Raw genomic sequence first — 105,782 nt, 5'->3', positions numbered from 1 at the left:
TACAAGAGGTATTGGCATTATAGTCCAGGGATTTTCATGTCACATACCTATAGCTTTTCATGTTGGAGGTTTGTGTCACCCTAACAAAATTCTCATGAAAAATTGCATGAAAGGGTATAATTTTAGAATAAGCCAGTAATGGTGAATTACAGTTACCAACACAAAGGCTCCCCAAGAGGTAAAGATTAGAGGCAGTGAGGAGGAATGTAATCAGAGAAAGCTTAAGAAAACTTTTCCACACTCACCAACACTTATATTTGTTTGTAGTAGCCTATTATTGGGTATTTGACCTTGGGCAATAAACATCCATTGATGGATGTAGACCAGCAGTTTAGCCAACAATAATGCAACTTCCTTTTGAGATACAGACTGATCTAGCATGTAAAAAGTTTTTAAAAACCTCCAGTCTCTAAATAAAAGCTGGCTCTGCATTATGTTTGAACAAATCTGACTTCAAATTATGAGAGATTTTGTGCTGCTTTTCATGCTACCCTGCTTTAAGAGAAAATGCCAATTTATGAAAAAAGTATTAAATATATTTCTTCCCATTTTGGTATACTCATGCATGGAAACAAGAAGGAATAAACAATGCCATTAATATTTTTCCATCACCAAGATTATCATGTTGTATGTGGAACTGCACTTGAAAAGCATCCAGAAAATCAAATTAGTGCAAAATATCACAACAATTTTTTTGTCTGAGGTTGGCTAGAGTTTATTTCTGAGATGCTGTATGAGCCTGTGATTGCATGCTCATTTCTAGACACAATTTAAGTTCCTAGTGTTCATTTGAGGAAAAATTATATATAAAGGAGAATTATTGAATGCCAATATCCAAGTTTGGGGCAGGTACTCTTTGGTGAGACAACCCCAACAGATATTTAATGTTACAAAGCATGCAGCAAAGTAAAGTGTGGGAATATAGGCTGTTAGACTTTTAAAATATGCCCTTTAAGTTCAAAAGTAAGTTTAAAATGCTTTACTTACAAACTCACCAATGGTCAGAGTCATGTGCTTTTCAATACAGAAGGCACGTCCAGCTCCCAAGAGACTGTGATCTACTCCCAGTATAAAAAAAACTGGCAGTGATCTACCCATTGTCATTGGAGGGAGGAGGAGTGTGGGGGGGCAGGTGGATTACCCAGAGTTGTTGAGCTTTTTTGGGGGGTAGGATTGCCCAGAGTTCTTCAACTTTTATTTGTTAACTTTCGGTAAACTTTATTTAATCCTACTGTACGATCGATAAGGGTCCCACAATCTACCAGGATCAGCCGGGGATCTACCAATAGATCACAATCTACTGGTTGGACATGCCTGCACTACAGCATTCAGAAAAACTTACACAGGCAGTAAAACTTAGTTACAGAGTGGTGAATGCTCCTAAATTATTGGTATAAGAACTCAAGAGTGGCTTGTGAAAACCATGCAGTCTGAGTTGTAGCAACTAGCTCAAACCTCTTTACACGCTGAGCTGCTCAGGCAGACTGAAGGAGACCAAAGGCTTGACTACCTTGTTCCTCTCAAGGTGAGGGGGAAGTGGACATAGCTAAGTTAGGTAGGATTGCTTACTCTATGGTATTAACCCCTTCGTGGATTAATTAGACTTCAGCATGTTGGCTACATAAGCTGATTATCCCACAACGAGATCAGGTGGGAATCTGTAGACCTCCAGGTGTTGCTAGACTATATATCCTCTCATTCCTGATCATTAGCTACACTGGCTGGGGCTGACAGAGTTGGAGTCCTACAATACTTGAGAGGCCACAGCTTTCTCTATCCTCGTGCTAGCTAAAGCCTAAAACATTTTGGAATGCAGGTACGTAAAGTACTGTCTTCTCTGTACATACCGCACCATGCTTCAATCAACAGCCAAGCGCCTAATCCAGGTAGATGGGTACAAAGACCAGGGAGATTGTTTTAGTTATGGGATGGATTGTAAGGTATGCCCTCTGGAGAAAACCCACACAGCCCTATGCTATCATTTTGATGCCTAATGAAAGTTTGGCTACTCAGGCAAGGCTTGGAATGAGGCTGATAGTTCTACTGGTGGTTGGTTCTGCTGACTTACCTGTTGGTTTTGCTTTGGGCTACCCATTTGTTAGTCAGACTATTGCTTTACTATTGCTGCTGGATGGGTTGTGTTTTGCTGCCTTTCATTTTGTGTTGTGTGTTTTGTACTATTATTTGTTAATTTGCTTTACTGTAAACTACTTTGACACACACACAAACACCACCCTGAGAGCTTCCAGAATGAGTAAGGGAGACAAGAAATACTAAAGTAACTCATCCCATTGTGTTACATCAAAGCCAAAACCTCCAGTCTCTGCTGCTTCCCTGTTTGGTTGGTGTCACCCTGCCGCCCAATCACAGCTATGATAGGTTTCTCTATTGTTTTCAATATGTTTCATATCTGTCAGGGGAGGAGAGGACAGATCTATAGTCAGAGGAATCGGAGGTCAGTCAGATTGTGTGAATTTACAAGTGAAGCCTATGGCTTGGAGTAGTTGAGCCATGGGAATGTTGATAGTGTCTGTTTATAATGGAGAAGAAAGGACTGATCTGCATGAGCCTGTAAAGCATTTTGCTTTGTTGGTTTTTTATTGCATGCATATTTCATTGCTTTAAGCTGCTTTGAATTTCTTTGTGAGGTGTAAGGTTTTCAAACAAATAAATGATAGCTTGTGGATTCCTGGAGGAGAGCATTCAGGTTGCAGGAGGTGGATATTATTATTATTATTAATAATAATAATAATAATAATAATAATAATAAATATTATTTATTTTCTTATTTATACCCTGCCTATCTGGCTGGGTTTCCCCAGCCACTCTGGACAGCTCCCAATAGAATATTAAAAACACAATAAAATATCAAACATTAAAATCTTCCCTAAACAGGGCTACCTTCATGTGTCTTTGAAAAGTCAGATACTGCAGTTGTTTATTTCCTTGACATCAATGGGAGGGCATTCCACAGGGCGGGCGCCACTACTGAGAAGGCCCTCTGCCTGGTTCCCTGCAAAAAGACTCCCCTCCCTTGCCTCAGTTGTCTGGAGATCAGCAGGAACCAGACTGAAAAGTTTCCATTCAGACTTTGTGTTGTATGCAGACAGAAGGAGCAGTGAAATAGTGCAAGAGTTTGGACTGTTGTCCAACTGTGGTGGTCCATGTGATGAGTGCAAGGGGGGCTATTTCCTTCCCCCAGCTAAACATAGCCCCCAGATTCCCAGCTTTCATTAAGAGAGAGAGAGAATGAGAGAGGCGAAACGTAGAAATGAGACAAAATGGGGACATCATCGTCTTCCCATGAGCCTGCTCCACCCAACTCCCCCTTACTTTGCCCCCCTACCCTGGAAAAACTACTGTGGGTGCCCTTGAGTCAAACAACGTTGTCAGGGGCTCAGGAGCAGAGGCACAGGGAAGATGGGAGATGGAGAGCGAGGGGGAGGAATCCAAGGGGAGCGTAGGAGGAGACAGTGGTCCGAGGGATTCCATGAGCCTCTCCAGCGAATCGGAAGATTCACAGAAGGGAGCGCCAGTGGCCAGGGGCAGGGGGGTCCCAAGGGGAACGCCCCAGGAGCAAGGGGGCAGCAGGGACTCCCAGAGCAGCAGTTGGAAATCAGGACCAGCTTCCCCACCAGAGCAGAGTGGGGGGGAAGAGTCCCAGGCATCGGGGCCAGTGCTTCCTCCACCAGGGAGAGAAGACGAGGCAGAGCTGACCACGCCTCCCTCGGAGAGTCGTAAAACGGAGGGGAGGTCAGATCCGGCCAGTGTCACGGAAGAGGGAAGCAGTGATAGAAGTAGTGTAACGGTTAGGAGAAAGGTCACTGGGTTGGCGCGAGAAGCAAGTTCAAATGTACAGGAGCGCGGGACAGCAGAGAGTGAGGATTGGGAACCGGGTCCTAAAGCACGCCGGAGGCAGGGGGAGGAGCTCAGCGACTCAGCTTCGGAGGAGTCCAGAAAGGGCAATGCACTAGAGGGCAGGAGGACCCAGAGGAGGAGAGAGCAGCGCAAAAGGTGGAGCAGGGCTAGGATCTTAAACTGGTGCGGAAGGGGAGGTGATTCAGACGGGACTTCGCCTATCTAGAGTCTAGACGTAGGGTTGCACGCTCTGGCTTTGAAATGGAAATTGTACTTCAATAAAGACTTTTATACATAATACCAGCCTGGCGTTGGTCCTCTGTGAGCTGGGACCTAGAGGCAGCCCTGACAGTAAGTCCCGTCTCCTAAAAAACCTTGCAGCGTGAGTGGACGCAGCGAGGGGGCGAAGATTGGTGCTTCGCGAGCTCACGAAAGCAAGACAAAATGACTACCGAAGAACGCATAACAGCCCTGCAAAACGCAGTGAGACAACTCAACGCGGAAATTCTTGCATCTAGGAAGAGGGAAGAGGAAGCGGCTACTGCCTGCAAGGATCTGCAAATCAGGTTGGAAATGTTGACTAAACAGGGGGCACCGGGAACCAGACCAGAGGGGATTGGGCTGGGGAAAAGAGGAGGCAGCCTCGTGTCTCATTTCGATGGGAATCTGCAGCAGTATCCTAACTTCAGAGCAGACGTGGTTTACGCGCTAGAGTTGCTGGAGAAGGACTTTAGAGATGAGCAGGAGAAAGTAGGCTTCATACTAACGCATCTCCACGGAGACGCTAAAGCGTGGCTGCGTAATCTGTGGCGAGATAAGGACCCAGCCCTCCACAATGCTAATGCCTTCCTTAAGGCGATGGACGATTGTTTTTTTATCAGAGATAGATGTAGATGTCGCCAGAAAAGAGATACATGGATTAAAACAAGGGAGGGCCACTGTGAGGCAATATCACACACGCTTTTTTGCATTGGTCAACGCGCTGGGATGGGAGAAGAATTCAGCTGCCGTCAGGGACCTTTTTTGGGAGGGGCTGAATGGGGCTGTGAAAGACGAAATTGCAAGGGGGGAGAGACCCCAGAGCACTCAAGAAGTGGTCCAGAGAGCGCTGACGATTGGGGTGCGTCTCGAAGAACGTTCCTGGAGCAAAGACGAAGGGCGTTGGGGACGCACAACAGCAAGAGCACCTCCTTTCTTTCCCAGGGATACAGCGCACGCTCAATCCACGCCTCCACTGGGAGGGGGAGAGGAGCCGATGGAGATAGGTGGTGCCAAGGCTCAGTCAGCAGCCAGAGCCCTAACACCGGGAGCAGTCAAAATGAAGCCTCCTAGAGGGAACAGGAAGTGTTACATCTGTGACAGTGCTCAGCACATGGCAAAAAAGTGCCCCCAGAGGCTGCACAAGCACACTGCAGCCTCAGTGACAATTACAGAAGCAGTTCAGCAGAATGTACCACAGCAGGGAAATGACGGAGTCTGGCTGGAATCACAAGCACTGGGGCCCAGCCAGACGAGTCAGTGAAGCAGTCCCCAGGGATCTTACAGCCCACAGACCCCCTCCCACCCAAACCAGTGGTGCAGCTCACCGCAGCGCTCCAGCTTCCCAATGGGCTCACCATGGAAGTGCCTATTACCATTGACTCTGGCAGCAATGCAGACTTTATAGGAGTGGATTTCATCAAGCAACATAGCATAGCGCTCCTGCCTGCCACGATGCCCCTGAAAGTAGTGACAGTCGACGGCAGAGAGCTACTAGGGGGACAAGTGCTACAGCAAACCCCGCCAATGGTGATGTGAATTGGAAACCACCGTGAAGTCATCAGCTTCAATGTTACACACCTCTCAGACACGCCCATAGTGTTGGGCATGAGTTGGCTGGACCGGCACAGTCCGGCATTAGCATGGTACCAGCGCCAATTGACTTTCAGCTCCTCCTACTGCGCAGCAAACTGCATACTGCCCACCCAGGAAGATGAGGGGCCGGAAGATGGGCCACAATTACACTTGGGCATGCTGCAAGCGGTACCCGACAAATACAGAGACTCTTTGGAGGTTTTCTGCAAGAAGGAGGCAGACAAGCTACCTCCCCACAGGCCCTACGACTGCAAGATTGACCTCCTGCCGGGGGCGACGCTGCCGACGGGGAAACTGTATTCCATGTCTGAGGATGAAATGCAGGAACTTAGGGAGTTCATAGATCACAATTTGAAGCGGGGATTCATCCGAGAATCCAAAGCAGTGGGGGGCAGTCCCGTGTTTTTTGTGAAGAAGCGGGACACGCCCCAAAAGAGGCTTGTAGTTGATTTCAGAATCTGGAACTCGAAAACCAAGCCTACAGCCTTCCCCATGCCCAAGATTGATGACCTGCTGGCGACGGTGAGGAAGGGTCGCATCTTTACCAAGTTGGATCTACGCAGAACGTACAATCTTATACGCGTGCGGGAGGGTGACGAGTGGAAGACGGCCATGTTTACGCCGCTAGGCACCTATGAATATAGAGTTATGCCGTTTGGATTACAAAATGGTTCCCACTGTTTTCAAGCCTTCATGCACCACGTCTTAGCGGGTCTCCTCTACAAAAAGTGCGTCTGCTTCCTAGACGACATCCTGATCTTCTCGGAATCACAGGAGGCTCACGAGAGGGACGTCAAGGAAGTCCTGCAGAGGCTGAGGGAGCACAGGCTTTATGCCAAGCTGGAGAAGTGCCAGTTCGACATGATGGAGGTGGATTTCCTGGGCTACAAGCTGTCCGACAAGGGGCTCACCATGGACAGCGCCAAGGTCCGCTCGGTGCTGGACTGGAAAAGCCCGCGCAATCGGAAGGAGGTCCAGAAGTTTGTCGGCTTTGCCAACTTTTATCGCAAGTTTATCAAGGGTTTCGCTATGCAGACGGCGGCCATCACCGACACCCTCAGCTCCAAGAAGAAGTTCATCTGGACAGAGCAGGCGGAGCAGTCCTTTCAGAAGCTCAAGCGTCTCTTCGCGTCCGAAGAACAACTACTACACGTGAACCCCAGCAAACCCATGAGGGTTGAGACGGATGCCTCCGACCGAGCCGTGGGGGCGGTCCTGTTGCAGAAAGATCCGCAAGGGGACTGGAGGCCGTGCGCTTTCTACTCCAGGAAACTCAGCAAGTCGGAGCAGAACTACACCATCTGGGACAGAGAGTTGCTGGCCATTCATGCCGCGTTCAAGGCGTGGCGGCACTTCCTCATCGGAGCCAAACACACAGTGCAGGTCTGCACGGACCATAAGAACTTGGAGTACTGGCGCACGGCGAGGTTCCTGAACCAGAGACACATCCGCTGGGCGGAGTTCTTTGCAGATTTTGACTTCAGGATAGAATACATCCCGGGAGACAACAACATCATGGTGGATGCGCTATCCAGGAAACCGCAGTATCTCGAGGAAGAGGCACCGGCGGCAGCCAAACATATTTTCGCACCGAAAGCGTGGGCATGCGCCTCAGCCACGGTGGACCTGGACGCAGTACGTCGTGCACTGCAGACAGACTCCTTCGCACGAGCCAAGATGGAGGAGGTGCGCAGCGGCACAGCGAAGGACGGCGAGTTCCAGATACGCGACGGACTGCTCATCCGCAAAGGGGCCCTCTACGTGCCGGGAGACGACCTCCGAGCGAGAGTACTGCAACAGTTACACGACGCGCCCAGCGCCGGGCACTTCGGCAAAGAGAAGACTGTGGACTTAGTAGCCAGAGACTTTTGGTGGCCCAAGATGCGGGGAGAAGTCGCGGATTACGTCAATAGGTGCGACACCTGCCAAAGGGCCAAGCCAGTACACAGGCCGCTGGCGGGACTGTTGGAACCGCTACAGACCCCGCTCAAACCGTGGGAGAGGGTGGCCCTGGACTTTGTCACTGATCTGCCCAGCTCGAGGGGCAAAACAGCAGTACTCGTGGTAGTAGACTTGTTCACCAAGATGGCCCACTTCATTCCTTGCGCGAAGGTGGCCACAGCGGAGCAGACCGCCAAGCTGTTCATAGACCACGTGTTCAAGGTGCATGGCCTACCACGGTCTATCCTGTCCGACCGGGGGCGCCAGTTCATCTCCAGCTTCTGGCAGAAGCTGATGGGCATCCTGAACGTCAAAGTCAGCCTAGCGTCGGCAAGACACCCGCAGACCAACGGACAAGCGGAGAGGGTCAACGCCATCATGCAGCAGTACCTGAGATGCTACGCGAATCAACAGCCCTCGACCTGGGTGGATTACCTACCGCTGGCTGAGTTTGCCTACAACAACACAAAACACGTGTCCACGGGGGTGACACCGTTCTTCGCCAACAATGGGCGGCATCCCAGAACCTTCCCGGGTTTAGAGAAAGTGGGGGAGGGGGAGCCGCAGGGAGCAGAGGCCTTGGCAGCAGAGTTACAGGAGGTCCACGAGCAACTCCAAAGGCAGTTAGAGCTAGCAAAACACGCGTACAAAATGCAGGCAGACAGACACAGGAGAGTTGGGGAGGACATCCAGGTGGGGGACTGGGTCTGGTTGGCAGCCCAGGCAGTGCCGGCCAGGTCGTTAGCTAAGAAGAAGCTAGGACACAAGCAGATAGGCCCTTACTAAGTCGAGGCACAGATCAACCCAGTGGCCTTCCGGTTGACACTCCCGGAGGGATCCAGAATGCACCCGGTCTTTCATAGATCGGTGCTCACGCCCTACAGGGCACCTCACAGGTTCCAGGAGCCAGGGACAGCTCCAAGCCCGCTCAGAGACGCACCCACGAAGGGGAGGTCGCCGAGGGCGGAGACACTCAACGAGGTCACGGAGATTTTGGACTCAAGATGGGGGGAAGAGGGGGTTGAATATCTCCTCGCAAGGGAAGGTACCCCGGCCAGCGCCAACAGCTGGGTACCGTACTATGCGGTGGAGGAGCACTACCTCAAAGACGAGTTCCACGCACTTTTCCGCACACAGGCCCATGCCGGCAGATTATTTTGACGAATATCTTTTCACACCCACACTCTCAACCAGCACGTTCCAGGGTTTCTCTTCAGCCGAAGAGGCGTCACCGGAGACCAGCTCCCCAGAGGGATCCCTCTCAGGGTTTGGCACGGGAGGATCTTATTGGTGGGAGGATCAGCCTGAGGTGGGCTGGCGCAGAGATCTGCTGAGAGGACCATGGCACGCAGTGTCACCCCGGGTGACAGGGGAAGAGGGGGTCACGGGCGAGTTGGGGGTAGACCTCCCAAGAGATGGAAGCAGAGGAGATCGCCGTCAACGAGACCATGGAGGACTTCCCGGACTTATCCGGCTGGCGGCACGCCACGGGGGTAGAACTGTACCCTGCACTCACCCCCACCACATTGGAGCACCCAGAACCCACACCGGAAGAAGGGAGGGGGGAAGGGGGGGCTTCGAGGGGGGGATGGATGTCAGGGGCTCAGGAGCAGAGGCACAGGGAAGATGGGAGATGGAGAGTGAGGGGGAGGAATCCAAGGGGAGCGTAGGAGGAGACAGTGGTCCGAGGGATTCCATGAGCCTCTCCAGCGAATCGGAAGATTCACAGAAGGGAGCGCCAGTGGCCAGGGGCAGGGGGGTCCCAAGGGGAACGCCCCAGGAGCAAGGGAGCAGCAGGGACTCCCAGAGCAGCAGTTGGAAATCAGGACCAGCTTCCCCACCAGAGCAGAGTGGGGGGGAAGAGTCCCAGGCATCGGGGCCAGTGCTTCCTCCACCAGGGAGAGAAGACGAGGCAGAGCTGACCACGCCTCCCTCGGAGAGTCATAAAACGGAGGGGAGGTCAGATCCGGCCAGTGTCACGGAAGAGGGAAGCAGTGATAGAAGTAGTGTAACGGTTAGGAGAAAGGTCACTGGGTTGGCGCGAGAAGCAAGTTCAAATGTACAGGAGCGCGGGACAACAGAGAGTGAGGATTGGGAACCGGGTCCTAAAGCACGCCGGAGGCAGGGGGAGGAGCTCAGCGACTCAGCTTTGGAGGAGTCCAGAAAGGGCAATGCACCAGAGGGCAGGAGGACCCAGAGGAGGAGAGAGCAGCGCCAAAGGTGGAGCAGGGCTAGGATCTTAAACTGGTGCGGAAGGGGAGGTGATTCAGATGGGACTTCGCCTATCTAGAGTCTAGACGTAGGGTTGCACGCTCTGGCTTTGAAATGGAAATTATACTTCAATAAAGACTTTTATACATAATACCAGCCTGGCGTTGGTCCTCTGTGAGCTGGGACCTAGAGGCAGCCCTGACAAACGTAATTAAAAAATTCAGCAATTTTAGTTGTTTGGAGAACAGCCTCCCACAGTGTTCTTAACTTGGGCTATGTAGGGGTGGGGATGTCTTTTACCTGAGGCAGGTGTTGGGAGTGCACTGGAGCCAGAGTAAATGGTAATTTCGACATAGCTTTGTTCTTTTGTCCCAAACCAATCCAGATGGCCACCATCTCCGAGATCAGGCTGAGGGCAGCCAAATAATTCTGCCAGCTGAGTTGACCCTAACAGGCAGCTGATGTGAGTTATTGAGTCTCCTGTAAACTGCTCACCTTGCGTTGGTGAAAGATGATCAAAGCTAGATAAGCAGACCGGAGACTCGCTGCTCAGAAGCCATGGCCCACTGAGAAAAATACATGGCACAAACACAATTGATCTCTGGCACCTCACATTTTAGAAATTAAACACTCCATCATTTTTATTTTCCTGGGGGACACACTGAGAATTCTTGATAATGAAAGTCATTAGAGTAATTAGGAAACTATTATCCAGTTCTAGATTGCCCAGTTACATTCCCTGGCAACCCTCTGCTTCCAGTTTTCCATCCAAAATTCCTCTGGCATACGGAAGACATTTAGAAACATTTAACATTTATGATTTTAAACCGTGTACCAGCCAAGGGTGACCTTAACTGGCTAGCAAAAGAATCTCAGAGAATGGTTTCTAACAATTAGATCTTCATCATCATACCACCACTACCCCCCCAAAATCAATATATTGTTATGACTGGGTCTAAGGCTTTTCAAGAAGTATGTTACATATTTATTTATTTTTTTAATCACATCCTCTTTCAGTTATTAAATGCACAAAGGGCATATTTGTCCCTAGGGAACTTGGGTAAGTGTAACATGACTGGAAACAGAATGTGTATGACAGATGATAGAACTCTTGCAATTAGAGTATAATTCCTACTCAATATTTCTTGGAAGTACAGTGGATGTAAATTTAACTGTGGGCCTAACCAAAAAGATATGGATGGGGTTAAATTCATGGACAATCTCCTTCCTAGAAAATTTTCTCTTCCGTTCATTATCTCTGTCCTATGCTCAGAGCAGACTTGTATGAATGAACCTAAGCATATCCCTAATCATTCAGGGAACACTTCTTAAGTCATTAAAGGCACCATTTGGAAACAATAAAAAGCCCTAACAAACAAGGATGGGAGACTTTGTCCCTCGTGATTTACTTTCCAGGGGCCTCATTGCAAGTGGTAGGTGGGGCCAGAGAGCGAGGGAAGTAGCGGTTTTGAGGCAGAGGCTTGCAGGCTTGCAGCTCTGGAAAATGTCTTTTGGGGGCTGCTTATTTGTAGGAGTTTAGCTGCAAAACCTGCATTTTAGAAAATGAACTCAAAATTGGCATAAAATCCTTAAGTCTTTGTTGACGGCTGTTTCCAAAGGAAGCCAAGCTCAGGCAAGCAGTGCCCCTGGCACTTCCACAGCATCTGAACCAAATGTAACAATATATTGAGTTGAATGTGAATGAAACAAACATCGGGGATTATGGAGAAAATGCACTTTTTCGGAGAATACAAGGAACCTACCTATACTGAGCAAATGAAGTCAAACCGGAAGATGTATTACAGACATTGAACAGTAAATGTGTGTACTTTTCAAGGACAGAATGTGTATGCATACATCAGAAATATACTGTTGAATACTACGGAGTTGCCATCACATTGCGGGAAGGATGCAAAGTCCCTTGGGGTGTAGGTCATTTATACAATTATCTGGTTCCTTAAATGCATATGCATAGTGATCAGGTTTTGTTAACCTTCTCATGTCAGTCCAGCTTATATTAAATACAATAATATGTGAGCTCATTTAACTAAGGCAGGAATAATCTTTGGGTTTCTTTAACGGCAGGCTGAACTGCCACCTTGATTGGATGCTGGAAGCTGGAACTTTCAATCACACTGCCAGTTACAAGATTAAAATAAGTGGCAGAAATATTAGTAAACATCATTTTTCAAATAAGAGCTCAGAAAGATTCAGCACAATTTCGTGGAAAAATCAGGACAATCCTTAGATGAAGTTAGCCAACAGCTGAATTTCTGTAGAGGCAACCTACACTTTGATCTAAAGTGACCTGATAAACCCCAACAAAAAGCTACTTACTGTGAGGCTCCTTGATGATGTCCCTGAACAAGGGATATAAACATGAGTTTCATGTGCCAGTTTGGATTTTATAGTCCTCAACTGACTCGTGTAGGCTCTATGAATTAAGTTGCTGTTTATATCTTGGAACGTGTCCAAGGGATATTCTGTTTTCTGCAGTATGAGTCCACAAATCTTGACACAGGGATTTTTTATTTTTACAATCGATACATTCTAAGGCTCCAATATTCCATTCAGATCATAGCAATTATCTCCTTCCAGCAGAAAGCGCCAAAAAGAGACCAACATCGGCTCTGAAGTTGCCACTGTGGCGTATTGGATTAGGACCTGGGAGAGCAGGGGTCTTATCCCCATTCAGCCTTGAAGCTCGCTGGGTGACCTTGGTCCAGAAGTGAGGAGGAAGCCAGCCCCATGGATCCAAATATTTTTGGAAAGCATTGAAACGACTCAATTATTTGAGGTTCTTCCCGCAGCGGAAGCCTGCCCCCTATAATGTCTTCTTCCTGGGGTATTTCCCAACTTTGATTTCCTAAGAAAAGATCAACAACTTTGGCTACCCCCCCCCAAAAAAAAATCCTGACTACACCCATATCATGGATACAACACTGGGGAGGGGGTGTGGGGCTTCAGAGGAGCGAGTCACCAGCTCAACTACTTCATCTTTAGATGGAAATACAGCTCTCAAAGCACACAAATTGTTAATATAAAATACTGGAAGCAGCCACCTGTGAACAGCATGGAAGGCTCAAATGCACACACTTCTTAGGAAGGCAGCTAAAAATATAATAATCCTGCTTGCTTTCCTTTGACCTATTTCTACCTATACAGGAAAGGCCTTAAGCTGCCCTTTCTTCTCGCCCGGGACTGTTCTGAACCGACAGGTGCAAGTGTGAAAAAAACTTTTATGATCCAGGAGTACACTCCTCTTTAACGGAAAAGCAAATAAATCTCAGCATTCCATGCCAGCAATTTCACAAGCTTTGATTTCGGTTGCAGTAAGTCTTTTTTGTGCCCGACAGCTAGACAGGACCGTTAAGATTACTTCTGGCAGAAGTTCTACTGCAAACATATAAACATAGAGGAAAGAGGCTATCAAGGCAATTGAACAGCCTCATCTGCAGTCACAACTTCCTTTCTTAGCATCACTGTTGCTTTAGCTGAAATGCCTTCATGAGTTAAACCAATTAAGCGAAGTACCATCTTCGCTTTCAACTTTTAAGTCTGGAAGAGATGACTTTTTCTGACACAGGAAATCTGGTTGTGACAATTTAGCATCGTCGTGTTTTTGAACTGTGTGTATTCCAGTATAAATACTAGTATCTATTTTTAAAGGGCTCTCTCCAGCACCAATTTAAAAGGAACCAAATGCCTGAAAGTAGGGGGAAGCTCATAAACTTTTCACATGCAAAGCATGTATTCCACCACTGAAATACAATCATGCAGAATGCTCTCCCCAGTGAGGTCTGCCCGGTCGATCTCTGCACACCTTTTCAGTACCAGGTAGAAACTGAACTTTTACTCCAGGCCTTTGAAAGACTGTATTGTCTGCTTTTAGTGTGGTGCTAAACCTTGTCCATCACTGTTACCGGGTGTGAAGGGTTGTTTTCATTCTTACATGTTGTATGAAATGTTAATGTTTCATATGACTTTTTTCCTTATAGTTAACAATGCACTTACATGTATGTTTTTTGAATGCAAGTCGCTCTGCAACTATTTAGGTGCAAGAGACTAAGAAAAAAGAACAAAGAACCACAAATTCACACCTCTCCAATCTCTCCACAGAGGAAGGGGTGCCCAGAAATATGTATAGGAGGAATAAAAACTCCCAGCAATAGTTAGCAGCTGAATCAGTGTCACAGGAATGCTCCTGATGTGAAAAGGTTGAATCTGCATAACTTTTTCCTGTCAGGAAGCTACCTGCAAAATGGAAGAAAAATTCCTTTTTTTGGATAGAGAATATGCCACGCCTGCTATGTACTCAGTAAAATATATCTTTGCTTAATATATTTACCCCACCTCAGGACTAAAAAGGCACCTCTTATTTAAGAAAGCAAACACACTCTACTTCTTGTCAGTGGATTCAATGATACTTAAAGGTAAAGGTAAAGGTACCCCTGCCCATACGGGCCAGTCTTGACTCACTCTGGGGTTGTGCGCCCATCTCACTCAAGAGACCAGGGGCCAGCGCTGTCCGGAGACACTTCCGGGTCACGTGGCCAGCGTGACATTGCTGCTCTGGCGAGCCAGAGCCGCACACGGAAACGCCGTTTACCTTCCCGCTGGTAAGCGGTCCCTATTTATCTACTTGCACCCGGAGGTGCTTTCGAACTGCTAGGTTGGCAGGCGCTGGGACCGAGCAGTGGGAGCGCACCCCGCCGCAGGGATTCGAACCGCCGACCTTTCGATCGGCAAGTCCTAGGCGCTGAGGCTTTAACCCACAGCGCCACCTGCGTCCCCTCTCAATGATACTTACCCCACAGAAAGTCTATAAAAGAACGAAGCTATGCTTGCGTTTATCAAAATAAAATGCCCTACTATTGCAGTTGTCTTCACTCCACATACAGCTTGAGTAGCATGGAAAAAGTGATTGGTATTATTGGTGTTTGCCCTGAAACACCAAATAGGATGAAAGTGTTTGTTCCCACTTATGAAGAATCGAAGCAGAGAATTGTGCAAGAGTGAGTGAGTAACAAGTTTGTAGCAGCCAGATGAATACTGCATGGTTTTTGTCCATAGCTGGTTCTCCTCAATTGCTGGTGGCAGATTGTTTTCTTTCTATTTAGGCATGAAATGAAGATTCTCTGGCATCCGCTTGCTTTGTCCTCACTTCATGTGCTATCCCTCAAAGAGAGGTTTGCTGCCAGAGACCCAGCATTCGACCTCAGGATACACCATTTCCCTTTAGCGCCAGCTTCTCTAATCTAGTTTGAGAGAACCATGGCCTAAATAGGCAGGGCAGGCATGGTCTACCCCCACCCCCACCCCTGAGTTTATAACCCAGCCTTTTTTCTCCAAGGAGCTCAAAGTGGCTTGTGTGGTTCTTCCCTCTTCTTATTTAACTCCCACAAAAACCCTGTGAGGTAGGTCGGGCAGAGATGCAGTGACTGGTCCAGGTTCACCCAGTAAGTTTCACAGCTGAGTGGGGGTCCAAACCCTGGTCTCCCATGTCTAGCATTCTAACCACTACATCACAATAGTTCCTTCTGTTTAGGGAAGTTTTTAATGTTTGATGTTTTATCACGTTTTTAATATTCTGTTGGGAGCCGCCCAGAGTGGCTGGGGAAACCCAGCCAGATGGACGGAGCTTAATTAAAATAAATCATGGTGTTGCTTGGTGCTGCTAACAAAGAACAGTATTTGGACCAAAGGGTAGTTCAATTTCTCTTTAATTTGAAAGTGATGCGACAGGAAAACCAGCGAACTACATGCACAGTCCAACTGGGGAGTGGGGGTACAGATTAACAACGTGACCCCACCTCCTATGGGAAAAGGGCAGCAACATGTGGAACTCTTACCCTGGAGAAAGGGTTAGGGGCAACATGACCTCAGTGTATAAAATCTTGCATGCCATGAAGTGGACAAAGGTTATTCCTCTGTCTCTCGTAACATGAGAATTCATAGGCAGCATGGGCATCCAATGAAGCTGCACGTTGAAAGACCCAGGATACCAAAAATAAATAAATAAATAAACTGTGGAACTTGCTGCCACAGGAAGCAGGGATGGCCACCAGCTTTAAAATAGAGAAATATGTGGAAGGTAAATGCTAACGATGGCAACTAGCCATCCATGGCTATGCGCTGCGTCGGAGGCTGTAGGCTTTTGAATACCTGCTGCCGGAAAGGGCAGGTGGAGTGTGTGTTCTTGTGACTGGGTCCTGCTTTGGCGCTTCCCATAGGCATCTGGTTGGCCACTGAGAACAAGATGCTGGACTAGATCGACCAGTGGCTTGATGCAACATGCTCTCTTGTTATTAACAAAATCTTCTCCCCCTTCCCAATGTGTGACTGTGGTTGAGGATTAGCCCATGTAAGTTGTTTCACTTTGTGGCTCCAGGGTGTGCAGTAGATAAGAGTTAGCTCCGGTTCTCCAGTGTATTTGTTTTTAATTTTAACCATCAATGCTCCTATCAATGGGGGGAAATTCATGGGAAATGTGTCCAGTGGCCTACAGTTATTGTGCATGTATTGACAAGCAAAACCAACTGACCCCCACATTTGCACCAGCTTAATTAAAGACAATGGAAACAGGAGATTTTTTTAAAACTTATATTCAAAATATCTTTGTATAAACAATGGCAATACTACAGAGTAGTATTTTAATACAAATCAGTTCAATATTATTAACTGTTAAACTTTTATTATAAATTAAAATTTCTTTACAAAAAATTGCACATAATAAATTGACCACTCTTAGGTTCTGATGCACTGGCAATTGCAACTGTATCTTTAATCTTCAAGTTTAAGTCTCTGCCACAAGTCCAGAATGCAGAAAGGGCAGGAAACCACCCTCATTGAGCCTTCAAGTGCAAAAAGCATACTTGTGGCCATGGCAGTTACTTTCCTTAAGAGCGGCTGCTTTTGTTTTTATATCCTGCAATGAAAACGAATCTCCAAAACGAAACAAAAAGGAATTGGGAAAGAGGGTGGGGGTTGGGGTTGGGAGGAAAACAAAGTGGACCGATTGTTTTTGCTGTAAACTCAGCCCGTATTATTAGCCCCAAACACAGATCTCTCAGGCATCAGTGCGAGCGTCAAGTGAAATCGGGAACCGCACAAAAGAAAATGAAAAATCGAAAATAAAATATAAAAATTAACACATTTAAAGTCTGTCATTGGGATGAGCTATACTTACGTACATGATGTTATGAGAGTCTGGCAGGGCCAGAAGCAGGCCATAGAGGACATTCATTTATCCAAGGAGGCGATCATGTCAATTGTTTCCAGGTTCAAGGAAAGCAGGCCAGAGAGAGACTTGATATGCTCAGCTTTGCGCATCTGCTTTTCAGAGGCCTAAAGCCAGAGATCAGCCTGGAGAATCATTCAAATGATTTTGGCATTTAATAGGACTTAGCACTGACTGCACCCAGTGTTCAGCGATTCGTGCTTTCTGTTCTGTAAGTGTTTAAATTTAAAAGCTCATCTAGGCTGACTCCAACCTCTTGGCACTTGGAAACTAGTTTTCTCAGGTTATCAGTTTTACCTCCTCCTGATGCTTCAAACAGGAGCTGCTGTAAGAGATGGTGAAGCAGACATAAGATTTAGCCAGAGCTGGAATATCACCACATCAATGGACATGGGATATGCAGAAAATTGAAATGAAACCTTAAACGGAAACATAAGGAGAAAACATTACATCTTTCCACAGGGTTGCGCAAAGAGGTAGCTTCTGAAAGGCTCTCTGATATAAGTGATGGACCTGTAAAGAAGAGACAAGAATCAATCTAATGTTATCCCAACAAAACTTACGTTTGTTGCGTATCATGCACTTTTTCTGTCTTATGTGCCTGTAACGCAGGTTAGGAATGGTGAAGCTATGGCAGGGAAATGCTTGAGGGCTACTGCTAGATTTAAGAGCTTTACATTCTTCAAAAAGTGCTTAGTTTTAAGGCTGTAGAGGAGACATGGAAGCCTGAGGATCACATCGTAAATGCTTAGAAGCAAGTTAGGAGAGTCCTGTCTGTGCCTATTTCAAATTGACTGAATTGGTTTCAACAAGTTTCTGTGTGCCATATATTCAAAAGTTTGTACTGATCACTGAAGACTTCTTTGTTGGATTTAAGCTTTTGTTATGTAAAGGCTCTGCAATCCTACACCCACTTACTGAGTAATTAATTGTTCTGATTTCTTATCCACCCTTCACAGTGAGGACCCATGGTGTAACTACATAAAAATACAGTATTGACATCCGCTAAAAAAACTGATTATACTGAAGGGAACAAGATAGGTCCCAAATATATATCTTAGGCGTCAAAGGACAGAGTAAAGAGGTGTGCCTTCATCAGCATGTGAAAAATTACAGAATGAAGATGTCAGACACACTTCTGTAGCTCAGGGACTGCCAAATAAATTGCCACTCCTTGGACACTTATCTAGTTTGTAGGGAAGGAGACAGCTATTTGGGACCTAAGCCTCATTCAAATAATCAGGTTTTGCTTCTGACATGTACAGGATTGCATAGTAAATGAGCATTATGTGACCAAGTGGGAAGAATTAAGTATGTTAAATTAACATCCTAAGTGTCCTTGTGTTGGCAAACTACTGTGTTTGAAAGCTGCAGGAATGCAAAAAGTCTGTGTTTCAACCAAGTCTGGCTCTAGCACATCGAGCCCCTGACAGAATTAACCTAAAAGGAAAAAAGACTTAGCCAGAACCTTTCTTCCTCCTTGCCTTCATTTGATAACAGACACAATTTATAAGGTGCAGACCTCTTACTCTAAAGCTAGCTTAGCAAGAACACTCTCCTCAAGCTTATTTTTTTTAAGGTGTAGACTAGTTCATTAAACCCAGGGGTGAGGCTAGTTAAGTATCTTTGCAACTGGTTATTTCAATAAGCTTTTCTTACATACCTCTCTCTGTCCCTTTAGAAAGCACTCAGCAGCAATGGCTCTGAAGGGAAGAAATAAAAATGACTTATTTTTTTGCAAAATACCGAATATCTTTATGGGAAGAACACTGAGTATGGGATGGAACTATAAAAGTCCTGGAAAGTAACAGACTAACTCCCAATGATGATAATCTATAGTGAAGAGACAAAAAAGATCCATTTCATAAACAATCTTACATGAGCAAGACATTTCAGTTGTTCCCATTATGTACAAACACTGCAGACAATGATCAGTTCATCACCACTGGATATTGCTATTATGATATATAAAGGGGAGGGTAGAAAGGAGGAGGGAAACAGAAGTCAATAATTTAATGGTAAACATTCCAAAGCAGCAACAATAAAATTCATCAACACATTTTCCTTACTTAGACACACAAGGCATACTTACTTCTGAAATATTTTTTGTATGGGAAGCAACAGTCCTCATTTTACGACATTAGTGCCAGGAATCTGTCTAAACCAAAGTTTGTGGAAAGACTGCAATAATGAAAAACCTTTCTAGCATAAAACCAAATTTGAAGGCCTACTTCAAATGTAGCTTTATGAAGCAAACATTAAAAAAAAAAAAAAATCTATGTTAACAGGTGTATGACTGTTGAATTACATTTTCCAGATGGCCAGGCATGTTGGGATATTATATGTAAACATCTTGGCTTGTAGTTTCAGAATCTGGACATTGCTCTCTTCCCAGTGTTGTTGAAGCAGCCTGCAGTAACAAAGGAGCAAAGGGAAACATGCAGGGCTGAATAAGAATGTAAAGCAGTAATACTAAGCTCTTTTAAAAGCTTGAACGGGGTGGGGGGGGGGGAGAGAAGAGGTGCAAGTGAGAGTACAGTTATTGGAAAAAGAAAGTACACTCTCTGTTGTGACTGTACACATCAGGACATCATATCATACCATGGTTTATTTAACAAAAATAAAGCCCAAATGGAGAACCCAAGTGTGAAAAACTAAGTACACCTTATCACTCAATAGTGTTCTTATAAACCTACTGTAGAATACTTGGTCTAAGAATGAGTCTCACAAACACCCAGACGTAATACCGGGGGGGGAGGGGAGACTGTTCTATCTGGCAAACCAACATGCTTGCCCCAATGTAATGATCACCTTAGAGAAAGGCTTTCCAAATTTTTCATGTTGGTGACACACTTTTTAGACATGCATCATGTTGTGACACAGTAATTCCACCACATTTATTATGTCCCATGTCCCAAAGACCCAGCTGAACTTCCACTTTTCACTTAACGCTTCTCTGCAGGTCCTTTCACACAGATGTTACAAATCTTCGTAACAGTGAACTTTCTTTACTTTTAAAGGCAGGCAGATTCGTGGAGCAGACAACATTTATAACCGTGATTATGCAGAAAGGCAAAAGTATTCTTCAAGATTAAAAAAATAAAATAAAACCACGCACAAATATTATTCACATTGTTAAAGTGACTTCTCTAAGGCCATGAAGGGATCGCAAAATGCCAAAAATGGGCAGGAGTGCTCTTAACATGGGAGAGTGTGAACAATCGGAGATTCTGAGCACCGATACAAAATGGCATTTTCCGGGAGAGATTTGGAACAAGCCACAACTGTTGGACAGGTTTAAATCACCCACAAGAAATCTCTTTATGCTACATTTCTGCAGGTCTATTAATTTCTACAGGTGAATCTTGGAGCAACCCATAATACTCGTACCTCAGCATCACATTCCACACTATAAAGCCAAAGTTTTGGTCCGTAAGAGAAAAACTTGGTTTGGGTAATGCCTTTTATTTTACCTCGTGGATGCAACGTTTAGTAATTCAGTTTTACTAGCAAATTAACCCTTTCTAGCCCCAGGAGGAGTGTTTTCAGTTTGGAAAGCTCTGCCTTAGAGCAACACTAAATTCCTCTCCTTGGGTTTTTTTGTTACAAGTATTATTGTAGGAAGGCTTAGAAATCATATTAAGTATTGGTTCTCTTTGCTCTATACCAGGGTTTCCCAAACCTGAGTCTCCAAGCTGTTTTTGGATTATAACTCCCATCATCCAGTTAGCAGGACCAGTGGTCAGGGATGATGGGAATTGTAGTTCAAATACAGCTGGAGACCCAAGGTTGGGAAACACTGCTCTAGACTACTTATTTCCAGATCTAATCTTTGTGAATTGTTTTTTTCTTCTTCAAAGAAAGCCCCACTCAGCCATCCAGCTTAGAAGATGGCAAGTAAATTTTTTAAAGGGCATCGGGAAAAACAGGTACTTGCTTCTAAATGCTTCCGCCGATATTCTCTTACCTGAATGCAAGTCCAGGATTAGCAGGCATGGTAGAGCAAAATCTTTCCAATGCTTTGGAATGCTGAGACTTCGGAATACAACTCAGATAAAAGAAAATAACCTGTAAAGGTTAATTTTCAAGAAGTTAGGTCATTCAAGCTGCCTGCTTTGTTCACAAATCCAACACTGATGTGCGCTCTCTCTTGAGTTTGATGACGAAGAGAGTGGCACTGAGTTAGTAGCAGCATCTACAAACAGCTCTTCCAGGTACCAGTGGCCCCAGAGATGAACCACAGCAAGAAGAACACAGGGGAATTTGCACTTTTCCAGCAAATGCTGGAGCAAGTGCTGGAGTCCTTCAAAAAGTAGGGAGAGCTGGTGGAAGAGACAACACCAGCTGACACAGCATTTCAGAGGTGTCAGCCAAGGATGATCTCCAAGCAGCCTAAGGAACCCAAAGGAGGTCAGCTCCAAAAGTAAAGTGTGACAGACAACCTTTCTCTATACAGCAACACTAGGCTTCTACAGTTCACCAATCCCCAGCCTACAAAACATTTTAGAGAAGTTGATACTCTACAAATTTAGCCACTGCACGGATGTGCACACACACTCAGCAGTAAGGGGCTTTTGTATATGTGTTCAGTTCTCATTTCCTTTACAGGACTGGTATTTTAGCGCACTGTGTTGAACAAAATACCTACATGTATTTCAGCATAATGTGTTTTATATACAGAGTCCTGTATCTGAATTACCAAAATACTTATACCTTGTTGTGGAATTCATAGTTGGTCCAGTAATCAGCGGTGCTAAATGGAATAGGGTAACGGGTGGGGACTGTAACAAGACATCTGTTCACAAGATCTGTAAAAAGCTTGAATTCTTGAACTTGATTGTTAGATCTGACAACCTTGCCATTGATGAAAACAAGGTAACTGAAAAAGAGAGAAACACAGGTGTTAACACTTCCAAATGCATTACTTTTACAGTTATAAGGTCTCATCATTTAAACTTACTCTATCCAAATCTGCTGAACTATTTCCTCTTGCATAACTGCTCCCAGAGCTGCCTCATAAGCATCCACTGCATCTCCAGAACTTCCATGAAGAGACTGGTATAAGCTATTTTTCATTGAAAGAAAACAGCGTTAGCTTTTCTGAAACTGTTACATGCCTTTTGTGAAAGAAAAGGGCAATGGAGAAGCTTGACATTATACGCAAGTGTAAGCCAAAAAAATGATCAGAGGTACAAAATGTTTCCTAGTTTTAAAAGTGTTTCAACACTAACTCTTCACAGTGGTTAACAGGCAATAATTAATATTGAAATTAATGTAGTTAATGTAAGTCAGCAAAACAGCTCTTCATCTCTTTTTGACTGAATGTCTGCAAGAAAAATACTGCGGCCAACAATGCAGATGATGGGAGCATTTTAGTAGAAATTCCTTACACTTTATGAATCTAAGCACTTGAAGAAAGGGATTTTGGCAGCTGTCTAAGTACTTCTAAGAAGTTCTCTCTTCCATTTATATATAATTCAAAACTAAAGTGTGGGATACAGGGCTCAAGCAGCACATCTGTCTTCTGATTTTAAACTTAAACACAGCCAACTTCATGGTGTTTTAAGTAAAAAAAAATCACAACAGATGTTTGTAACACCAAACTGCAAAGCTAAATAGGAATAAGAAAGGGCAAGCAAAGCAGTGCATGGTGTATGTTCATGACAGAAATACCAAAATCCTAAAGGATACTGGCAGAAACTAGGACAACCATGGCACTCCTTATATTTGCTCTTATTATATATAACACGAGATTAGCTGCCTCCTCAACAATCTGTAGTTCCCTACTTAAAAAGTGTTGCAATATTAAAAAAATTATCAGACTTTGGAAACACTCACCAGTATATTTGCCACAAGTAAGGAATTTGCTGGTTTAAAAGCTCTTCTGTAAAGCTTCCCTTGTACATAGGCGGTGTGAATTCAATTGGCATTGGGAAATTCAAAAAATATCTAGAACAAAGAGTCCTTATTCAGTGTGACAAATGTTCACTACACCGAAACAATCCTAACCTGAAGCAATCTGAGCAAAGAGTGGACACACCACCTATGTGTATCTCCAAGCGAGTAAGAGCCAGACTAGAATTTGGAAGAAGCGTACGGCAGCCACTGAAAACGGTAGCCGCTTGTCTAGTTTTCCCATCTGTAGCGTAGAGCATAGCTGCGTTTCAAAATCATGATTTTCTGCATTCCCTTGCGCCAAGGATTATTGTGGTATCTAGTTTGATTCCAAGTGAAAACAAAACAGTGAAGGAGATACCAAAGAAATGTATTTAAGCTATGCTTAATATGCTTTTAAAGAGATGTCTGAAGAAGGCTTTGTTATAATCCTTTCACAATCTTATGAGAACATGCAAAAATGTGTGATCCGCCCTGACACCTGCAGGTATACGGCGGTATACCAATTTTAATAATAATAAAATACTGTCTCTTAAGCAAAATATTATCAATATATAAATACCTTCCCCTTATTGACTATATTAAATATATTAACTATGTTGGGTTCCCCCCCCTGTGTTTTCCTTATTTGTTTATTCATGATATTCTGAATTAAAATATTAACATTTATTTAAAATATAGTCATAATCTGATGTATTTTTTTGAAAATTGTGCAATTATTACGGTATATGCTTATTTGCTTGTTTTCCTTTCAAAACTTGTATTTTAAGTGTATGGACATATACATACCTATATAAACATGGCAAATAAAGAAGCCTTGCATTATGTGCAACCCACTAACACACTTTTTATCTCAAATGGAGTGTTTTCATTAAGTTACAGAAACTCATAAGGTAACATAGGCTCCCATAACAACCCCAATTTAGGGTGCTGCAAGGCTTATTTCAAAAGCTTGAGGTGTTGCAGAAATGTATTTTCCTGTTTGCAGCATCAGTTTCAGCTACTTAACCTGGCTACCTCATATGTAAATAGGGTTTGTGCCAATAATTACAGGGTGCTAAAAGATTCTGGAAGAATATCTCAAGAAAGAATAGCCTCTCTCGACTTAGCTGTGCACCACTTTTCTAAAAGTATTTGTCTACTTTTATATCACAAGCACTAGCTGCCTTACACTCAACACACAAACTGACAAAGTAACATGTGAATTGCTTTTCACTGTACTGCGAAATCTAAGGACAGCATCGCCATAACGTTCTGCAAGCAACTAAGGTTTGTGGCAAAATGGCAATGTGTAACATTAGCGTTTTTACCAGTAACCATACAGAAATTTTATAAATGGAACCGAGCGACGCATTACATAAACCGAGCTCATAGCAGCATGGAATGATTAGTTTGCTTGCCAGACTTACCGTAACAGATCCACAGGACTGTTGTCTCGAGTCACACACTCAAAGAATGCTGCAACGAAGGCTTGCAACAGTGGAGGAATACTATCTGATCTATTCTGTCATGAGAGAGTAAGTGACATTGGACTAAAGTTACAAAATGTGAAGAACAAATCAAACTTCTGCATAATACATTTTAATGGCTCTTTCAAAACCATTAATGCAGATGGTGGGCAGACATTACCCAAAAGCAGAATGCTACCTAAATTTTCTGCAGTGCTTCAAATGATTAACATTCAAGGATGAACTTTTTGATCTCTCCATAGGTTAGATGCATCAGCTCACCCTTTTGCACGTTACAAAAGAAGGATAAAGAGTCTCACATGACTGTTGCAACATCTGTGTCACATTCTAAGGCCAGCGTGCCCCAACCGGATGTTTTCCTCTACAGCTCTCACCAACCCAAGCTGGAGCCGATAACAGTTGAGTCCCAATCATCTGAAGAAGGCTGTTCTACATCGTCCAATAAACCACTCCCTTCAGATTCACATTCCAGCTTTTTTTTTTTTTTTAAAGCATTTGTGGGCAACAACAACTTTAGGCAAAACAAAAACTCAGCTGCTTAAAGTCTGAAAATCAAACTCCTGGTCAAATCCTTTCACTGTAATGTACTCTGAATGTCACCATTTTGTATTAAATAAACTTGGTTCTCTCTCCAACCTGTTATAAAAAGCTGAATAAAGTCATTGGTGTTTTACCTGCAGAATGAAGAATTTGCACATAAAGTAGAAAACCTGGGCATTTTGAGGGTTTTTCTCAAATGCTGTAAGCCACACGTCACATGCTTTTTCCATCTGGCCAGTCCGCAAGTACAAACCAACTAGTGCTTCTAGCAGACGACAGTCAATGGGGTTTAGTTTCAAGAGTGATTTACAAAGCTCAATAGCAGCTTCCCACCTTGAATGAAAACAGTGAAAAACAGCAATTACTTATCTTATTTAAAAAAAGACAGTGACCTAGAAGAAGAACTTCCAAGACAACCTTGTGAACTATTACACTCTTTCCTATTACCTATTCTTTTTTAATCATAACATTAGGCATGAACCTCCTTTCTTAGTGCTGCTATATTCATCTGTGTTAATACCAGAAAAATGGGAAATTGTCACTCACCATGCATTTTTGTACAAAGGATTGTATTCAACTAAATTTTACTCAGAGGAGACCCATTTAAATTAATTGCCTTGGCTAACTTGCAGCAATTATAGTGTTTCTACTCTGAGTAAAACCTAGTTGAATATAACCCATAATGCTTAACACAGCATATAAAAAATAGCAATTTTGCAAGTGACTTACCTTTCTAACAGCTGCTGCAAAATGACCATGTTTCTATATAGTGGAAGACAGAGAACTACTCTTTCATCAGCTGCAGAATCCTCACTGGTGCATGACTGGATGGCATCTAAAAACAAGCAAACATCAAGTAAGATTACACATTCACAAATACAAAGCTTTACCACAGAAAACGCTTATAAGAATGTATAAATACACCTGTATTTGGGGTTTTTTTTAGGGGGGATGGGGAGACAATGTAGTCATGCATTTCATTTCAGTCATTGTGCTTTAGTTAGGTATGAAAGAATTTCAGAGTTTCTTTAAGAGATGAAGATGTAAATTATCCAAGCTGACAAACTTAAGTTTTCAGATCCCATTACAAAAATACCAACTAAAAATAATATCTGAGTTATTTCATGAAGAAAGCAACAAAGCCAGTCACTGATTATTCCCAAAGCATTTTTTTATGAACATTTGAAGTATTTCCTTTGTGTACATACATGTGCATTACTGAACATGCAGGATCACAGTAGGAAGCTGTCTCTTAGTTCAGTTACTTATTGTAAACAAATTCCTCTTACTATTATTTACTACTGCCTTCCCTGCTTGCTGCGCTCACAAGCCCCTTTTGCCCTTCCCACATTCTTGACTAACCCCCCTCCCTTTATCCCTTCTCTCTCTCTCTCTCTCTCTCTCTCTCTCACACACACACACCTATCCTTCCACAGCTCACCCAAGCCCTCCCCCCTTTGGAAGGAGGGGGAGGCCCTTCACCCAGCTGCTTGCTAAAAAGCAAACTAAAGGGCCCTTTCCTTTAAACCAGTGTTTCCCAGCCTTGGGTCTCCAGCTGTTTTTGGACTACAACTCCCATCATCCCTAGCTAGCAAAACCAGTGGTCAGGGATGATGGAAATTCTAGTCCGAAAACAGCTGGAGACCCAAGGCTGGGAAACACTGCTTTAAATCTATCTGCTGGTGCATTTAAGCGAGGGGAGAAGGAACTTCCCACAACAACATGCTAAACTTCAAGATGAAGGGCCTCTCAGCATCCATTCAACAGCTCACCCCAATCAGCCTGCCGTTCTTCACGCTGCAGTTTGTATGGCTAACAATGCTGCAAACATTACGTTTTTTAAACCTATAGGAAGAAATTCTCAAGCCAGTCTGCACGATCCACTACAATAAACTGTCTTGCTGCAAAATACATGGATTCTACTCAGAAGCAAGCTCCATGGGATTGGTCCCAGATGACTTGTAAGGATAGAAGTCATGGCTTCTCCTATATATGCTAAACATAAGCAAACTGCCTCTGAATCAGTGAAGACCACAAGAGACTACACATCGAAAAGCAAAAGTCCACTGCATACGTAACCATAGCACAATTATTTTAGATATTCTATCAATATTAATTCAATAAATAAACCACAGCTGAATTTAAATGGGTAACCTCACCTTCAAACACAGCTAACAAAGTATCAGGATCGGCTTTCACATCTTCAATTGTTTTCCAAGGTATTAAAAAAGGCTCCTTCTTCATTATTTTTGAAGGGTTGCTATTGGCAGGATCATAGAACTTGATGGGGAGATCGCCAAACTCTATCAGATGTATATAGGATAACCAAGCTAAGCAGCGGTCACTTATGGTGAGATGTTGTACCAAAACTGGTTCACTTTCTGACTTCAGTGCATTCTGCGGAGAAGACAGTTATATGATGATTAAATCTGACAGCTTAAATAATGGGCAGCCTTGCAATATTATGCCTAGTCATAGAAATATATTCTAGCAATCAAGCTTGAATGTTTTGTTTCACTAAACAGATCCCATGGTCACAATTGGGGAATTCCAGGTTTTAGAAATTTCCCTATAAGAAATCTTATAAGTAGGAGCATTTGTTCTGTATCCAAGACTCACATTTTCTTAAAAAAACGCTTTAAGGTTTTATTACAATTAAGCAGCATATAAATGTTGTGAAATAAATAAATTTGCAGTTAAAACTTTCTACAAGAACTGAGATGGCAGAAGACACAAATGTTGAAAACTGTATGCAACAGTCATATATTACACTGGTAGGCCATGTGACAGAGGAACATTTAATCACAGACAGTAGTAAAGACTACTGAAGTCCCTGCTCCCTAGAACACCCAGTAAAAATGGTGGAGATTTTGTAATCTTATATATTTACAAGCATATTTTCATAACTGTAGGGAAGCACACTTTGGTCCGTGTGAAACTGCTCTCATTTGCTACTGAATAGGGCAGCAGGGACATTGCCTTCAAACTAGATATAGGACAAAACAGCAATGGATGCCAAAGCCAAAAATCACTTTGATGAAAATATACCGTAACCACCATAACATGACATACATAAGCAAGTACCTGGAATAACGCAACAGCATTTTGATATTTCCCAGTAAAAAGGCTTAGGTGAACTCTATACAGCAACATCTCCAGCAAGTGAAAGGACCGAAGATCCAGATTCTCTTCACATTTTGGACTCTCCATCAGGAACTGCAGCATTCTCCCACATACATAATCCTTTCCATCAAATGAGTTTTCCAGATTTAGAAACTGAATGGCAGTTAAGAAAGATAAAACATTTGAGGATTCATCTCATTTTGTTTCGGGATCTAAAGAGCTGTGTGCAAGTGTCTAAAGCGCTTCTGTGTATGCACAGAGACATTCCAGAGGTTTGCTTTCAACTACAGCCAATTGCACTGTATCACATATTATCCTGGAGGCATGATGTTGGGGGGAAAGTTTGGATGCAAGGTAATGTGAAAGGAAGCCCTAACAGGCATCCATTTGTCTGGTACATTTTATGGGATTCTATATTCCCTGTGGCAGGAAAAAAGGAAATCCTTAGTTTAAATTTTTTTTGTAAAAGTTTTTTTTGAGCTTTAAAAGCTATTTCGTGGAAGCCTTCAAATTAAACATACATGGAAGTGAGATGCAGTGTGCTAATATGTACTAACTTCATAATTACTACATATAGCTTTTCCAGTGATCAAACTTACTGTCCACCAAATCTTGTAAGTAGGAGCATATTCCACTGCAGTCTCACACATTTCTTGCACCTCTTCCTTAATTCCTCTTTTTGAAAATAGCTTGAGGTAATGACACCAGACTTCAGAATTTTCTTTGTTGTTTTCTAGTGCTCGAGCCAGGACATTTAAAGCAGAATCCAAGCGTTCGGAGGATGATCTTCAATAAGAAAGGAAAGCAATACATTCATTTTCACATTCTCAGTTTCATGGTACAATGCCAAGGCATGCACATGTATTTCCCCTTCAGAAGCTCTCTGCACTTCATACATGACCTTTTTCCTCTTCCGTATTTAAAACAGTTTGAGGGATTTGAAATGCAGCAGTGAGAGGAAGAACAGGGAACTTGCACAGTAACTCTAAGGCACTTGTGGATGGTAAAGTACAACTGCAGTTTGTTGCCAATACTCTCAGACACCTGCTGGTTCCTGATGTAAATGTAAAACATCTGAAAATGACTTCTACCATCTTGCTTAAGGAGTTTTCCATTTTATCATCATGAATTAAGAAAACCAACCTTAGAAATCCAATCAATTGTATCCTTCATTTTTCTTAAAATGAACCCTCTTTTTACTATTTCCATGCTGAAATGAAGCACTTTAAAGCATAATAATAATTTATTATGCTTACTCTGGACTGTGCACAACAAAAGAGCAAATCAATTCCACTCCCCATTGCTTTAAAATAATAACCTATTTGTACAAAGAGTCCTTTGATGTTAGCAACAAAGCTTGCTTCCAACAGCACAGGTGAGAAGCTTGAGACAAAAAGTGCAACTGATTTGTTTGCAAAAAAAGAATTACCCACCCTTCGTTTTGATTCAGATATTTGTAGGCCAATTTGATCCAAAGCTGAACGTTATATGGGTTTTCAAGTACACTTGCTTCCAGGTTTGAAATGTCGTCGGTCTCATTTGTAAAATACCTAACATCATCAGGAGTCACAACAGCATCCAGAGCGGGAAGATTTATTCTGTTCTGTACTGCGGGAGCTGCAAATACAAACAATTCTCTTTTTTTAAGGATTGTCACAACTTTCATGATTTGAAATCCAACTTGCAGCAAGTTATTACTTCAGTGTGAATAAAAAGCAAGCTACTGAAAGCCAAACATACTGATAAACAGTAGTATGTATGTGCGCACACAGAGTAATTGTTGTGGCAAAATAAACTGAGTTACTTTTGTCTAATATTCTATTAGAATTTTATTTAAACATTCTTATTTTTTTCTTATCGTTACGTGAGTCAGTGCTGACTCATGAGTGACAGCAGTGCAAGACGTTCAGGAGACTTTTTTCCAGTTAATGTGACTGACTCAGGCACAGGACTGACCACTAAGCCAACACAGTGCCTACAGATACACATATACTTGCAGAGGCCTTTCCTAGCTCCAGCAGGATCCTGCAACAACCCGCCCCCTGCTGAAATTAGGCATCAAGGAAGTCCTCCATTGCAGGCAATAGAATGATTTTTTCAAACCTAAGTTTCACTGGGTCTGTGTGGAAATGGTGCCACCTACCTGTGACACCAGGTCTATATGCCTATACTGTATCATTTTTATCATTACAAGGCAAATAAAGAGACAAGTAAATGTGTTCGAGTACATTCTTTTGCCCTTTTTCAAAATTACTCTTAACATTCCAGATTTAGTTGCATAATAATTAATGCTACCATATTTAATAGGTCCAGAAGACTGTTCCTCTTCACTGCTGATATCACTGTCCAAATGAGTTTTTTCCCAGTGCTTAGGTCTCCATTTCCTTTTGTCTTTCCAAGTTGTAAACGGAGGGGCTATTTGCAAGAGAAATTAAATTGAAGTATACATTAAATTCCTTACATCATGTTTTATCATCAAAGCAAATCTTGCTTATCCAGCTACAACAGTTTTTTTACAAACTCCACTCAATACTGCTGTAGACTGGATCTTGAGATATTAAAGAAGTTACTTACTGTGACCTTTGCTTTCATTGACATTACTAGCAAGAAGAACAGCCATTTGATCCATTGCCATGCGATCTTTGTTTACACCAAACAGTTTTTCAACATATTTTTCTGAAATAAGATGGTAGCAATATCTAAGACATATTGTTATCAGTAATTTACAACTATATGCATTCATACTGTATATCCATGACCAAATCCACAGAACTCTGATGAAACTTATAACACTACAAATTGTTTCAAAATGGTGGCATCAATGTCCATCAATACAACTGCAAATACTTTTCAGTTTTATTATCTTTTGCTGAAAACTTACACAGCTGAAAAGTAAAAAGCAACTACAGATTTACACATGACAGCAGAAGGTTGAATCACACTTTGTTTAATATTAATATAGTGCAGAGTGAAAGCATGCATTAGGAAGCAGCTTGCTTCCTTAACTTTTGGCTATGAAGCTAGAATACCTAATTGCGGAACTAAATTGCCTTGCTGGCAAGACCAACAAGCAACATACCTGTTGCTGTGCTTATCTCTTCATCAGTGCTTTTCTCTGAACAGCCTATCAGAGCTAAATTGTATGAAAGAACATCCTCAAACAGCTGTCTTCGGCTGAGAGTGCAATCTTTCATGTGTTGCCTGAAATAAAAAATAATCCCACTTAAAAATCAGCCAAAGACTCTGTGAACATCATACCTAAAGTAAGTGAATGTTATTTTCAAACAGCATTTAAAACCTTTCCAGAAACTCTAATAAGTGTGCAGCTGCAAGCCAAGTGTATACAAGACAGGATAGTGTACATATGCACTCTACCTAATACTCAGGTGCCACTATTACTCATAAGGACTGACTTCAGTAATCCCGGTGTATTACAGAACGCATCTCTAACTTTTTATTACTCAAAATCAAAGTGAACTTTGAAGAGCATCTCTGACATAATGCACCTCATGTTCAAATGTTAGCTGTCATGAGAAGTTTAAATAAGGTCACACAGTTATGTCAATATGATACGGCTACTAGCAGCTGAATACAAGTGTTTTGAGGGCAGGGTCCAATTTGTAATTCCCAATTCAATCCAGTGAACAGGTATAATAATAATAATAATAATAATAATAATAATAATAATAATAATAATAGATTTTAAATAACATGCAACATCAAAACTGAAGAATGTATAAAATGAGAATTGATGAGGAGACTAAATGAGTTATTTTAACACTTCTAATGGACTGCAAATTAGGAGTGCTCTATAAAACACACACAAATATCAATGACTTTCTTTTCCTGTAGGTGTCCCCAACCCACTCCACTCCATTGATTAAGGCTTCTCCAAGCGCCTTGCTTCAAAACCCTAACTATGGGAGAAAGGATCGCTGTTCTTAAGCTGAAACTGTTCTTATCCTGAGGCATGCTTTCGCTAATGGGGCCTCCCGCTGTGCACACACCTCCGGCGGACGTTCACATCCTGGGGCAAAGTTCGCAACCAGAAGCAGCTACTTCCGGGTTAGCGGAGCTCGTAACCTGAAGCACTTGTAACCAGCGGTACCACTGTACTGATATCTTTAAATGTACCCCAGGTTCATTTCTTTTTATGCACAGACCAGGACACATCTGTTTGTATAACAAAGGGCAGGGATTCCCTCCACTGCCATGGCCAAAAAAGCCATCTGTGTACCTTTCCCCTCATTCCCATCCTTTCCAGGATACAAAAGTGAAACAGATTCTTCAATGAACTCTCCTTTTCTTTTAACATAAGCAACAGACAAAAATATTTCTTAATCAAATGACAAATTTGCTTGGAATCCCAAAGGTAGAAATAATTCAATTAAAGAAATATGAGGTGAAGGGGAGAATCACTCACCATCGACAATCATCATCATTGCATGTACCCGTTAGATCAAAACGGCAGAAACACTGTTTAGGCTCAATCATATTGCTGTAGGATACTGAACTGAGGTAAAGCTTTTCTTTTGTTCGAAAATAGGGACTAAACCTAAGCAAAGTAACAACATGAGATGTTAATATATCCAGGCCAATAAAATTAGCTCATAGTTAACACACAAACATGTACTAACGGTACTAAAATTGAACTTCACTTTTCGAAGATAATCTTAACCATAAGCAGATATGTAGTACCTCCTGCTGTTCATCCCAAAAGGGAATAGAAGCTTGTTTTTCTTTCATCCACAAAAGTATTTAAGACCAAGTCAGCTGGTAGTTCGTAATTCTTACCACCCACTTTTAAGAAATAACTCTGTATTCTATATGTATTTTGTAGCTGTTTTTGTTTTTTGTTTACATGTGTATGTGTCCTCTTCATGTAATGCATTTAAATTGTCTACAGTTTGGTGTTTGTTGTTCTAAATGAAAGTCCAATAATTACAAATGCAAGAGCGATTTAGCAACATTTGCTACCAAACTCATTTCTCACATCTGCAGAGCTCTTCCTCTTCAAGGATCATAAATGTAGCTATAGTTCTACAGCTCTGTTCTCCATTGCTACTCCAAAGCTCACCATTCTTTCATATAAAGGAGTTTACAACAGAAATCTCCAACCATACTCAAAGCCGCTATGCAACATAGCATCCTTAATCAACTCAGTATTCATACCTGTAGGATTTAAAAACAAGAAGTGGGCTATGATAAGGTCCAAACGGATATGGCTTCCCTTCTGTTTGTTTACTTGGAGCTGTGAAAGGGTCCACATCCACTTTTATTTCCTAGGGGAAAGATACAATATATAACCATACAGAGACTCAAGCCACAGTAATTCATTTAAAAAGCTTGATCTTTTAGTATTAAATAGTACACTGAATTACCTGCCCATGTAAGTTTTCTTCATTAGAAACCGTAAGCATGGTATTTTCTCTCAAGAGATCTTTTAAGCCATCAGCTTTCCCATAAAGTTTTTTCAGTTCATCAATATTCAAACCCAAAAAGAGCTCAGGTTGTTCTAGTGCCTTTTTAGAAAGTTTGCTTGAAGTTTCTTGCTTGGGGGTGTCAACGTGCTTAAGGTTAGGTTTAGTAGAAGAATTTGATTCTCTGAAAGACCTCCTTCGTTCTCTGGTGGAATTGGACAAAATTTCATCATCACAATAATTCTCTTCTGTATCTAATGTCAGTTTGTCTTGTGTCAGATCATGAAGGGAAGGTTGAGGTAGTGCAAATTCAGGTTCCTCTTCTGTAACAGGAAGAATATTTGATCGGTCCTTAGTCTGATGGGCATGGGCCTCCTTCAGCTGCTGAATTTTTAGAGCATATTCATACTGTAGTTGCTGTAATCTTTTTTTCTCCAGTGCAATCAGCTCTGCTGAATGTTTCTTGGGGCTCGACGAAGGAGATTTCTCCAATTTCAATATTTTGTTTGGCTGCCAAGAAACACACTCAAAATTCTTAACACTTCACATTTACAGTCAAGATAAATAAATAAATAAATAAATACACACACACACACACACTTCTGACTAGCTTTGTAGTTTAAATTCTTACCAGACAATTCACACATACAAATGGGAAAAACAGAGCATAATTTACCAGTGGTATAACTATTAGGGTTTCAATTAATCTATGTCATTTCAAGTATATTTCCAAGAACCCACAATTTTGCTCTCCGTGGGAAGAGCTAATTCAGTCCTTAGCAAAGGTGACAAACCGCAGACTCTCCCCCAACTTAGACTAGCGGGGAGAGGGGATGGATAATCCGAAGCCCAGCCTGGAATTTGTTTTGACTCTATGCATGTCAGGTGCTTGGAACATGTGCACTTAGCCTACAAATACAGAAACAACCTCCAAACTGATCTGTTTGCTTCCCAGCAAGGGCACAGACTAAGCCAGTCTCTGCATCCTCCATGCAGCTCCAAGCTGGTGGGAGCAGATGGAGTTTGTCTCTGTTCTAATGGGATATTCCGAGCACCTGACAAACTCTAAGCCAAGCCTCCAGCTCTGCCTCCTATTGTCCATCTGAGCTGGCAGAAAGAAGTGTGTGGCCTTGAATACATAATGACAGCTTTTTCTTTGCACTTACTAGGCAAGCCTTTACCCTGCTGAGCTCAGTACTACCTAGAGAGCAGGGTCATGTTTTCACATAGTACAGAATCCCTCACACTGCCTTCCCCAGTTCTAACCTTAGGTCTGAAATGGGCAGAGGGGGATTGTCTCTGACATCGTGCTGTATTTCAGAGTGAAATGTCAACAAACTTTTAGGTACAGTAGTGTAAGTTTTAATATTCAAATCTGTTGAACATGATCTCTGAAAGCTATGATTTCCCAGAATGGAACCAACAGTTGAGGCGCATTTCATGGGATTTTTGACTTTTTAATAGTAAGGATAATAAATGAGCACAAAAGTCCCTGTGCCGGATCACAAATTGAATTCGAAAATCTCACTTTCAAATTCCATGTGGCAAGGATGGGTGCCCTTTGAGAAAGAACTCCAAACCCTCCTTAGCACGCAGAAAAAGTAGAATGCTACTTGGATTGTGGCCAGTGTTCATAATGCAACAATCCCTTATGCTTTCTCCAAGAACTGAGAACTGGTATTATAAAGCACAGGTGTGTTTGGAAGTTCATTTCAGCTCTCGGTTAATATTCTTGTTTTCTGGTCTACAATCTGTAACAATGGAAGTCCATTAAATACAATGATAGCTTCTTTAACACTAAGTTTTCAAGGCTATACTTACTCCAAAATGATCATATTCAAGTTTTCGTTTTCCAAGTTCTTTGCTAGCCAGTGCTTTCGCTCGAGCAAGCTCTTCTCCATATTTTAATGCTAGCGCTTTTTTTGCTGTTACTCGTTGCTGTACTCTGTGGATCTGAAATATTTATGCATTCTTCAGATGTCACGTTTGAACCCAAGCATGGATATAAACCAAATAAGCTAACAAATTAGTCTGAAATATGTCTAGTAAAAAATGACTGTCCTAAAACACTACAGTTAAACAAGCATGTTTTATAGTGCTATAGAAAAAGACAACTTACTTGTTCCTGAAGCTTCTTCAAGAACACTTTATTAGCATTTAATATCTTCTCTGCTGCTTGCAGCTGCTCATTAAGTTTTGCAATCTTGCTTTCAGCAAGACGAACAGACTCTTTCTTTTTTGCCTCTTGCTGCAATAGATGTTTCAACACAGATTCATCCTTCATCAAGAGAAGTCTAAAGAAAAGAAAATGGAGTTCAAATTCCACCTATATTCATTTCTAGATACAAAAGCTGTATGAAATTAGAGCCACCATCTAAACTGTTCAAAGTACCTAGGTATTATTTAAGTTTATATTAAGGTTATTGTTGGGGGATTTTTAATGCTGTGAAGCTGCAGTGAGCATTATACTGGGGTGGGAAGGCACAGGCAGAAAAACACAGAGAAGCGGAGAGCTGGTGGGGAGATCACCACTGCAGTTTCCCAGCAGACAAGGAAAGCTGCTTGTGAAGGAGCAGCACCATTCAAGATCCAATCCTTCTGCTTAGCAGGAAGTCCCAATCATGCATGGTCCTGCTCCTTCATGAGCAACTTCTCTGCACACAAGGGGTGGATCGGAGACAAGGGTAGAGCAAGGATGGCTGCTGGGGAGAGGCATCGGGGACGAAAATGAAGGAGCCAGGATCAGGGAGCACAGCACCCAAACAGGCTGCCCCCAACCAGCAAAAGGCAAACAAATAAGAAGAGGACTAAATGAGCTTCTTTAAAGCTGTTGTTTTATTTTCACTGAGATTAAGGAAAGTCATTCTCTCATAGTATTTTGTTCATAGGCAGGTCCAGCTGTTTCGATATCTAAATCCGCTTGTATGTGTAGCATAGTACGGGTGCAAAGTTCTCATGTTCAGATAAGGGAATTTTTACATAATGAGTGGACAGATAGTGGGACCTGCATGTAGTTAAAGTGAAGTGTCCCAAACACACAAACAACACATACTAACCATTGCTATGGAGGGTTACCATTAAGATGAGGAGACTTACTTGTGTTTTTTGAGTTTTGCCTCTGCATCTGTAACTTGTTTTGTTACTATTGCTATCCTACCAACCCCATCAACTTCAACGTCAGAGTTTGCTGGTGATGAACTTGTCTTCAAGGGTTCAGATATTATCAGGCGTTGTTTCTCCCTGCTAAAATATTCAAGACACATTATTTTCAAAACTTCAGTTTTCAGACAAAAATCTGAAGCTTATTTTCCAAGAAAGATTTGTTATCACTACCACTTTGAATTAGAACAGCTCACAAGATAATTTATAAATAAAACCAAAGCTTTAAATAAACAAAATAGAATAATTAAAAAATATGGATGACTACATCAGGCCACTGATTTTTAAATCAGTCAGTTTTTGGCTAACAACTCAAGTGCTTTTCTTGATTTTCACTGTGCGAAGCCCAAATACCTGGCAATCTCTTCTTTTAGGAGTCTGTATTCAATCTTTTTATCTTCTGGTAAGGCCTCTGGGGTTCTTACAGGATTGTTTTCTTTTTCAGATTTTAAAGGTGCTTTGGGTTTTGATGCCTGTAACAGAAGAATCCAACACTGTTACATATAGGAACCAAAATAAAAAACTGAAATTATTGAAGAAAGGGAAATTGGATTTACCACAAAGTTTCTTTCTATCTAGAAGACAGGATTAACACTACTGATTCAGAAAGCAGGGTCAACCAACTTTGCCTCTTTTAAAAGGAGAGTTCCTCTCCAGTTTTGGAAAGGAAAAAAAAACTTGAGTAAGAACAAACTAAGTGTAAGACTTGAGGAAAAAATGAGCCATCCACAAGGGAACCGGAATAGCCAGGGAAATATAAGGGAAAAGTAAGTAGCAAAAAGACACTTTCAAAAGGATATTATGAGTCCAAGTTATAGCTTATTTTAACAGGATACAACTTGCCCCCACAGCCACCCAAAAGTCAAATCCTTCTCTAGTGCTGGCAAGATCTTACATGCTCTCCTACCTAGCTATGAAGATTCCTTCTGTAAAGTTATGTCCAACTTCTCTTTTTCATTTAATGGTAGAAGACCAGGCAGAACAAGGATACTCTGAAGCAGAACCACATTCCGCAGTGGGTTCCAGAGTAAACAGACTATTATGGGCAATTCTCTGGAAAACCTGCCGTGGCACACACCTACTGAAAGAGGCACACTGCTGGAGCCCAAAGTAAATACGCATTGACTATCTCATATCCCCAATTAAAAATGAGGGCCAGGACAAGAAAGCAGTGCAGTGCTGCCGACTCCTGTGCTCAACTAGCAGTCTTCACCAGCAAGAGTGTGAAACAGGACCTCCTTCACTGAATGAGAACATGAGAAAGGAGACCTGGAGCTCTGACAGGTGATCTGCTTATTGTATAGCTACCCAAAGGGATCAGTGCGAACAAGTACTAAGCTCCTGCTTTCACTTCAGGTGCAGGGAGGAAAATAAGACAAAATGTACTTAAAGATAAAAGGCTGGCAATGACTTTCACTCCTTGTCAGAAGGCGGGCTCAAGGACTGGGATGAACTCTTCTCTGAAAGGAATAATTTGTTTCTCCTAACTTCTGAACCAATTAAGTCTACCCATACCTTCCAACATTTCTCCAATAAAAATAGGGATGTCCCATTACATAACGATAATTTTACTATTTATATCCCACACATCTTACTGGGTTGCCCCAGCCACTCTGGGCTGCTTCCAACATATATAAAAACATAATAAAACATTTTTTTAAAAAATCCTCCCTATACAGGATTGCCTTCAGGTGGCTTGGGGGTCAAATAACGCTATACCCTCCAACATTTCTCCAATGAAAACAGGGGTGTCCCAAGGAAAAGCAGGACATTCCAGGATCAAATCAGAAACCAGGACAGCTTCTCTAAATCAGGGACGTCCCTAGAAAATAGGGAGACTTGGAGGGTTTGTCCTTCCTGTTCTCCTACCTATAGACAAGGAAGTCTGTTTTACACAGCTGGCCATTGCAGTACACAGCAAATGCAGGTTAAGATTTTAAAAAACTGCGTATCATGTGTTCTTTTCAAATAATGTCATTTCCACATCCATTTTATTTACCTCTACAGTCCTTCGAGCTTCTTTGATCATAGATTCTAGGCCACCAAACACACTAGCAGCAGAGATGGGTTGTTCTGTATCTGATTCACTGTCATCTGAATCATTCAGTGTAACCACGACTGACTTGTGCTTTGGAAGCTAAAGAATTAAAAGGTTAAATAATTTTGAGTGAGCAATACTCTTAAGAATAGTGGCGTTGTTCTTCTTTGAAAGAAACAGTACACAGGAACCAACCTAACCCACCTCCAAAATGCTACTGTTCCCAGCTGCCGAATCAGCACAAACCAACTACCTAGGATTTTGAATGTTAGTTTCTTGCCCTACTTTGGCAATGTTAACCTCAAACTTGATGCACCTTCCTATATGAAGCCAAGAAAAAAATATTTCATTACCGTAATCACTGTTCGTGGGAGTCTTGGTACTCTAATAATCTTTGTGTTCTTTACACGAGGTTGAGAAACAGTGTTAATACTGACGGCTGAAAGATTGCTTCTTGGCACGGCATGGGAGTTATTGGGGAAAGGCGGTGAAGGTGGACCACTATTACTTGAGTTCTCCTATAAATAAATAATCAGAATAAATAAATAAATAATCAGAAATAATAAATAAATAAATAATCAGAAAAGCCACTGTGAAAGGCTTTTAAATATTTAAATACACAAATGCTGCAAAAACGTAACACAAATATAGCCTGCTCAGCCTGTTAGAAGCTGCCATTTTAGAAGGCATAGATTTTTAACGACAACAGAAGCCATTGAGCATGGAAATGACCACCATCAGCTGTAAGTAAAGTAATCGTTGCTCAGATTTCAACCATGTGAAATGTCATAATCCTACTAATTATCCAGCTGAAATAGCTGGGACAATACCAAACAAGTGGGAGGCAACTTGTTCAGTTTACAGCAAATTTAACCCTAACCAACAGAACTTTAAAATCCTTTTAAAGTTAAAGAACAGATTATGATGGTTAAAGAACTGCATGCCACCTTCAAGTTGTCCAGTCACACTTTTGTTTTTCCAAACTAACACAAAAAACTTTTCTGGTGTAAGGGTAACTTTTCTGGTGTAATGCACCAGGGCTGACATCTAGTGGCTATATTCAGAAGTGAGAAATACCTCCGGTTTGAAAGCTCGTTTGTTTGCTAGAGATTTAAGTAGCTCTTCTCGAAGCAACATTTCTTCTTCCTCCTCCTCATCTGCAAATGGCGGTTTGGGTGGCTGTTCAGGTTCTTCAGGTGGAAGTGGAGGAAGGGGTGGTAGTGGCTCAAGAGAAGCACTTGAAATACCTTCCACATACAACTGGCTACCTAGTGGCAAAGCCTTAAAACATTGGAAAGGAAAAGAGAAATAGCTTAATTACTACTTGACCTTCACAAATAGTGTGCCAAGCACATCTGGCTCATGCTACGGTTCAATACAAAACATCAGCAACTCCAAAAGCCAAGATACTGCAGTTGAAAATCAAGATTTTCCAAGGCAGAAAATAACAGAGAATGACTTGCTTATTCAAAACCATTAGTCACCAGTACTAGACTGCACTAAGCAGTTGAACTTACTCCCAGGTAAGTGATTTTAATTATTCATTTTAGTTCCTTAAATAACATTTAAGCAACACAACTCTAAAAACGCACAAAAGTTTAGTAGTAAGTAGCCATATACTGACTGGGGATTTTTTAATTTATATTTCCAGTAGAAGAAATAGGTAGCACAGGATATAGAAGCTCAGTGAGTATTCGTAATAGCATTAATCAGTAATAAGAGTGGGACTAGAAATAATTTTGATCCAGGCCAAGTCCCATTTCAATATATACCAGAAGAAATAACTTCCAAGACAGCCTGAAGGGATGCACACAAAAGAGAAGCGCATCATAATTTAAAGATAAGCTGGTCTAACAATATTTCTGGTTTCAAATGTTTCTACTTCAAAACGACCATCTTGAAAAAGCACTTACTGAAATCTGTGCTGCAAGAGGCAGTGTTATTTGTGGAATGGTAGGAGAAAAGTATCCAGCAGGGCATTCAAAATACGGAGGCTGCACTGGAGATGATGCTACAAAAGGATTATGGAAAGCAAAAAATAAAAGGTTACACTAGGCAAGATTTTATTTATATAACCTTTATATACAGTCGTACCTTGGAAGTCGAACGGAATCCATTCCAGAAGTCCATTCGACTGTCAAAACCAAAGCGTGGCTTCTGATTGGCTGCAGATAGCTCCTGCAGCCAATGAGAAGCCGCAGAAACCCTGTTAGATGTTCGGCTTCCAAAAATAGTTCACAAACCAAAACAGTCACTTCTGTTTGCGGCGTTCATGAGCCAAAACTTTCAAGAACTAAGCTGTTAGAAAACCAAGGTACAACTGTACTTCAGTTCATAAAAACCATCAAGACCCAAACAATAGAATAAGCAGTAATTTCTCTCATCACATACTGCTCCTGCTCTTATGCTGGGTCAGCTATTGAATTTTTTATTTTTCATGTAGCAGCCATAACAATAGATAAATGAGTAAATAAAACAGTAGAACACAAGCTTTAATTATGGCTTCATTAGGAAATCAGCAAAAATAAAATGTTGTAATCCACACATTAGGTAAATTAACACTTACCAGGAGAGTTAGTTTCACTTTCTGTGTCCATGGCAACTTCATCGTAATTATCATATTGATAGATTCCTCCTGCACTCTCCGTAGATTGCTTATCTATTGACCGTCTCAAGTCTTTATCTGAAGACTACACAAAAAACAAGTTTGGTTAGCCTCAGATATATTTTATTTCCTTTCTTAAACACATGCAATGCTGCCTGTTTTGCCTCAAATAGCTGCCCACTTGCAGGAAGAAAAGCTATAGGAAAGATAGCAGTGGCAAACTACTGACTCCTATTTACTGGATCTTCTCTCGTAACAACTGTGGTTTCAGTAAGGGACAACAAGCAGCAGAATAGTTTGTTTTTACAAAACACTGCATTTTTCAAAGCTACCAAGTCATACTGTAATTATTTTTAAGTGTGTGGGAAGGCAAATCTCCCAACCATTTCCAACCTGCAAAAAAATGAATAATTATGATCGCCTGGGTCATGACAACAGAATGGTACAGTTGGCGTCAGCATATGGCATGGCCTATCACAAGGCTAATGTCAGCCTCTTTTTAAAAAATCACTGAGTGCTGATTGAAGCAGCTACAGCTGCTGCTACTGTAATTATCCTTGTCTCCAATGTCCCCGGGCTCCTTTCCTTCCCTGGGGTGTACATCAGGTGTGAGACCCAACTAGCAGCATTGCAAGAAAGAGAGAGTGAGCCACGGACAGAGAAATGCCTTGACAATCCTAGGCAGGTGCCCATCAGTGGAAATAGGCCAGGAAGCCCAGAGTAGTACAGAGTGCAGTGCTTTTCCTCTGTTGCTGACTGGCCACTGCTGCTCCCCCCCCCCCATCCAGGTGACTAACTATGGTGCAAAGCTTGTTTCAATATTTTAATGTTGTATTTTAATTTTGTTTTTAAGTTGTAATCATTCAACTTGTTTTTATTATTGCTTGTAAGCCGCTCTGAGCCCGGCCTTGGCTGGGGAGGGCAGGGTATAAATAAAAAATTATTATTATTATTATTATTATTATTATTATTATTATTATTAGGGATAGAAGTTGTCAAGGTGGTCAGCCAGTAGTGGCAGGGGAATCACTGCTATCTGTGTTCCTCTAGGGTCCCCAGTCCCTCAAAATTAGATTCTTTCCAAACACTCAATGGAGCACCAGGAAATAAAGAAAATTGAAAGGAACAGGCCCCAGAGCAGACATTCCTTTTCTGCTGGTGCCCACAGTAACTTAAGTCACAGTTCCTCATTCTCAATCTTGTGTTGCCTTTCTGCAAAAGGCATTTGGCAGAGAGCCCTCTCAAAGCTGTAGCTGACCCTGCGAAAACCTAGTTGTAGGACTTGAACTCCACCGTCAGCCATGAATTCATATTATGGACTCAAAATGAACTTAAAACTACTTCAGATTCTCCTCTGGGGAAGAATGTGCTACAGTCAGAAATATAGTTGGAGGGATTCAGGAATTTCTGCAATTTCTCACTGTTACAACACCTTGCACATCCAGTCACTGCTTTTATTCCCCAATGAAAACACAAATGGAAATAATCCCTTGTGCTTTCAGGATGCAATTTTACACAAGTGCTTGTGGCACTGCTCACAACAGAAAATTCTCAAATCATGGATATTTACACCACCATTCCTAATCAACTTAAAAACATGACTAACAAAATGAGTTTAATATTTACAGTGCCTCAGCACAGTTGCCACTAATCGTTAAGGCCTCACTATTTACTAGTGAGAATTTTATGCCTAATTTGGTCTTCCTACTCATCTGTATCAATTGCCATTTGTAATTCCTTTGACAACCATCAACGACTTTCAGTTTTTTTAATGTGTATAATATACTTGAATTTAAAAGTTCTCGTTTTCCAGATTGCTCAGCATTTTTTGCTTACATAGCACTACCAAAGGTTTTACAACCCTTATTTCATAAAGCCCAGCAAATTAGAGAAGATGGTCGGTATTTCTGATAGAAAGCAGGCTGAAAGAAAGCAAGTTGTCCAGGACTAATATGTCTATATCCAAGGAGAGCCAAGACCCTCAAGTCCTAATCTAATCCTATCAGATCATGGGTCACCAAGATGAGCAAACCCCACCCCACCCCCAACAGCAACATTAATTACACAAGTACATCCATGTTAAAGCCATATTCCATGCCTGTCAATTTACCTTGCTTCTTGATCTTGCCTTGCTTCCAACCAGCTTCATAAACCTATTATACTGTTCTTCTTGATTTGAAAGATCACGGATTTTTCTTATTTCCTCTTCCCTTTTCCTTCTCTCCTCCTCCTCTTCTTGTTTCCGTTGTTCCTCTTCCTTCTGACGCCTTTCTTGTTCCTTCTGTTGTTGCAGTTTTTTCCACACTTTTGTTTGCTGTTTCCTCAGTGCTTGCTTAGCTTTAAATAAGAGTATTGATTAATTACACTTAGTTTTCTGAAGACACACAACAAATCTATGGAGAAAGTAAGCTGTCAAATATTGAACTTTACAGATCTCAACTTGGAAAGCCACTGCTCACCAATTTAACCATTTACCTGCAGTGCTGGTTTTTTTGGTCGAATGCGATTTTGTGCTGGTTTTGACCTTTTGTGGTACATTTTTTGCCTTTGTAAGTTTTTCCTTGCTTTCTTTCATCACTTGTTGCTCTTTCTGTTGCCACTTTTTACTGGCAGACTGCAAAGCTAGTAGTCTTAGCTGCAACTCTGACACCTCCTCCTCTTCATCAAGCAATTTCTTTTGTGAAATGAAAAGCACAAACACACTTCAGTTCTTTATTCATCATTAAACTGATATTTTTTAAAGGTTTTGACTAAAAAAAATTCACTCTATGCAAAACACTAGTTACAGTACCCACAGAATGGTTTTCAAACCCTACAGACAGAATCCTAAAACATTTTACTCAGGCATCAGCCACATTTAACACTGTAGGACTTGCTTTGAAACAACATACATAGGATTGCACTGTAAGTATACATTAGGCTAAAGCTAAATTTTAAGTGACTGATTTTGCAGCTGGAAAAAACAAGTGGCTTCACTTACCTTCTCTACTGCAGCATCTGGTGGGCTAAGATTTTGTTCTCCTTGCTCTTTTTCATCTACTGCTTAAAAATAAAAGATATATTTTATCAAGCACAATGGCAAAGTAAATGAATTTAAGCATGCAAAGGAACAGTCATATTATACATAAATTTCTAACATGTATAGTAAGTAGAATAGTAAGCTGCAAAATCTATATGCCAGGTTCTTTTACTCTTTCCATGGTCCCAATTTATACTTGCCCTGTGTGCAAAAGCAAGCACACATTCCCTTAAGTTCCTGTCTTCCTCTCTTATTTTATTATTACATTACACAAGAGGTGTACTTCATACTGGGGAAAACTCATGCTCCCTGGTCACCTTAATACTTCCACTAATTCTGTGACGCAGTCTGAAGGCCTGGAAGCATCAGCATCACAGTGTGAGAGAAACTCAAGCAGAGGGTCCCAGGCACCCCCAAACTCATTATCAAGATCAGCTCAGGACCTCAACTCATAGAGCAACACTGCAGATTCCAAACTATCTACTCTTACAGTCAGGTCCAGGCTTGTTTTGTCCACACTACTATTGTAAAGAATGCTTGCTATGCCCTCAAATGAAACATGCAGCATTTCCAACAGCCAAAAGGTAGAAAAATAGATAAACATCTCTCCTCCAGTACTAAACAGCACTCTAGATTCAATCTGTTCCAAGTTCCCAGGCAAACAATGGTCAAGGAATGGAAAGATAAAACAGAAGTGCATGCCAAAGTTATCAAACAAATGAGGGGATGGAATTCCCCCTATACGTTATTTTTACAATGTATTTTTAATAGATGTTAGATTGTTATTTGATTCTCTCTTTATTCTTGGCTGCATTTACTTGAGTTATATTCTGTTAGTAAAACAAGATATAAACATTCTTAGGAAATGTCGCATTTTCAAAGCACTTCTCTGTTTACCAGTTATAAAAGTTAAATAAAAACAACGAACTGTAATCTGTGCCAACATTACAATGTCTCTAAAAATGCGAGCTACTCTGTCACAAGAAAAAGCAGTTTTAAAAATTACAGAAAGGATAAAATCATGAGTTTATTACACATAAAGAACAATTACCTTGACTGGCATCCAGTATTTCAGTTTTCTGTGACACTTGTTTTACTCCATCTTTCACTTTTTTCAACTTGCTCCTCTCAGCTAGGGTTGGCAGTTTTTGCCTGAGAGGCTTCAGTTCAAATGCCTGAAAGGTTAACACTTTATTCTTCTCCTCAGGAGACACTTCATTTACAGCATCCTTTGTAATACTGATATTTTCTGCAGATACTTGGTCCTCAGGACTGGCCATTCCATCGTTGCCTTGCTGAGCAGTTTCCTCTTTGTTATTCAGAGCCAGTTTCTCATCTTTATTAATATATTCAAGTTCTAGTTGAATCTGCTTATATTTCAACAACAGATCCTCAAAACTCTCTTCAACAGAGTTATCATTCTTAGATGAATAGTTCTGCTTTCTAGATGGAGATTTTCCAAAGCTTTTGGCTAATTTATTTATTAAGAAAATTGTCTAGAGTACATTTGTTACTTGCACCATTGTAAGGAAGTGATCAAAAGCATATAGCCACTGAAACCTTTCATTCCAAACAGCAATTCAATCATGTTTCAACATGCAGGAGATAATACATACAACTTCCATGTTTACTCACACAGTGCTTCCTTACAAGATTCTGCAGTAAGTGAAGCGGCATTCTCTTGTCCTCTTCCCAAACACCTGACGCCAGGCATTGCAACCACCCCTTTGAAGAGGTTTCCTGACCTCAATTCCAGTGCCACAACCAGTTTGGTTTCTTTCCCTCCTGGGACACGCCAACTCTCATTATACACATCCCAGATGATTTCCTCCCCTAAAGTATTTCTGATCACAATCTTAAATGTTAGCAATACACAACTACTTCTGGCTGGCCTCTTTCATATTTAAATAAGCTGGTGGCAGATCTACTTAAGTATAAGGGGTCAAAAAAACTTAGTTTGGTGAATTTTGATACTTTAGGCAGTATCCAACTAAACAATTCTGCTAGCACAAGGACTTCCGGATGTGCAACAGAGCTTTCTCTACCTCGGCTTGTAACCCATAACAGCCTCTAGTACAGAGTCTGAAGCAGGTATGTCCAAAGTCTGTTTCGGGGGCCTAATTCGGCCTGCTGGTTGGTTTAATCCCACCCGTGTGGCTGTTTATTTCCTGGGGTAAACTTCAATCCTAAAAGAAACTCAACAACTTCAATCCTAAAAAAAGGTCAACAACTGTGGTCGGCCCCCACGACCCTTCACTTCATCAAATCTGGCCCTCTTTGAAAAAGATCTGGACACCACTGAAACTGCCCTCATTTATGACACAGATATACCTTAAGGCTGTGTGCACTCTGTGCTAAAAATAATTGAGTCCATTTGTTGTATATGTAAAATTATTAGGATTTGTATATATTAGACCTCTTCTTTTTATACTTTATTCTACTACTCCTTTATCTGCAAATGTTCTGGTTTTCCCTAAATATGGGCAACCAGTAGTGCAGGCACAGCTGCTCACCTCTAACTACTAGCAGTATTAAGCTATCACAGGCCTGATTTCACTAGACATTGCCTGCACTTTCAAATATGTCTTCACCATGATAAGAGACCAGAAAGTTGTTTCTGTTAAATGAAACTCCATATACTCAGGCAGCTAAATTCTGTGGCCAGTATGATTTTATGTGCTTTCTTCATTCCCCTAGAACTAGGGCTTCAGGGTTTTAATTAGCTGCCTACACAGTACTTCATTACAGTGGTTCTTTTGAACAACTGCCTCTGATTGGAAAGCATCCTAAAATACATTGGAACAGAATCCAATGGTGTTTCAAAAACAGAAGCTTACTCATGTGTTACGCCAGCTATGCATTGAGGAGCTAATAGGAGTTAGTCCAAAACAAGAGCCCCAGGTTGGGCAGTTCTGATCTAACAGAAAACCAATAGCCGTCAAGGGGTAAAAGCTAGCCAAAACAGACTTCCACACTGAGCCAGTCATAGGCTTGCATTGCAACATGTTGAACTCAGCTTGTAGTGACAGAGTTACATGCAGAGACTGGAAGGCAAAATCCATTTTATTTTTCCTAAGTTTCTTTCCTCCAGTGATCACAAGAAGGAAAACATTGGGTTGTCCTGTTTTATTCTCACAACCACTTAACAGGATAAGGCAAAGCTGAAAAGACAGCAACTCACCATCCAGGACGATCTGGACTAAGCAGTGTCAACATTCCAAGTCCACCACTCTATTTACCATACCACAAGCTTAATTTGACCATTGAAGCAAGTTATCTGCTTCTAAATAGAATGCAACCCAAGAGAAACAAAAGCAACTCCTTGTGTCATCTTTAGAAGAATAAAACTGGGAGATGAGTAAAAATATACAGTAGAACCAATTGAGAAGCCTCAGCTTTTATCCTATTCTCTATTTACATAATTCCATAAAGACACAGAGATACATATGAGGAAATTACTACATGCAGCTCACACAGAACAAACTAAACAGTTCTCTGTATGCCCCCACAATATGCCTTTTTTATTCTTTCAGTTCATGGGCAAAACTGAAACTAATAAACTGGACGAGAACCACGCCCTAGACAATGTGTAACTAAAGAATATGACTCTAGTAGTGAACTTAAATTCAGTTTTTAAAAGTTACTTGTTCAAATAATAAATGTGAAAGATATTAATCACTGATGGAATTTCTGACAATGATCAGCTACTCAAGCAATAGAGTCCTTGAATATACATTTAAATTTAATAACAAACATAAGCAATCTCCAATTTCTGCTATCTAACTGCAGCTCTGACACGAGCATACAGTACATTCATTGCTTGTATGTTCCGCTTGCCTCCATTCGGTCTTGTCTGGAGATACTAAAAGCTTTTATCAACTTATGCTGTTATGTCACCTGCAGCCATACATAGATGGAAACTGCCTGGGAATAGTTACACATGCTCTAGTAACCTCCGATTTACATTACTGCAATTGAAAAGGGCCTGGAAACTGCAGCTGGTCCAAAATAGGACAGCAAGGCGTTTAACTGGGATATGTTAGCGTGTTAATTATGTTATTGTTTTATCAGCTGTACTGTCTCCCAGTCAGTTTCTGGGATCAAAGTGCTGTTTTTAAATATTAGACCAGACATGGGAAACTTGTGGCCCTCCAGATGTTGGTGGCTTCCATTTCCCAGAAGCCTCAGTTAACATGGCTAACCAAAAGATCCCTCTCACAGGTCCTGCTCAAGGTGCCTCCATTTAGACAGGCAGCAACCATGAACTGTAGAACACTCTATCCAGAGAGACACATGCAGGCCTAGCATATTCTTTATTGCCGTTCTGGCACCAGGTAAATAAACTTCTATTTTCCCTGTGCCTTTATAAACAAAATGTGATTATACTAATTATTTTTGTGGGTTTTATTTTATTTTTTTGTCATCTGGCTTTAAGCTTGTCTCCACCAGAAATTTTAGACAGTATGCTGTTCTCTGATAGTATTTAAATTGCCAGACAGCTTGAGAATGTTATTGGGCAGCCTTACTTAAATATCCTTCATTTTCTGTCCTTTCACCTGGCTTTCCCCTGTGGCCAACGTTTTCACTTATCTTCTCAAACAGCTACAGCACAGGCACCCTGCTACACAACGAACAACATAATCTTTTCAAACATAAGCCCTAGGAGTTCAATGGGATGTACTCCTAGGATGGCCACCATAATGAATGTAATCTTCTGGGCATTATTCATAAGTAAACATGCTTTAAAAACTGATGAAAATGATAACATTTCAATAGTACTTTTTAAAGGTACCATTTTAGTACATAGTACTATATACTGATGCAAGAATTGCATGTTTCCGTTCCACACCCTCAAAAGAAAGGGGGAACTATTCCCCCTATGCCTTCAACATTTCAAGGAAATTTACAGTGGTGCCTCACAAGACGAATTTTTTTCGTCTTGCGAAGCAAGCCCATTGACGGCTTAGCAGATTAGCGCTATTAGCGGCTTAGCAGATCAGCTGATAAGCAGCTTAGTGGCTTAGAAAAAGGGGGGGAGGGAAAAAACCGCAGGAACTCGCAAGACATTTTCGTCTTGAGAAGCAAGCCCATAGGGAAATTCATTTTGCGAAGTGCCTCCAAAACGGAAAACCCTTTCGTCTAGCGGGTTTTCCGTCTTGCGAGGCGTTCGTCTTGCGGGGCACCACTGTACATTTCTCATCCTAAAAACAGAAAGACAAAAATTAAAAACATATTCTCGGTCGAGGACAAACTAAGCATTCCTTGGTTAGGATATTCCCTGCCATCTTCGGTTACACAACTAAAGGCCAGCTGTGTGGCCAGCAAACTTGCTTAAATGTAAAATCAGCACTCATTAAGTGTTTCAAGTATTTCAGGCATCACATTTGAAAGCCAATGAAGCTCCTCCCAAGATACCAGATGACATCTTCTGTCTCGGACCACACACTTCACTTCTGCAGAACCTCCTTAAATCTCTCTCTCTCTCACACACACACACACACACCCTACCTCTGCATTCATTTCCGCTTTGCCCTTTCTGCTGTCGTCACTACGGCCTCCACCCAGACCAGAGAAAACGAAACAGGCCGCCGGTCCAACTCCAGGACCACCCTGGGGCCCAACTACCCCATGTTGTAAGAGACCAGGACAGGCAACCCCACTGCGAGACGCAGCAGAGAAAGGCCAAGTGGCCTTTTCTTAATGGCAAGGATACATTTCCGAGGAGAGGGTTCCCTCCAGCCCTGGTTCCCGCCGTACCCGCCGCCGCCCCCTCCCCCACCTCCCCCGGGGGGTCTTCCCGGGGGGTTTCCTCCTCGGCTCCTGCCCCATCGGCCCCCGCCCCGAAAAGGCCTTCCTCGGAAGCGGAAGCGGTCCAGGGCGTTGTGGCTGCGCTCCCAGAAGGAGAGCCTGGGGCCGGAGTCCTGGTGCGAGCCGGGCGGCAGCCGCGAGCACGAAGACGACGGAGGCGGCGGCTGCTGCGGGTGCGGCCGGAAAGGTTCCTTGAGTCGGTAGCCGCCGCCGCCTCCTCCTCCTCCTCCTCGGCCATGGAGGTGCCCGAGCTCAGGGGGAGGCTGGTGGCGCAAGTGGGAGAAGCGGCGAGACGAGGAGAGGAGGAGGCTGTTCCGCAGGTCGGGAGGCGGCCTACGCCTGGCGTAAGGGCCCTTGGTGGTGCTGCCTCCGCCGCCATCTCTACTGCTGGGCTCCGGAGGCCCGCTGTCGTTGTTGTCGTCGTCGCTGATTTCCCCGTCCTCCAGCTCCCCTTCCTCTCGCGGAGAGAGGTCGCTCGAGGCCGCCGCCGCCGCCGCCGCCTTCCCCTCAGGCGCAGGAGCCGCCATAAGGGGGTTTACTCAGCCGCTCACCGACGCGGCAGGGAGCGGCTTCGAACTGACGTGCACGCGAGCGAGCGCACCGTTCACTTTCGGTTCCTTGGCCGAGTGCCGCCGCGGCCCAGTCAGACCCCAAACTTGTACGCGAGACACCACCCTTTCCCCGTTTGCTGGCGCCTGCTCTCGCGAGAGCTCAGCTCCGGCTTCTCTCGCTCGCGCTCTCCCGCTCCCGCTCCCCCTCCCCACCACCGCGCTTCTCTTTCCTCCGAGAAGGGGCAGCGAAAACATCACAAAGGGGACGTCGAACGGCATGATGGGAGTTGTAGTCCACCGCTGTGTGTGGGCAATGGGCAGCAGCGAGTTCTACACAGCAGTCCGTGGGAAGGAAGAATGATAAATAACGGTGCTTTAACAGTAGAAGTTTAAAGAGAAAGGGCCGGTTCTGGAACTGTATCCCCTCAGAGCGGCCGTTTCAGTGGACAGTGAGGCGACTCCTTTGGGGCGCAGAAGGGTTGTCACAGACGCCGCTCGTGACGCTTAGAGTGAATCTAGGCCCCAAGCGACTCCGCTGCCGTGAGATGTGGTATCAGATTCACGGAGGGTGAGGTTATCGATAGAGAACGAGGCAAAGATGGCTCTAGGCTGCCTCCGAGATCAGAGGCCACTTTCCGTTGACCCGCTTTCTGAGAATGCTGAAGACGCGCCTCCTTTCCCTGACCTTTGACACCGGTTTTTTTTTCGGGATCCACCCTACTGTTACTTAACTGTTTTTTATTATTATTTATTTTGAACAAAATTAAATGGTTGCAGCCTGCCCTGGGAACTGCTGCTGAAGGCCAGGTAATCAAACTTAATCATAATAATTAAATAACAGAAAGAACACTAGGAGACAGCTGTTGTTGCCCTCATCGCTTGATGGTGGGGCAGCCCATAAACATCTGGCTCTCCACTGTGGGAAATGGGATTCCAGGCTACAAAGGCTTTAGTGTAATCCAGTAGATTTTTGTGTGTGTTTAGGGTAAAGCAATCCAGAGAAATGGTTGTCGTTCTTCAGTGAGGCGGCTACCTATGATGATGGTGATAATAATACTTTGTTATTTATACCCCACCCATCTGAAAAAAGTTCTGAAGTTGTTATTTTCATGAGGTCATCTGGAATAATTAAAAGACGTCAGCTGTCAAGCTACAAGACCTCAGTGTAGCTCATACTACTTTTGTCATTTTCCAAATACACACGCAAGAGTTTTGTGGCACTTTAGCAAATACTGTATGGGGAAGGATCCTATGCTTCAGTCACTCGGCTAAGTGGCTTACATGGCAGAAGCTATTTGATGCTATTGCTATACGAGGTATGCTGACACAACTGTGCAGATACACCAATGCAACACCGCTATGTTGACACAACTCCAGTGTAGCAGCCAAACAGTGTGGAGACATTGGCAGGACAGGGAGGAGCAGACCTTGAATGTCTTGAACATGCCCTCAGCAATGGCAGAATTTACACAGCCCATAATGCTGGTCTAAGGAAAATTTCTTCCATTCCCTTTGGTAGAAACAGGAGGGGGAATCACTACCTACCCACATTGCCTTGCTAGATTATAAGCAGGCTGGATCCCACTCTTCAACAGGAGAGAGCCCACAGCAGAGTTTAAAACCACAAAATCATGCAGCGCAGTGAAGCATGAGGAATATAGGCTGTTAGACCTTTTGCTTCCCCTCTCTACCCCTCTCTCAATGAACAGAACACACTGCTAATAAGTTTTAATACTTTACTTAACAACTCCAAAGATCAGATTCATGCATTATTCCATGCAGCATCAAGAACACAGGTAGAAAATTATTGCGTTACAAAATACAGAAAAAAATTTTCTGAGCACGCAGTCTGGACTTGAAGCAGTCGAGTTTAAGTTGAGTGTACTAAAGAACAGGAGATGGAAGATGAGGCTGGTTGAGTGTCTCATGCTTCACTGGACAACTTAAAGGTACAGCGTCAACAGGGCTGGCATCAAGGGTCAGCAAGGTCAGGCACCTGCTGAGGATTCACATCCCAGCAAGGGGCCCTTTAACAAGAGCCCTCTGGATCTGCTACAACAAAGTGGTAGACTCACCAAGGGAGGGGGCCCATGGAGAATGTCTTGCTAAAGTGCCCTCTGAAACCTGAAGCTGACAGTGAGCATCAGTCTCTAGTGACTGGATAGCTAGGGTAATGTTTTGGAAACACTGCAATGCTATTCATGCTCCAGAAACAGTACATTCCACTGAACACAGTTTGACTTACTTCTGAGTAAATATGTATCCTATGAGTTTGTAATTTAATTTAATTTAATTTTCTAAGCGTTGTCCTTTTTATCCTGGGATATGCAAATAAAAAAATAATTCTTAGAACTGAAACCTGCAGCAGAATCTTTTTACTCTTCTCCTAAAATGTACAATTGGTATATGATTCTAGATACTGATTGGAATGTGGGAACCTGATTAACGATTTACTTTATTTTGCAAAACATGAGGAACAAGTTTCTTCTTGTTTAGGAGAATCTTTATGAGACAAAGAAGAACTTTTTAACTAGAGCAATCCTATGTCTGAAAGAATGTCATATCACATACTGGACACTCTGCAGCAGAGATGTCTAAAATGTACCCAAATCTTATGTTAGCTCTCTTTTCCTTCGTTATCAGTTAGTATCAGTTTCTGCTTTACAGCATTATCTAATAGAGAAAAGGAAAGTGTTTGCTCAGAGGAAATATTTGAAGTATAGTGACAATTAAGTAGCAAGCTACATCCTGAATTGGATGTGTTTAGATACAGTGGCAAGGACCATTTTAAACTTCAGAAAATCACATACAGTACAGTATGTAGTTCTAACCTGCTTAGTACATTCCACTGAACTCACTGGGCCTTACATCTGGAAAACCGTTCTTAGTTTAATGCTGCATGTCTGAACTTAGGAGAGAGCTGAGTCCCAATAATCAGGCTGATTTGCTGTTTGATGCAAAACAGAAACCTATGGCAAATGTATACCCTCCAACATTTCTCCAATGAAAATAGGGACATCCTATTCAATAATAATAAAAATAATAATTGTTTTTATTTATACCTCGCCCATCTGACTGGGTTGCCCCAGCCTCTCTGGGCAGCTTCCAACATATATATTTTTTATTTTTTTTTAAATTCCCTACAGAGAGCTGCCTTCAGATATCTTCTAAAGGTTGTATAGTTACTTATTTCCTTGGCTCAGGGATCGCATAGCTCCATACCCTCCAACATTTCTCCGATGAAAATAGGGACATCCTAAGGAAAAGCGAGACATTCTGGGATCAAATCAGGAACCAGGACGACTTCTGTAAATCTGGGACTGTCCCTGGGAAATAGGGACCCTTGGGGGGTCTGCAACAAGGCAACCTGGGAAAGCTCCAGCATGCTGAAGGAGGCAGGGGAGAAAAAAGGAGGCTGGAGGGGAGCAGACCGTGGCGGAGGGGTGAATGGAGGAAGAGGAGGCTGTGGTGGGTGAGAAGCACAGGAGGTAGTGAACAGCATGCTCCTCAAGGCCTGGATCTGCTGACCCCAGCCTGTTGCCTGAGGTGGTGACTGCCCCATCTAGCCTCATGATGGGTTGGCCCTGCATTAAACACAGTGGTGCTTACTTCTGAATAAGCATGCATAGAATCTGCCCTATAAATATTAAGCGAACTGTGGTATTGGTTGGCACCTTCCTGTATTTCATTCCTGATAAAAGACACTGGGTGGGTGGATCTCTGAGGTTGAAGGAGGAGAATGCCTGCACAGGCAGGGCTTTGCTGTGAGGCCTGAGGCTTAAGCACACCCTGACTTTTCTCAGTGCTGTTCCGTCCCCCAACAAAATGAGTCGTGAGAAAATTTAAGTTCTGCAGCACATAGTAGCTGAAACAAGGCGAGTGGAACTAATTTTCTGTGGGTGAAAAGAATGAGCAGGAAAACCTGTCCCACTACTCCATCAAGATGCTGCTGGTGGCTGCTTAGTTAATATGCTACTTTTGATATTTTCTCAGGATTTCAACCTGTGGTTTTGAGTTACTTATTTTACCTTCATCTTCTACTCCCTGAATTCATTCTCTGGAACAGGTAAGGAATACTGATTAATTCCCACGCTTTCAGTGTACTGGCTTATTAATTTCTTGCTATATATTTTGTTTTTAAGTATAATATTTTAATGCATTCTTTGGAATCCTTTGAAAACATTCCTTCTGACACAAACTGTGTACACACTATACAGTACATTCACATTCTTTCTCTCAGTGAATTCTGGGCACTGTAGTTCCCCTCATAGAGTTACAATTCATAGCAGCCCTTTGCAAACTACAGTGCCCAGAAACCTTTGCAAAGTCCAGCAGTAGTAATGAAAGACAACACAATGTTACTGCTAGCCTACTGGGGGAAGCAATTACCAGATTAACTCCCTTGATGTTCTTTTAATCCTCATCTGTGCCTGTTGCTTGCAGACCAACTGTAGCCTGGTAGGTTGTTCAGACTATTTAGGAAGCTTCCTAGAAACCTGGTAGGTTTGGGATCAGATGTTCATGTATTTTGGGAGAAAGTTTCTAGGCTAGTACTGCTTGTCAGACTTGCTTTTGTTGTTGCTGTTGGGAAGCCACTTGGATTACCTCAGCCTTTGCCAATCTAGTGCCCTCCATAAATTTTCGACTGCAGCTCTCATCAGCACCAGTCAGTATGGTCCAGGATGATGGAAGTTGTAGTCCAGAGCTTCTGGAGGGCATCTGGTAGGCAAAGGCTGGTCTGCCTGATTACTCAGCCTTAGAATGCTGAAAACATTCTTGCATAGAGTTTTGGTTCAGGTTTGACTGCCCATTGAAGTCCCTGGTAGTGCTGCACTGTCTCAAGGTATTTTGCTGCCTAAAGCAGAGCTCAGATGTCTCCACCAGCATTTTCCCTAGGGCTAATCCATTTAAATGTGTTGCTGAATTTTTTAAACACCAGCTTCTACTTTCCTCTGTGTGCCCCATCTAAACCAGATCGCTTCACCTTGCTAGTCAGCAGGAGTGGCATTGGTTCCTAGAGTATCCTATCCTATAATGCAGGTTTTAGGAAACTTTGAATCTCCACATGTTGCCAAACTACAACTCCCATCATCCCTGGCCATTGGCTATGCTGGCTGGTTGATGAGAGCTGTAGTTCAGCAACATCTAGTGCACAAAAGGTTCCCCACACCTGCTATAAAGCATTAGTGAACAACCAGCTGAGGAGCTGCATGTGGCCCCTAACCTCATTTTATGCACCCTCTAATGCTTCTCAAAGGTGCCCCATTATTCCATCATTGGATCAGTTACTGTTTGTTTCCTCCTTGTTTTTTCTTGGTTTTGAAAGTGTTTTTTCCTCTCCTCTTTTTGTATAGTTTCAGAAGAACTGGAATGTGCTGTATTGTGTTTGATCAAAATTAATTTATTCCTTTTTAAAAAAATTGCTGATTGTATGGGTTAGGAAAAGTAAGTTGACAACAAACTGGAAGGCTTTTGACATGTGTGTTCTCATAGCTAGGGGTGTGGGAGAAGTTCAGTTCACTTCATATTTTAAGGTGTGCATATCAAATTTGCACTTTCCAGAACAATATATAAACCAAACCACAGCCATCCATTGAAACTTGTAATGCAGTTGTCCAGGCACGTAATGTGTTACAAAAATGAATATATTTCTGTGAGGGTACATAAAAAGGCATATTTCCGTGAAAATAACGTGCAAAATGCATTATTTCATTATATTAGGGAGAATGCTTTGCAAAAATAGGTTTATTAGGCAAAATTGCATTAAAAATGTATCGAGAGAAATTCACATTAACATGTTGATGAATTTTCATGTGAATTTCATGAGAAATTGTTGCAGAAATGTGGACAACTGAATTTTAAGGTTGGAAAAAGGAGAGAACCAAAATTGGCAGAGCCATCCATCTTTGCCTGTAGCACAATCAATTCAGAAAGGGATTACTTCAGAAAAGGATGAAGCCTACCACATTTCAGAATGGTAGCAGCCGGGTTCTCCTACAAAGGTAGATTTTACCATTTTGTGGTTGGTACACTAGGCATGTGGGGCAGTGGAGAAGAAAAGAACATGGATTCCCACAAAAGGCTGAGGTGGGAGAAAGATCATCCCCAACAATTACCCTGTCACCTCAAGAGCTGTAGATGGGTATGGACTTATATTCCCCACTATCGATTTTTGGGGAAACAGCTTTTCCCTACGAGAGAAGTTTCTCCATTGACATCCATAACGAAATAGATCCTTGTGAAAGGCACACATGGTTTTTAATCCCTCCCCCAAATCACTGGAATTGGAGTGAGATGCAAAAATAATTCACTATGGTTAGAAGCTAACCCTAACTCTAAACCAGGCACCCCCAAACTTGGACCTCCAGATGTTTTGGGACTACAACTCCCATCATCCCTGACGACTGGTCCTGTTAGCTAGGGATGATGGGAGTTGTAGTCACAAAATATCTGGAGGGCCGAGTTTGGGGATGCCTGCTCTAAACCTTAGGCAAAAGGGAAAGGAGGCAGATTGGGAGCCAACTCCTAGGAACTCCCTTTACCTCCCCCATAAAAGCTGATAGGCATTGCCATTCAAGTGGTGTGTGCATCCACCAAGTATTCTGATTAATTATGCGGGGCAGGATTTACCTGCCCCCCCTTTTTTTATTCAGGTTGGCACCCCTACTTAAAGCTGCTTACTTAAAGCAGTTGTTATCAATAAAATGTGCACTTATGTGCTCAGGACAGCAAATCATTTCCTTGTGCAATTTAGGGAGATGTCTCTCTGGATAATAATGCCATTGGATCATATTCAGAGCCAGTTTAAAAGAGTGTTGCATTATGCATCACAATTAGCATGCTCAAATCTGCTTCAAAGGAAAATCAGAGCTAATCTACTGGTAAGGGTTTCAAAAGCAATGCTAGGATGCCTTTTGCTGTGGAATGCTTATTGGAAGAGATACTCAATTTCAAATATAATATGCTTCTAGTGACTTAAATTCAGTCAATGAAAATTTTCCATTTGATTTACCTACATGGGAGGATATTAACTTCATTTATTTAAATGACCATGAATGTATAGGTCAGGATGGCCCACTTTTCATACCAAGTGGGCTGCAATAGTACTTTGACATGGAACCCATGGGCTGCACACTGCTTTGTATCGCGGGGGGGGGGGGGGGGCGGGGAGGCTAAAATTTGACACACACACCAGCCCTTGCAAAGCCTACTGCACCAGGCTTTGAGAAGGAGACATGAGACTCTGGCAGGTCCAAGAGCCCTCCCACCTCCTTCCCAAAGCTGGGGAAATGCTAACTAGGCTTTGGGAAGGAGGCAGAAGGACTCTAGGACCCTGCCAGCGCCCTCATGCCTCCCTCCTAAAGCCTGGCATCTCATTTTACCCGGCAACAAATATTGCCAAAAAGGCGCAGCCCACCGGCTTGTTGTTGTTGTTGTTTAGTCGTTTAGTCGTGTCCGACTCTTCGTGACCCCATGGACCAGAGAACGCCAGGCACTCCTGTCCTCCACTGCCCCCCCGCAGCTTGGTCAGACTCATGCTGGTAACCTCGAAAACACTATCCAACCATCTCGTCCTCTGTCGCCCCCTTCTCCTTGTGCCCTCCATCTTTCCCAACATCAGGGTCTTCTCCAGGGAGTCTTCTCTTCTCATGAGGTGGCCAAAGTACTGGAGCCTCAGCTTCACAATCTGTCCTTCCAGTGAGCACTCAGGGCTGATTTCCTTCAGAATGGAGAGGTTTGATCTTCTTGCAGTCCATGGGACTCTCAAGAGTCTCCTCCAGCACCATAATTCAAAAGCATCAATTCTTCGGCGATCAGCCTTCTTTATGGTCCAGCTCTCACTTCCATACATCACTACTGGGAAAACCATATAGCCCACCGGCTATATGGAGGTATTTTTGCACCAATTTGTTTTAATGATTATACAATAAGCCTGATTCATCTTCTGCTTAGAACACTTGCACTGCCCACAAATTTTCTGCCAGACAGCACCTTCAAACATACCTTAGTTAAGCAGATGAAAGAAAAATTGTGTACAGCCTTTCATATGGTAGAACCAGTTAAGTGTTTTTCACATGTCTCATCATATACCAGAGTGGCTAACCTATGACACTCCAGATTGCATTGGATTACAACTCCCATGATTGCTGACCACTGGTTATGGTGGTTGGAACTGATGGGAAGTAGATCCCAACAACTGTTCTCTACCACTGCCGCACAAAATGTTTCCATGTTGTTGCAGATGAAGTTATACATGCAGCATGTTTGCTTTCTGTGCTGTAGGGAGCCTGTGATATTACCAGACTCCAGCTCCCATCATCATCAGCCAGAAGTGGTCAGGAATTATGGGAGTTATGTCCCAGGAATATCTGAATGCCCACAGGTCTCACACCCCCTCCAGTGCCTTAAAAGAGCTATTATTTCAAATATTGCAAAATAAGACTGCTGAGAATGTGGCTAGACACTTTCATTTCAAAAGTACAACTTACACACAAACACGATGACGTTTGGCAAATGAACCATTGACATATACTCCACTCTCAGATCACCATCAACTTGCCTGAGGGCAAATAAAGCAAACATTCCAGTCAAAGTGTGTACCTTGCCACATTTGAGGTGCTTAAAACTCGCTGGGACAGCCACGTGGCACTTAGGAAGGCCATGAAGCCCTGAGCCAAAGCTGCCATGGGAAGCTGCAGCCAGATGGCCAGTGTACCAATACAATCCCCACTTTGTCCTGTATGCTTATAACACCACTTGCAAGCACCAGTAACAAAGGCTTTGTCCCAAGCAAAACCTGCAGAGCAGGGGCAGGGCACCATGTTCAGCTCAAGCAGCACCTTCTGAGAGACAACTTTCCAATGCCAGTCATAGGCGCAGCCAGAGGCCCCAAAGTGCAGACCAACAACTGAGAATTTTACCTTGATGCATTAGGTTTCTTCCCACTGAGGCTGTGTACACACCATGCCTTTAAATGCACCCTGAATAATATTGAGAACTATGGTTGCCCTCAGAGCCACAATTCCCAGCACCCTTAACAAACTACAGTTCCCAGGAGTCTTGGTGGGGGTATGCTTTGAATATGCTTTAAAGGTATAGTGTGTAGACAGCCAGGGGTGTAACTAGGGGGGTGCAGCCGGGGCGATTGCCCCGGACGCATTTTGGGCGGGGGACATGCTTCTCATGCCACCTTCCCCAAGCCAGCCCTGCGTGTGTTTGTGAGGGTGGATCTGATCAGATCCCAGTTTCGCAAAGCTGCTTGGGGAGGGCAGCAAGAGAAGGACCCCAGCCTTGCCAAGGCTGGGATCGAAGGGTGTGTGTCTGTTGTGTTCTTCTCACTCGTCCTCCCCGAGTGGCTTCGCGAGGAGTGTTTACATGGTGGGGCACAGAGGACAAATGGAGCCCACTGCGCCAGGCCAGCTCTCACCACTGAAGCGAGCCGCAGCTCTGTTTGCCCTCTGTACCAAGCACCTTTCGATACTGGGATTGAAGGGTGCATAGCTGATGCACATTTCTCATTCTGCCCTTCCCTGAGCTCTCTGGCTGGTCAGGCTCCTTCGCCCTCCTTCACCTGTCCCAGGCACCATGGGAACATGGGAACATGCTCTGCCTCTGTTCACAGCCTGACACGACTTCCCTATCCTCCATCCAGGAAAGCAAGAAGCAGTATCAGAGTAATTATTGACAGCCCAGCCGCCCACAGTGATGTATGATGTTAAACCACCAGAAGAAGCAACCACTATATGTTCAAAAAACTAGAACAATTTTTATTGGAAACAAGTCTAAACTGAATTCAATTAAACTTACTCCAATGCAAATGTGTACATGTCAGGACTTGAGTCAGGTGTAGATCAGCAGCATAAACAAAGCACCCGAGGCCAGTGAAGTTAATTTCCCTTGGTCTGGCCCCAGTGAAGCTGTTGTGAGGTCTGAAGGTCCCCGCCTTCCCACCGCTCTCTAAGGCTCCTCCCCTCCAGAGTGCTCACAACTGTTTTCTGTTCTTTTCATTTCTCTGTGCATTCTTGGAACCCAGGGGACGGAGACTCCCTGGATTCTTCAGCAGCCTCTTGAACCCCCCCCCCCAGCCTCTGCTTCAGCCTCAAAGTCTGAACTGCACTCTGCCACAGGTTCTTCATGTTCACTAAACCCTGTCACCTCTCCTGCGGCTGACACCTCCTTCCACCAATCCCCAGGCTCAGAGCCACCCTCCCCTTGGTGTTCCCTAGGGTGTTTCCCGGCTGCTGCCTCCCACCACTCCTCTGCATCCACCCAGTCCATGACAGTACAGAATTACATTCTAAACCAGCAATGCATCTCTTCTTAATATATTCTTAAATGGACCTTCACTCTCCCCCATCCGTTCAAATCTTAGTCACTTGATGGTCAGTCATGTGTTTCTGACTTTGGGTGGAAAGCAGTGAGTCACCATTTGTACTTAGTCATTCATTAGTATGCACGGCATATCTCTGCCCTGTAATGTGGCAAATTGTTCGATGTAGTTTATATTAAATATTTTAAAAGTGCATAAAGTGCAAAAAAATGGCTGCTATTAAATATCTAAGCTCTAGGCCCACACTTTTATAGAGAATGAATGGTACATGAGTAGAATCACATCTACCCAGTGTTTGCTCTTTCGTGAAAGTAAGTCTGAGTTAAATATTTTAGGGCCTACTTCTAAGTAAACCTGGTTAGAATCAGATAACAATATGGAAGCATGATCAGAAGCAGATAGCCTGTGGGAGCTCACTAAAAGACTTCAAAATGTAATAAGGAAAACACATTATGTTAGATGATGATCAGGATCTTTCCCTTTTTATTAATCAATAACAGCCATGGGTGGGAGGGAGCTTGAGGATCCCATCCTTTCCTTTTGTGGAGCAAATAACAACTGGATGGGACGGGTCTCATTTAGTTTGACCAAGTACATAATTTTTAAAGGCATTGTTCCCTTCAATATTAGAACTGCCATCAATATTACTAGTCTATGGAATTCATACAATACCCAACTGATATATATGCACCCTCCCCCAATTAATTTTAATGGTTCAGTACACGCATGGTGTGCTATAAGGATTAATCAGCTTTACAAGAGCAGGACAGTTTTATGAATAAGTGAGCTCTTTTATTAAATAGAAGTTTATATGCACAATAAATCCCTTTAACAGAGGATGCCTACAAAGCAATCCAGATTTCCCTTATCTCACTCAGGTTAATTTGGAGCAATCCTTGTCAGCTTTGTAGCTCTGTTCTTAAACCCATTCTTCCATATAATATTTCTCGCTCTACTGCTTAAACAAACATAGTGACTGATTTATATTAAAGACACTCAGAAATAGGCAGGTGGTTAAGATACTGACAGTCACTGACTTCCCAGTCTTGAAAAGACAAAGTAATAAAATCCAAAGATGTTATTTCAGAAATGGTAATTCTACAAGTATAGAAGTAATTCTGCCGGGGGGGGGGGGGGCGCGGGGATTGAACCATAACATTCTAACATCAAGAAACATATGAAAGGTAGGCATGAAAGCCAAATTGTTTTGAAAATAAAAAAGCTTCCTGGCCGAAGTAAGATATTTTGTATCCAGTTACAGCATTTTGACCCAATACAGTGGTGCCTTGGTTTATAATCCATTCCGAAAGTCCGTTCTTAAACCGAAACCGTTCTTAAACCGAGGTGCACTTTCCCTAATGAGGCTTCCCACCGCCGATGCCCTTCCACCTTTCGGCTTCCGTTCTTAGACTGAGGTAAAGTTCGCAAACTACTTCCGGTTTTGTGGAGTTCATAAACTGAATAGGTCGTAAACTGGGCTGTTCTTAAACCGAGGTACCACTGTATTCCTGAAATATTTTAAAGTAGCTAGACTCTTTTTTCCCTATTTGCACCTGTGTTTTTAAATGAAACTGGAAGCGGTTGCAATCTTATGTACAGTTAGGAGCAATTGTAGAATTCCGTGTGCCTTTTTTCAGAGTACTATACAGTATGTGCATAGAATCGGACTGTAAATGTCTTTTGCATGGCAGACAAAAAATAATGTGGGAAAATATTAATTGTGCATAGGTACATAGGATACTTCTTAGTAAGCTTTAACTGGCTTCCTTTCATCAGCATATTTTCACAGAGCATAGGTTCTTTGAAGCTTGCTCTCTGTTTTATGGAGTTGTGTTCTTGTCTTTCTTTTACAGTCTTTAAAATGTTAATAAATATTATTTAAATATATATATATATATATATAATCACGTGTTCTGAACAACATCTATCTTTTTAAGGGGCTAATCAAGAAAATATTTTAAAGTACTACACTTTCCATTCTGAATGTGTTTCTTGTAAGTCCCACTGGTTTTGAGGATTTTGCCCCCCCCCTTTTTGAGGGAATGTGCTTAAGATCACAAATGTGATAAAGTGGTAAATCCTAGCATGTAATGCAAACAATCAGGCTGTGGAATTACCTCCCCTCTGAAATGCATCTTATAGGCTTTTCAGTGATTGGTCAATATGTGTTTCCTTATCCAGGCCTTTTGCTGAATTGATGTATTCCCTTCTCCTGTGTTCATATGCACTGCTGTCCTGTTATTTTGTCACTGGTTTCGCTATTTTGTTTTATCTTTTTAATGTAAATTACATTTGTTTTAATTGTGACATTTTTGTAACCTATCCTGGGACCATTGGGTGAAATGCAAGCTGAGAGTACAGTATAATTAAAAAAATCTAAATTTTGCTTATATAATAAAAATAATTTATTCAGCTCAAAAACATTTCCATCCTTAATACAAAAGTCAAATACTAGGGCTAAAGAGTAATAGGACAGACTATTTTCAATAGCCTGATAATGAAGCATCTCTGTTTTCCTATACTTGGAAACACTTGTTTCTTTTTCCTACATTAGAATAGGAAAAACTGTGGTAAGGATGTCATACAAATTTGAAACTAAAGTTCAAATTCCTCCCTCCCATCTAAACTTTCTCTTAGTTTAACTAATCTTTACAACAATCTTGGGAGGTTGAATCATGGGAGTGCTGAGGACCATGCATACCCCACACCCTGAACTCCCCGAAAGAAGGGCAGCATAAAAATGTAATAAATAAATAGTGGACATTTAAAAAATATCCCTACATGATCTCCCTGTACTGAAGGCACTGAAAGGCAAGAGCTGATGGGGCTTTGCAGGTTTTTTTATTAAACATGAGAAGCATGAGAAGCAGGGTGCGTTCTCGCTTGTTATCCAATTGGGAAAGTGAGCAAGGAGTGGGGAACAGAATGGGAGAGTATTATAACAAGAAGTGTGCTTTCTTAAGGGTTCTGATCATAGTGCTTAATCTGCTCCTTTGCGTGCCTTTTGAAAGGCTGAAGCTCCATTGAGCATTGCTATTTGTTTACACTGAAGTCTTGCAGTGGGGCTTCTGGCCTGGCAAATGTGCATAAGAACACACTCCTACACCTGTGTTCAAAGCAATGTGAAGGCATTTCATGAGAGTAGATACCCCACCACTAACTCACAGTTTGAGTTATATCCAATGTTATACATACTTCATTCCACTGATTTCAGTGGGTCTATTTTGGGTATGTGACTTAGCCCCATTAGTACTATGTATTTAGTGTACTATTCCCCTCAAGTCTCAGAGTTCCCTCGGAAGAAGGATTGGTAGTTAAACCATTCTGAAAAGTGTAGCTCTGTGATGGGCACAACAGTCTCTTGACAACTCTCAGCACGCTTAACAAACTACAGCCCCCAGGATTCTTTGGGGGAAGCAATGTCTGTTTAAAGTAGCATGATGCTACTTGAAATGTAAAGTGCCTTGGTTGATTATCACTTATTATTTGCATTAAATTTAGTTTGCTGTGATTTCTGAGGACTTCATCAAGGTTATGGATCTTAACCACATCTTCTGAAAGCTCATTCAAAATCAATGGGAGTTCCAGGATATATGTTGAAAAATAGGAGAGTAATATTTATAGATATTAATTTCTGAATGCCATAAAAAGTTAGAAGATGTTCAGAACACATGAGATGACATGCTTACTATTTAATACTTTCTTTTGCTTAAGGTTTTAATCCCACATTTCCACCACAATGACTTTCAGGTTGGCTTGCAAATTCTCCTGTCTAAACTATTAACTTTAAAACGGTTCAAGTAAACAGCTTAAGAACTGATAAATGACACACAAAATAAGCCAGTAGATTAATTGCTATTTAAAAGGACAAACAAATAAAAACAGCAAAAGCAAAAACAATAGCACTGTATTAATAAAAAATGGTTCTGAAGACTTAAGCTGCAGTCTAGTCTTGAGAGCTTAGCTTACCTGCATATTTTGTAAGCGGTGTGTCAAGGATGCAGGGTTACCTGGAAATTATAAAAATGCTTTGGAAAAGCAGAACCTCGTCTCCTACCCCATCTTGAAGTCTTTAAACCACACCTCATCCCGATGATTAAAATACACTCCCTAGTAATTTTCTTGTCTGCAATTCATGCATACCTCTCTGAAATACACTTTTTATTGGCTGTTTTGCTGACACTGTGATATACTATTTTGTCATATTCTTGCTGAGGTTGACAAACTGGCATGATCTGCCATCATATGGAGCCCCTGCTCTTGGTGCTAAACCATGTTTTCCATTCCCAGAAAGAATATTTGGAGATATCAGTCCCACACTCATTGTTTTCTTTATTTTCAGTTTTCGGCTGAAGCCGTGATTCCTTCCTACATATAATACAGCTTTTTCTGAGGCTCAGCATAAATTAAATGATGAGTGGGGTTTTATTTCTAGCATTTGTCATGTCAGTCAGTTTATTTATTTCTATCCTGCTTTTTTGCCATGCAGTCACACTCAGTGTTGCTGCATTTTACAACAAATGAAAGGACATCATAACTAAAGTAAAAACTGCATCCTATCTAAAGCGGTGGCACACATGTGACACTATACTTAGGACTTGCCTGGAAGCACCAGTTTGTTAAAAATACCTTGACTAGAGTGCTGAGGAGGACAAACAACCCGAGCACATAACTCCCATACTTAAAAACTTGTACCAGCTACCAATACGCAACTTCAAGGTTTGTGTATTAATTTATGTACTACTGATTTTGGCCCAAGATCCCTTAAGGACCACCTTATGCTTCTATCCCTGTCCCATCATTGAGGTATTATGGGGAGTTTATGTTAGTGGTTCCCCAGGGCTCAGTCACATGGCTTGAATCCACCAGGAGCTGTGCATTCAGTTTTGTGGGCCCAATTCTGTGAAACTTCCTCCTGACTGAGATCAGACAGGGACCTTCCCTACTGAACTTCTGATGCTTGGTGAAGGCTTTAAACATTTCAGTCAACATTTTAAGTAAGCTTTATGACTTCATGGTAATTGTAATGGAGGGATGTAGGTTTTTTTGTAGCCTCGTTGCATATTGCTTAGAGACTATGGTATCAAGCACTATATAAATAGTTGAAATAATGCTCTAAAGTAGAATTTCAAACAAATCCAGTAACTATTTCATAGCAACCACTCAACATCAATCAATACAATAATTCAAATATAAATGCTAACTCAATAATTAATAATACTACCAATACAAATAGTGCATAATATAACTGCAACGTTTTAAAGCCATTTGTTTCATAACTGCAATATAATTCAATTCAATAACAACTATCATGGCAAAAATAAATAAAAACCTTATAGGTTTTCTTATCAAGTAAGCAATATGCAAATGTTGTTAAATAAATAAAACATTGCTTCTACAATAATTTCCACAGAGCACAATAAAATATAGAGTGCACAATAGCAGAGTGCAGTACAAATAAATATTCAACACTCCAAATCATGGGGAGTCCAGGGGAGATAACTTTGACAGCTGTATAAACTTAGCTTTAAGCAGCAATTCATAAAAGGAATAAATTCACATTCAAAATGCCTTCCTCTTATCCTCCGCTATTATAATTGGAAGTCTTATATTCTGTACCAAGAGGGGGAAATCATAGTACAAGTGAAGGCCTTGCCTCTCATCTGCAGTACCATACCATTTATCCCTCATTCACACCTTGACCCTTCTCCTTTTCTTATTTTCTTTCACCAGAGGGGCTCAAGGGAAAATCCCCTCCCAGGGGGACTAATTCCAGGTGTCATCTGCAGGTCCTTCCATGTCTTTTTTCAGTGTGCTTTCATGATTATTTGTGCTCATGATGTTATGGGGCAGTTATATGCAATCCTGCTTTCAATTACTTGTAGCACCTGCAAAGATTTTGGGGCGGACATACTGCTTTGTTCTCAATCAGTGTAAGTCCCCTAACCTCCTGCAGAAATCTTGCAACTTTTTATACTACAAATGTTCCAGTTTGTTTTTTTGTCCTGCTACTGTTGTGTTGTAGTGCAAGAGTACCCCTCAAGATAGCAACAATTCAGTGGTACTGGGGAAGCATCACAGAACAACTAATAAAACTGATGTCTCAGGGCCTTTTCTGCAGCTTTGTCCTGCAACATGTTTCCAGATGCTTCCAGACTACAGTCGCACCTTGGTTGTCGAACGCCTTGGTACCCGTATGTTTCAGCTCCCAAACGATTGAAACCGGGAAGTGAGTTTTCCAGTTTTTGAACTTTTTTTGGAAGCCGAACATCCGAAGTGGCTTCTGCTATTGTTTCTGGTGCGCCTGCACAATCGGAAGCTGCACCTTGGTTTCCAAACGGTTCAGTTCAGGAAGTTGAATGGACTTCCTGTTCGAAAACCAAGGTACGACTGTATTGGCATTTTGAGGTGTGAATCAATCATAGTCTGGCAAATTCAGCATGCACAATTAAAGCCAACTTCGAGCTCTTGCGCAGCAACCATGCTTCCCCCCCAAAACTGTCCTTTTTTGGATAAGGAAAGTGATGAGAAAATGCAGGACAATGCTTGTGTTGGCAGCACGTCCTCTAGCCTCTTCACGAAAAGCTCCAACAGCCAACGTTGTCTACGCTCTCCCTGTGAAGAAATCGGGTTGAACGCTCAAATAAGCGTTTCTGCAAACGTCCATTGGTGAATTGTCCACATGGCTGATGTGGGCAAGAAGCAGCTGTTAGCACTGCAGGAGTTCAAAGCACGGGGAGGGGGGTCGTTGGCGGATGTAATTACTCGTGCCTGTAGCAAGGGCAGGAAAAGGCAAAGCTCAGCCGCCCACGCAGAAGCTTCTCGCGGTTGCCTCCACGCCCCTAGTCACGGGGCAGCAAAAGAGAGGTTCGCCTTCAACCCTCAAGCAGTTGCACATGCGCGCTAGAAGACAACTAATCGCGCTAGAGGCCTCAGAGATAGAGACGAGAGAGCTAAAGGATACAGAGATAAGAAGTGGCGAGCTCGAGGACAAAGAGATACAAAAAGCTTAGAGTGACATTAGGGGGTTTTTTTTGGCTAGAGATAGAACTTCCTGGTTCATTTCGATCCCCCCCCCCCCGCTTTCCTCCTCCTGGGGCAAAACTGCCGTTCGTATGTTAACTATGCTGATGCGGCAAAGTGAAGAGGGTTAGTGCCTTACGACCAGCCTGGAATTTAATCCACCGGCAATATTTCTGGTTAAAAGCAGGACCGAGGCTAGTTTGAATTTCCAAATGCGGACACAGCAAAGACATGCCCGCTTAATCCTTCCCAGCTCAAATCGCAGTTTTATTTGTATGCAGAGGCCTCGAGCTTCCGCTAGCACGTCCCATTCCCCCTTCCAACAATGCATTAATCCTAGGCGGATCCACTCGGAAGGAAGTCCCACTGACTTAAAGGGGACTTATTCCAAAGTAAGTGGGTGCAGGATTGGTTTCTGTAAGGATATAGCTAAGCACAAAGCTAAGCTCGCGCCTGGATTTGCCCACTGCTTTCTGCGAGCGGCGGGTAGAGAATGCCAGTCCAGTGCCAACCCGGAACCTTGAAAACGTGTATGAGTCTATAAGTTGTCGGTCTACGGTCACGGGTTTCCAGCTCCAAAGCGTCCTTTGCGCGGGGCGGGGGGCGCTGTTCTGAGGCGGCCATGGGGCTTCCAAGCGCCGCGGCTGCCGCTGCTGCTGTTCTGCGTCTTGGCAGCGCGCGGGTGAGGAAGATGCGGCGGTTCCCACACCCCCACGCGGTCCGCAGAAAGCAGGCGAGGCCCCGGCGTCGGTGCTGAGGTGCGTAGAAAGCCCCGGAGGAGCACCTCTGTCTGGGCACAAGGCTTAGAAGCTCCCGCGGCTCCTCTCCGACGTGCCCGGCTCGCCATTTCAGGTCCGGTTTTCGCGCAAGGGAGAGCGGGATGCTTCGCCTGCCGAGGTTGAGGTCCTCGCCTCTTCCTCATTTGTAACGCGTGTAGACGGGCTGAAAGCGCTTGCCCTGCATGGCCTCAAAGTCTTAGGGGTTTGCTGAGTCCTGGCCGGTGGTCTGAAAACAACTGTTTGGAGGGGAGACAACCAGGTAGCTTCCCATGCAAGCAGCCTTGGGTTCCAGGATGGAGAAAGGCGGGGTATAAAAGCATTAAATACATAGCCACGTCACCTTTTTAGTTGTCACATAAGAGTAGGTGGGCGATTATTTCGCTACCTTTCTATCCCAACTTTTCCTCCAAGGGTTGGACTAGATTCCCTTTGGGGATCTCCAACTCTACGGTTCTGTGATTCCCCCCTTTTTCTCCAAGGACCTCAAGGTGGCCTACATACTTTTCCTCAGTGCTATTTTTCTAGAAAAAGAGTGCCAGAGTTCACCGTCAATTTCTCCCTTGTTCTCTTTAGAATGGCAATTCTTAGAAGTTGAACTCCAGCTGGAAAAAAGCCCTGCTTGTCCTCACAACAACCCTGTGAGGCAGGTTGGGTTGAGTATGAGTGACTGGCCCAATGTCACCCTGTGAGATTCACAGCAGATTTGGAGATTTGAGCTGTAGACTCCCAGGACTTATTCTTGCACTCTAACCACTAGACCACACTGCCTATCACTACACCACTGGCTCCAGAGCCAGAAAAGGAGGACAAGAGAAACAGGTAAAGAAGGTCATCTCAGGCTCCTCCAGGTAGATTCTCCTCCATCCCCACACCTGTATAGGGCTAGGAACCACATACTGTCCCACGGGACCAGTATTTCTGAATTGTTATGTGTTGGATACTTCCTTATTGTGATTTTATATAATGCATTTACTTGTGAGATCCCTTGGAAGGATTTGTACCCCAAAAGGTGGGATGCAAATCAATGAAATAAATCAACACAAAGTGTGGAGTATACTCCATACAGTGGTGCCTCGCAAGACGAAATTAATCCGTTCCGCGATTCTCTTCGTCTAGCGGTTTTTTCGTCTTGCGAAGCAAGCCCATTAACGGCTTAGCGGATTAGCGCTATTAGCGGTCTAGCGGCTTTTAGCGATCAGCTGAGGGGCGGCTTATCAGCGGAACAGCTGATAAGCGGCTTAGCGGCTTAGGAAAGGGGGGGGCGGAAAAAACCCGCGGGAACTCACAAGATTTTTTCGTCTTGCGAAGCAACCCCATAGAGAAATTCGTTTAGCGAAGCGCCTCCAAAACGGAAAACCCTTTCGTCTAGCGGGTTTTCCGTCTTGCGAGGCGTTCGTCTTGCGGGGCACCACTGTATTTATGGTACAATAATCTGATTAAAGTGACACTAGATTTGTGGTTTGAAATTGCTAGTTGTTATTGTTCTCAGCATACAAAGGGACAGTGGCAGTGATGGGGCACCGTTGGCCCAACAGGGGTTCTAATCTGCCCCATAATGTTGTTTCCCTAAGCCATGCAACACCTACTTTCACACAAGACTTTGGGCATGAAACAAGACACAGTTGTTGAGGAACAATCAGGAGCTTTAAAATATGCTCCTGATTATTCCTTGGCAGGCGGGGCTTGTATTTAATGCCTTTCAAATGTAAGCCCCACTGGGATTGGTTCCCCAGCTGCCAGTTGTAGTTCCTGAGGGGAGCCAATCCCTGCTGAAAGTAGAGCTCGAAGTCAGCATTGATCAACTGATTGGTAGTGACTTCAAGCCATGCTAGCATCAGCTGGGCTCTTCCTTTGCAATGTGTTTTGCAGTCAAGGTGAGCTGCAAAGGGGAAACGGGTCACCTGATGTCATGGTGACACCAGGTGATGGACAGGTGGTTGGCTGGCAGTGGGGGAATTAAGGTTCTAGCCTTACATTCTGAAAAGGTTCTTCTGCTCTGGATTATGGGAATAAGGCTATATTCTACCTTTGCTACTAGAGGCAATATGCCTCTGAATACCAGATGCTGGGAATCACAATTGGAGAGAGTACTTGTGGCCTTCATTCCCAAGGACACTTGGTTTACTACCATGAGAACATGATGCTGGACTAGATGGGCCTTTGGCCTCATGTACATTCCAGCCATGTGATAGAGAATAGCCCATCCAGGTAAGAAAGAGGCATGAACACAATTCAGGGGCACATTCTAAGCAATTAATTGATTAGGCATTCCAGTCCTAGTTACATGGGTCTGTATTATGTTCCTTTTAACGTCTGTGGACGTTATATATGGAACAGTGTCTCCTTCAGCTTGTTCTTTGAAAAGGCAGTCCAGCACCCCTCCTTGAATAAGTGCTCTAGCCCTCCATTCCCTTGTACAGTGATACCTCTGGTTACAGATGCTTCAGGTTGCAGACTCTGCTAACCCAGATATAGTACCTTGGGTTAATAATAATAATAATAATAATAATAATAATAATAATAATAATTTATTATTTGTACCCCGCCCATCTGGCTGGGTCTCCCCAGCCACTCTGGGCGGCTTCCATAAAAACCAAAAATACACTAAAATATCACAGATTAAAAACTTCCCTAAGAACTTTGCTTCAGGATGAGAACAGAAATTGTGCGGTGGCAGCGCAGCGGCAGCGAGAGGCCCCATTAGTTAAAGTGGTACCTCAGGTTAAGAACAGTTTCAGGTTAAGAACGAACCTCCAGAACGAATTAAGTTCTTAACCCGAGGTACCACTGTACTGTTGTTTGGATGTCTGTAGTGTGCAAAGCGGAACAGAGCAAATAAACAAATGAAATGTAGCGATACTCTTGATTCCAAAATATTTGGATGTTTGGGATGTGCTACTAGAGTATGAGATTGGTTGCTAGACTACCAACCTAAGAAGAATGCAGCAGAAAGGGCTAAACTCCGTATGAAGGCTGAAGAGTGAATTAACTTATATGCCCCACTTTATCCTTCTTTAGTGCCAATGCATGAGTGTGTTCACTCTATACAACTTCTCTTGCAAGTATGCTCTGTTCCAATGATACTGTGTTTTTCGAACAGTGGATGTCATATGCTTTGCATTTTCCAAGAATGGAACATCCTCCAGATAAGGAAAGTGCAGGCATTGTGATTCCCGTGTTGACTGGTGTGTACAAGCTCCAGTCACCTGTTTGGATATTTTATGTGAGAGTATTCACAACATAGTGTTGTTCTCATGCCTACCATGTCAATCTTGCAAACTTTTCATTAATACTTTTTCATCTACTGTGTAACACTGTTGTGCATTCAGTGAAGAAGCACTTTTTAAAAGAAAAGAAAAGAAGAGAAGCAGGTCATTGCCTTTCCACTATTTTAAAGCTCTGCCTCATCTCCTAATCCATTATCTGGGTACAAAATAGCATGTTATTGGCATTTGATTGCATTTCTAGTAGCTTTGCACAGAAGAGGAAAATGGAGTTTAAGTTGTTGGGCATACTGCTGCCTGATCATGCTGCAACTCTCCATACGATTATTGAGTAGCTGTTGGAGCCTATGCTATGGAAAAAATATAGTATCTCCCTCTGGCTCCTTACAATGACTCTTTTTCAAAATTCTGCTGCTTGCAGCAGAAGTTGCCTTGTTAACTAAGGACATTTGAATTGTTCATTAGTCAGGCCTGTAGGATTCTGTGCAGCAGGCCTTCACATGCAGATTTATTTGTATTTATTGGATTTATTTGTATGTATTGGATGAGCCTCCATGAGCTCAAACAAAATGTTAGGCATGCATGCTTTTTCCTTTGTTCTACCCCTGCGTAACTGGGAAGAGGATGCCTGCTACTTTGCGTTTCAAAGAATTTTGGCTTACCATTGGATTTGAAATGGGAACCCAGGTATATAACCAACAATAGGTACTTGACAAAGAAGCCAGGTTCAAACTGGCTTATGAAGCTGGCTGATTTAACTATAGCTTCTTCTGCCTTTATTGAATGTGGAAGCTACCTTTTCCCACATTGTTTAATTTGCACACTTTTAAAAAACCAATTACGGTATCTGAAAGCTTGTTCTTGTTTCTTCTATACACAGGTGATCAGCCTTGGACTTTCCATGATATTGTTTTCTTGGGACGACTCCAACAAAGACTATATCAAAATGATGACAAATATTATCATACTGAGTGTACTTATTTGCATTTCTTTATCTTTTTGGATTGTGTCTATGACTGCAAGCACGTATTATGGTAAAGTCTAGATTGCTACTAACACATGATACATTTTAGTTTACAACACTCATGCATAATCTTTTATTAAACTTGGCTGCTAATCCTAATATTTTCTTAATATTTCATTTTCAAAGAATACAAGCAAATTCAATTGTAAATATGTAAATATTTACATAACTAAAAATAACTTCATGTGACTGTTAGATAAGAAATGCATGTCAAATTGAGAGTGTAAAAGTTCCTTCCAGTTGATGCTTTACAGGGTGTTGCTCTGAAGGGATCCCCAATGTTGGCAAGGAATTCTGTGGGAGAAGAGCATAAAAACTCACAGCTACTTATTCAGCCTTCATCCTAACCCATATTTGTGCAGAAAGAAAAGCCTATAGAAAACTCAGTCCCGTCGTGTACATAAGGAAACAAGAGACGATAATAACACATGTAGTAAAAAAATGCTAAAGAATGTAGAAAGACATATTTCTATTCTGACATAGTGCTGTTTTTAAACTACTCTATAGGTACTTTGCGGCCTATTTCTCCATGGCGTTGGCTTGTTTCAATCTTAATTCCCCTGATAATAGCTTCACGAGGATTTAAGAAAAAAAGTCTTGATCATAGTGGAGCAATAGGAGGTATGTTCTTCTGCCTTAAGTTTGGTTGTGCTTACATATAGTTTTAGAAATTTCCTGATCCCACCCCCTTAAGTGGAATGTTCAATATTGCCATTCATAATTTTGGCTTTAATATTCTTGTGCTACTTCATCTTACTTTTTTGTATGAGCTATTTTGCAAATAATGTAGTGTCTGTACCACATTCTGAAGTTATTTCCATTACAGGGAAGATTCATTCACAAAACAATATAAATGTCGTCCAATTGACTTAAAGCAACCATAACCTTGCTAATGTAAATGGTATATTTATTGCCCACAATGGACTAGGTTATTATTATTATTATTATTATTATTATTATTATTATTATTAGGTGTGGTGTATAACATTGATGAGGTGTGGTTGCCAAGGAGAATACTTGCTGATTATATTAGCTGGAAAAGATGGTGATAGGGAGAGGCTTATGTTCATTGATTCACTCCCTATAGGGAATCAGCAGCTGTAGTCCTGTGCTTATTTATAATAATTTCATCTAGCAGAAGCTAAAACTTTATTATTGTCAGGGACGCAGCGGGAGCGCAGGGAGGGGAGGAGATGGAGAGCGAGGGGGAGCAATCCGAGGGCAGCGTAGGAGAAGAAGACAGTAGCCCGAGAGATTCCATGAGCCTCTCCAGCGAATCAGAAGATTCACAGAAGGGGGCGCCGGTGGCCAGGGCAAGGGGGGCCACAAGGGGGACACCCCAGAAGCAAGGGGCCAGCGGGGACTCCCAGAGCAGCAGTTGGAAATCAGGACCAGCTTCCCCACCAGAGCGCAGTGGGGGGGGGAGTCCCAGGTATCGGGACCAGCGTATTCACCACCAGCGAGAGGAGATGAGTCAGGATTGACCACGCCTCCATCGGAGAGCGGGGGAACGGTCAAGAGGAAGGTTGCCGGCTGGGCGCGCGCGCCAAGTTCAAATGTACAGGCGAGCGTCACAGCAGGTAGCCCGGATAGGGAACCAGGTCCTAAAGCCCGCCGGAAGGAGGGGGAAGAATCAGGGGAGTCAGCGTCAGAAGAGTCCAGAAAGGATGAAACCCCAGCGGGCAGGAGGGCCCAGAGGAGGAAGGAGCTAAGGAAGAGGTGGAGCACGGCTAGAGTCTTAAACTGGTGTGGAAGGGGAGGAGACTCAGATGGAGCTTCGCCGGTCTAGGGTTAAAGACGTAGAGTTGCACGCTGCGGCTTTGAAATGGAAACCGAACTTCAATAAAGACTTTTGTACATAACGACAGCCTGGCGTTGGTCCTCTGTGAGCTGGGACCTAGGGGCAGCTCTGACAATTATCCTCCAAGATTTCTGAAGGGAGAAGGTATGAATGGGATCTAATTTATTGACCTGCTGTGCCAATTCAGTTTTTATTATGCAAGTGGAAAAATGAAAATTGCAATACTGAAGCAAGAAAAACAACAACATTTGATAGATGGGACATGCATGAAGACTTGTGAAGATCAAAACTGAAAGGAAATTTAATGCAGGTGTTGGTTTGGCAGAGGGAAGCTCATGTGACCAGTATGTTCAGTACCAGAAAGGGAAGGGAAATGAGAATAAAGAATGGAAATGAACAGTTGGAAGAAAGGACATGAACAGAACTTTACTATTTTAAAAAATGCAAAAAGTGCTATATTTGGGGAAACTCCTGCTGTTGCCCAAAGATGATGAAGTAATTATGGACTCAGGTACTAAAAGTGAGCTCAGGTTTATTATCTGTGTAACCAAAACAAGGCTATTGAAAAACAAGAGGAAGATATTTCAGGAAGTTGCAGAAATAGAAAGCAAAGGGACAGTTCCTCACCCCACTCCTAAAGCAAGTTCAGTGGCAGCAGCAGGGGAAATGGAATGGAGTAATCTATCATGACTGGCTAGAATACTGGAAATGCACAGGCCACATTGCAACAGTTTGTTGCAATCTTCACTTGTATGTTAGGAATTTTATTTTATAGCACATTTTCTTATCTCACCAAGTGCATAGGTAAACAGAAGATGCAATATCATTGGGATTTTCTGCTGCTTTAACTAATCTTTAGACAGAACAATATTATCTTTACATTTTCATCATAGTCTAGGCTGGTTTTGAACTAATTTTCCCAGCGTACATAACTTGTGACACCATCTCTTCCCTCTTTTAGGTTTAGTAGTTGGATTTATCCTCACTGTGGCAAATTACAGCTTTTTCGCTGCCATGTTCATGTTTTTTATTACTTCCTCCAAACTCACCAAGTGGAAAGGAGAAATAAAGAAGCAAATAGATTCTGAATACAAAGAAGGTGAGAATTAAACATCAATTTTAAAGCCAATTGATTACAAAAAATGCATTTTGACTTTTAATTAAGGCGATAAACAGACTATGCACTGTGCAATTTATTTTTCGCCTCCCTCTTCTTTCTGGTGGGTGACTTGCAAGTGCCTGAACGAAGTCCTTTGCACTAGTAATGATCTTTACTTCTAGTTACGAAGGAAAGCCACAATGATTGAAATGTAAAACACTTTACAGTCTAGCTTTTATTATTTTTCTGTGTGCTTCCAAGGATATTGCATATTAAAATTCCTCTTAAGAACTTGTATCTTCCCTTTCTGTACATAGGTGGGCAGAGAACTTGGGTACAAGTATTCTGCAATGGTGGTGTACCTGCAGAATTGGCTCTGCTATACATGATTGAAAGTGGTCCAGGCGAAATTCCTATAGACTTTTCCAAACAATATACAGCATCCTGGATGTGTCTGTCACTACTGGGTGCTTTAGCTTGCTGTGCTGGAGATACGTGGGCTTCAGAGATTGGCACTGTCATGAGTAGTGAACCCCGATTGATAACAACCTGGGAAAAAGTTCCAGTAGGTAAGGAAATTTCTGCTTTAGTTTTTTTTTTTTTAAATAGTACCATAGTTTAATGATGAATGGTTTGTGGGCAACCTGCTAAATTCATTTTTGTGGCCTGGGAAACCTTGGAGGTGTACTTTTAATATAGCTTATGTAGCCTTAAATTAGGCCTGAAAAGGCTGCTTTGTGCTAGCTCATTTGTAGCTTGGCCCTTTCTTATCATATTCTTCTACGTTTGATTCAGTGACAACTGAGTGTAACTGGTCAAACTGTCCAAAAATGATAAAAGTTATGGCATCTTGTGAGTCATTCTGTCCCATTTGGGCATGATTTTATGCAACCTGTTGCAGTAAAACCCATTAATCTTTTATCAGAACCTTACTAGAAATACTACTGTATTCAAAATTCATCTCTGTCTTCTAGGACAGGGAAATATTTTGAATTCTTGATAGAAAAGCACAGTATCTGAAGCTTATGCTCATATTCCCAAAGTGAATAATGTCCTTCCTTAAGCTTGACTGGAACTTACTGGATTTTTAATATATTATATATTCTAGAGTGGGTTGCTTTGAAAAATTCTGCTTTTGAAAATGACAGTAGCCAGTTAGCCAGTTAGTTGAGATTACAACTGAGGGAGGTGCTGGTCCAGTAGTTCAGTCGCACAAACAGTAATGTTGACATCAGTATTGATTTCTTCCTCTCTAATGAAAGTTGCTTAACTTTTTCATTCAAAAAGGGCCATGCTTTGTTTGGAGAGAGCCTTGTTGTCTTCTCCATCTAGCCTGATACCTTCCTTTGTGTTCAAAATTGTAATAGATCTGCCCTGAATTTTGGTAGTTATATTTTAGTTACCCTTATTTCTTCAGACAAATTGTCCATGTTTGGATTCTTTAAGGTAACAATACTTAACGTGTCATCAGAATAAATGCTGGGACAAACATGACATTCTAGGTTTCATAATGATAGCAAGAGATCAGGAGCAGGTTTTCTGGTTTGCATGCTTCCTCCTCCCTTCATGTGAATTCCATCCTTCCTTTTGTAGTGGTGACCAGGGTTGGTTTTTAACCAGAGTTAGAAGCTGACACTGATCATGGTTAGTGTCAACATTGGTGGTGATGTAATGCCGCATTCAAGTTAATGCTAACAAAGAAAAGCAGAGAAGAATTTATGGGGAGAGATCTTCCAAGCCTGTGACCAGTTCCCAATCTTTTAATGCTCTCAACTAAAAAAAACCCCAATGGTTGTATCTGCACTTAATGCAGTTTGTTTGCTGATGACTTTAAGAAGTGTAATTTAAACAGATTGTAGAACATTGTAGTTCCCCTTGTTTCTTTAACACTGGGAACATTGCTGCAAAAAGAGTATAAGATAAATTATATCAAATTCAGTTTTATTTATTTATTTTAAGCAAAAGGGGAGATTTCTCCTCATAGTCCAAAAGTGTGTAACAAATCTACCATTAGTTTTTGTAGTCTTCATTAAATGTATGTGTAACAAGTTTAGAATGCCAGTTACGTTGGATTTTTAATTTTGTTTTTAGGTACCAATGGTGGCATTACTTTAGTGGGCCTAATCTCAAGTTTGCTTGGTGGCACATCAGTAGGTGTAGCTTACTTCATTTCCCAGTTGATGTTTGTGAATGACCTGGATATATCTGCTCCACAATGGCCCATTATTGTGTTTGGTGGAATGGCTGGTTTACTGGGATCCATTACTGATTCTTATTTAGGAGCAACGATGCAATACAGCGGTAAGGGTCCCCTCCCCCAAATAAATTGTTTTGAGATTTGTATGAAAGTGATGTAATCTCCCTATTGGGTGGGTATGGCTCTTGGTAATGATAGTATAGGCTTACTTCAAAGCATGTCATCATTTGCATTGACTTCAACTATTTCTGATTACTTGGCATACTTTGAGAATCTTGTTCTATGTGCGTTTATTTTGTCTCATCTCTGCAGCTTCGAGTTGAATTTAGATCATTTAACGATAGTACTGGAAAAATTGCTATTCCACAAATAAGCAGTGGAAATATTAAATATTGTGGGGAATTGTATTCTGTAAACCTTTGTTGACTTGGCAGAGAGGAATGGAAATGTAAACAACCAAACTGTGTAGCCAGAAGGAACATGTTCCACTCACTCCAAGACATGATGCTTGAATCCTAAAAAGAGTAACATCTTGTTAGTTTGAAGCAGAATGACCTAAGAACCAATTTGTGCCATTGAGATAAATAGGGACAAGAAATTGCATGTAGGGTTGCAGTCTTAAGTTGTGTATAAATGTTCACAAATAGTTCTAATCTATGGGTGTTGGTAGATGTTCATTTGATGACACCCATGCTAGTTATTGGGTGAAAAGGACTTCTCCATCCAATTGTTTTCTATATTGTATTTCATTCTTCAGGTTTAGACACAAGTACTGGAATGGTTGTCAACCATCAGACAAAAGATGCAAGACACATATCTGGAAAACCTATCCTAGATAACAATGCGGTGAATCTCTTCTCCTCTGTAGTCATTGCTTTGTTGTTGCCGGGAGCAGCATGGGGATTTTGGCCAAGAGGCTGAAGTGAAAGCATTGACTCCCATATATTTTATTAAAACAAGCTATGACCTAAAGGAGTCTATACAATGCACTCTGGACTGGAATCGGTTTTCCTACAACTGCTACACAGGCCACGAGGAATCATCAGGCTATTGAAGCTACACTTCTGTAGCAGCTGCTGTTACTGTAGGAAAAGTAGACTGGAAAGAGGCAGTATTGATTTGACATCGCTTTGGTAATGGAATACAATTCTGCCTGAAGTTTCTTCACGTGCTGCTTACAAGGTTGTATGCTTGATCTCAATTCATTCTCTACCATCTAGTAATTTATTGAAGGAAATGGGAAACTAAGGTGTTAACCTGTCACTGAGTACAGCTGTGTTCACAATCAAAGCAATGGACTTAAACATTATACATCTCCTAACTTCTTATTATGTTGTAGGATGTGGAAAACACTTTTGAGGTGGTTTTCTGTGCACCATCAAAAGGTGTTGAGGCAGTTAGGACATAAATGCTAGAATGACTTCATAAGATCAAAACCTTTTTCTTTCTTTCTTTTAGAAAGAACAACAAAAACCAGCCTTTGAAAGAATCTGTGTTGTTTCTCTTAGAACTAAAATGTGATTGTTCTAATAACACTAAACTATTGGTGTCTAAAGTTTAAAAATTGGCAGAATACTTGATTTGGCCCATATCTTTAGCTATTCTTATTAGCTATGGTTTTACCCGAGCATATTGAACAAACAGCATTCTTTACATTCATTTCATTTACTTCTGTGTTTCATGTTGTATGTTTTGCTTTTTAAACCTGAAGAAGGTGGCAGCCTGCAGATTCACTTAAGTCATCAATAAATGCAGGTTTCTTTTCTTGACCATACAAGTTGCACAATCCAGAACTGGATTTCTGAGCTTTCAGAAACCTCATCTTTACACAGAAAGAGTAAACAAACTGTGGTAAAAGTTGTACTTCTGTATAACTAAATGCAACTCTTCTCAGGATGTGAAATTTCTCTTGTGCTAATGAAAACCTTTCAGGTAGTATGATTGTAAAAAATGTTCTAATATACTTTTGATTTATCTAGTTTGTTTGCAAACAGATGTGTTTTCTGTACTCTTATATTTGTTGTTTTCCAGCAGTTTTATATTGGTCAGAGATGCTAACACTTTCAATCTGGCGTATAATACTTAAGAAAATCTGTAGGATGTTATTGTTATGACCCACGAACTACTTTTAAGACTGTATCCATTCAGAGTTGTCAATATTTTCAAGTTGGTAGTTACAAATTTAACTTGTCATTGGGATAATGATCTTGTAAGGTAAAATAGGGGTCATTGCCTTACAAGGCAGATCACAAGAATATTTCAAAAGTTGGACAGCAAAACACTGGATGCCTTGAACTTTACTCGTTCACACAGTAATCAGACATTTGACTTTGTGAACATTCATTGTAGAAAGATTTTTATAGTGTAGATAGGATTACACTGGGCACAATAAAGTGAATATAACACCTCAAAGCAGCATGTAAATTGCACTAATGTTACAGAACCATTGTGAAAAGTTTGCGCTTTATGAGAACATGGAAAAGGTATAAAAAGAGGAGACAGCAAAGAGAGGCAAAAAGTGGTACCTTAGATAAAAACATTTATTGTATTTTATAGTAGAATGCATCAACAAAAGTCCACTTTAGAAAATATCTGTGCTGTTTTTGTTATAATTGCCACGAGATAGTTCTAATACTACAACATAATTGATGTCTGAAGTTTGTGGGAAGATGGCAAAGATATAAAAAGGGGGTTTAAAAGTTGGAACTTGGAATAAGGCAAGAAGAAATTGATGGAACTGGAAAAAGAGCTAGCAGAGAAAAGCTCTCTCTGATGATGAACTAATTCTAGCCATTGTCAGAAGAGTGAGAACACAGGAAAGTGTGAGCAAGTTGTAAAGGAAAGGGGTGTGGAGAGAGAGAGGATAAGTGGGCTGAGATTTAACACTTTGAATGATTTTCTTTTTTTCTTTTTTTTACGTAAGAAGGAACATACATTTTAATATTCTTTGCCTCAGGGCTCTTCTTTTGAGATCTCTAGGGCTATTTGTATTGAAAGTGCATATACCGGTAATTTCTTTTCCAGATGAGAGCTTGCTTTATTCAATTATACCCATATGAATAAATCTGACTTAAAAATGAAATCCGTTTTTTGTTTTTATTGTTTAGCCATTACAACAACTTTAGAAAAATAATTAAAACCAAACTGAAGACAAATTGCTTTGAGAACACTCAGACATTATTATATGACAGCATCAGTTACTTTTGTACTAATAAATGTTTCTGCCTTAGCTAGCACCAGGTGTTTTTTTTAAAGGCAGCATTCATTATCCTGAAATTATTATTTGAAAGCAAAGCAAATCTATCTTCTGTAGGATGGATAAGTGTGATACACATTTTAAAGTCTGTAAAATATTTTTCTCTTGCACTCTGCATCTGTGTACAGTCAAAATAAGTAGTGGAAAATATCCATACAAAAATCAGTCCAGGTTTGTACATGTCATGTATAGTGAGCTTTAAGCTGTTCTGTCATGTGCATTTTGAATTCAGTATTATAACATTTTCTGTATGCATGTCTTCATGGAAAGAATACCACGACGTTACACTGGAATGCACCTCAGTCTGGGTAAAGACATGCGGAGGACACAACAGTTCTGTTAGTTTGCTGCAGAAGATGGCTGCCCCCAGTACTGATTGGCAAGTAGCTTGTGAGGTCACCAAGAAGCCAGTAAGTTAAAGAATTGATAAATGGGCATCTGGGTTTTTTAAAAATAAACAGGCAGCCTTTCAGAAGCCAGGCAGGGGGAACATGCTTCGCAAATGAATAGATTTTGACTCTTAATACACACACCTGTCATTTGAAAAAGTGCTGAGTCGAGAAGAACCTGGGATCATCTTGCACGGAAGGTTTTCTTCACCCTTGTGTTCATTTTGTGAACATGCTCTTTGTAATATTACTGTAACTTACGTGTAACGTTAGGTTAAATCCAGACTTCATTGTCCACTAGTGGAAGCACTCTTGCCTGTGGGAGAATTTTGGTCCCACCAATGGAAGGGACACTTGCTGGTGTCATGTTCCACACTATTCTGGAGGAACTGTCTGGACCAAAGTTTTGTCAGGTGGTGGGGGCCTTGGGAGCAAGTGGAATCTGCAGAGGTCACTTCCTCTTGCCACTTCTCATGTGAACTCACATGAACTCTCATGTGAATGCTAAATAGTGGTGAAATGTTTCCAGCATGCCATTTAAGAGAGATCACTGCATGAGGTCAGCTTATGATACAGATTTGGTTTTTTTGTGCTTTAATAGGCCTATACCCTATGTGGAATCCATTGAGTTTTGAAAACCTGCTTCAATATAACCATATACAGTACTTAATTTGTTTCGGAGGTCTGTTCTTAACCTGAAACTGTTCTTAACCTGAAGCACCACTTTAGCTAATGGGGCCTCCTGCTGCCGCCGCTCCGCTCTGGCACGATTTCTGTTCTCATCCTGAAACAAAGTTCTTAACCCGAAGTAATATTTCTGGGTTAACAGAGTCTGTAACCTGAAGCCTATGTAACCCGAGGTACCACTGTATATATATGATGAATGAGAGAATGTGGTCCAGGGGTATGCATGCTTACCAATTGATCTTTTACCCTATGTTAAAAACTCCCTGCCCAAGAGAAACTAGGATGTTGTTGGCTTGTGGATGGATAATAGCTTTTGAAATCCTTTAAATTTGCACTTTAGATACATTGCCTATGGAGATCACACTTTTCCCCTCAGTAACATTCTCTTGTTAAACTGGCTTTACAGGTTTTTGTTGCACTTCAGCAAATATCAGGAGGGCAAGTTGAAAATGCCTTGCAGCAGCAGGAATGGGATTGCTGCAATAGACACAAGCATTTTCTTGCACCCATTGTGGGAACCAGTTAGTATCCACAATGCAGAGTTGCTTCTCTTCTGTCTCCTCCCATTCCCAGTATTTTGGAAGACTGCACATTTTTCACTTTAACTATGGGAAATAGCTTATATGTGGCAAGCCAGAATCCTTGGCTAGTGGTCTGTGCCTAGTTTGCTGAATCCCGGGTTGTGCATGCCTGTCTCGACATGTCTCGTGATTGCTCTGCGCTCACTGCACACCTGCTGCATGTTCTACCTAAGGGAAAACAACACCCACACAAACCAGACAGAGATGAAAGAACAACAGAGAAAATATGCATAAGGAGGAGAGGAGAGGCAATATTTTGGAGGCAAATGATTCCAAGGAAGAACACCAGCTGTTCTCTTATTCTGGGGCACCACCCTCTTCCTTATTATTTCACTTGTTCTAGAGACCACATTCCTTCAATGAAAACAGGATCCAAGGAAACCAATACCACTTCCATTATTTTATTTGATGGTATAAAAACAGCGTTAAAATCAGCAATATTGATAACTGCTGATTTTCCTGTACGCCCTGGCCTGCTTTAAGCCCTTTTTTGAAGTGTTGAATTGAATGCTTTTGTTTAAAAACTGTGAAAAGACATTAATTCTATAATGATTCAGAGTGGGGAGTGCCACCTACTGGTTTTCTCATGTATTTTCTGGCAGGCCTGGAGCTGGAAAACAGGTGTGAAATCTAATTTGATCAAAGAAACCTTATACTGTACTTAACATTATTTCTCACAACAAATGTAACTGATTTGTAAGAAAGACTACAACCTGAAAAAAGAGACAAGGAGTGTACTTTTGTAAACCAAGAAAATCTTTAATAAAAATAAATTTAAAAAGAAAAAAGTAAAGACACGAGGCTGTTCAGGAGATCAGCATGAGAGTGCAGATAGCATGCTGGTAGTGTGGGGCTTTTTACATTTGTGTATATACAGTGGTGCCCCGCAAGACGAATGCCTCGCAAGACGAAAAACCCGCTAGACGAAAGGGTTTTCAGTTTTGGAGGTGCTTCGCAAGACGAATTTCCCTATGGGCTTGCTTCGCAAGACGAAAATGTCTTGCGAGTTTTTCCGACTCCCCCCCCCCTTTTTCTAAGCCGCTTACCCGCCCTACCGCTAAAAGCCGCTAAGCCGCTAATAGCGCTAATCCGCTAAGCCGCTAATAGGCTTGCTTCGCAAGACAAAAAAACCGCTAGACGAAGAGACTCGCGGAACGGATTCTTTTCGTCTTGCGAGGCACCACTGTATATATATATATATTTACATAGTACTTTTTGTCTGTATAATTCTAAGCACCATATCATGGGTTCCCTGGTGGTCTCCCATCTGGGTACCTCAGGAGACCTGCCAAGTGTCCCTATTTTCTAGTGACCAGCCCCAGATTTACAGAAGCCATTGTGACACCTCCCTCTGCTGGCTCAATGGTCACCAGAGTGCTAAAAGGCCTGGTGAGCTATGGTTGGATCATTTCGCGTTTGTTACAGGAAGTAGATAAGACATGTAAGTAGGATTTCTCTCAGCATCTGCATTCTGTGATGATATTGAATTCCTCTTGAGCTTAAAGGCATTAGAGAGTACTAACTGTGAGCCCCATTTCCTTTTCTAGGCTTTTAAGGCTAAGAAAAGTCTTCCCATCTTGGAAGAAAAAATAAAATTTCCCCTCTCCCTAGACCTTCCCCTCGCCCACAGTCCCCGTCCCCCCCCCCCGCCGCTTGTGGATCCCTCTTTGAGAGGACACAAAAGATAAGACCCTTCAGCATATAGATATTGCTTCCAAAGTAATTTTAGTCCCTGAGGTTTCTTAGGAAAGGTCTCTCTGTAACTGTCTGAGGCCTATTTCAAGGTTCAGAAAATAAACATATCCCATGTGGCTCTTTGTTTTCCTGTAGGCTCTGCAGACCTCCTGCCATCCTGATCTGGAGAAAGATGGCAGGAGGAAGAAAGAACAAAGAAAACATGAAGGTAATGTCTATTTCCAAGGATATGTTCAGGGTATATAAGAAAGTCCCTAAAACAGTTATAATTGCTAGCCTTCTCTTCTTTTCCATTTAAATGACATAATTGAAGACCTGGAGGGAGAGCAGGGGCATGACAGCTTTTATACTGACACCATGAACCACATAATAATAATAAGAATTATTATTATTAATACCCTGCCCATCTGGCTGAGTTTCCCCAGCCACTCTGGGCAGCTCCCAATCGAGTGTTAAAATCAATACAGCATTAAATATTAAAAACTTCCCTAAACAGGGCTGCCTTCAGATGTCTTTTAAAAATAGGACAGCTGCTTATTTCCTTGACATCTGAAGGGAGGGCGTTCCACAGGGTGGTCGCTACTACCGAGAAGGCCCTCTGTCTTGTTCCCTGTAACCTCACTTCTCGCAATGAGGGAACCGCCAGAAGGCCCTTGGTGCTGGATCTCAGCTGAATGATGGGGGTGAAGATGCTCCTTCAGGTATACAGAACCTGAGCACGGAGTTTGCCATTGCTCTCTACCAACACTGGGCAGACGTCCACCATGGAATGAACCTCGCCATTTCCCCAGTGAGCATGTCTCTTTCTTTGGGGCTCAAGGGAGCACATTTGCCCAACTGCAGCATGCTCTGGGATACAGCACTCATGGTAAGGCAACCTTCTGAGAAACAGCTTTTCGGTGAGCAGTGCATGCTGTTGTGAACTTCACCTTACAGCTTGGACTGTCCTTCCTCCGAGACGCTGAGGAAGCACCAGGGCTGCCTGGGTCACGGGGGGCTCTGGAAAGCCAGACACCACCTGGCCCAGCAGGAGAAGGGACGAGGGAAGAAGCGCCAGGGCTGCCATGGGAACTGAGCCGGATTCCTTGCGCCACCAGGAGCTGGCCCGGCCCAACTACACATCACTTTTATGTCAAAAGCATATACTTTTAAAAAAGAATGGTATGCTGAAGCCCTGCATGCATTTGCCTGGGAGTAAGCCCATTGAAAAACAATGGTGCTTATGTAGGTGCATATGTAGGACTGCATTACTAACAGCACTTAAGTGAAAATCTTCAAAATAACATAATTAGCCACTCGGAGAGAGAGGTACAGTCATATTTTCTGGGTTTTGTAGATTAATTTCTCAGTCAAAAACTGTGGAGATTAGACCTTCTTGAGCACATCTTGTTTCTGATGGGGAGTTTTTCCTTTTCACCTTAGCGACTTTGGATCTATACTTCAGATGGTGAGCTGGGAAGCAGTTATTTTTGGATAGAATTTGGAAATTGCTTTTGATTAGAATTGGAGTTTTAAAAATGAATGCCCCCCCCCCAAATGTGTTCTTACTGGGAGTTGCTTCTTGTTCTGCTCTGTGTTGTATTTGTAGATAGCAACCGTGATAGTTTATCTGAAATTACCAACTATTTTCACCTTCAGAACATTTCCCCCCTATCTGCAGAGACTCCCATTCCCATAAAGATGAACAATAGTGCTGAGAAGATAGATACACAACTAGCTAAGTAAAATTCTCCATAGATATCTTAAACTGAAACCCCTAGGATTCTAAAGCAATTTATGGCATTCTGTGTCATTGCTAGCCTACTTCTGATAGCTGTGTTTCTCGTCTGCTCAGGGAAACTTCCTTATTTGCAGATCTTTGATCCTTTGTTGTGTTATTGGATAAAGCTGACTGGCAGGAGAATAAAAGCAGGTATGCTTCTGCTTCTCATTACTAGAGATGTGGGTGGCGCTGTGGGTTAAACCACAGAGCCTAGGACTTGCCAATCAGGTCGGCAGTTCGAATCCCCGCGACGGGGTGAGCTCCCGTTGCTCAGTCCCTGCTCCTGCCCACCTAGCAGTTTGAAAGCACCTCAAAGTGCAAGTAGATAGATACCGCTCCAGCGGGAAGGTAAACGGCATTTCCGTGTGCTGTTCTGGCTCGCCAGAAGCGGCTTAGTCATGCTGGCCACATGACCCGGAAGCTGTATGCCAGCTCCCTCGGCCAATAAAGTGAGATGAGTGCCGCAACCCCAGAGTCGGTCATGACTGGACCTAATGGTCAGGGGTCCCTTTACCTTTACCTTTACAGATCTGTCAGTTTGAGTTTCTCTCATCTTCTCGTTCCCCCCAATCTTAAATTCAGTTCCCTACATCAGTTTGCAATTTAAAACAGAAGCTATCATGAAGATTAATCAGTATTTAAATACTAATTTCTCCTAATATATGTTTGTATGCAAATCTGCCCAATATGCACATTTTCACCAAGCAATTTCCCCTATACTAATGTGTTTTTGTACATTATTTTAATTATACATGCACTTTACCCCACTATATGTGCACTTTTGTACACATTACTTGGCTGAAGAAATGCATTGCAAAATTTGACAAAGCGTTTATTTGCAAGGATGGCTACGTTTCAGTTTTCATACTGTTTTGGAAAGTACAAATTAGGTTGCCTCACCTTTAAATGCAGATTGAATTGAAATTCCCCCCCCCCCGCCCCCAATATTCATAAGCAGAAATTGCTACATCTCAGGTTCTCAACCAATAAATAAAAGTTATTTGACCCATCTAGGCAGAGCAAAATGTGATCAGATTTATTTTAAACCCTTGTTTGTCAGAATCTAGTAGTGTACCACACTTCTTTCTCTGCGTCAGGATGGCAAACTGATATATGGTGTGATTCCAACATATTTGTGGATAGTCACAAATGCATAGGGAGCTTACATACACATAGAAGATTTATAGAATCTGGCCTACATGTGGATGGGAGAGGCAGGGAGCATCTGAGGTATGGCAACCTGCCATATAGTGATCTCTGATGATCCACCAGACTGCCATAAGGGCACACAGCATTGTTTTGCTATCCCTGATAGATTCTGGCAAAGAGGGTTCCTAGAAAACCAGCTACTATATTTTCTGATGCCCGGGCCAAAGAGACAGCATTCAAGGCTCAAATTCCAGCTGTGCAGCCATTTCATCTGGAACAGAACCAGGTACCATTTCATGTACCTGGAACAGAACCTGCCTTTCGAATTGCAGACCTAAGAAACTGTGAACACTGCACCCCCTAAGCTGAACAACCCTAGGATGTTCTCCTTGTATATGATTCCCCCCTCTGTCAGGGACTGGCAGGGCACTGAGGAGAGGGTGGAGGAGGCTGTGGGGACAGAGGTTGACCCACGGGAAGGGGGCAGTGATTTGTGGGGTTCTGTGCCTCCTGCGAGGCAGGAACCAGAGCTGGAGGGGGGGGAGGCGAAGTGTCTGAGCAGGAGGAGATGGAGGATGAGGGGCAGCAGCCGGGGCAGGAAGAAGGCAGAATGCCCAGGAGCAGAGGAAGAGGTGGTGCCTGAGGGGAGGGTCAGCAGAATCTCCTCTGTCCCCCAGGACTGGGAGGGGAAGTTTGAAGGGACAGGCACAACGGCAACTTCCCCGTAGGAGATGTTGCAGGTTGCTTACGCTTGCCCTGTCAGACAAGGGTACTTAAGTTTGGGTGGAGGCACGGTTCTACTGTTGCTCCAACAATCCAGCTCAGATGCCAGCTACTTAGGCATCAGAAGTGTGTGTATGTTCTGTGCATCTTAGGAGCTACTGTTAAGTGTGTGCTTTGTCCATAAAGACTTAAACTAAAACCCATTTTTCCTTGGTCTGGGTGTACTGAGGACACATTTCCCCACTTCATAGCCATTTAGTCTTTACATACCCAGTACCTCACCCCCACCCCCCAAGAGATGTAGAGCAGTAGTGGGGAACCTGTGGCCCTCCAGATATTGTCATCTGAGTTTGTTTATTTCCTCCTCCTTATCAACCCCTTTTCCTTTTCTGTCCCGTCTTTTAGATTATGTATCTGAGAGCAGGGACTATCTTACTACACATAGTTGCAAACTGCTCTGGTCGCCTGTGTTTGACTAAAGAGCAGATAAAAATGCTTTAAATAAAATAAGTAGCTTTTTAAAGATCTACAAAGGCATTTGAGCACTTTCCTTGTTTGTTAATGCATTTTTTAAATTAGAGATTTAATTATAAACTGCAGTGTCTCGTTCAGTAGCAATTTGTCCACACGTAGCAAAGGGAACCTTTTAGATTGCTTCTCAAAACGCATTAGCAACAATGCAGTGCAAAGACAACAATATAAATCAATTTGCTTCTCCAGCTGACAGAGCACCTGGCTGTTCTATCTAACCATATTATTTAAAGGTCATTCCTAAAAATGGATTCTTCGCAATCTGTTTCTGGTCCTTAAGCTTTGAAAATGGTTCTGTGATGAATGACTTTCATTTAAAATAGATGGGTCTGATATAGCTGTTTCCTTTGTTTCTATAAGCGTGAGTATAGATATATTGCTCTAGAAAGATGAGTCGCTGTGAGCAAGCAGATGCAACTGCTTAAAAGCTGGGTGTTAAAGCTGTGCAAAGTTAGGGTCTGATAAACCTGAACATTAGTACGTAATCCAAGGGCCAGGTCTTAGCTCAGAAGAGACTCCTACTGGAATTTATAGCAGAAGGTACAAAGTAGTCTAAAAATGGTTGGAAGAAATATACTAGTGAGGCAAGCAGTAAAAGGTACCCCTGCCCGTACGGGCCAGTCTTGCCAGACTCTAGGATTGTGCGCTCATCTCACTCTAGAGGCCGGGAGCCAGCGCAGCACACGGAACGCCGTTTACCTTCCCGCTGGTAAGCGGTCCCTATTTATCTACTTGCACCCGGGGGTGCTTTCGAACTGCTAGGTTGGCAGGCGCTGGGACCAAACGACGGGAGCGCACTCCGCCGCAGGGATTCGAACCGCCGACCATACGATCGGCAAGTCCTAGGCGCTGAGGTTTTACCCACAGCGCCACCCACGTCCCAAGCAGAGGCAAGCAGAGAGGCAGGCAACTTTAGTTCTACAAGCAAATTCAGTCCCGCCTCTTCTCCCAATAAAAGCAGCTTTGTACTAGCCACATTCAAATCTCCTACGCTGCTTTTCATGTCTACCAACTTAACTGATCTTAAGGGTGAGCAAGCATTGCCTCCAACCTCCCTCTTAAGACACAGCCAGGTTAACATGGGTGAAGGCGTTCCTTGAAAAAGCTGTCCTTAAAATACTTAGGGCAGGGCAGGTCCCAGTCTCCTGCCTCAAGTTGTGTGCATGCATGGTCCTCCTTAAGGAGGAGTATAATTCCATCCAATATATGTTTTATCCTTTGATCCAGATCACTGCCTCCCTGGGACTTTTAGATGCAAATGAGAGATCAAGATGCATGTCATCAGTACTGTTTTTCCCAGCAGTTTCAGGCAGACATTAAATAGCACTGGGTCCAAACCAGAGCCTACAGCAGCCCAAAAACCACTGAGCAAAGCAAAAGTCTCCTCCTCTAGGACCATACTTTTAAAGACAAGAGCCACTGCAATACCATGCTACTTACTGTATTTTTCTATGTATAACACGCCCCCGTGTAAAACACACTCAAAATTAAGAAAATGGGGGGAGATTGCCCCCGTGTACAGTGGTACCTCAGGTTACAGATGCTTCAGGTTACAGACTCGCTAACCCAGAAATAGTACCTCAGGTTAAGAACTTTGCTTCAGGATGAGAACAGAAATCGCGTGGCGATAGTGGGAAGCCCTATTAGCTAAAGTGGTGTTTCAGGTTAAGAACAGTTTCAGGTTTAAGAACGGGCCTCCAGAATGAATTTAGTTCTTAACCTGAGGTACCACTGTATAAGACTACCCCACTCTTTAAACATTATTTTTCAGTAAAAAAAACCATAGTCTTATACACAGTAAAGTATGGTAAACTCAATCCAGCTACATGACCCAGGAGGGCACAGTGCTGCTGAGAGGTCCAGGAGAATTAATAAGAGTTTCACTCCACCCCCACCCCAATCCAGGCAGTTTTACATCACATGTGTTTCTGCAGGGCAGGGGTGCCAACTTGAATAAAATATGGGGGGGGGGAGGTAAGCCCCACCCCACATAATTGATCCCATGTATGCACACTATTTGAATGATAATGCACATCATCTTTGGGGAGGCCTGGCGCTCTCAAATATATTATTGGTGGGACGAAGCCCCTTCTAAGAGTTGGCTCCTATGCAAGAGGCCTTCTACAAAACTTATCAAAGGATTTATCACAAAGGTGGGTGACAACAGGTGGATTCTGGATCAAATTCGGCTTGAGGTCCTCCCCTTGCCAAGTGCAGAGATCTTGGGGAGTGCAGGAAATAGCAGCAGATGGGAGCAGTACAGGCGAAGGCTTTTGCTTGCGCCTTCGAAAGCAAGTCGTAGGCAAATCTAACTGCCCACACGTTAGTAATCAGGTTCCAGCAGCAGAATCTCCGTTTGAAGTAGCGGGGGAAGGGGGGTGTCCTCAGGATCGAAATCCCAAAAGCCGCTTCTGAAGCTATAACGATGAATCATGAGAGCTTTCCCTCCAATCCCCTTGTCGCCGACTTCAAATTAGTGTTGGAATCAACGTCCGCATCGGGACAGGACTCCTTGCTTTCATCTACTAACTTCATTTATTATCAGGGCACATTTCTCAATAGTCGATGCGCGTTTTAATCTGTTAAGTTTTTGAAAGTTTTTGTTAATTTTTCTTTATTTTATTCTTCCTTCTGTAAACCGCTTGGAGGTTCTCTTTACAGTCAAGCGGCGCAATTTTTTTTTAAATGACTAAATCTTCAACGGCCTCAATCCTGCGCACCCGTACTCACGACTGCGCCACGTTACAATCAGCTGGACTTACACGGAGCAAGCGTGTAGCACGGACCAGGTTTCAGAAATGCAACACACGCGCGCACACACCCCAATTTCCCCGCCATTTTCCCCAGGCCAGACGCCCAGCGACGTTTATAATGCAGTTCAGAGGCTTGACGATCTGCACAGCGCAGAGCGAAACATCAGTCTCTTCCTCTTTCCCAGCAGCTGCTGCTGCCGGTGGCACATTATTATTATTATTATTATTATTATTATTATTATTATTATTATTATTATTATTACATTTCTAGATTCCCATTATTATTATAAATCAACGTGAGTGAAGAGCAGCTCTGCCAGGACGATGGGGCAATATACCGCCTCCTCCCGCCCCCCATGGAAGTCCCCGTTCGCGGATCCTGCCAGAACCCCTTGAATTTCTTCTCCGGCCCCGCCCCCGGCTGCTTCGCCCCGCCCACAATGGGCGGGGCTTCTTAGGGCCGCGGCGTCAACGGCGAGCGTCGCGTCGCGTGACCGCACGTCGCGTGACGTAGGAGGAAGAAGGGGACGCCATTAGAGGGAGTCAGGCTGAGGCGGCCCCCCCCTCCGGTAACAGGGAAGTGGGTGTCTCTTTCCTCCGGTGTCCCCGTCTCCTTCTGCGCGGGGCCTGCCTTCCCTTCGCCGCTCCCCCCCCCCCAGCTAGGAGAGGAGCGGGGCTGCGGATGTGAGGCCGCGGCGTCGGCGGCCACTTCGCTGCGAATGGCGGCGTCGACCTCTGGCGCGGGAGGCGGCGCTGCCGGCGGCGGGAGAAGCTTTTCCTTCAAGGTGGTCCTGCTGGGCGAAGGCTGCGTGGGGAAGACCTCGCTGGTCCTCCGCTACTGCGAGAACAAGTTCAATGACAAGCACATCACCACCCTACAGGTAGGTAGCCCGGCAGCAGCAGCAGCAGCAGCAGGAGGAGGGGCGGCGGCGAGAGGCCGCTTCGGGGGCTTGACCCCGACACGCTCGTCTGAATGCGGTGACGCTGCTGCTCCACTTTTCCAGGCAGAGTTCTCGCAGGCTGCCTGGTCGAGGCTGGGTTTGATGAGTCCTAAGGGTGTGTACGCCTCGGCGAGGCTGTCACTTCTCGGTTATACGGGACTCCAATCTCTTCTCGTCCGAAGTCAGGAGTGGTGCTTTTAGGGCGTGAAAGTGTCGCAGAACAAGCCTTTTCCTACCACATCTAGCTCAAAGCCAAATAGTACCAAATACCTAGTAAACAATTTATGGCGGTGTTGATTCACAGGGTGGCCCTCTCTCCTCTGAAGGGTATTTTGCGTTATCTCTGGTGATGCTGAAATTTGAGTGAGAACACATGGAAGCATAAAAGTTTTTTTTATTGTGTGTGTGTGGACCTTTGATGCTTGACAGATTTATGGGCACTTGTGGAATCCTCTTTCTTTTCAGGTACCAGAAGTATATTTGATAAGTGGATTCTGCTTCATAAAAGCTTATGCCACAATACGTCCCTTAGTCTTTAAGGTGCCCCACAAGAGCATGTGTTTCTGTGGTGCAAACAACTGGCATGGAATATGAACACATTGCATGCTCTATATATACTAACTATATATAGAGCAGTGTGTTGTGAAATCTAGGAGCATTGTATGCATAGTTGAACCTATTTAAATCTAGTCTTCATATAGGTTACAGTGGGTTTTTAAAGAATATATGTAGCCAAGGGACACTGAATAAGGCTGCCTACTTGGTGGCTGAGTACCCCATACACTTCCAGAATCACTTATAGAAAGGATTTCACATGTCACATGAACAGTGTCTGTAAATCATAAGTACACCAAACATGTGAAATGTGTTATCCATGGTTCATAATGTGCTGTTCCAGTTTCTTTGAACAAAAGTAACTTTTGTGGACCCCCCAAAAAACAACAACAAAAAAAACAACCCAGCAACCCAAAGATATAGTAACTGTTCCGGCATACTATCTTGTTAAAAGTATTTGGGGCAAATAAGAGCAGAAAATGAAATAGTTAAAAGGAAGTCAATGAAATTGTTGTTCTGAAATGCACACATCCGTTTCAGAAGGTTTAAATCTGATTAGAAGTTTATTGATTCTTAAAAAATCACTCGTTTTAACAGGGGCAGGGAAACTTGCTGAATCATAGTCCCAAGTGTAGTGTTCACCAGAATTCTGTCTTCCTTTGAATTTAAACATTTTGCGTCTTGTACATTGACTCATTAGTTTGTGGTAACTTAATTACAGTACAATTAATGCAAGATCAAACCTGTCATTAAATTACTGTGAAGTCATGAGTTATCACAAGATCCACCATACTGACAGTGGTGGTTTTTGAAGTTCACTTCTTAGAACTAACTTGTAGCCGCCTTCTTTTAAAAGCAACATCTGAAGGTAGTACTGTAACTTTGTAGTGTGCTACTTGTGAGTAGCAGGGAAACAAAACTATTTATATTTGCTTAAACGCTCCTTCCAACATAGTCCTGCAGGTATGTACCTTCTGTGTTTCCTGTTGTTAAGACTGGGCGGGAGGGAAGAGGGACAGGCAGCTCTGTCATGATTCAGTGCTATTTCCCAAGCAAGGGAACATCCATCAATCCAGTATTATGTGACCACGTAGTCTCATATTACTCTGTGATTAATACTAGGAGCAGGGGAGAGATGAGTGCCCAGGATCGCTTGGTTTCTCTGGTTAGGGAAATACATCTTTTGCACTCTCCTTTGACCTAATATGATTTAATTTGGAATCATACATTAATTATTGTCGTTCAACAGCTGTGTTTGCTAGTGAAGACCTAGGTAGAGAGAACATAGAAAATTGAAAGAGACACTCTATTTATTTTCTTACTGTTTTTACTTCATCAATTTAAGAACCTAAAATGGTTTATGCATAATTTGGCATATAAAGCTGCACTGTGTGCTATAGTTACTAAATGTAAATATCATGGTTTTAGTGAAAAATTAATTGTAAATATGCCTGGTGTTGGAGTATTTAATCATCTGTTGGCCCATGTTGTAAGCTGAGCAAGAAAGACCCTGTTGTTGGTTTTACCATAAGTGGCTGTGGTCTGTTCTGTGGTGATGCAGTTATGGTACCTAAGTTGTGGAACTGTCTTCACTTCCAACTTTCTTTTACTAAAGGCACAACAATCTTTTGTTGACCTCCTTCTGATGCCTGTAAAAACATAGCTGTTGCATCTGACATTTCAGGATAAATGAGCTTAGGGCAGGTTTGCCTACTGCAGGAACTATGTTCTGTTGTAATTTTGAGTAATGATTTAGTGTTGATTGGTTGATTTTTTATTGGAATGTTTGTACACTGCCCTGATAACCTTCAGTTTAAAAATACAATACAGTCGTACCTTGGATCTCAAACACCTTGGCTCCTGAACAAATCAGCTCCTGAATGATTGAAGCCCAGAAGTGAGTGTTCCGGTTTTCGAACGATTTTTGGAAGCCTAATGTCCAGTGTGGCTTCCGATTGGCTGCAGGATGTTCTTGCAGGCAATTGGAAGCTGCACCTTGGTTTTTGAACAGTTCCAGGAGTCGAACAGACTCCTGGAATGCATTCTGTTCAAGAACCAAGGTACAACTGTACCAAGGATGAAATGGCAAGTTATTTCAAGGCAGGCCTGGCCTGGGCAGAGGGGTGGGGGAACAGGGTACAATTGCCCTGGGCCTTGAAGGGCTAAGCTGGCCAGAGGGCCCTGCCAAACTTACGCTGTCACGCCAAGAACGCTCTGTGTCTCCCAGTCGACCGGGAACTCCTGCCCTGGCCTCAGATAAGTTCTGCACAGACCTGCCTCAACATACTGCTGTTGGGTTTTTCCATTTGAAGAAAAGGAGTGATGGTGTGGTCAACAAAAGGAAACTTATATTTGGGCTTAGGTAATATTATCTCTAGAAGCAGCATGATCCACAGTAATACCTTCCGCAGCACTTTACACACCAAACAATAACTTTTATACAGTTAAGGCCCAGGGTATAGTCTGAATAAATATAAGACCACCCAGAAAGCAGGATATAAATATATAAAGCAAAAGTACCACCAGTCTACAATAGAGAGGAACTGTAATTAACTTTTTTTAAAAAAATACAAACTGCTGAAAGCTGTATAAAAATTATTATATCACTCACCAATTTCTTTCTGGAAAAATGGAAGAAAATAGCTTTTTGGAGATGGGGAGGAGGCAGAGACTGAGATGGGGAAACATTTTTTTCCATCACAGCTCCAGCAGCATACCTCAGTGGCAAACAGAAACTAACACATACATGTCTTGAGGCCCCAAGTTAGGAAAGGCCCATGGAGTCAATTGTGAACTGTGGGCATCTATCAAGTACATTTTGTTCAGTCTTTGGAGTTGCTTCTAAGTATATTGTGGAGAAACCAAGCTTTTAAATGCATGTATAGCTCTTAAAATTGATGCTTCTGATTGCATTTTGTTCTTGGATAGCTGTACTCTGATACAAAATGTTAAAAGAAGTGTTACCATTTGAGCTGATTTTCTGTGCTGTTACTGTTACCTGTCTTCATGGTATGACAGTTTCATAATTTACTATTTGTAAGAAAACTGTTTACTTCTTTAAATACTTATATTGACTTCCATAAAAGTATATTATGGTTGTTAACAGTGAAACATTAAAAATGAATAATAAACAAACAAAGCAGCAATCAGGTTAGGACAAACTTGGCATGCTGGTATTAAATATAAGCAAAGGCCTGAAAAAAAAAGTAAGTTTTTAGCAATATCAAAAACTGGTATTGTTTGCCTTGCCTTTAACATATGCCTCTTGTTCACTATATTCTATTTTTGCAGTAGATAGATGTCTTTATCTCATTGTAGATAATGCATTGAGTGCACTTTTATGACTGTAATTCTGCTGAATTTCTTCAACACATCATGAATCAGTTTTACTTTGGCATAAGGTATTTAATGTTCCTATGTTCTTTATTGTAGGCATCTTTTCTAACAAAGAAGCTAAATATTGGAGGAAAAAGAGTAAACCTTGCAATATGGGTATGTGTTTATTGATTACATTTCTTGTGTGTCTAAAGATAGAACTCTGTTTATCATACCAAAATATCAAGGCGTATCAAAATAGCACTGACTTTAATTTTACTAGCTTAAAAAAGAACTAACATAAATGTATTTGCTTCATGCAGGATACAGCAGGGCAAGAAAGATTTCATGCACTGGGTCCTATTTACTACAGAGACTCTAATGGAGCTATTTTAGTGTATGATATAACAGATGAAGACTCTTTCCAGAAGGTAACTATACCCTTTCCATTGAAGAAGTAAACTCAAAAGCTTCCATGTTGACCAGATTTTCTTGAAACTAATACTGTAATCATATTTTATTTTATTTTTGCTATGGAAAATTTCATGTAATGGTTGTGCAACTTACCTAAAATCTCTTTGAGCTGCAGTCCTATACACTTACATACCTGCTGAGTAGACAGGGATAGGATTGCTTTCAATGTAGGAAACCAGGCGAGATGGGAATTTCTACCTGCTTGTATTTTAATGTTAGATAGATTTATGCTAGATTCTTTTCTGTCCTAGTGCTTACTATAATCCTGAAGTGAAATAATAGAAATTTCTTGTCATTCTTGCAGGTAAAAAACTGGGTCAAAGAATTAAGAAAAATGTTGGGAAATGAAATTTGTCTATGCATAGTTGGTAAGCTTTTGGTTTTCCACACCTTACTTTATGACTAGGGGATCTTGTTCAGTTTAAGTGCTAATTGTATTTTAAATTATTGTGCAACACTTATCAAACGGCTTCTCTACAGCTTCATAAGGGTACACAGTTGTGTTTACTATTGCACAGTAAAAAGAAACTATATTTGTGCACCTTAAAAGTGAAGTGATAGTAAAGCAGAAGGTTAAATGGTGGTAGCAATAATGTGAAAAGCTTCCTTGAGCAAAAGATGACACATTTCTAAACATTTTGTAATCCTGATAGGGAATTGTTTCCTAGATACCCGTGTCCAAGAAAACAATGCAAAACCTCTTTGGGAACATGATACAATTTACTTAGTATTGCAAATGTTTAGATTGGTGAAGGATTTCCAAAAGTTGGATTATACTACAGGTGATACTGACATTTCATGTAAAAAACTTCAGTATCTCCTTAAAACTGCCAACCACTGTTTCATTAACCACAGTTTCCTGTGGAATTGCAAAAGTGAGCGCATCTTGAAAAGTTCTTGCCTCTACAGAGTGGAGGAATGTGCTTTTTGCTTTTTTTAGCGGCAGTGTAAAGGGCTGCAGAAAGGTCTTGAAATCTTTCTGTCCACTCCCACTGCATAGCAATCTCATAAACAATCTTGGATGGTGTGAGGTTGTTGAGCTAAAGGTTGTTAACTGGCTAACAATTGGGTGGATGTAGCAGCAAAGACGCTAATATCTCATGGGCTTGGAAATGGAAAAAAGAGGCTAGAAATATTGAAAATATTGAGCAGATGTGCTTTCTCATTTTTTGGACACTAAGAAACTTTGAATTCCTGACAGGTAACAAAATAGATTTGGACAAGGAAAGACATGTCTCTATTCAAGAAGCAGAAACGTAAGTTGAAGTCTCAATTTTAATAGCACTTGAAGATATTATCATTCTTTTCCCAGCTGCACTACATTTGGTGTGACTCCTGTTTTTCTCAGATTTAAATTTCTGGATTCCATGATATATTTTTAAAATTATGTTGCTGGTTGTGGTGAATCATCAATTTTTTCAACAGATTGCTGCAATCCAAACTGCAAGTACCTGAGAATGAACCCCATTGAATTTAATAATAATAATAATAATAATAATAATAATAATAAATTTATTTGTACCCCAGCCGGAGTCAGGATCAGAGCAGCTAACGTCATATAAATAATACAATATGCATAAAAACAATCAATCAATTAAAATGCATCCCAAAATTAATTCAAATAAATTAAAATTAAAATTAAAGTTAAAACTAGACAAATCAAATAACAATCCTCAGTTTAAAATTGAAAGCAGTTAATACTTGTCAGGACCAATAGGGCTGACTTCTCAGTAGAAATGGTTAGTAGAAATGGTTAGGATTGCCCTGTAAATTATTTTGGGCTTGGCTTTGGTGAATGTTTAACAGTAACGCAACAGCCCATTGGTTTTCTGTGCCCAGGCATGGGAGAGAAGTGCTGGCTTATATTCCTTTATAGAAACATGGGATGAAGTGCTCTAGTTCTTTTTAATTTTTTTAATAAGGTTCTTATTTACTTTTCATGGTACAGAAGATACATTTTGAGTAACAATAGTTACAATAGCAAACAACAAGCAACTTGTCCCAATAAAATTACAAACTTTGTCATGCTATGTAATAAAGCATGACAAAGCATGGATTACTTTAAAAGATCACACCACATTTTCCTGTGAGTGTTGGGTGGATTCTTGCCACAGTATGGACAATTTATGTATTCAGTAAACATTTGCCATATGTTATAAAAACAAACAGGAATTGTTTTGCCCTTTGCCTCTCTGACCTGACATGTTAATTTCTCAGCAAATGATACTGACCATAAGGATTCCTAGTTCTTGAGACTACTCTCTCCCTTCATAATACATAAGGGTGCCCTGTATCTTTCTAATTGCTCCTTGCACTCCTTTTCTTTGCTAAGCTTCTGGCAGTTCAGCCCTTGCCCATGTGTGACTGCTCCAGGTTCTGGATTTCCTTTCCAACAGAGGTCTATCTAGCCCCTTTTCTGATTTTCTGCCAAAAGGCAAAACCATTTTTTAGAGTGGTCATGGGCCTGCACAAGCTGGCTTGTGTAGCCACATGCTATGATTTGTTCAACTGCTTTTTAGTTCTTAATCGGTTTTATTAATGTGTTTTTACCTGATTTTTGCATTTTGCTATATGTATTTTTCTTTAGGTTGAAGCTAGTGGTGACTACACAATGGAATGGGGCTTTGGCTCATGCAGTGGGACTCCCCCCCCCCCCCTTACTTTATTCTGCCTGCAGTGTCCTGCATACCTTCCAAAATCTGCTTTATATGATTGGGGGTGGGTCTAAAACTGATCGGGGAGGAGGCTTGAAAGGAAAGTCCCTTTGCATGGGCTGGTTGGGTTCCAGCCTTTGTAGCTTACTGTTAAGTCACTTTGAGAACCATCTGGTGGAAAGACAGTTTAACAAATAGCCTCTATATTAATTAATTAACTGCAACTTCAAACATAGCACCTACTTACTTAGTGCATTTATATCCCACCATTCTTCCAAGGTGGTGTACAAGGAGAGAGCCAGTGTGGTGTAGTGGTTAAGAGCGGTAGATTTGTAATCTGGTGAACCGGGTTCACGTCTCCGCTCCTCCACATGTAGCTGCTGGGTGACCTTGGGCTAGTCACACTCCTCTGAAGTCTCTCAGCCTCACTCACCTCACAGAGTGTTTGTTGTGGGGGAGGAAGGGAAAGGAGAATGTTAGCTGCTTTGAGACTCCTTCAGGTAGTGATAAAGCGGGATATCAAATCCAAACTCCTCCTCCTCTTCTTCTTCTCCCTCTCCTCATTTTATCCTCAACAGCAGCCTGTTGAGGTAGGTTAGGCTGAGGGACAGTGACTGGCCCAAAGTCCACCCAGTAAGTTTTATGGCTTAGGGGGGATTTGAACTGCAACCTTCCAGCTGTTAGTCCATCAGTCTGAGCATTACATCACATTGGCTCCCAAATTACTACCATGTTGGCATTTTCTGTCTCGAGAGACAATGGACTGCGTCTCTAGGGGTGAGGTCAAGCTGCCAGAGAATCACAGCACCCGCTGTGGTTGCAGAGACCAGTAACTTGTAACTGCTGCCTCCCATGTTGTTTTTGCTGCAATAGCAGCTCTGAAGGGACACCTCTGGAGCGTAAGCCTGGGTAGTATGTATGGAGGTCCTAGGGTGCCCAGATGACAAGACACTCTGCCCCCCTCTTGCTGATGTGATCCAAAGGAAAGCCAAGCAATATATTTGGCACCAGCTTGATTGCAGGAGTTACTGGAATGAGGCATACAAGATGCCGTCCAACCGTCTTAAGGGACTCCCTGTTGGATTTGTGTAGGGTTTACTCTTTCGTCTTTTCTTCTCCTGAATGTGTCCTGCAAGGCTACTAGTGTGCATATATTTCATCTATTTCCTCTATGCTGGATGCTGAAGGAAATCTAAGTTTTATACTTAACTACAACATTCTCTTAAAATGTAGAATGATGTTTGAAGATTGCTACTGTTTTTTAGTTCGGAGCTAAAGGCTTTCCTTATTTCCAGGTATGCAGAATCGGTGGGAGCAAAACACTATCACACATCAGCCAAACAGAACAAAGGCATAGAAGAACTCTTTCTTGACCTGTGTAAAAGTAGGTTATTTTGTGTTGAGTTGCTTGTTATGTTACTGCTATGAAATTGGGAAATTTTAATTGCAGCCCAAGTGCAACCAGTATTAAAAAGGGCTACCTGGTATAACTTGTGTTTCGTAAACATTTAATCTATTTGGATGCAGCTGGAACAGCATTTCTGTCCAGATGGATGTTTTGCTCTACATCAGGGGTGAGGAGCCTCTAGCACACAGGCTAAGCTTGGCCCACCACTGGGTCAAACCTGCCTGTCTGCCAATAAGCTATCATTCTGAGGGGAGGGGAGGTAGGCTGATGGGCAGATCAGGGCTGGGTTTGATTTTGCATTGACTGTGCATGTTGGCTCCCCTACTGGGAACTGGTGTACACAGCAAAAATAGTAGGATTTAATCTCTGCTCATCAACTGACAAGTGGAGATTAAATCCTGCTCATTTTCTCTGGGTGTGCTTGTTCTTCTGCTGGTGTCAGATGTTCCGTTTTGAAGTCCTGACTGTTGGGACTGCAGAGTGCAGTGCAAGGCTATTTAAAAGCCCTTTTGCAAACAGTCATACATGGCTGTTTAAATCTCTCACTTTTGGAAATCTATAGAGCACCATGGGGCTTTTTGGAAAAGGGCTTTCAAAGAATCCCATGTTGCACAATAAAGTCCTGATAGTCAGGGCTTCGAAGTGCAGCAGCATCTGATGCCACTGTGACACTGGGTGTTTAATAGGTGGACGACCTTGCACACTTGTCCAATTTGGTCTCCAGGAATGTGGAAATAAGGATCTGGCCAGAAAAGATTCCCTACCCTTTCGCTACATGAATGTTAGTCACTATGCAGTTTTGAATACTTCTGCTCTGCACATTGTAGGATTTTATTGCATGTTAAACTCTTACTACATTGAATTGGCCATATTTCTCTTAAATAACACCTGCTGATACGGTTGTACTGCTTAATCTATACATCTGAGTTCCTTAAAGGTAAAGGATCCCTACTTAGCTGGATTCTTGTATTTCAATGAAAACTACATCTATGTTAAAATATTGAGACTTAAGTTGTGTTGTCACCCCTTGGCCCAGGATTTTTTTTTTTAATTGTGCTGGATAGTCAAGTTTTTCAAAAGTGGAGGTTGGCAACTTCTTGGGTAAAATTGCCCTGGGCTACAACACTACATTCTACATCATAGAACATTCATATTTGAGTTACTGTGTCCCAGTTGGATGGTGAAATTTTCCTCTGGTATTGTATTGTAAGTAATGCCCAATGGACACCCAAGTCAAAGCCTGAGGATTTTTTGTACAACCAACAATACTGAAAAGTTGTTGCTATACTCACTGACAGGTGGGACTGCTGGTGTTGAATTATCTATGGCTAGTGATCTCCAGTAAAATAGTAATCTACCAGTCCCATTAACTATCTCAGGGTAACAAAATGCATTTTTAATTAAATAAATTTGTAGGTAGACTTGTGAGCTATTAATGCATCTGAACTTGTACAACCTCCAGCAGCCTAGCTGCTGAACCTTATGGATTTAGAATTTGTTACGCTTTTGTAGTAAATAGTCATGATTAAGTTGTCCCATTCTTTTCAGTGGACCTTCTCTAAGCATGAGTTAATCTGAATCCAACCCTTTATCTTGGCCTAAGAACGTACTGGGCATTTAACATTAGCCTTCCATTTATAAATATATTAGGATGGCTAGCTTGCAAATCTGTCAGAAGTCTCTCGCTGCTGCTGCTACTTCTGTAAAACATTATGAATATGCTAAACTGAACCAGTGTGACTTAAATTGCTTTTATGAGTGACTAATCTAACCTAATGCAATATCCTTCAATTCTAGGAATGATAGAAACAGCGCAAGTCGATGAGAGAGCACGAGGCAATGGTTCCAGTCAGTCAGGAACTACAAGGCGGGGAGTACAGATAATTGATGATGAACCAGCAGCTCAGACCAGTGGAGGCTGCTGCTCATCTGGATAATTGTATAAGACTGTGTATCTTGCCCCTTAGTGAAGACTGCCGTATTCAAAGTCTCATTCTTTATCAGTGGAGAATCGGAATTAACAGTATTCAAAATCATTTCTAACAATTCAGTACCATTAAGTGCTAAACTAGTGGAGTATGTGACCAGAGAATTGGCATTTTCTACAATGGTTAACAAAGCAAACCAATGGCCTTTTTACATAGTTCTTCAATAATGAATAATATTGCATGTGGGAAAGACTTATGGCTTCATTTATATTTTAAATGAGATCATTATTTAATAACTTATATACACTATTGGAATGAGACATTTTTTGCAGCCCTTTGTATTTTGTGGTAGATTGAACTGTTATCACTTCAAAATTGCAAATTGATTTCTTTTTAATTAGCAGATACTGAATACTATTTTTGCAGGGTTGGTGTGAACCTATAACTGTCTGACTACTTTGATATATTCATTCTGTACTCCATGCTGGTAAAAATAAATTGTAAATTACATATTAAATATTTTATCTGCTTTTACAAGTGCAGGTGCAGAAATATGTACATTAGTCTTGTCAGTGATTGTGAAGTGAGTAACAGCTGGTGAAAAAGAAACAAATTTCATTATTGACTGCTCACGATTATGTCCATTTTTTTTGCTTGCTCTGAAGTTCACATATTTTGGGAGAAACTTTCTGGCAAGTATAGGTCTCTAAACACATAAGGTCTAAACATCTAGTTGGAATGTTGTGATTTGCTTCTACACTTGTTTCTTCTAATAGAAGTTTGACATGCCTAAAATATTGAACTGCTTTATAGCTGCTTTTGTCACACAAGAATTGAATCTTACAAGCTTGGCTGCTTCCATCTGATAATCACTAAGCAAGACCTGATCACGAAACTTCTGTTCTTTTATCCTTGCTTCTTCTTGTCAAGCTTTTCTTCCAGTTAAAGAAATGAAAATAAGTGAAAAATAACTTGGCTGCAACAGTTTTCTTTGGGGGTTTTTTAATAGGCCATTCAAATTGGAAAGAACGCAATGTGTTTTGTATCACCTTTGTTGAAATCCACTTGGTTTTTGAATAGGAGGGATTACAAATAAGAATATAGAAAGTATCTTCTGAAGGGACAACGATTTGGAAAATAACCTGGAACTGTTCTTGTATTGGAACTAGAAGAGTAAAGCTAAAGTAGAATGCTAAAGAAAATTTCACTGAAGGTATTATTTGGTAAATGGGTATATGTTGGTGTGGAAATGGAGTACATGGTTTAGCCTTAGAAAACTGGCTTGTGTGAACCTCATACTAATGTCACGTGGTGCTTTGAATTTTCAGTAGTGCAGTGATCGATATTCACATTCAAACCTAAAAATAAAGGTGCACTGAGAACTTGATACCAACCTTATTAACTTCACTCTCCAAAACCTGGCACATAAGCTTTAAGGGTATTAGTCTTCTAAAACATTGCATGGATTTATTATCTTTCACAAGCTGTATGAAAATCAGGTGAGGCTTATGAGAAGAAACTAGCTGCCACACATGGCTATAATCTTATTTAATATGTACATTGTACTCTGTACCCTTGACCTTAATTGTAAGTTAGATGATCTGTTAAAGTGCATCTGTTTAGTTTGGTTACTGTGACTTAAACCATGTGCTGCTGTAAGCTACTCTATCTTCATTAAATATTCATATTTAGTACCTTTTACTTACAACTACTTTTCTCTAGTGGATACTGTGTAGCATGGTAGTAATAAAATGGACATAGGCTCAGAGAGGGATCTGAAGTTGACTGAGAAGGTAAGGCTTCTTTCCGCCAGTTCTTTATTTGCATTAAAGTTAATGACTCTTAAAAATTAGTCTTTGGCCCTTGTAACTGCAAAGTAGGAGAAGAAATTAGTGTATCGGTCTGAAAATCCTATGGTGGAAGAATAATTCCAGATGATTCAAGCAGCAGCTTCCTGCTTCACCAGTCACTTAATTCGGACTGGGGTTTGGGAAGTCTTTGTAATCCTGAAGGTAGTTAGATCCTTAACAGAGGCAGAACCCACCTTCAGAAATCTATTTTAGGTACAATTCTGAGCCACCTAACATAAATGCACCTTGATCCTAGTTACTCCATTCTTGCTCTCCTTCAGCTGGTTGGTGGTGCGAGTTTCATTCAGAAGCATTTGTCAAAGCTTATCACACTTGTCCACAGGAGTGTTGCATGAGTTTAGAAACCACTGTTCCCTTTACGTTTTGACAAGTGCCAGACCTTCCAAACTCAAACACAGACGATGAACATTGGGTAAGACAAAGTTGTGGGTTCATTTAATGGTTAGATTGATTAGATTTTTTTCATTTTACATACTTTTAGGGCTTCCATGTAGGAATGCGCAGTAACACTTTATTTCATTAATAATAATTATTTTAAAAAATTATTATTATGCTTCCCATCTGACTCTCTCCCCCCCCCCTGCTTCATTACCACCACTGAGAAAGTCTGTTCTCGTGTTGGCAAAGGTGATTAAAAAAGCTTTTTTTGCCTGGTGTCAAAAACATAATGATGGTGCCAAGAGTGCCTCTTTGGGGAAAGCATTCCATAAATGGGGAGCCACCATTGAGAAGGCACATACTTGTGTCACCAACCTCTGCACAGAAAGGGGCCTCAGATGACAGATATAGGGTCCAGGTTGGTTGTCCCTTGGATTAATAATTATTTTTCCCAGAACTTTTATTTGTTTTTTTTAAATGTCAGTATATACCAAATGGGGGCTGTGCAAAGGGAACCAACTCTA

The 105,782-nt window shown here is 42.1% G+C and overlaps 4 protein-coding genes and 1 long non-coding RNA gene across 11 annotated transcripts; 3 read left to right on the top strand and 2 right to left on the bottom strand.

The window, feature by feature from the left end:
• Positions 1–16,500: 16,500 nt before the first annotated feature.
• Positions 16,501–51,032, bottom strand: ZFC3H1 (zinc finger C3H1-type containing). 5 transcript variants are annotated; one of them, XM_079993788.1, is made up of 35 exons: positions 50,086–51,032; positions 45,424–45,843; positions 44,334–44,395; positions 43,829–44,027; positions 43,464–43,690; positions 41,315–41,438; positions 40,662–40,759; positions 39,826–40,029; positions 39,102–39,266; positions 38,710–38,847; positions 37,065–37,183; positions 36,648–36,794; positions 35,671–35,845; positions 35,373–35,504; positions 33,513–34,061; positions 33,304–33,413; positions 32,555–32,686; positions 31,211–31,332; positions 30,706–30,807; positions 30,427–30,546; positions 29,565–29,748; positions 28,731–28,917; positions 28,093–28,284; positions 27,168–27,405; positions 25,738–25,843; positions 25,143–25,341; positions 24,409–24,503; positions 22,943–23,053; positions 22,065–22,169; positions 21,818–21,983; positions 21,072–21,172; positions 19,413–19,514; positions 18,768–18,807; positions 17,555–17,617; positions 16,501–17,429 (listed from the first exon to the last, which is right to left on the bottom strand). In XM_079993788.1, the coding sequence occupies exons 1-35, from the start codon at positions 50,705–50,707 to the stop codon at positions 17,292–17,294; spliced, it is 5,994 nt and encodes a 1,997-aa protein (XP_079849914.1). In that variant the 5' UTR covers positions 50,708–51,032; the 3' UTR covers positions 16,501–17,291. The 5 variants fall into 5 exon arrangements, 2 of the variants coding, with proteins under 2 accessions (XP_079849914.1, XP_079849915.1); XM_079993789.1 differs by having other exon boundaries at positions 44,334–44,392; XR_013843154.1 differs by having other exon boundaries at positions 17,409–17,429; positions 18,768–19,059.
• A 105-nt stretch (positions 51,033–51,137) lies between these two features.
• On the top strand, positions 51,138–81,290 carry TMEM19 (transmembrane protein 19). 2 transcript variants are annotated; one of them, XM_079993823.1, is made up of 8 exons: positions 51,138–51,538; positions 54,725–54,797; positions 72,968–73,121; positions 73,619–73,732; positions 75,874–76,011; positions 76,329–76,580; positions 78,103–78,312; positions 78,966–81,290. In XM_079993823.1, the coding sequence occupies exons 3-8, from the start codon at positions 72,989–72,991 to the stop codon at positions 79,127–79,129; spliced, it is 1,011 nt and encodes a 336-aa protein (XP_079849949.1). In that variant the 5' UTR covers positions 51,138–51,538; positions 54,725–54,797; positions 72,968–72,988; the 3' UTR covers positions 79,130–81,290. The 2 variants fall into 2 exon arrangements, with proteins under 2 accessions (XP_079849949.1, XP_079849948.1); XM_079993822.1 differs by lacking the exons at positions 51,138–51,538; positions 54,725–54,797 and adding an exon at positions 68,679–68,766.
• Positions 80,821–84,107, bottom strand: LOC307225744. Its single transcript, XR_013843159.1, has 2 exons — positions 83,983–84,107; positions 80,821–82,492 (listed from the first exon to the last, which is right to left on the bottom strand). It is a non-coding gene; the product is annotated as an uncharacterized lncRNA (long non-coding RNA).
• Positions 81,416–90,437, top strand: LOC307225741 (uncharacterized protein). Of its 2 annotated transcripts, XM_079993837.1 has the most exons (5): positions 81,416–81,874; positions 84,952–85,024; positions 86,651–86,728; positions 88,856–89,579; positions 89,898–90,437. In XM_079993837.1, exons 1-4 carry the CDS (start codon positions 81,644–81,646, stop codon positions 88,927–88,929), a joined length of 456 nt encoding a protein of 151 aa, XP_079849963.1. In that variant the 5' UTR covers positions 81,416–81,643; the 3' UTR covers positions 88,930–89,579; positions 89,898–90,437. The 2 variants fall into 2 exon arrangements, with proteins under 2 accessions (XP_079849963.1, XP_079849964.1); XM_079993838.1 differs by lacking the exon at positions 88,856–89,579 and having other exon boundaries at positions 90,209–90,437.
• Positions 90,438–92,236: 1,799 nt separating this feature from the next.
• On the top strand, positions 92,237–104,710 carry RAB21 (RAB21, member RAS oncogene family). Its single transcript, XM_079993832.1, has 7 exons — positions 92,237–92,615; positions 96,663–96,722; positions 96,869–96,976; positions 97,324–97,387; positions 98,221–98,275; positions 100,969–101,057; positions 102,879–104,710. Exons 1-7 carry the CDS (start codon positions 92,454–92,456, stop codon positions 103,016–103,018), a joined length of 678 nt encoding a protein of 225 aa, XP_079849958.1. The 5' UTR covers positions 92,237–92,453; the 3' UTR covers positions 103,019–104,710.
• Positions 104,711–105,782: the final 1,072 nt, after the last annotated feature.

Source organism: Podarcis cretensis (genome assembly GCF_951804945.1).
Source record: "Podarcis cretensis genome assembly, chromosome: 10".
NCBI classification, from domain to species: domain Eukaryota; kingdom Metazoa; phylum Chordata; class Lepidosauria; order Squamata; family Lacertidae; genus Podarcis; species Podarcis cretensis.
The sequence above is the reverse complement of the archived record's forward strand: the minus strand, read 5'-3'. Positions and strand labels throughout refer to the sequence as shown.

What these genes read in the sequence shown, in the direction of transcription:
- TMEM19 (XM_079993822.1), top strand. Translation starts at nt 68,707, where the DNA reads ATGGGGCTTCCAAGCGCCGCGGCTGCCGCTGCTGCTGTTCTGCGTCTT. An exon ending in GACTGCAAGCACGTATTATG is followed by an intron (nt 73,122 to 73,618) that starts GTAAAGTCTAGA and finishes ACTACTCTATAG; the next exon opens with GTACTTTGCGGCCTATTTCT. An exon ending in CTGGGAAAAAGTTCCAGTAG is followed by an intron (nt 76,581 to 78,102) that starts GTAAGGAAATTT and finishes TTTTGTTTTTAG; the next exon opens with GTACCAATGGTGGCATTACT.
- ZFC3H1 (XM_079993788.1), bottom strand. Translation starts at nt 50,707, where the DNA reads ATGGCGGCTCCTGCGCCTGAGGGGAAGGCGGCGGCGGCGGCGGCGGCC. An exon ending in AAGCTCGAAGGACTGTAGAG is followed by an intron (nt 37,184 to 38,709) that starts GTAAATAAAATG and finishes CTTCTGTTACAG; the next exon opens with GCATCAAAACCCAAAGCACC. An exon ending in GTTCAGCAGATTTGGATAGA is followed by an intron (nt 21,984 to 22,064) that starts GTAAGTTTAAAT and finishes TCTCTTTTTCAG; the next exon opens with TTACCTTGTTTTCATCAATG.
- LOC307225741 (XM_079993837.1), top strand. Translation starts at nt 81,644, where the DNA reads ATGTCATGTATAGTGAGCTTTAAGCTGTTCTGTCATGTGCATTTTGAA. An exon ending in GTGAGGTCACCAAGAAGCCA is followed by an intron (nt 81,875 to 84,951) that starts GTAAGTTAAAGA and finishes GTTTTCCTGTAG; the next exon opens with GCTCTGCAGACCTCCTGCCA. An exon ending in AGAACAAAGAAAACATGAAG is followed by an intron (nt 85,025 to 86,650) that starts GTAATGTCTATT and finishes TCGTCTGCTCAG; the next exon opens with GGAAACTTCCTTATTTGCAG.
- RAB21 (XM_079993832.1), top strand. Translation starts at nt 92,454, where the DNA reads ATGGCGGCGTCGACCTCTGGCGCGGGAGGCGGCGCTGCCGGCGGCGGG. An exon ending in AGCACATCACCACCCTACAG is followed by an intron (nt 92,616 to 96,662) that starts GTAGGTAGCCCG and finishes TCTTTATTGTAG; the next exon opens with GCATCTTTTCTAACAAAGAA. An exon ending in GAGTAAACCTTGCAATATGG is followed by an intron (nt 96,723 to 96,868) that starts GTATGTGTTTAT and finishes TGCTTCATGCAG; the next exon opens with GATACAGCAGGGCAAGAAAG.